The 127,020-nt window shown below is 36.1% G+C and overlaps 1 protein-coding gene across 3 annotated transcripts; it reads right to left on the minus strand.

The window, feature by feature from the left end:
• Positions 1–17,217: 17,217 nt before the first annotated feature.
• Positions 17,218–116,203, minus strand: CEP128 (centrosomal protein 128). 3 transcript variants are annotated; one of them, XM_030949092.1, is made up of 25 exons: positions 116,089–116,203; positions 114,914–114,953; positions 113,321–113,478; positions 111,873–111,959; positions 110,334–110,460; positions 109,282–109,403; positions 106,094–106,185; positions 105,329–105,401; positions 98,438–98,554; positions 91,394–91,480; positions 89,823–89,897; positions 88,479–88,611; positions 86,606–86,763; positions 81,630–81,980; positions 77,799–78,449; positions 73,942–74,106; positions 70,914–71,087; positions 69,639–69,698; positions 67,595–67,787; positions 44,502–44,551; positions 41,779–41,802; positions 30,426–30,503; positions 28,442–28,555; positions 24,683–24,788; positions 17,218–20,602 (listed from the first exon to the last, which is right to left on the minus strand). In XM_030949092.1, the coding sequence occupies exons 1-25, from the start codon at positions 116,173–116,175 to the stop codon at positions 20,496–20,498; spliced, it is 3,429 nt and encodes a 1,142-aa protein (XP_030804952.1). In that variant the 5' UTR covers positions 116,176–116,203; the 3' UTR covers positions 17,218–20,495. The 3 variants fall into 3 exon arrangements, with proteins under 3 accessions (XP_030804952.1, XP_030804951.1, XP_030804953.1); XM_030949091.1 differs by having other exon boundaries at positions 86,606–86,766; XM_030949093.1 differs by lacking the exon at positions 114,914–114,953 and having other exon boundaries at positions 86,606–86,766; positions 116,089–116,174.
• Positions 116,204–127,020: the final 10,817 nt, after the last annotated feature.

The following is a 127,020-nucleotide window of genomic DNA, read 5'->3' on the forward strand; positions in this document are numbered from 1 at the left end:
TGGCCCTCTAATTTGTTGAGGTCTCTCTGCAGAGCCTCCTTGCCTTCTAGGGAGTCAACAACTCCTCCCAGTTTTGTATCATCTACAAACTTGCTTAGCATCTCCTCCAGTTGTGCATCCAAGTCATTTATGAAGATATTGAAGAACACAGGGCCAAGGATGGAGCCCTGTGGGACCCCACTAGTGACCAGTCACCAGTCTGATTCCACGCCACTGTAACCCTTTGTGCTCAACCTGTGATCCAGCTGCTCACACATCATATGATATGTTTATCCAGCTATTTTCCTTCAGATAGTTTGCATGTACCTGTGGAGGTGAAAGTGATATTCAAGAAAACAGTAAATACTGCGAACTGCTTTAAAAAAAGTGCTCACAGAAAGCTGAAACTTCACAAAGTCACAAAGGCTGTCTGCATTAGCAAACAATACAAGTGAATCTGTAAATCAAAGCAGAGTGTTCTGAAGCCCCCACATCTCAGCTGTCTGCTTTTTATGAAATTTCATGTCAGACTTGGTTCATTTTGGTCACTTAAAATGAAAGTGGTCACAAATATGGTTTGAAGTTGTCTCAAAGCTCAGTTCCCGCTTCTGGCGTCTCTCAGAGGCTTCTTTGCGTTTGGCATGTGGAATGAAACTTCTAATTTAATTTCCATTGAATGGAGCCTTGTTCTTATGCACCAAAGCTGATAACTAATGTTTAACACATTTATTTTAATCTCTAGAAAACTATACTCGCCTTACTTTGAATAGTGGAGTTTTGATGTAAGTTGTGACCAGGTACAATTATCTTAAAAGAAATTATCAATGTCTACAGTTCAGTATCTAGACAAGCACCTGGAAAATACTAAGAGAACCATTTGCAATTCTGACAACACAAATAAAGAAGGGGTGGGCTAGTGGTGTTTGTTTTATTTGAAAGATTGGTGTAAATTAGTTGACTCTGCATTCAAGAAGTTTGTAAAATGTCTAAAACATCTTTCACTTTATAAACCCACAGAAAATTAAAGGAAGCAGTAATGCTAGCTAGCATCTTGTTAAATCCTCATCTCTGAGCTCTCATACTGTCTTTCATGCACTCCAAAGACTCTCTCTGAGTAGATATTTATCCTCCTTCATTCAGAGATGATAGTCCACTTTGAGATATATGAGGTAATTTAAAAATGAATACAGAAAAACTCAGAATGACACTTAACAGAAATAGCTCCACTTACACAGTCCCTGCAGCAAAAAAATTTGGAAGCAGCATGGGAAAGCCAATGTAATCATTGTGATATTTTAAATTATTCACAATATTGTGCAACACAAGCATGTTACACTATATTGGAAAATAAATGGTTTTTTAAAGCAGACAAAGGTGGATAAAAAGGTTTTATGCAATATCAAGATTACAACTGGAACTATCAGTTATCCCCTGGAACTATCAGTTATTCCCTGATTTTTTGTTTTTGAACCAACAGAAATTGTATTTCTTCTCACAGCCTTCTTTTTTTCTTTTTTCCTTTGGCCAGGATATGTGCCAATGGAAAGTCTGATCAGCGTTAAAAAACAAATAGTTTTGTGTGGCTGCTAGTGATATTCACTGGCCAATTTTTAAAAGAGGTTAGTGAAATTTTGGGACCCAAAAGGTAATCATTATTTTTTAAAAGTTCTAATTAAGATGTCAGACTGGGCAGTGGAATGTATTTAGAATCCCATGTAATTTGACTGTGTTGGCCTATTTAGATAAATTGCTTTGGAAAGACAAATAAACCAGCTACTTAAAATGTCCAAGAGGGTCGGGCTTCATTCCAGTGTTTCAAGCAATGACTGAAGCAACAGCCTTTTGTAACTATCAGTCAGCCCAACAACAGACATACAAGTGTCAAACTCTGATAGAAAGAATGATACAAGCATGTGGATCACCATCACTAATAGAATAAACAGTACGAAGTGTTATTTAACTGCAAATGTTCGGGTTTTTTTTTTTTGCCTTTGAACTGCAGACCTTTGGAGACCATATTAAAGGAAATGAACGCCCAAAGTTTGAAACATCTGAAGCTGAGACATCGTCCCACATAAACCCATGGGATTATTTGGGTTTGTTTAGTTCCGTTCACTAGATGTGTTAAATCTGTATGAAAAACCCAAGACTTAGAACATATTAATACTGTGCTATCAGTAACCCGAAACTCTAAAATCTATACTACTATCCTTGAAAACCAACATAGAGTCTGACTCAGTAATGTAGCCTTTTTATTAATGTGCACCACAAAGAACTTTACACACATTCTGTTGCCTTTTCCTTTCATCAGCAGGGAGAGGCAAGGGTAGAAAGGGTTGGAAAAGGGTTTTGTTTTCCAGAAGCAGTAGCTTTCTAGTTTCTTGTCCTTGCCTGCATCATTGCAGGGTAGGTTTAGGCATGGACAGCTTTCCCAGGAGGAGGCCAATGGACCTCTTGGTAGTTTATCCCAATGGCACACTTTTGGTGCTCTTGGAGCAGCTTTTCCTTTCTGGCTGCTGATTTTCATCTGCTGCACCTATGCAAAGGGCAGAATTTTTTTCCAATCTTCATGATCCTATGATTTAAATGCTTTTTAGTCTTTAGATTCACTTGTGTTTTCAGATTTTTGTGCTGTTGATCCCAACCCAGTTTCTCCTGCCCTTTGCATCTCATGTGACACAAGCACAGCTCAGTTTCAGGAGCTTACAAAGGAAACTGTGAAGTTGCCAGAACAGATGAAACAAAACGTCCTCTCTGAGCTGGGAGCACAGCAAACACTGTAGTGCTCTGTAGCACTTTGGCTTAGCAGCAGGGGTGTGCTGCCGCATCAGGCACCCTTCCTGTTCTCAGGCTGTACCAGGGTAGTGGGACACTCGATTACCGTCATGCCAAGCAGCCCCAAGGAGGACAGGAAAGGTATTTGCTCTTACTTGGGCAGACCTTGATCATTCCCTTGATTTTTTTGTTGGTTTGTTTGTAATTTTTTGCTGCTGCTGCTGTTAAGTGGGGAGAGAACATTTTCCTAGCTGGAAGGTGAACAAAAGAGAAGCATTTTTGCATGTCTTTGCAGCTGAAGTACCTGTTCCAACACTGCCTGGAAATTTTTTGGGGAGGGGTAATTTACACTCAATTTCTGTCCTCTCATTGGTATCTGAGTTTCCACAGCTTAATGAAACACTTATATTGAATTTTAACCTACTGTTCTTCTCTGCCTTTCTGCAAAGACAACAGGGAGAATAAGGCAATATTTACTGGAAAAAAAACAAAACAAACCTCAACAAGTTTCTGCAACCATTAATTTTATGCTGGAACCTGAAGTACTAAATCAACTCAACTTCCAATTCATTAATCAGGTTTAAAGCAATAGCAGCAGAGTGCTATGGCACAAACCTGAATAATCCCAAAGCCTTGGGGAATTGCAGTTCACATGACAGGCATGTATAGCAGCTCTGAGCCAGGACAGCAAGCAAATTATGTGAAATATTAGATGCAGAGTAGGCCCTGGCATGGCCTACTTCCCTGGCATGTTATTTTACATAATTAAAATTAAATTCTTCATATTTCTTTTCTTTCCTTAAATAGCAAAGAAGGTTGGGAGCAGTATCGATGTTTCCTGATGGCTGTAAACAATCACAGGGTCCTGCCTTTTGGAGAGTTTTTTTCCTTTCATAACTCATGCAGTGGCTTTCAAGGTCTTCCTGCGCTGATTTATTCCCTCAACTGATATCTAATTCTCCTCTGTGCTTGACATGGCTGTTACTCCCAATTGCTCACTTACACAAACTGAGCAAAGCAAAATCTACAGACACAATTCAAGGCTGCTGCCAGTTTCAAAAAATTCAGAACTGGAAAGTAGAATGATATCTTACATTTTGTGATGAAAAAAGTGCCACTGTGCTCTTTTTCTGTTTAGCCTACTAACAAAGACAACTTGTTAGATTATTTAATGTCATTTTTAGTGCAGATAAAGACCTTTACCCATAAATACCTAAATAGATTACTGTAGAGTTTTTCAGATAATGCAATTATCTGAAAGATAACTGGGGACCAGGACTCTTTCTGGTTTAGCCACAAGTTTGCAACTTTGGCCAAGACTCTTCATACCTGGAAATTAAAATGAAAATTCAAAGTAGATATAATTCCTTATCTACCATAAGAAACCAGAGGGAAGGTTTCATTACAGACTTAGCACATAGGAAGAAAAGGTACAGAATGACTATGAACAGTAAAACTATGAATAGTAAAAAAAATAATTTTGGAGAAGTACCAGCTCACTCATGACATTCACTGTGCAAGGGGCCATTATTCTTGAGCATAATACTAATTATTTTATTTACCAACCATCTCCATTGCATCCCCAGTGTTTGGCATGTAGCATTAACAATATAATAAATAATAATTAAAACTTCATCAAATGCACAATAGAGAAGGCAAGCAAACACTAAATAGAGTAATGGAGCATTGAAAAGGAGGCTTTTACATCTCATCCCCCATGTAGCTTCCAGCATCCGGCTGTGACATTGTTTCAGTACCGAAACAAATGGAACAACCCCTGTTGAGTCACCCACATCAGTCCCTCTGGCACCGTGGCAGACACCGCTGTCAGCGCCGACTTCACTGCAGAGCAGCCCCTCCCAGCCATAACCTCTCTGCTGCCTGTAGCACATGCATGGATAGAAGTAGGTCAAGACTCCAGTGGTCATAAGAATTGTTAAGGAAAACCCTCCTCTATTCCACAAAACAATGGACTTCCCCAGAACCATTAAGTTTGAAAAAACATGGATCCTTCCAGAAAACACTTCCAGATAGGCAGAGATGAGAACTGATTTAAGAGCCTGGCTGTGTGCAGCAGTGGCTGCTATTCTGCAGATTAAGTTTTGTGTGTGCTTGAAAAAAAAATTAGGTTTGCGTGCACTCTGTACTATCACACAAAGGGTAATTCCTTTCATGCATCTAACAGGGAAAAAGCTTCTTTCCTAGCTGCAGAAAAGCAGCAGCCTCCCCACAAATGCCTAACCAGAAAAACAGAACAAAATTGCAAGTTTCTGTTTAGGAGGTTTCTGAGATACAGTTTGCCAGAAGCTGGGAGAATAGTTTGAGGAGGCAGTGCCAGATACTTGCCTAAACTCTTGCCTACCAATTTATTCCTTACCCATGTTGGAGGCAGGACACTGAGCTAGATGGCCCTTTGCTACAGAACAATATGGAGCAACACACACTTGCTCCCAGCTTTGAAATTAGTAAATTAGCTCTGAAAAGCTGTGAATTAAAGTTTCTATCTTAAATCACAGTAAATATGATATTTACTGTCTAGGAGATGCAGAAACACGTTGTAACATGGTACATTCTGAGTAGAATTGGACAAGGTCAGGCTTGATGATCTTGGAGATCTTTTCCAACTTTAATAATTCTATGATTCTTAATGATCCTGTGTTAGAGCAGTCTGCTGAGATCCAACAAAAGATTACGTGGGCTTTGAATTTCAGGATAAAAAACCAATCCAATATGAAACTGTGAGATAAAAAGACACAGTTACAGTTATTAGTCTATACTTAATTAGTCTAGGCTATGTGAGGGAACAGGGAACATCGATTCTTTCCAATTTCATTCAGAAACTCCACTTTGAAGAAAGCAGTCTTGCTATGCCCCAGGTATCTTCTGTCCATCCATCCCCTTTGACCATCAAAATGAGCTAGTCTCATTTATTTTATTAGCCAGTCTTATCTGTTCAGAACAGCCTTGGTTTCTCAGAAAAAAAAAGGTGTTCTCTTGAAACTAGGTTGTGCCTAAGGGACATACCCTCCATCAAAGTTCACCAAATCTGTTTCACATGTTGTCTTCAAAATGCTGTAGAATAAAACCAGAAAACTCCAACCTCTGTTGAATAGGTAACAACTCCAACAGATCTTTCTTCCTTGTTAAAAAATTTCCCATCCAGATGGGATCCTTGCTGCTAAAGCACTTGCAACATACAAGGCAGCCACATCATAAACTGATGATGAAAGAAACAACTTAAGTCTCTGATTTTCCACATTATTTTGGAAGAGCACTTTTCATGATAAAAGAAGGGTCTTCAGAAGACATAATTCTGTTATTGCACTAAGAATTAGGCCACTTGAATCGGAAACTTGCAGGAGGCATAGTCAGAAAGCTAACCACATCCACACTGCATGATTATGTCACCAAATTCTGCTAAAGAATCTTACAGATGATAAAACTCATACAAGTTCTAAAAGTATCAGAACAAATTCATGGCAGCAAAAAGAAACCTCAAGGCTATCATTAACTAGGAGACTATCACCACAGGTTCAGGAATTCCATGAAACTAAAATTGTTACATGTTGGAAATATACCCTTAAAAACCCACATCATATATTATCAAAATTCTCAATACTTTCTTGATATCTGGAGACAATTCTAGATTAGATGAAATTTTGTTTGAAATGGTACCACTCTTCCTGGGTTTACACACCCCCCAAAAATATTGCCTTAATTTGCATTCAGGTACTTTTCCTTTTTAAGAGAGCATTTGCCTTTTAGGCAGTTTCCTCTGAGCTCCGTTCTTGCCAATAAAGTATGGGGAAAGTTGGCTAAATCAGGGGTGACTGCCAGCCAGAGACATCTGCAGCCATAGCCTCAAGATACTTCAACTCGGCAGTAATGGAATATGTGGAATGGCTGGAAATGAGCAAGAAAGGTTTCCTTCGTGTCTTAACTGAAAAGATCCCAAAGGAGATGGAAGATATCATCTGCCCTAGGAAGGACTAGGAAGAAGCTTCCTTACTGAACAATTATGCGCATGTTAAGTAAGGACGTGATATCAAGAAGAAGAAAAATCTCTAGCCAACTTGTGACTAATTAACAGCCTTCTGGTAGAAGACCAGAGTAGTTGCTTCCTCCAAAGACAGAGGCTGGAGTTAGAAACAGGAAGGAGAATTAGGGGACAAACTAGAATAGCTGCCAGGGAATGAACAGGAACAAAAAAATAAGTGGACAGGTGCATGTAAATAGTCCTGCTGAGCAGAAGGCTTCTATAATTGTGAGACAAATGTTAAAGGTTAAAAGACTTAAACAATTGGATGTTTGCAAAAGCAGCAGGTGCTTTGCTAAGGCCAGGTTTGCATGCCCCAACCAAATGGGAGGAGAGTTTTCACGTGTTGTGGCAAAACCTCAGATCTGCAAAGGAACAGCCCAGGAGCAGAGAGGGTGCACTCCCACCACCAGAGGATGATCATAACAAACCTTAATCTTTGTTTAGCAACAATCTGGGATTTGAGCCCAGTAAATGAAAAGGTAGATAAGCAGCAGATCCTCCGAGGTGGGAAAATGCTTTTTATCATGCCAATGTCCTCCCTCCCCATAGGGCTCAGGTGTAAAATTTCCCTCCCTTCACCTCCCAGGAGGCATTGGGACATCTACACAGAAGTCTGAAGGCATTCATCCCTTCTGATAAGGCACAACTGGCTCAACTATGCAGGTGTGAGAAAGAGACCTCATGTCTTAGAAGGGATCACCAACCACCAAAGACCTCTCAAGCGCCCCCAACTCATTTCTGGGACTTTCCACCAAAGAATTAAGCATGATCCATAGTGCTGCTAAGTACAGTGTAAAACAGTGTAAAACTCTCCCACCAAGGTGTTTCTAGGTGTGTCTACCTGAACCTGAATGTACTGAACTTTTGAACCCATTGAAGCTCTTGTTTTACAGGCTCCCCCCACTCCCAATGGGTCAAGACAGCAACCATCACTTCGACCTGTAGATATCTAAATTCCATCAACCAAGTATTGTTTGTGGACCCAGGGGTTCCTCTCACACTCTACTCTTGTCCTTTCTTTCTACTTTTCTCTTTTCCTTATGTGCTGTCTTTATACTTTTATATTTTTATAGCCCTATAGACAATACCCAAAATGGCTACATACCTCCTTTCCACTGAAACCAAATTGTCCCAAAATATATAGATACTGATATATGGATATAGATATATGCACATACTCACACTGGTTATGTGTTGTTTCATTTTAATGAAGCCCAGTGGATCTATTAAGGAAAACCTCAGTTACCCTGTCCGAGGGGTGGGTCCTAACAAATGTTTAAGCAAAACAGAGGAAGATTGAAAGTATCTGTAAAAAAAATTTTCTCCTGCTCACAAATGAGTCCTTTCTTTCAGGCTTGGTTTTAGATCAACAACATGATGGTTTTCTGAGATGCAGCCAATGATGCACAGTGCCTCCTAGATCCCCAGTAATTATAATTTCAATCACTGCTCAGGTATGGCTTTGTTATCTGTTCTCTCTTCTCTGCAATGTCCTATTTTCACCTAATGCTGAGTTCTTCCTGTCCAAGTGCCCCATCTCACATATTGAAAATTTTTCTGCCTAAGTACATTCAGTTACTCCTCGAGGAGAAGTCATCTTCCTGCCTTTTTTCAAAGGTTCCTGACCCCATCAGTCTCAAACAAATAAAGCAAATGTGACTCATTGCATGGGGATTACAAGACAAAAGGATTTGAGAAATGGAAGGTTGCATATGCCCTGAGGGTAAGATCAACAGAAGGGATGTCAAGAGAACAACTCTCAGGAACTCTGATAAAATTACTAAAAACCTGGCTAAAAAATACGAAAATATATTCTCCTAGCCTACATTATGCTAGCAAATTTTATTATTTTGGTGTATGTCTGTATCCACCTGTATTTGGTGCATGTCTTAAAAGTTGAGTTTATTCTATTTCTACCACAAACATAGTTTACCATAAACTAAGATAAATAACACTGTATTTCTACACGGGATATATGTGGGAGAATTTTTGGGACCATCTCTTAGTAAAGTCATAGTATAGTTTTTTCCAAGGGATGGTAAGGAAATCATAAGCTGCCCTCTATCACTGTTGTTGGTTGCAGGTCTGTGCTAGATTCAGTGTTAGATGTATCATTACCTGCTTGGAAGTTTTGTCACAAAATTGACTATTGAAAATTACTATATAAAATTGACAAAATTGACTGTGCTTGCACTTTGCTATACACAGACTGTTTCAAAATTCTCAGCTCCTGAGATAAAATCAAAATGGTAATTTTCAGCATTGTCGGTTGCTCTTATTCACCAGTTTTGGGGAATCTTTTGTAGACCCAATCTTGTTCTCTGGTTTAGTTCCTATCGGAATTTGAGTCACCAGAAGGTACACAGGGTCAGGCCAGGAAGAACCATCACTTGATAGTTCAGTGGGTTCCTGGCTTATAAAACAAGCATATCTTATGGTCCACACTAACTGAGGGCCAGCTGGGACTTTTATCCGAGGTCACAGCATTTTTCCGAGACTACAACTAAAACTCCTATTACACCAATTTGTCCACTCTTTTTATCAACCTACTTTCCTTACCCATTAAGAAGAGCTGTTTGAGCTGTAGTGGTATCCATTGCCAAGAGCACTAGAGATGTTGACTGACCTGTCCTCATAGGCATCCTGTCTCCTGTAGAACCATTGATGCTTTCAGCAGTAGTTTTCTTGCAGTTTTCCAGACAGTAGTAGGTTCTGCTTTTAAAATTCTGCTTAAGGATCACATTCGGAAGATATCCAAAAGGAAACCAGAATAAACTACTTGTTTTCACTTGTAAAGGAGCCTGTAGGGTATTTACATCACAAGAGCTCAATTGTCAGGGCCAAGGCAATGGTGGTAGAGCCTCTGGAATAGCAGATTTAAGGAGGCAAAAGTGTTGTGCAACAGCTGCTGGAAGAGAGAAATAATCATGTGTGAAAGAAACAACTCTGTTACCATCAGTGAAAACAATGGTCCAAAGAAAAGTAAGTTTGTCATAATAACATAATAACTGCAGATCAAAAAACAATGTTAAATACATGCAAAACCTCTTCATTTCAAAAGGCAAGGGAATATGTAACTGAGGAAAATTAAATTAGTAAAATAATTACAGGTTTTCAGTAAGTGATTGCTCAGTATATAAAGAAACTGTATTTTGGCCAGTCGTGAGAAACCAGAATAAGAAAACTTCATTATATGCAATTATGCAATACCTTTTGGTTTGGTTTTGTTTTACTTTGTATTTTAAAATACAAGGCTTTGTTTTCCATTAAATGCTCCCATAGAAATTTAGCTGTGTGGAACCTCCCAGCAACAATGATTTTTGTTTCATTACTGTCATGGCTCAATCTCTTTGCTTGTTTAACTGCATCCCATTTCACTGCCTCCAGGGGTGTCTCTTATTTAAGGTAATAAAGAACTTACCCTGGAATCCAGATAAAGCACACATGGATAGACCCCACTCTGTGGGTGGACATGGTTCCTATACTGCAAGCAACAAGCATCCAAGGCAGATGCCTGATTCTCCTTTTTACTAAATGGAGATTTAAATTATATAGTTAGAGCAGTTCACTGCAATTTGATCAAACCCTGACTGCTTACTTTGGGCTGAGATGAAGGATGCTACAGATTCCATTGACTACAAAGCAGGTTCAATTAGATGGAAGCATGTGTTCTGTCCACACTCAAGCTCAATCAGATACATCTTGTTTGTCAGAACCCAGGAAATTCCTCTGGCTGCTCCGGAGGACTCGAGCCCCTGCCCAGGAGGCTCAGAGACCTTGGCACAGAGCCCAAGACCCCATTGCCTTAGATTTAGCCCTTGGAAAAAGCAATTACCAACCTTTATATGAAGAATTAGAAGCCACAAAAGTTTAAGTATAACGATAGTGAATTTATCTTGGTGTGAAAAATAGATTTTTGGGGGTTTTTAGAATAGGGGTTCAGGGGGCAAGATGGAGGAACCTGGGTGTGTCCAGCCTTTCTCCTTCTTCTTGGCCTCCATCTTCTGCTGCGATTTTGGCACTTTTAGATTGGTTTAGAGTGGAAGCACACTGTCTAATATAGGTGATATGTATTGGAAAATAATTGTAAATATTGTACACGTAGTTTTTAGTATAAAAAGATAACACCACCCCGGGGCAGGCAGAATGCCTCTGACTGTCCTGCTGAGCAGACCTCGGCAGGTCAGGGGAAAGAATTTTACAGATAAGATAAAATAAACAACCTTGAGACCCAGAAATGAAGAGCTCTGACTCCTTCTTCAACCGGTGGGCTGGGAAAAGAGACTTTCTAACATATCTGGGGGTCACTCTGACCAGCTAGAGACCCTGAGACTTGTTCACACTCCCTAAGACACTATAGGCACAACAGCCTCTCCTAATTAAGGGCACCTCTGGAAACACTGTCAGTAATGGTCAATGTAAAGACCCACTCCTACTGTAACACCATAATACATTGCCAGATTTTTGGGTCCTTAATGGCATACAAATCTTTGACCTAAATAAGTATTTTGAATACAAACATTTGAAGAAAACTATTTATTCTCATAATGAAACTATCAGCTTAGTTTTTAAACAAATATTACAATAGGAGAAAGAAAACAAAATAAAAAAACCAATTGCTCCTAGAGACAAGAAGAAAACTGGGCAACGTAATTCCATATCACACATCTATATGTTACAAAACTAAAAAAGATCAATTACATAAAACAGGCCTTTACATAAGTTTGGCAATGTTAGGTAAATGAATACAGATGCTATGCATTGCTTGGAAAAATAATTTATTATGTTAGCTTACAAAAATGACAAGTTTTTATGCTATACTTTAAATTACAAGTACAGCTAGCAACTTTGATCCTGCAAAGGTACCAGCTATCTCCTGAGATGCATTGAAGACTTGCAACCCTGACTTCAGGAACTGCTTGGAGTAAGTCCCAAGTCAGCAAAAGTGCAATGTAGTTTGATATTTTTGTTACTGCCTCATTGGCTAACATTTTACAGTCTAATTGCAGAAAGTAGGTACAAATGTTGATGTTAAATTAACATATGAACTTTCCTAGCAGAGTCTTAACCAAACTTAAACATACCTGCAGTCTGTGCCAAACTTCCAGCTTGCAGCAACATAGGGCACAAAAGACAGCTTTCATATACTTCATACTGCAATCACTTGACAAGATCTCAGCACTTAGTACTTTGATTGGTACTTAGGCTTTATGCATGAGATTTCATTCTGGCTTCACATTGGTATAAATCAGGCACAGGCATTCTGAAGTCAGAGTAGCAACTCAACAATAAAATTGGTGTTCTGATGTGACATGAGTCATAGCTGGCATGTAACCAAGTATCTCAGATTTCACAGGTTGGCAAGGACTTGTGCATCAAACCAACATGGTAACAGTTCTTCCTTTTGTATTTCTACAATGCATTGTTCCTAAATCTGCATGAGGTGTTCTGAAAATCCAACCTGTAGACTTACGTTCATCCATGTAATTTTCAGGAAGTAATAGTCAAGCAGTAGTTTGGCTGAACTTATCTAAAGGGTCTTTTCCAACCTAAATGATTCTAAGATTCTAGATTTTTTTTTTAATTCATTACATACTTCTCAAGATAGTCAAGTTGAACTTTTTTCCTCCTTAAAGATGGCAGATAATGGAAAAAGTGGACTGCAAATACTTTGTGAAGCTATCTTGGAACTAAAATATCATAGGACAAAATAATCAAAACTTGTTTTATTTTGTGAGTCTTTTGTTAAGAAGGAATACCAACAGTACTGGAATTTAGATGTAAGATGTAATTAGCTTCTCCCCACATACATAAAAATCCCCATTTTGGGTACTCACTGAACTACTAGATCAATTGAAAAACTGATATGAAACAAAACATTTAGTCACCAGTGTGAAACACGATTGATACGTATTAACAGATGAACCATCTCTCCTTGGAGATGGCTTCATTACTTTGAAAATGCTGTAGTAGACCACACAGAAGTGGATCAAAGAGCTGCTTCAGAATTTTTCAAATTTCAAAAGCTTGGATTGATGTTATTCAGAAGTACTATGGTTTCCATGATATAACTTTGATTTAGTCTTGAAAACAATACAGGAACCTAAATGAACTCAAAATCTCATTTCTTAGATTCTGAAAAAAATAAAATATAAAAATGAGGTAGTGTCAAATTATTCCAAATGTTTTGGAGTTTGCTACCATATGATTTTTATAAGAACACGTATTTTTCGGCAGCATTTGTTGTTCATCAAACCAACACATATTGCAGACTTGCAGACCTTCAAAATGCAATGAAAAAATAGACAAAGAAAATATTTCTCTCCCCTTTGCTAAAACTCAGCAAAAATTGTAACTCCACTGATACTACAGACAAGGCCTCTGCTACCTTTACTGCAGTCAGGATTTCCAAGCATAAAAGGCAATCTTTCTTTTTGAGCAGAAAAATTTTACACCACATGAACATGTTTATATATGTCAATGTCTATAAGAAAGAGATATAATTATGTGGACAGGATATACCTGATGCCTACACAGCTATTAGAAGTCTGAACACACCTTTATGTTTCAGAAATCAAGTCTGAAGGAAATTACAATAGTTCTGGTTACTACATCAAGATGAACCTCAATGCGTACAAAGAACTGGACTCCTTGCTAAACACTCAAGGACTGTATCTCAAGAAATAATTCAATATTGAGGAATTTCATTCCACTATGCCTATTTCTGTCACGTTAACCAATGCAATAAGGTTTAGAAGTATTAAACAGACCTTTCTGACTTCATACCAGCACAGAAACATTTCATGTCCGTATTATTTGCTGAAATTCTGCAGATTCTTTGCTGTTACGTTATACTATACTGCATTGACAATAGTTGACTGGGAAATATGATGTAATATATTCAGTGTCACATATATGAATTGCCTGGGAAATCTTAGTTTTGGAATGTCCCAACCAAAATTCTAGTTCACAAGAATAATTTTGCTCTAGTTTTAGGACACTAGCCGGAAAAAAACACTGTATTTCATTCAAATGAAATGAAAACAAAAGATCTGCAGGAAAGTGACTCATGTATTAACTAACTTAATTAGGAGCGCTTGTAATGAAGTATCAGAATTAGATGGTTGAGTTTTTTAGCTAACCCCAAATAAACAGAAATTGGCAGCATGAGATGGCAAAACATGTTCCAGAAATCAAAACCAAATAACATATTTTCTTCTCATACGCCCCAAGGGAAAAAAAAAAAATAGAATATAGGCATTTGCTAATAAGCACATATACAAATGTCAGCCTTAAAAGTGATACACCTTTAAAACCTCAGGAATACACTGTTATTGTATTGACACCCTCACCTACAATTCAAGTATTTTTTTATTTGTTGCTTTCTTCTGGTAACGTAATACCACAGCAGAAATTTGAATATTTGAGCTATTTGTTAAAATACACTGCAAGAGCCAGTATTCCTTCTGTAGCACATCAGCTGCCTCAGCTGCCTGCTGGAATTATTTCAACTTTGCTACTCAGTGCACAGCACACGTAACACACTTACCCTAAGTATGGAACACAGTTAAGTCTAAATCAAAGCGAGCAAGTCTCACATGTTAAGAGATGATACAAAGTGGGTTGATGCCTGTTGATTAACATATTCAGGAGCTTCATTTTAGTCTGTCAGTCTACTGAAATATAAGCAATTACTTGCATTCTGGAAAAATTAAGTGTTTCTTGACATTGGTACTTCATTTTTTCATATTTGCAGAGATTTTCTGACTACCATATAAGAATAATTTGTCTCACTGTAAAAAACTTTTTAGATTAGTTTTTCGTTAATTTGTAGACCTCTAATTGATCAATGAACAACATTGATCATAATGGATTCACATTCCATGGCTAGCAAGCCTCCCTGCTGATGTAGCTCACACTAAACAAAGGTTTCTGCATCTTACAGCTCTATGACTGCACTGGAGACTGCTCCAGTGAAGACAAAACAAGTAACTCCAAGTTTCTGATGGACTTGTTGACATTCTGTTAGTCAAAATATGTAACAAAAGTTCTGCCAGCTCCATGATGTCTTCGTGGTTGCAGCTGTTCAAGTGAAATGGTGCTGTCAGTGCTGCACAAGGCAGTGAGAGCCTCAATAAAAATGGTGCATGCACTGAGCTCCCTACACCAAACAGCCACAGATGCAAACTGCTCTCTTGGTCACCAGCAAAACACAGCTCATCCTCATAGTTTTCCACATTAAATACAAAACTGTATCACTGGTGGTTTCTGTGAAGAGCTTCATGCCAGAAACATAAATTGGGCTGTTTCCCAGTTCCATGCTTGTTTAACAGTGTGAGTGACACAGAAATCCTTTTGATCGCATTTAGCAAATTTCAGTAGCACTTTTCAAAAATATTTTAGGAGCCAGCAACTGTTTATAAGGAAGATGATTTGATATTAACACATTGAAGAAATATACTTTTTAATATGAGTATTTTAGGTTCTAGACTAAGCACTTAGTCTAAATTTGTTGTAGTCTCTTTTTTTGCCTCAAATCAATAATATTTCAGGGTTACTGCGGCACAGTCTATCCTTTACCATTTCCTTCTACAAACTGATAGTAGAACCAATGCTGCCAATCAGAAAATCTAGATTAATGTAGTAAGAGATATTTACTTTGGCCTGTAGAATAATCTTTAAAATTAGACAGCATGTGACCTGATGTTAGTCCATTTACTATGTAGCTTTTATTTTAGTAAACAAATAAGAGTGTCAGAGTTCATATGAAAAGAGCTTATAAGAAACAACTGCCATTAACACTAGTGTAATTCCATGGGAACATAAACTACCAAAATTATTGATAGTGGGTAGGTGAAGAAATGATGGTGTGTCTTCTAACATACTAGTGCACTGTAGATGGCAGATGAGAAAAGCAGTCTAACAGCAAAACAACTCTGGTCTGAAGAGAGGTGAAAATGACAGACTACTCAAGAACAACCGTTGTACTTACTCACACAAAACATCTATCAAAGAGCCATGTCCCTAAAAACAGACAGCAAAATTATCCTAAAAGAGGTATCTCTATGGAGTTCGTGTTTTTAAATGTAATAATTTAACAAAAACATGTTAACAACTGTGTTCCAAAAACATTTAGTTCCAAGTAGCACCTGGTAGATTCCCAAATAAAAATATAGAAATTTAAAAATATCATCACTGCATATTCTCATACTACAGATTTTGTCATTATTAGGGGCAAAGAAAAAAAAATCTCACTATTTCTGCCAGAAAAATGACAGAAGTGCAACTTCAGCTTTAGAAACAGGAGAGCTATTGTTAGCACAAATGATAAAAGTTGGATATTGCTGGATTTTAAGCAGCTCAATGTCCTTCAGTTTTGCCGTCAACATTCCAGAAGCATTGCAGATTTTTGAATGACTTGGTTTGGATTCTCCTCGTTGTACTCTTGTACAGAGCATAAAAATATTGTTCAGATTTAAAATCTAATTTAGTCATTTACATAGAAACGCAAGTAAGTTCATATTCACAGCAACCCAGACATGCTTACAGTAAAGAGTTGAGTTGTGCTAGAGTAGAAAGTAGTTAACCATGAAAAAAAAAATTATCCAAGATGGAATTTGGTTTAGGGATCACTTTCATTCAGATGTAAATACTAGCTATAAGACAGTTTTTAAGCTAAGGCAACAAGAATAAGAGTGTTCTGAAATTTTAATTTAATTGCTTTCCATCCCTTCTACTTTTCCTCTACAACTGCTTCTAAATTCTACAATTACATCAAAATCACAGGACTTTGTATGATGTCCTCCTGCACATCCATTTTTGAGAAGGCTGTGTCATCAGCTATTGACCTGCAGATCACATTAACTGCAGTATCAATTACTTCTGTGGGGTGACAAGGGTTTAGACAGATAAATTTGTTACTAACACACTGCAGACACATGGATACTGTAAAATTCTACTGTAACAAGCAATGCCACAAAAATTTATGAAAAAGTTTTCCTGCATGTTATAGATATAAGAATACATCCAGGTTGCAGACTTCTCCTATTTAGTCATAACAATTATAATCAGTGTAACAAAAATACCTACTGATCTCCTTCCAGAGTAATACAAGCATTTTCATTCATGAAAAACCATTCAGTGCTACCCAGAGCAAAGACTATGCCTTGCAGGCCAGAGATGAACTGATATGCAGATTTCTTAACTCAGAAATGGATTTGAGAATTGTAGTTTCTTTGTTGTATGGGTTTTTCATGAATTTTCTTTATTTACTTTGCTGTAATAGTCAGTAAAAATGTGGCTGAGCTTTGAATATCCAAGGAGTACTTTCACCATCAGTGAAGACCAGTTTCCATCAAAAATTTGGAAGTAAATGTAAGAAATTGCTTTGTTTTGCACCGTAAAATTTTAATCTTTATTTTTACTTTGACATTTCTTCTTAGGATGACATAATTACACAATAAAAATAAATTATTTTGTCTGTTTAGTAAATATAGTCTCACAAGTAATTAAGTACTCTCAAGTCTGCTATAAAACATTAGGAACTGAAGGGCATAAAATTCATAGTTTATTCATGTGACAGCTATTTGATGCTAAAATTGAGGGCCAATACATTTTTGAAAGCACAGTACTGAAGCACTGTATTTCACTGCAGCATTAAAAAAAAAGAGTGCCTGATACTAGCTTATAAAATCTGTATGTACTTAGTACATACATAAAAAATTGCCTGATTTACCAAATGCTAAACAGAACAAAGATTTAAACCATCATTGTGTTTGTGTGCAATACCATATTTCTGATTATTGAAAACTATTGCTTTGGGTAAGAATTGCGTAATAGATCATTAAAGGGTTAAAGTATAAAAACATCTGGCTACCAGAAGGGACAGCAATTTTTAAGATGTGAAATATACAAATGGTTTTATTTAAAAATTTTCTGCTTTTCTACTTTAAAAACTGAAACTGTGCAGAAGAATATTATTTCAGACTAATATGGAAAAAATATTATTTCTTAAACCACAAAGGGACAGTTTCACATAATGTCATGAATGGAACTTTAGCCTTCAGTAAAGAGGAAATAAAATTCACTTTGTAATATGAACCTCTATCAAAGGTGGAAGGGAGACAAATATTACATGCTATCTAGACTGCCATGCCAAGAGGGTAAATTTAAGAAAAATTTTCCTGGCTTTGGAGTCCCTAAGTCTACTCAGTAAGAATTTTTGTGTGTGTGTGTGTGTGTGTGCGTGGTTTGACATCTCTTCTGTTCTTCCACCCCTTTGAGAAAATTTTATAAAGGGATATAAAACTGATGAAAACCCAGTCACATGGGCAAAGGCAAATATACTGAGCACTGAACATACTTCAAGTTTTAAAGGCAAAATTGTTCACCCAGTAGTAATTTCTGTCCTATGTAGTACAGAAGTCGATTCAATACTTGATGTAATAATGGGGGAAATCAGACTGCTTATCCTTAGTTTTCTAACAATATAAAGCAGTAGCGATCCTGTTTTAAGAACACATACTTCAGATTTCTAAGTTACAAGTCAGGAAAAAATGTATAAATACATAAAATGGTATGATTTTTACAAATTCCTTAGGAAAAAGAGCGGACATTATATTTCTGGTATTACTTCTCAGCTAAGACTCTCCAAGGCCCCTTTATTTACCTACTTTCATGTCACAAAAACATTTAAACTTTGGTAAAACAGTTGGGGTATACATTCATCCAACAGCAATCCACGCACCAGACCTCACTACCACATAAGGCGTTTTGAGAACATGATTTACTGCTTAATAATATATTTTAAAGTGACCTTTCTATGTTTTGGCCATAATTTGCAGGTACCATAAAGTCTGCAAGCTGCTAACATTTTGTTTTGCAATTTTTAAGTTTCAGCAGACCAAACCATTTAAAGTATTTTCAATGCCATATTTCCACCTCTGCTCTGATCTAATAAAAAAAATAAATTACAAATGTTGGATCCACTTAAAGTAAGTTTAGTTTATAGTAGCTGCGGCTTGAGCTACACACTGTTTCATGACATCCACACTCTTTGTAGAGAGCAGTTTATTTGTTGATTTTTTTTCTTGTTCCTGTCATGACCATTGAGATCAGAACAGATGGATATGCCTGTTTTGTTTTCTTGACCCTCTGAATGAGGAGATGTGCCAGAAGTTTGCAAAAAGCCAATGCCAGCACTACCATGCACAGCATAATACACAACAAACAAAAGGTAAAGAAAACTTTCAACCATGTCAGATTTTTTTTTTAGTCTTAAGCAATTTAAGTTCATGGAAAATGAACAGAGAATAAACTCAGTCTTTTTCTCATTTCTGTGTCTGATTTTGATGTTCTCACCATGTTGTGCTGTTTGAAACAGGATGAACACAAGGTGATTGTCAAGAAGTGCATGGTCCAGAGCACCCACTGGGACTACAGAACACTTCATCAGAGTATTGGAAAAAAAAAAAAACAAAAACAAAACCAAAACCAAAAACAGAAACAAACAAAAAAAAAAGAGTCCTCTTTTGAGATGGCACATCAAGGTCTGTGAATTATACCTGAGACACCTACAGTGCTCAAAAATAACAGTGTTTCAGAGAAGAAATAGGCTTCCTAAATATTACAGAAGTCTGCAAAATAAAATTGTTTGAATGGTGTTAATGTTGCTACAGTACCCTGGCAGCTTTGGCAAGTCTTTTAAGGCACACTAGCCATGATCCAGCCAGAAGTAGCTGAGAGGAAAATGAAACAAGAACCATCAGAAACACTTGCATTTCTTTAGACAGCAGAATTCTTAGACAGAAAATTCTTTGATTTGCTCTTTGAGACCACTGTTACGCAAAATTGTGTCCAATTTGTTTAGAATAGTGATATCAAACACAAATGAGCAGTATTCTATTTCCACAGTATTTTACAATCAATATAACACATCTTGTCTAATAGAGAACAAAACAGAATAAATAAATGAACATTAAACATTGCTTTTAAAATTTTCACAGCCACAAAGAAGTGCTGTTCAACACTCTTGATACAGATGGGTGAGATTCAGATTCTTTAAAGTGCCTAATTGAGGCCATCTAATAAAAGTGTTCTGGCCAAAAGAATAATTCTAGATAACTTATAATACATATATGCTGAACCCGAAACCAAGCTGTGAATTTTTAATTGCTTTGAGAAAATTTTGTTTTATCACTTCTTTCTTAAATGATTTTTTCAAACTGAGGAGCCTAAAATCACAAATGTGTCTGTACAACACTGCATAATTATTCTCTGTCATAGTAATAGGCAATTTCTGAATGTTTTTTTCATTATCATTAATGTTATTAAATATAATTAAAAAACAAGTGTCAGAACAATTCCTGTATAGGGGTAAATAAGCTCATAGCAAAGATTAATGTCACAGGTATTTCACTTCACAGTATTTCAGGAATACAATAAATATTGTCTAAGAGGACTGCAGAAACAAATACAAGAGCATAGCAAAATCTCAGAAAACCTTTGGTGTGCAAGTCACCTAAATTATCAAAAGAGTTCATTAGAATTAGTCTTGGTGCTCTTTCATTTGAGTGTTTGGCAACTGTTGAATCATTAAGGGTGCATCACTCCTACAGCAGATGGAATTACTACTGTTCAAAACAAAAAAAAAAGTGGAATGGAATTTACCACAGAGAAAACTGGTGTGGTTTCATAAAATATTCTACTGCTTTCCTCCTTCTGCTTGCAGCTTCTTTTCACTAACAGCAACATTAGTAGAATCTTCCTTGGTGCCACTTGTATCCAAAGGAACCATCCCCTTCGTAAGGGCTAGAAATAAGTCACACAAAAAAGGTGATTAAGCATCTTCAGAATCATACATTAAGTCAGACTCAATGATCTTAGAGGCCTTTTCAAACCTATGATACTTGGATTTGGTTGACTGGCCATTAGTTTTTATTTAAAACATGTATTTTATAATATGATATTATAACTTATTCAGCAAGTAATAAATATTCAATATTCATAACTGAGAAGATAATATTTTCTTTGTTTTCTAGAGAAATATATTTTAATACTCTATAATACAGGCACAGCCATGAGCTTTCTTATACACAAAAAATGTAGACTCTGTTTAAAAAAATTTGATTCTTACACTAAGAAATATTTTCCATTTATTTTTCCAGAATTTTTGTTTAAATAAGACAAACCTCTCAAAAACTTTGTGAAGGAATATCTTTACCAACAGAACGGACTTGAGTCACCAAGTGACACTGAACAGGTGCTCATACAATGTCATACTGTGTATATACCTTCACAGCAGGGTACACATATAGTGCTTATTTCTAAATATATTATACTGCATCAAAATCCAAACAATATGAATTGACAAAACATCTTATCATAAAATGCTGAAGAAAAAAAATCAAATATCCAAACATTTAGCAAAAGGCAGAAGGAAAGTGGTTAGCAGCTTATACAACATATCCTTCTTCTAATGGCCTTCTTTATAGCACAAGCATGGAAGAAAAGTTGTCCTACTTAATATCCAGAGTGCAATTTTTGACAATCCAGTAAAATTGTAGCAATATATAACCAAAAGTTATTTTACAAGGAGCAAGACTTCACAGTTTGGTTAGGAGGCGTGAGATGTTTTCACTTTCAGAAGAATGAAATCACTGTGTTTGGGACATTGGTATAACAGTGAGTTCTAAGTATTCAGCATAAAGTTTTCAGAATTGGTTCAAAGCTCTGCTGCTGTATGCTATGTCAGTGGTACCTCCTGTGGACAGTATTCAAAGTAAAGCAAAAAATCATAAAGCAAGTTCATTGCTTAACTAATTCAATTTGCGTTTTTCTAAGTCATGATGTCAAGTTTCCAGTCATTCCAAGTTCTTATGCTTAAGCAGCCCTAGGTTTTGTTCTAGAAGGGTGCCCACAGCATAGTGATGTTGCAATGTCTTTTTACTTGTAAGTACATTACATTATTTATAAATGCCAATAAAAATAGTCTTAAGAATTTATGAAAAAGTATAAATAGAGGGATAAATACAGGCACCAGCAATACAGTGCAAAAATTAATTGTTCTGACAATAAAGTCTACATTCAGGACAGCTTGGTTTTATTCAGCTGTGGTATCAGTCCTACTACATACCATGTTGACACAAGAGTGTTGTCCATCACAACTTATGAAGCCCTGCAATATAAATTCGCAGCAACAATAGAAAGCCTCTAAGACATATGGTTTCTGGGAAACCATCCAGGTTAAAACCTCGAAGTGATGAAATGTGCAAAGAGAAAGGCAGGACTCAATGCACAAAGTAAATGCAAAGCATGTGTAACTCAAGGGACTTTTGTACTCAAAATTTCAGGAAAATACAGTGGCCGTAAAAACAGTTTCTGAGGATTATTTTTTAGATAACAACTAGTAGTGACTGGCTGGACCAACCATTTTGGTCTGATAATAATATGGATTGCAAACCACATCTAGTGAATGTTTCCTTGAATAAATTATTTTCTCATTTCAACTTCTTAATTTCTAAGAAAACGGGTACAGAAATAAAAGCATGTTCCCTCAACATATTTTAAAATATGTTTATAATGGAAAAGCTGTTATAATTGCAGAAATTATACCAGAAACAAAACACAATGTTGATGTTAATTGCTTTCCTTTTAACTGCTTGCTGCATTGGCAAATTTTTGGTAAACATATATGTATATATATGGAAACAGATTGTTGTTCCCTTATTTATTTTCCCATACTATCTGTCCTTCTTTCGTCAACCAATTTTAAACTTAAATCCCACAATCTCCCTCACAAATAAGTTAAATTATAACAAATGAGTCTGCTCTCCTTCTGGGTGCTCTCCACAAGTCATAGGAAACCCACATTGGGAAGGAAGCTTCTAGCACTAGTTATTTAATCTATAGTCTGTAAGGCTTCATGAATTGAAGAGAGATGGAATGGGGAAATATAAATCACAAAGGCTTGCAAACAGCTCCAAAAGGCAAATGAAGGAAAAAATCTCCATCCTTCTGTTTCTGAAGAAGGAGACAATTAATCACAGAAAATAGATGATGACATGTATAGGAAGATTTATTAAAAGCTACAGTAGGTTTGGGAGCAAAGATGTCAAATTATACTTCACTGTCAAAGTCTCAAATGATAATTAATTAATATCATTACTGAATTTTAAAGTTCATTATGTTTTTGTGACTATCATGAGTGAAGTAGCTGACTTTTCATTTGCCACTCACTGAAAAATCTCCTTAATGCAAATACCGCAGCAGAATTTTCACTGTCCTCAAAAACTATACCAACAACTTCAAAATACACATCTGACTGGTGGAAATCAGTTTCAGATAAAGTGACAATCAGTCAAAAACCAAAGTCTGTGGAGTAATCCACATATTTCAGTGCCATAAGCACTACATAGTGAATTGAATCACCACTGTCCTTTGTTAATAATTTTTTTTTTATTTCCAGAAAATTTAGTACTTAGTGCTGGTAAAAAACAGTTGAATCAGAGAATAAATATGCACAACTGTTTCATCAGATTGGTATTCAGATCACATGGATCCTATTTCTCTTAAAACTCCCTAAAATTTATTTAAAAGATTTAAAGCAAGAAAGTCCTAGGTTGTTTAATTCAGGTTAAGCAGTATAAAGACATTGAAATAGTTTAGGAACACTTATGCTGTATTTTTAAAATTTCAGTAAATTTTTGCAGTGACCACTTTTGGAATTCTTGGGACTGGAAGGGACTGCTGGAGGCCATTTATCTGAACATTCTGTGAGGCATGGGTTACTTCTTTTCTATACCCAAAACAGGTTCAGTTGTACTTTGATTTGCAAGACTTTGACAGGGATGAGGTTTGGGACAACAGAAAAATCAACTCTGAGTCAAGGTAAAGTGTTCCTGCAGTACAGACGATACAGAGGTACTATCTCCTATGCCTTATTCAAACTACTGCTATTCAATATGCTCAGCAAAAAGATACTAACCCCAACCCATAGATTCTGAAAGGAAGAGAAGCCAATTACCTTTAACCTCATAAGATCAGCTCAAGACTTACTAGCGAGCAGTAATGTACCACAGCACTCATAGAAAGATGCAACGTTTCAAAGTGCAATGAAGCCTGAAATAGGCTTCAAGAGAATGCAACCTTCTAAATAGGTTTCCAGTACACAAACTGGCTATATTGAAAATAAATGGAAGATGATATCCTTCTGAAGAGAAGTATTTTGATATCCTTGTACTGATATGCTTAAAAATCCCCTTAAAACCTGGTTTTGAAGTTACTTTTGACACTCATGCAAAGGTGTGCCTACATACCCAATCAAGACCTAATACGCCCTATGTTTTATTGAACATTTCCCAGCTGAATCAGAGATCCCATGACTTCACATGAACACAAGCTGTATATGCACATGGGGGTAGAGAAAAAACAGTTAAAAACACTATTGAAGTAGCATTAGTGAATTCAACTTTCACTGAGAAAATGCTACACAAGCATGGGACTAACTGGCACACATGAAAGATCTTGGAAAGAATCCATGTTTGAGGACATCTCTGTGGCCCCTCAGAAGACTAGAGGGTCTACAGAGCTTACAGGGGTATGACTTGTTAAGCAGAGATTCAGAATTCAAGGGCAGCCCTTTTCTTTGCAATAGATAAACAAAATATATTTAATGTCCCAGCCAAAAAAACTCAAACAACTGTCAGTGGGATGTAATGAAGTACTTCCTCGGCAAAGACATCCATCCAGCATCTAAAACTAAAACACAGAAGGATACTTAAGATGGTTCCAGCACTTCTTTTTTGAAAAGCATCATCTCACTTATCCAGGAAAAAAATTTTTATAAGAAAAAAATGTGTTACCGGTTTTTTTCTGTGATGTAATACTTACAACCTGAACTTGAATGAGGTGAGCTGCACAAAAAGCTGTTTTGAGTTTGCCAACTAGAATGAGCAGCCACTTCTACATCAGAAATTTCAGCATCCATTTTCACATCCTATGGGAAACAAAAATAATTTTACCTGTTACTATCAAGCAGCTGCAAACTTTAACAAAAACTAGTAGCACACGTACAGGCACATGCTGTGATTTCACACACACTGGAGAAGACTGATTTGAATTCTCTGAATTCTCAATATTGCACTTGAGTTCAAATTAATTTGTTTACGAGTTTTATCCCCACTTCACCACTATAAAATGTCTGCAAAAAACTGCTTTGCCTTGAAAAAAGCACTGGCATCACCTCAAGTCTTTGCCACTACAGCATGTTGTAAAAATGCACTTTCCTATTCGCATCACATGCACAGCTCAGCACACACCATATCAGCAGGGCAGACACAGTGAATAATGACTTCCTCATCAATGAATGGTTCATACTAATTCCACAAGTAGTAATAAATATAAATCTATTTTCTGTGCCACTGAGGAAACTTAAAGTTTATAGATTTCTCATGTCAAAGGTGCTTTTGAATGTTTTTGTTAAACCATTACATAAAGTCTTAAGTACAATGTTACTATTTATGGCTAAATCCATACAGCATAGCTTGTTGGTGAGGAAAGTCATTTGGCCTATAAGCTAAAAAGAGAAGATAAATTTAAAAATGTCATTTAAACAAAAATCCCTGAAAAATCTCTATTAGCTCTGCAGCAAGTAGTCCCCAGTTACAATACAATCCAAAATAAGATTAAAAGCTTGGCTTGGTATCCAAATTACTCAGTTTCTTGAAATGAGAAGAAGTCATAATGAATAAATGCATCAATTCATAAAACAAACAATTTTACTGCTGAATTATTATCATAAAAAGCCTCAAGGAATTTTGTTAAAACATCTTGCAATTTATCATTTATGTTGATAGTTAATTTTATGTTGATACATAAGATTTGAAAACTAAACAAAAAAAACCCATTAATTTACAGATACAATAAGTTTTTGTTCCATCACTGAAGAAGGATTTACTCCTGTTAAGACTAATGAGAATTATACATATTAATCCCCTTATGTGCTGATGAGAGACTTAATACCTAAAGTGTTTATAGCACAATAACAATTTTTAAAGAATAAAAACCATTTTTGTCTTTCCATTCTGCTTCCAGAAATGCTTTAAAAGAAGAGTTTTTAAACAAGAAAGGTGCTTCTACCAGTACCTGCAATACAAAATGGCTTTCTTTTTACAGAAATATTAATGTATAGAATGTGCCTTTTGTCATGAGCTTCATGGACAATTACATCTCTTGTGTTTGAGTAGATGGTCAATCATCTGTGGCAGGGAAACTCTCCTAAAATATTTATATCTCTACATGAAAATATTTATCTCTAGTTTTCCTCTGGCTTTCTGCTTTGGTTTTGCTTCTGTTGCTATTTTCTTTTAATATGTTACATTTATGAAGTTTTCCCCCAATTTCATCTTTATCTACTATTATTTGGCCCTTTCTTAGTTGAAAAATCAAGATTGTTGTACCTGATGGCATCCTCCCAGCCTATGGCCTACTTTTGTTACTGGAAATCTTCCATTTTAAAACATATCAATAGAAATTATAATTTTTCTGGGTGTCTAAGCAACAGGTATTTTAAAGCCATCTGACAAGACTACAGAAGAGTAGGAAGATTGAATGGGGAGACAAAAGAAATCATAAGAAAGAAAAAGACCTGCTTTTAGAGGAACATTCAACTTCGGTTTAATTTTTCCTCCTTAAAATTAAAAGGCTGGGACACAAGATTTGATAATGCCTGTCTGAGATAAATGTTGTCAAGCAAGCTGAAACAAGAGTAATATAAGAAAGGCTAGAAAGAAAAACATAACCGAGGAAAAAGATTAATTTCAGAAGTAATTCCATCTAAAATGATCAATGTAAAAATTTTATAAGAAACATGGATTTTCCCCTCACCTATCAAATATCTGTCTACTTTTATAGCAGGGGCAGTATGTATTAAGCGTGAACCAAAAATATCAGAAAGAATCAACTTTGGTGTCCTCAAACCTACACTCTTCCAGCAATCAATTTTAGAGACTCCCAACTGAAAAACAGTAAAATAAATAAATAAATAAATAAATAAATAAATAAATAAATAAATAAATAAATAAATAAATAAATAAAAGGCATTTGAGTTAGTTTCAAAGGAGGGTAAGAAAGGCAAGCATTAAAAAGGTTTTTTTTTAGTCTAAGCTAGCCTGATCACTGAAATCAGATTAGCACCCGTCTGTTACTTGGTTTTGAACATTCTGTTCTATTTGCAGCAGCCGTGACAGCAAGGAGTACTGTATGTCATGCAAAAATCCAATTAGGCCTGACTAAATGGAAACCATTAAATGCTCTCAGTTGTCTAAAGAAAGAGAATTGTTTTGGAATCAGCTTTGTACTGGATTCTGATTATTGAGTTCAAATCACACAAGCTCAGTAAGTTCAGTCAGCTTAGTGCAATGTTATGTTCTACCGTCAGCTGATTGCATTCCACTTAGCTTTTCAATGTTTTCCAAATTTCAGTAGCTACTGATTTAGAAATGCTTGTGTGGAGGGAAAAGAAATTCAAGATACTGAAGATTATCACCAGCAACATACTGATTGTGCCTGTTTCCTCCTTTCAATTCCTTCTTACAGAAGAGCAAGATAGCTTTTTCAAGTAACTTAGTACCTTCTCACAACAGCAACTTATTAAGCTAAAACATTCTGTATTTATTTTACCTTTTCCACTTTTTAAAAGACATGCTGTAAGTATGTCCTCATTTTACAGAAGGAAGACGGTTACATATAAGTTGGGGAAGAAAAACATCTTTTTATCTTTTTCGTAGAATGTGTGATCCTCAAGTTGAGCTCAATTGCTTAGAGACACAGGTTTGATGCATTGCCAAAGAAACTGATTTGATTGAGACATGTAGCAGAAATACTAGTATGATTCTTCAGGTCTGATCACTTATTTCAAACACTTGCATAAGAAATCATAGTTCTGCTGAAGAAAGCTGCTATTACAATGACAGTGATATGACAATGAACAAGCTAGTAAGGGAAACAAAGCATGTTAATAATTGGAAAGTTGAACTCATTTCAGGCAAAGTTTCTATAGAAGAGCACTGGATTTGTATTGTAGGGAGTTAGTTATTCATGCTTAGCACTGATGTAAGTCCAGTGAGTGACCTTTAGCAAATCACTTCCCTTCTGTTTGCCTGGATTTCATTTACGTATGAAAGAGACATCACACAGAATTGTTTCCAATAAATGCATATATCAACTACTGAAGAATTACTACATGTAATTTATAAATTAGTCAACCTTTTTATAGGGGAAACAGGTTTCTATCTATATCTTTTACTTGAAAGGACGAGAGAAAATTGAACAATTAAAAATTGCTGTAGACAGCAATTTGACAAAGCAGGTAAACACTTCAGAGTATTAAGACACAGTAAGATACCTTTTTGTGAAAGCTGAAAGATTTTTTGGAAAGTATCCATGGCATGGGTACAATGAAAGCAACCTTTAATTCATCAAATTTCATGCCATGCCAATATACCTGCCATGCCATCAGACATGGCAGCTGTATGAAACAGAAACATTCATGCATGATTTCAGTCTGTGTTTGTACTAGGAGTTAATAAGGTAAGGTTATGTTGCTGATTGAAAGTAATTGGGACACAGAAGTGGAGTACACGCACATACTTTGACTTGCCCAACTCTTTGCTTTGAATCTTCCAGCTGCCGCTGCAAAGAAGTCACGATGTCTTTATACCTCATATACCTCTCCTCAATCATCTCCCTTCGGCAATGGGACTCCTAGAAATGCATTTAAAGATTTAGATGATTTCATAACGTAAAAAGTAGCTAGAAATTCTGACTATTGTAAACACAGATATCATCAAGGATTTTCACCACAGCAAGAACGAATTAAGAACTAACTTTCAGAGGCTGAACTGCAGGCACCATACAAAAGCATAATGCTCTGTACAGAAAAATAATGTTAAAATACATGCAGATCAAAATGAAAATGGCCTTATCTTTAATTGTTGAATGATTTTTTGTAATACTTTCTAAACTTCAGCAATATCATACCTTCTAAGAAAAATTCTGTAATGGTGGAAAATTAAGTTCAACACTACGGAAACAAGCACTTGAAGAAAAAGCAGTTCTAAGGATATGGACAAAACAGTATTTTCAACAAGAAAACATAATACTTCTCACTGAACTAGCTAATGATTCACTTGAATTAACAAACCTCCTAGACAAGCCAGGAGGTTTATCAAAACTTACTTCCTCTTGCCTTCTCCCTTCCTATAAAAACATTGAAGGAATGACTTGCTAGATATTGTACAAAAAAATCCAATATGTTATTTGCAAATAGAAACAGTAATGAAGCTCCAAACTGACATCCTTCTCAAAGCTAAGGCATAAAGCTTAGCCCTCTTGAATAATAAATTATCTCTTAAACAAAATACTGTGTTGATAGGGGCTCATCTTCAGAAAACCATATTTAAAAAATTAAGCATGATGGAGAAGGACAAAGCCCGACTGAAACCAAAGATTTTGCATTCCAATCTCTCAAATATTGGCTAAGTTATAACTACAGCAATCAGAGAATTACAGTGTAATTTCATAGCAGTGTTAAGTGAGAGAAGGCAAGTGTGAAAGAGACTGCAGATGCCTGCTGAGAACAAAATTTTTCTTTTAGTAGAAACAGAAGGTAAACATAAACCTCTGTCAGAGCAAAAAAAGCTCTTCCGGGGATACGTGGAATGTGAAATTAAAACTATACATCTCAACAATATTGCTCATAAAAAAACCCAAACATTTTAACTAGAACTTATATTACCAAATCTGTTGATGATGACAGCAATAAAATGGCGTAGAATTATTATCTGATGACATCGTGCAGGAACACAAAATAAATAATGCTCCAAACAAGTATGTTTTGAAATGCTTATGACAACCAAGATTAAGGAATTTTACATATCAAATAAAATGCGAATCAATATGTATTTGTTGATCTGTGATTTAATACTGATTTAAAATTTATATTGTGCAAGGAAGCTACAAATTCTTTTCTATTAAACCACCTATTTCATAAATGGAAAGTAACTATGGTACGGGGGTTTACCCACTTAGCCACTGAAAATCTAATCTGAGCCTTATCACTCTTGACAGTATGTCACCACTACTGTCAATATGCCCTACTGTGTCCAAATACATCTTGATTGGATAGTGGTGCCGCAAAAATAAGTAACAAGTATTGTCATTATGTCAAAACAAAAAAAAAGTGATAAAGTGATAAAGATCATCTATTTTCACTCATTAAGTTAAATACTGAAACAACTGGCATAATTAATTTAATTATAAAATTTTCATTTTTTAACATGTAATATCACAATTTACCACTCCATAAAAACAGTAATTAACACATGACCTGTTATGTCCAGTTATCAATGTTTGCCTACATTATGGAGCAGTATTAATAATTAGAACTAAATTTATAACTTCAAAAACATCCCTATAAACATGAAAATAAATTTCAGTATGTTTCTGTCTATATAATACATACATATGCAACTGTAAATATCTCATTAAACAACTGATCTGTACATTCATAGAGATTATTAATTAACCAAAATATTTTAGAAGTACTGAGAGAGTCAAATGCAATCTTTCTTACCCCAGTATCTCTGCACTCTTCTAACAGGCTCAGTTTCTCAGGTACAGACTCCAGGTGGTTTAAAGCCACTCGGGTACTCTAAAGAACAGAACACAAGTTAAAACATTAAAAACAAAAGCATCCTCTCAGCCATCTCACATATTACAAACCCTAGTCTTATCAGCATACTAGTTCAAGCTTCCTCAGTTAGGGTGTTGACTTGCCCTAAAGCTCAATCACAAGCGGCTGTGTGACTCACTGAAGCAGTCATGCCAGAGGCTCCAGCCAGCCAGCCAGACCAGCTGGTGGGAGATGGAGCTCTCCAAGTCAGAGGCTGCCACGCGTGCCTGGTGCCTCTTCATGAGGCTGGGGCTCACCATTCTTTTGCAGAAGGTGAGCTGGGCTTGAGGAGCTGGTCACCAGCTAGAGGAGGAAGTGAACAGGCTCCATAGTGTTTGAGCAAGCAAGCAAAAGAGAGACTGATTATTTTCAGAGTCTCACAGTCTCAAGACTCTCAGGAGTCATGAACCTCCACTATAGTTGAGAAGCAGCTGGACTCAGAACCCTGCAGGGTAATTAGTCAAAGGACTGTTAGCCAAGGGTCTGTTAAAAGGTGAAGGCTGGAAGCAGGTCACAGCATGTACTAGGAGGAAGGTTCCTCCACCTTCTCAGAATTTGACTGGCAGGACTGGCACCCTCTACAATACACGTGAGGCTCTGGAACCAGAAGGCTAGACTACTGATGAGGTGGGTGGAGGTCCTTCTGGGATAGTGTGGCCTCCTAAAACACCACCTATACTCTGCACCAAGACCTCTGTTAACAGGAAAATGAAGGGTAGCTGTAATAGGAAACAGCCTTCTAAAGTAAATGGAGGGCCTCTTTATGCAGACTGGAGCCAGATCACAGGGAAGTCTGCTGTCTCCAGGGACTAGAATAAGAGACATTACTAACATGTAGAAGAACACAAGAGTCACTGTACAGCTTGTCACTGTAGGGAGAAAATTCATGGGGCCAAAGGTCTACTGGAGTTGAAGCTGGCCAGAAATGTGGAGGACGATAAAAAGGGTTTTTAAAAATATATTCATGGCTATAGGCAGTGCAAGAAAACCCTCATCCCTTTACAGGATGAGGATGGTCAAACAAGGAGAGAGAGGCAATGGCATTTAATGCATTCTTTGCCTCTGCCTTCTAAGAGAGGATGACTGACCAAGGGGATCACACTGCCCTGAGCAGAAGGATCATGACTGTGAGATGATCAACTCCCAGTCGACCCTGAACTTGTGTGAGATTTGCTGCTTCGGTTGCATCCCTACAAGTCTATGGGGCATGAAGGCATTCATTCAAGATTTCTTAAAGAGCCAGTTGATGTCATCACAAAACCTCTCTTGATGTTTTTTGAGTGGTCTTGGGAATCCAGAGCGGTTCCAGATTACCAGAAGCCGGAGAACCCTGTCACAATTTTAAAGAAGGGCAAGAAAGAGGACCCCAGGAATTACAGGACTGTCAGTTTCACTTTAGTGCCTGGTAAAGTTATGGAAAAGATTATGCTAGGAGGTATTGAAAAACACCTGAAAGACAACATCATCATTGCTCATAGCTGTCTTCATGACAGGAAAGTCCTCTTATTATCAAACCTGATTTCCTTTTATGACCCCTTTGAGTCCTGTGTGCAGTTTTGGTTACCACACACACATATGGTATGTACTACTGAAAAATTAGGCATACCATATTAGGCATATGGTATGTACTACTGAATTACCACTCTAGGAAGAGTTAGGGTTGGCCTCAACAGTAAGATTTTACATTCACACCCACCACACAAAAATGCAGTCTATTGCAAACTGCAAAGAACTGAAGAAAAGAAATATAATGGTTTTGGTTTTGTGCGCAGATGAAGTTGGTTGATCACGCATGAAGAACAGTCATGTCCCACAGGTCAGATGCCTCTGCAGCTTCTCAAAGGCTGCCCTTCTATTATTTGCCAAAGAGCAAGTAAAACCAGAACTGTCTGTACTTTCTGAACAACAGTTAGTATTTCCTCCATAATTCTCAAAATCACACTTCTTTGGATAAGGTTCTGCTAGTCTGGTATTCAATCTACCAGTAATGGGCTTCATTAATCATATTACTGCCTTGGTACTTTAAAGCAAAATCTTGAAACAAATAAAATCCATCAATCCTGAAATCAAATATTATGTTGTAAGGCCTGTGCAAACCAAGTTAACTTGCTCTTAACCAGAAAAGCTCTGTTACTAGTTCTGGAAAATCTCAGTCTGACCACCATGAAAAACATTCCATTTAGATCTCAGAGACTAAAAGTTTCAGTCACAACAGGAGAAGAAAACTCAATGGGAGCTTCTCTGCAAAAGTGGAATCAACTTTAAAAAGATGAAGACTAGGAGTGAGGAGCGCAGAATCAGTAATGAACAAGGTAACCTAAATGGAGACACACCATCTGTTTAAAAGCAGTGATGTCTGCTTCACTGTTAGTTCCGGACATTCTGGTTTTAAGGTTTTAACAAATATTCATTACAAACAAAGGTCAAATTTTATAAACAATGGGATTCATTTGCAGCTAACTTGGACTGAACTTGTAGTCAATATTCAGTAACAATTAACTAAATTAGATAGAGGATATGAGACTCGTTCTTCTGTTTCTGCAATTACATGTATGCAGAGATATGTATATAGGTATCTACCTATTTACCTACCTTATTTTAATACAGATGACCTCTGATCTGTTCTCATAAAAAGAGAACTCGGGCCCTAGGTGTAAGCCTATGCCTTAAGCCATTCATTTTTCAATTCCTTCTCTAATTTCAATGCCAAGACCTCATGTCAACCCTGTCTGTAAATGAACTTAAGGAAGATGTTAATCATCTGTTCTTCCAAATTGTCTCCTAAATATATCCCCTCTATTTCATGCACTTTTTGTAATGGAAAAAAAAATTAGCTGTTTCTCTGCTAAACCTTATTAGTTATGTTATTAAACATAATCCTGAAAGCAGAAGACCAGCCTTTGGGTTAGATGCATATTCAGTCTTTGGCTTTTTGGTTTTGTTGAGAATCATGTGCATAAGAATGGTACAGGCTACTTGGATTTCTGAAAGGTGTTTCAGACTCCTAAAGTTTAAATCTAACTTCACATTCAAAATGATGGGCTCTAAGGTAACCACTGCTGCTCAGGAAGCAGATCATGGGGTAATGATGCATATTACCAAGAATCTGCTAATGCAGTGCTCAGTATCAATCAGAAAACCAAAATCAACACTCAATATAATCAGGAAAGGATAAAAAAAGCCAGAAAACATAACTGTCCCAGATCATTAATCCAATTGCATCTTGACTGCTGAGTGCAGATGTGGATTTTTATTTCAAAAGGGAAAAAGGGAAAGGTCAGAGGAGTTGAACAAGAATTTTCAAAGCCATGGCGTGCTGTTTCCAAGTGAGAAATTATAAACACAATACTCTAAAGAATAGGACTCTTCAGCCAGTAAGAGAGGTGCCTGAGAAGACTAATTACCACTTTGTGTAAAATCAGAAGTCACATAAAGATAGAAAATTTTATATGGCTTTAAGCAGAAAACTGGGCAAGTTCATGAATGAGGAAGACCATAGAATGGTTCAAAATTCACAGAAACTACATTAAGTCTGGAAGCCTTCGAACTTTGAACAGCTGGAATCAGAATGAATGAATGAGAAACAAAATACATGTCAGTCCTGCTCATACAGTCTTCCCTGAGCATTTTGCTTGGGCCATTGTGGCAATGTCAATAGCTGGGCTAGATTGACCTTTGGTCTTGACCAGAATGGTTCTTTTCATATCGCAAAATTCTCACAGTCTTCTGAGTAGTCTTGAGGGACTTGAATAGGAAAACTCACACACTAACATTTTCAGGGACAGAAATGTGTGTCTTTTCCATAAAACAAGTGAAAAGAATGGTAGTGATGTGGAAGAAAAACAGAAAAAAAGCAACTTTTGTTGTTAGGGGAGGTTCAGTAAGGAAGGTGGCAACAAAGAAATACACAGAAATACACAAGAAATTGAAGAATGTGAGGGAAAGATGATGAAAGAGCTTTTAGCTGGTCCATAGAAGTGGTCTGGTAATTAATGAAAATCACAGCAACCTCCTCAAGATGGTTCAAATGCCATACTTGTATCATTAATGACTACACTCTATTCTATTAAAAAGACAGATTTAGCCACACAGATAAAACATGGAAAAGGATATTAGAAACACCTGATATAGAGGCCAATTAAGTACTGTTAAATTTTTTCCCAGAAATCAGAGAGCTGTATGCCATAATGCATAAAAATAATCCTAAAGACAGCAATCACATCTGTCTACTTCTGTATAACAAGCCACAGCAGGTACTGACCCAGTGCACTGATGGTACTGATAAGAGGAAAAAACACCCATGGTACTGTCTGAGGCAGTATTAATGGCACTTTACTTAACAGCAGTACTCTTCAATAGACTGAGTGCAACTAATCTTTCTGTTTTTAAAATAAAGATTATTTACTTTTAAAAGGGGCATTCTATTTTTCACAGAAAATGACAAAACAAATTACTTATTTTCCATTACTTCATACAAACACTTTGATGTTTTAACTGCATGTGAACAGTTAATCCTCCTATACTGATGTGTTCTTGGTAATAGCTTCACACTGTCTCAAGGGACAGATCTAAATCAAAATCAGACACATTTTATTTTTAGTCTCAAAGCTGCAATGCTAAATGCAAATAAATCAAAACAGGTTTGTATATAATACTCCTGAGGTTTGCCTTTATAGTCAATATATTGAAAACACAAACATAAACCAGAAACCAAACTTCATTGACTTTCAAGTACAGTGCTCCATTCTTTTCTGAGGTAGGTAAAAACAAATGGCTATCTGTATTGCACAGATATTTTTCTTAATAAGAGTTGATTTAAGTACCAGTTAGCTAATCCCCAAAGAATAACCATAAAAAGATTAAATGCAACGTCATTTTAACTGGCTGCAATGCATGTCAGTAGGCAGCTACAATTCAAACGAAAAATACAGTGTTAGAGGTGACCTAAAATGACTTATTTTTAAATTACCTTAGTGTATTGAATGCCTAAATAGCAAGAACAGGATGCACACAGCATGTTTAAAAGTATCCTTTGCTTTTCCTGTTAAGATCTGTAAAACTATGCACTATCAGCTTCAATCTCTAGCTCCCCACTGATAAATCAAACACTTTTCTTTTAAGCAGGTGGTTCTGCTTGAGAGGCCTGAGGTGCTCTGCTGACTTTTATACACCAGGCAAACTCTACAACAGCTGGGACATTCTGTGAACAGTACATCATATGTAGAGAGGGAACGTTCTGAGAAAACAGAAAAATGTATTTGATATCTTTATATTCCACATATATCATGACTCCAATTATACCACTGTTTTGATGATTTCAGCATATCAAGAAGTCAAATTACCTATACAAAGGAAGGCAACACATGCAACTTTATCAAATTACAATTTCAATGCTCAATTGGTGCTTTTTTTTTCTGTATTACATTGTTTCATGAGAGTTTTAACAAGTAAGATTTTTTAAAGCAATAACTACACTAATGGAAAACAAATGACCTTTGCTAACAATGCATTGCCAATGTCAAACTACTTGAACATTCAATTTAGATTCCAGATGTTTTTGAATGGAGTGGTCCACATTTTAATTAAAGGAACTTCATGAATGCTTCCTTTCCTGTTTGCAATGACATGGACTGTCTTTTCTCTCATTCATAAGCACATGACATCCCTGTGCTAACTAGAGGAATGTTTACATGGGAAAAATCTTAGGAAACTATTTTATGAATTTGCAGTTGTTTGATGCATACTAGCAGCTGGAAACATGGAGGAAACCGTTGTCTTTTGGCAAGCTAGCTTTCTGTGAATCATCAGTCAGTGTTCCAAGTACTCTGGGGGTCCATAGGAGTAGTTTTTGAGAATCCATTCTTTAGTGTTTACTAAGATTTTGATCAGAGACATCCAGATATAATTCCTAGGAACTAAAAGCAATATTACACAAGAAGTAGAGCGTGTAAAGTAATGCCATGTTAGTGGGAACACATTCTCAGAAGGTGTAAAGACTTCCTTATTGCTCATCATTAACAATATGAAGCACTGCAGACTAAAAATCTTTACATGTAATTTATGTTAAAGTTTTGTATGCTAACAGTATTTCTTCAAGCCTTCCAGAAAGCATTGCAAAAATTCAATTAACACAGCCTTCATGGGAAAGAAGAAATATCATTCAGTTTTCCAGGTGAGAAAAATTAAAGTAGAAAGAGAAGTGATTTAAACAAGGATTCACAGCAAATCAGTGTCAGAGTAGGAAAAGAATTAGGAGTTTTCCTTATGGATTTCCCTATTTTAATAAAAAGCTTCACAATAGTGAAAGAAAAAGAAACCTGTGGTGGCATCAATAGGTGTAATTGATGCCTGTGCTCCTATGGTTATACCTAGATCAAATAGGAAGTATTTAAATCTAAAATGAAGGACCTAGCAGCACTTTAGAAACATCTAGTCAATAGTCTGCTGTCAAACAAAATTTAACTTATTTTGTGATATACAAACCAAACCAAGGAAAATAAAGCACAAATCTATGTCTTATCCAGTTACATTCTGTGGAAGAACTCAGATACATATTCCACAGATGAAAGGCCAACATAATTCATATAAGAAGCAGCTGAGAGAGCTGGGTTGTTTATCATGGAGAAAAGGAGACTCGGGTGATGTTACCCCTCTTTACAACTGACTGAGAGGAGGCTGTAGCCAGGTCGGGGTTGGTTTCTTTCCCCAGGCAAATGACAGGACAAGAAATGGTCTCAAACTGTTTAAGTTGGACATTAGGAAGAATTTCTTCACTGAAAGGGCATTAGAATAGGCTGCCCAGGGAGGGGGTGGAGGCTGATCCCTGGAAGTGTTCAAGAAACAACTGGACATGGCACTTGGTGGTATAGTTTAGTTGACAAGGTGGTGTTCAGTCAAAGATTGGACATGAGGGTTTTGGAGGTTTTTCCAACCTCAGTGATTCTCTGATTTCTCATGAGCATCCTGTGGAAGGAACTCATAGGATCTCTCTTTAAAATTACACTTATATGCATATACCCACTACGTTAAAAAAAAATTGAGAATGCTGTATACTACTACTCATAGTTCAACTGAAATAAATAATTAAATAATTTTAGATAACTTAAATCTTTTGCAATAAGCATTTTTCCAGAGATTTTTCTTTCTCTAAGTAAAAACCTAAGGATTTTGGGGTTTTAGACTTTGGCAAAAATGTTCAATATTTGCAACATGTGGAACACATTTTCCTAATTTTGAAAGGAACATAGATAGAGCATGTAGGGGTTTCACGAGGAGCATTGCCAGCAAGTCAAGTGAGGTGATCCCTCTCCTCTAGTCAGCCAACATCCGGAGTGCTGGGTCCAGTTCAGGGTTCTTCTGTACAAAGGACACACAAGAGCCAGTCCAGCAAAGGACAACAAATTTTTAAGGGACTGGAGCATCTCTCCTGTGAGGAAAAGTTGAGAAAGCTGGGATTGTTTAGTGTGGAGAAAAAAAGGCTCTGGGAGGTCTCATCAATGTGCACATGGATCTGAAGGAAAGATGTAAAGAAGAGGGAGTCAGGCTCTTTTCAGTGCTACCCGGTGACAAGCAATGGGCACAAACAAACACAGGAGGTTCCATCTGAACACAGGAAATGCTTTTCACTCTGAGGGCTAGAAAACTATAGGTGATTGCATTAGAAAAAACCTGAAAGAACAAGTGAAACACCACATAGTAGGGGGCAGAGGATGGAAGAGTAGCTGGGTATTAAACAAGAGCAATAAATATGTGGGGTGAGAAGATAACATCAAGGAAGAAGGGAAGAGAAAGCTGAGCATTAGGAGGAAAGGAACAGTGGGCTGCCAGCCCACAGGACACAGAAGTCACTTGGTGGTAATGAGCAGAGGAAAGGCTCTGGGAAGCCCAGCAAAGGGAAGTGACACACTGGCTCCCTGATGAAAGGAAAGGAAAGGGCGAGGCAGGTAGGACAGAGGATCTCAAACTGCTCCTGGTCATTTTTTTAAGATCAAAGAATGGCTGTGTTCTGGGAGGACCAGAAAGCCTTTGATGTAACGGTAGTTTTGGCAAGACACTACAGAATCAAAGAAGAAAAGAAAGTATTAACCCTTCCATTCAGTATTTCCTCAACATTCATACAACCAAAGTATGAAAATCATTAAATAATCTCAAGAGCTAACAGCAAGACTTACTTATTGATGGAAGGCACACACAGAGAGACAGAAAGGAAGAACAAGCACATAAAAATGGATGGTGTCAGGCAGTCACATAATCTCTCTACAAAACGCATTTGGTATTGTTATCCTTCCAATTCTTCTTTTAAATTGGATGATAAACCATAAAACTGATGCAAATTTGAGCCTGCATCAGGAGAACAATCTAATAGCTTTTATATTGCTGAGTGGATGCAGACAGAAATTTGTTTTACTGGTATTCAAAACCTTACTTTCTTGAACATAAAAATGCATTACAACAAAATGCATAAATGTCCATACTGAACCAAAAATTCATAATAAAATATCAATTTTGCTGAATACTTACAGCATTACCGACATTAACCTAGATTTATGGACATTGTAATAAAAAGCTGAATTTTGTCCAAAAAGTCTGATCCAAGTATTCTTAGAAAAGTGGTAACCTCACTCTGGGTTCTCTACTGAAAGCAACAAATTGTTTTATTACCAAAGGATATAGAATGCATATGTTCACTGGAATTACTTCAGGATGTGGTTGATTTCAAATTAAATTTTGCAGTCTTCTATGTCAGACTAGTACTAGTAGGGCAGAGAAACATGACTTGCAGCTTATGCAAACAAAGAACAGTATACTTTATAGAAACCCACTAAAATCCCAAGCATAGCACAGCAGCAGTGTGCACCTACAAAACGCATCCTGACATCTTTATGAGAAATAAATACGCTTTCCACTGTAGCCTCATCTGAGAATACAATGCAGACTTTTTTCCCCAAAAAATCATATACTTTTCTCTATAAATAGAGCCAAATTTTGTATGTAACAACTAAATTATACTCAAGAATAAAATAACTCATTTAATTGAAAGATTAATCATATTCATTCTCTCAAAATGTCAGACTAAATAATTGATTACTAAAGTAATTAGGATATTACTTGTTAATAGCTATTAAATAACTAAATTCACTTTAATTAACAGCATTAAACCAAATAAAAAAGCCAAACAAAACACAATCTCTAGATACTCAAAATCTCAGTTTTGCCTATGTCTGTTACTTCTCTGGCACTTCTCAAGAGCTGAAGGATTATTTCAGAAAACATCTAGGTTCTTCAGCTCCTTTTATATCCACTAGTGAGTCTGTCTAACAAACCTTGTTCTTCTTTACCTTCCAGCTTCTGCTCCTGACCTGCACAACTTGCTGGAGCAAGAAGTGGTGTACCTATCGAATCATACAGCAACATTGATCTGATTGCAAAAAAGAACCAAAATATCCAAAAGCTTCTTCTAAATGGGTACTATTTGTTCTCAGGGTCCTTAAGGGAGTGATCAGATCATGTGTAGTATCTTGAAGGAGATTCATAATAACAGCACTTTGCTCTGGAAACAGGAGCTGGCTACGGAAATAGAAGACCCAAGAAACTGCCAGGTACCATAGACAGGAGATGGAGCTTCCAGCTCAAAGAGATTGCTGAGAGGAGAAGGAGCTGACAGGGCTCCTTGTTTGCTGCAACTCACAAAACCACTGAGTTAGATTAAGCTATGCCTGGAAGGTTAATTCATCCAGAGCTCTGAATGGAATCTGAAAGGTTCATGTTACATTTCTTTCCCAACATTTTCTTTATTATCTAAGCTGGCAAGTTCATCTCATGGACACTACAACAATTCTACTGGCAAGTGCAGGAGCTGGAAGTGAGCTGATTGCAGAGAAAGGGAGAACAGTGGGATAGTATGATAAATAGGTCATCCTTTTCTTCTATCTGAACAATAATTTACAAATCTTCCTTTCTAAAGTCAGAGCCACTGGAAGTATAAAAAAGGAAAAAAGTTCCAGAAAAAATAGAAAGAAAAATTTGTCACAAAATAGACAGAATTTACTTGACATTGGGGTACTTGCAAGCAACTGTCCTCTGCCTGTGTCAAAATAGCTCTGGGAGCAGAAAGGACAAGGAATTTGCAGGCAGTTTAATGCATGGTTTGTGAAAAATGGATGTCAGTGGATACAAGCCTGGCTGGTTGTCATGTAAGCAAACCATGAATAAGGGAAGGTCCTGAACAGAATTAATGTCCTGTCAACACCTGACACAGCACCATGTGAAGTGCCAGGACGCTGAACATCAGTACTAGCTTCCTGCTTCCACAAGGCAGGTGTTGCAGCACAGCACTCTAATTTCCAAAGGGCCTTTCATGACTGAATGAAAGATGTTTTTAACAGATTGAATACATTTAAAATACATTTTTGAAATCACAAACTGTTTTCAGAGATGCAGAGACTATCAGAAAGAATAAAGTAATAATTTGGACAAATAAATTTTAGAAGTTTATACTTGCAGCATTGATATTGTCTCAGTAGTGGTTTCTTCAGATGAAATTTTCTGGATTTCTCATGAAAAGGAACTGTGGGCCCGATAAATATGATTTGTGATATTTTATTGGACATTCCTACACGAAGGGAAAGAAGAATGGTTCCAAATTCATAGGGCAAGCTGAAACTCATTCCAGCTATTCCACCTGACAGACTTACCACCTTGGGACATCTGGAAAATCCATTCACAGCATGTACAAGCATAAGGTTTTGTTCTTCCAGCTTTATGTCACATTAAATTATATTAATTAGTGGTTAAAATTACATTCCTTTACTCTTTTAGTTGCAGTGTGGATATGGGCAGATGAACTGATTCTGTCCTGCACCTCCCTGACCAAACAAGTAAGCATACAGAGTAGTCACTGAAATAATTAGATCTATCACATGGACCTCAAACCTAGAAGTGTTAGAAAAATAACATCTTTTGTATGGATAAAATCTACAACATTTCTCTTCCCGGGGATGGGATGAGGACTGAACTGTATAGAAAAATGACAATACTGAAATACACTGTATTTCATATAATGAGTACAAAAATACTGTAGTAAAAATCTACACAGAGAGTTGCAGTGCAATCTTCTCTTAAAAGCAGAATGACAGTTAAAAATCCAGAACTGCAACCTTTTAAAAAGTATATATATAAATAATATTTTCATAATTTAGACAAATTATCAGCAATGTAATTGGGATTGGTTTGGAAATTAATTTAAGAAACTTACCATTTCTAAGGCCATAATACGTTCCTAAAAACAAAATACAAGATCCCATTAGAAAGCCAAGAATATAAATGCAGTGTAAGTCAAAGAATGATGAATAGGATTAATTTTGAGGTTTTCGTGGTCTCATACATACAGTTTTTTGTAAACAACTCACTGAGTAGGAACTGTTGTACTTCACTGGATGTCTTTATCATACTATCCCACTTAGAAAATTGCCCCAAGAACTTGAAACCATCCAGAAACAAGGTGAGAAAGGATTTTACAATAATTACTCCACAATAGATTTTTTCAATTAGTGCATTAGGTTTTCAATATTGCTGGTTTTACTCTTACATACCCCAAAAAAATTATTTCTTTTTTTTATCATCTCTGACTGTAAACCTAGCATGATTTGGAATTCATATCATCTTAGCATCAGGCTTAGTTTTCTTTTACGCATTTCCTTAGAAAACTAAAAAGTAAATTCTATATCATTATTCTTTCATCCAAAAATAGCTCTGAATAATGTTTTATTAATAACAGGATGACATTAGTCAAACAAATAAAACAAATTTGTGTCAGTTTTAATCCAGCACAAAATACAGAGAACCCAGAATTAACTAATTTACTGTATATTAACTAATTTACTGTATATATTTCAACATACTTTTCCCTTTGTGTAGTATTTTTAAGAAAAATATGAAGTTAGTAAAATCAAGATAGTACTACATCCTAACTAAGTATCGTATTTTAAGTTATTTGACAAAACATATATTCCAGTGTTTAGGTGAGTCCACATTTAGAGTATGTGACCATTAAGACATTACAGGAACTCTTACCTTACTCAAATATTACTCAGTTTTTTCTTAGGCAAGGTAGTCTATCACCTGCTAAAGTCTTTATTCTTCCTTAGAAGTAGGTCTGAGATACAGATTATTTCCATGCATCAGAACAAACTTATGACAAAAAGTATTATATTGAAAACTCAGAAATTTTTATTCTGAGATGTTTGTTCCTCCACAAAATTGCAGTGGCAAACACTCACATTTATTTAAAGATTCTGCAGTGAAGTACATACTCATTACCATGAAAAAGATGGTATTTACAGAGCTCATAAACTTCTGGTGATAATGAACATCAATTCAAATAATTTTTTTTCATTTAAAGAGGACTACTTTGAAAAAAAGGTCTTAGCGTGAGGATGTTTCCAATGATAGAATAAAGAGTGTTTTCAAAATGACTCATGCATTAAATAAAGTGCATGATATAGTTGCCAAATTCTAAAAGTATAATAAACTCTTACAGTCTCAGCAGATAATTTTCTGGACCAGCATCTAATGTATTAGGAAATTTACCACGGATAATTTATACACCACTTGACTGTGAAAGCATGGATATTTGAAGGAGAAAAAACTGCTATCAAGCATTTGAATATGAAAGAACAGCAGCCAGAGCACTACAATTCACACATTTACACAGAACTGCCAGCTAGGGAAAGCAATAAAGCAATTTAATCAGGAACATGACAGGCAGGCAGGCACATAGAGCCATGCAAGACACTACTATGATGCAACTTCCTGCAGTCTAAAATTACTCCTCATTCAATCAGAAGTAATATCATTAGAACAATTTGTCAACCATGAAACTTCACATGAAAGCAGATGCAGAATTGCTTCACATGAAAGGAGATCTTTTTACATTGATGTAATTAGATATGCACCTGTGTAAACTGCTTACGCAGACAAGCTCTCAGCCTTGTTGAACTTGAGCTGCCAGAGAGCCAGGCCAAGATTTTTGTTAGAACAGGAAACAGCTGGATTGGTGTGTTGTGCAACTTTTGGGTCTTGCAACTTGTCTCTTCTTAGTGGATCAAACTCTGTGTACACTAACTTCTTTGATACCTCTAGCCCTCAAAATACCTTCTATTTGTTATATGAGAAGAGAAGGCTTATCTTCAAACAAAATCCTATGGTCAAAACATAATGTCAATTTCCTTATGAGCCTTATCTTCATCAATTCCCTCACAAATGTCCTGCTTTCAATACACTTACAGAATGCTGACTCATTGATACTCTTCATATTGCATGTAAACTTTTTTTATGTTCATATTGGGTATTGTTTGTAGCAATTTGTTGTTAAAAACTACTTTTTTTTCTTTCTGTATTTTGAAGAATACACACATTATCCTCCCTCATAGCCTCCTGAGCCTCACAATTCAGACATTCCAGCTGTTTTTGCTTTCTTAGTCATTTTAAATTGAACCGAGTATGTTTTCTTTGACTGCAATGCTTAAATACTTTTCCAAAGCTGAGCTTAGGGTAAAACTGAGTTTTTAAGCACGAATTTAAAGTGCTTAGCACAAACAACTTTACTGCTAGATGACATACAATAAGGATTGATAATATTGTATCAGGTCCTAGCAAATACTGACTGGTCTATTCTTCCTCAGAAAGGCGACTATGAACATTTAGTGCTTCAGAGGCTTTAAATACTTACTTGGAATATTTTACTTTCAGTTTTATTCAGTTTTACAAAAGAAAGTAACACAGCCCAGAGAATTTAACCCAACCAATGAAAAAACTCAGCAGTGAGTATTACTAGCTATTGGGTCTTTGTCTGCATATATTTCCAAATCTGAATTTAAGCTATAAGGCAGTTCAGAAAATCATAATGCTGTAATACAATACGGCAGTTTAAAGAAATTTAACAAAAAATGTAGGTAGTTAATTGAGCAGAAAATATACCTGGAGAGCTCCCATTTCTTCTTCTCTTCTATGCGTCTTCTCTAGTAGCTCTGCGAAATGAAAAATGGAACTTGTAAATTCAAATTCCTGTCTCGCGGCCTGATAGAAAAAGTATTGTGTAAAACAGTCATTGAGTTTTTTATTTTACAGATTTCACAACACCCCTTTTCAGCTGATCAAATAATAGATTAAAAGTGGCAGTGATATGATTGTTTCCAAGCATGGGTTGTTGAGGTGACTAAAAAACAGCCTTAAGAACACAGTCTGACTGGGGGGAAAAGAGCTTTAAGATTTACAGATAAACTTTTCTATCCTGAAATAAATCTTCTGGTGCATTTTTAGAATTGAATAAAAAAATCAAAGAGATTCTGCCTAAAAATTAACTAAAACTGACTGTCAAAGCAATGGAATTGTATATGAAAAGTTACTATAGAATGTTGTAGACTATTTTTGACTCACAATAATTACCTCCTCTCACTAAAATGGAAAAAATTTGCTAAGGAAAATAATTCACTGTGACAAAATATTAGAAAAGTTTCTTACAGTCTTTACAAGATAAAATCCTAATATCTTGTATCATCATGTGTGACAATTATAGACATTGGCACATATATGCACATACATACTATTTCAGATTAGAAATTAATTTTTTTAAATTCTGTGGCTTATGTCATGAGTTGCTTTTCCCTTTTACTTCATTCACATAGTTTTATGATTAAAATCATGTTTTTGATAAATTGTAACATATATAGAATTCTGGGACCTCGAAGTTATAACCTCATAAAGAGCAGGAAAAACAAAAAAACATGCTGCAGGCTTATGGCTATTTCAGCTATCAGAAGTTCACTCATGAGTTTTTCATGAGAAGAGCACTGCTTTATCTAAACCAGAAACTGACTTTAAACTCAGATATGCTCCAGTTTGCTAGCAATTAGAAGAGTTACGAGATTATGAAACTGCCTTGACAACGTTAGAGGACTGAATTCTGACTGTCAAATTCCTCAGCATCCTAGTACAGAACAGCTAACTGAAAGTACCTATGTTTGCCTCCATAAGAAATAAACTTTATTGATACTTACATTGTTCATAAAGATAAGCTTCAATGATTTACAACAGCAACTACAGAAAATATTCTGATATTAATTTTTCCTTTGTATCTCTGATCTTTTCTTCTTGTCTTGTTATGAAACCTTCCTGTGAGCACCCCAACCCTGTTTTTTCATAGCTTATTATTAATTTCTGATTGCATGTGGATTGAGACTGATTTCCAAGCACCAGTCCTTTAAGAGATGTAGATACTATGTAAAAATTTTACTTAATTCTTTCACAAGCTGAGAGATCGACTTGCTATTATTTCTTCTTAACTTCTATGCCACTTTTTTCAAATCCTTTGTTAAAATTAGTAAAATTACCATTTCTTCACTTTGTTTTGGTGCATCTATGTTTTTCTGGATTTTTCTTTGGTATGCTTTTTCAGTCCAGTGATCCAACTGCCACATAAATTACTGTAGCCAAATGCACTGCCATCAACATTAGTACAAAAATTTGGGTTGAAAAGTAGCTGCACTGTATGTTTACTTTGGGTATATTCCAGTATTATATGTAAGTTGATAAAGATTTGTATTGTAATACAAGCTTTTAAAAAAATTAGGAGCAAGGAATAAGTTATGAGAAAAGGGTGGGAAATGGAAAATTCATTCCCATGTCCCATATGACCAAAAACCCTTAATTATTACTACTTGACTTTGCTTTATTTTCATTCTAATGTAGTAATTAAGATTCTACTGTATAGACACAGCAGATTAGTAGATTCACTTAGATTGTTCTAAGTGAAAAGGTTGCTATTACAAGGTTCCTTTCAAACATCTTCTAGAAATTTAAAATAAGTTGAACTGATTTCTGCCAACAGTCTCTAGATATGAAAGCTCTGCATCTCAAATTAGGGTTATCTAGAATCCATTTACTTTATCCTACCCCTGCCTAAATCAGTTGTCCTGCAGGATGCTTCACAAAACTCTGTCCCTGGAAGGGCAGGCAGGTGTTCAAGTGTGTTAACTGACAAAATATACACCTGTACAGAGTCATCCTTTATGAAGATATATTTAAAAATCAAGTTCTGCATTTCAACTGATGATTCCATTTAGTATTCCATGTAAAATAATGACATGTTTTCTCCAAAGCTGAAGTAAAAAAAAACCAAACCATTTATATTAAACAGCTATACAAAAAGTCATATATAGCACATTATATCATTCCTCTGGACACCATTTACCATGACAGAATAACTTTGCTTACTTGATCTGAAAAGCTATGTTGATTTATTTTATCATTTGTACAATACTTCCCATATTTAAGTTCTCGTGCAAACTTAAATATATGTTTTATGCTTTATGCTATGTGTCAGAAAATAATGTCGCAATAAAGTTCAGACAGAGAATGCATTGTGTCTGCAAAAGAGCAAAGATGGTCACTGGCCCTAGTGGAAGCTCCTTTCACCCATCCTATGAACAGCCTCTGAGTTTTTCCAATTCAAATTCTGTTTGTAAAAGAAGTTGCAGAGTGGCATGGGTTGCTACAACAATCCTGCCACCATCTTCTTTCAAGGCCTAATGTAACCATAGGGTACTTGGGGATTTTTCAAAGCAATACATCATTATTCTCATGGGGCACAGAACACATCAATTTATAAATTTACTAGAAGAAATAGCATTATTGAAAAAAGCACCTTTAGGCATTGATGGCTCTTCTCAAAAGATGAATAATACATGGGAAAAGACAACAAGAGAAATGAGATGTAGAAACAAAGATATTCATCAGTATATTCCCTTTTTATTTCTAGCTAAATATGAATCTTGCAATCCAATAAGGAACTATAAGCTAAAACTATTAAAAAATCAGATATATTTTAGATATTTAAAGCCACAGAAAATCAGCAACAAGCTCAGGACATTGTCTGTAAAATTAGGGATCATGCTTTTCTGCAGCCATACAAAAACAATTTATTTACAGCGCCCAAATTCCAAATTTATCTCATTGAGCTATGCATCAGTATACACCAAGTGTCCTTGAAGTTGCACTACATTGAATTAGATGTCACTAATCAAACTTACAGGAAAAATATAGGTTATGATTTAAAACACTCTGTCAGAATTATTATCTCGCAGTTTTCCTGACACTGAACCACCACAGTATGTTTCAAAACACTGCAAATACTAAGCTGGAGATAAAGACTATATATTCCATCATACCACACTGACAAGTGAGGAAAAAAGGGTTATTTGAAAGGATTTTTCACACACAAATCCCCCAGTTGTAATTTTTATTGCTGGTGAAAAGTATCAGAAAATAGATTTAGGAGCAGATATTTATTGATTTAAATGAGTAAAATGCAACAGTACTACCTTATTTATCCTAGCTGATACATTAATACTCCAATAACTAACTAGAATGTTAAAACTCTTTTATGAACTAAAATGTTCAACTCCTTTATCTTTGTGCTGAGTGTAACAAAGGTGGGAAACAAGACACTGACCTTATAATAACTGGAGCATCCATTTTTTGATTTCAAACACTGCATGACCCCCCATTTTAGAAACTGAAGATAATGACAGACAACATTCCTCTACACATTCTCAGAGAAGATTGACATGCCAGAGAAAAACCTACAAATTGCACCAAAACCACAACTTTACGTTTATCTTCTTCTAGCCAAGGAGAATGCACAAATACAGATGCACACACAGAGTCAATTCTTATAGCCATAGATATCTACTCATATGTAGCAATTAATACTCATACAGTGAGAAATCCTAAAATGTGATTCAGTGATGTGATGAGTAATGCGTGTTCACACAACAGTTCAGTTTTGAATTCATAGGTAATATGTTGTAAAGATATCTAAAGATATCTATCCTAGATATCTTCAGGCTACTGGCAGGTCTGACTGAATACTCTCACCGCTCCCTAGCAGTCACAGATCACACAGGAAAATAAAGAACAACTCACATAATACAAAAAATACAGCTATTATGTGGCACTAAAGCAAGAAATCCAGGTTATTACCAGAAAAGAATGGCAGTTTGGAAAAAATTGCCAGGGGTTTCAGTTAGATATTAGTAAAACTATTTTGGATTTCCCAAAGTTTGTAACCCTAAACATTAAGGTTTTAAGTTATATAAGTGGATATGAAACTCTTGAGAAGTCACTTATTAGACACCCTGATCATATTACCTTTAAATTTGCTTTGATCAAAAATTGTAAGGCTTTTTTATGTCAACTATTTCACATCATTCTCACTTAAAATACACATCGTACAGCTTTCACTCATCGTTTGGATATGCTTCCCACAAAACTGCTGAACAGATACTGCAGCATTCCTGTAGATGCACAAGGCAGCCAAGCAGGTTTCCATCAAGTATGAAGGAGTTTTCAAGCAGCTGAATATATAAGTTTCTCTCAGCTGGAAATTACTTATCTTGCTCACATCTACACAGCCAAGTTTAATCACATACCACTTACAAGTTTTTCCCTTCACACAATCAATCTGACATGAAGGCCCTATTTTGGGGGTGAATCAAGATATTTCTAGCTGAACCAGTGTTCAGCTAGAACCAAAGTGTTTCACTATATATATATATATATATATACATATATATATATATATATATATATATATATATATACATTCATGGCCAGTAGAGGCAGAACAACTGCAGTTTTGCCCTGTACCTGTGTTAGGTTGTGATGAATGGCTCCACAGTACTGTGACAACTGTCACAATCCAGAAACACTCAGTTCTAAAGGATGTTTCAATGAGGCTCAAGCTTCCTAATCTCAGGCCCAACACCACAAATCAACCTGGCACTAAAGCAACTGAGATGTAAAATAGCACTGGCACCTGCTTCACACTATTGTAATTTTAACAGTACTTGCCACACATGCAAGCCATGAAAGGAATTTCTACATAACCATACTATTATCATCTTGAAAGAGTTTTAGAGAAATAGGTATCTCTTAGAACATTAATTTTTGCTAGTGTGGAACAAGGTCCATACATTATTTGTATTTCAGAATATGTTTATGTAATCCCAGGCAAAATTTTAAAAAAGAAAGAAAGAAAAAGTCTCAAGTGATTTTGAATACTGTTTAGAGCTTTCCTAGTTTATTACCAAACTGTTATATTAATACTGAGCACATTCTACTGTCTTTAAAGATTTTAGTTCAGTTCCCACCACTGCAAGCAATGTAATACTCATGATCACCAAGACCAAAACAGCTGTTTATCTGTATCTAAATCAAAAGTTTTCTCATCTATGTTGAAAAAGAGCTCCAGACTTAAAATAATACCATTTTTAAAAAGGAAGTCCCTTTTGAAATATTCTTTGCCTTTTCAGCTCCTAGCAATTTATTAGCTACTGTAGATGGTAGCAAGTTACATAGTCAAGATTTCAAAATAATATACTTTACAGAAAACTTGAAACTTTTTCTTAATTAATTCATTCCTTTGATAACTTTTAGGTATACACTTGTATTTTTACTGTGTAAATCCACATCAAATTCTTCAACCTACCGTGATGCATTGGCTTACCCTACCCCTAATCATAACAGAAGAAGAAATAGAAGAAAGGTGTCAGAAGTTAAAAGAGAAGGAAACAATTCACTGCTCAGATTCCCTAAGAGATTTACCACTATACAAAGAAACAGAACCGTTTTCTTTCTACTCCCTGAGGCTTAGGCCTGATATTTTGTAGCAAAACTTTTAAACATTTGCATCTGCAGTCTAGCCTTGTCTATATTTCTCTATTTGCACTGAAGCTAATTACTATTGGGGAAAAATAAAAGAAAAAATGATAGTTTATAGAAGGCAAATGTAATCATTTAGGAGCTGTGTGAGACAACAGAGAAGTGTGATTTAATATTCTCAGAGAATTTCTATTCAAGTTATACTCATGACTTTCAGAAGACTTCTAGGAATGAATGATACATTACTGGGTTATTTCCCTTTCACTTTGATTGGTATTTGATGTAGATCATTCACTTATGAGTAACTCCCACACTTCATTTGCAAAACCTTTTCCAACTTTTTACTTGTCCCAAGAACCAGTCCAAAATTCTCCTCATCAGTTTTATAACCTGTCATTACCTGAACTACTCCAGTGTCTGCCCTACAGTGAATTCACAAGTTCAAGACTGGATACATATATATATACATTCAAATACACAGCTTAAGTACACAAGATACTTGGCCGAGTTGCTGCTGCAACCTCTTCTACAGTCCAAACATGATTGCATTGGAATAGTTTGTCTGAATATGAGATTAAATATATTAAAAAAACTAAACTATAAGGTTACCAATCAAAAAATTATAGGTCCCAATGTGCTGCTTTTTAAGAGGCCTTTATCAAAAGAATGAGAAGGTTTTTTTTTCCCAAAACTTACATGACATCTTTTAGTTCTATTCCTGGCTCCCCTCTATTCCTGGGAAATTTTCTGTGCTTCATTTGAACATGGCTAAAGAAAATATTTCTCTATCTTCTGACGTGAACCTTAAACAAAGTACACTGAAATCCACACAAAATATTCCTATGAACTTTCTTATGAATACAAAAGGTGACGACAACCAAAAACTTCACTATGTCACCAACTGCGTACGGTATGAGCTGGGAGAGAGAGCATGGCTATTATATTTGTTTAGGACCATATTGATTCCCAATTGAAATTACTGTAGGAGGAGTATGGTTGAAATTGAAATTACTGTAGGAGGGAAGGTTGTGAATATAGATGCAGTTAGCACATCTTGAAGCACAGCTATAAGCATTCTGTTGTTTTGTTTTGAATGACATTTATGTACCAGCAGACATGCTGTAGAGGATTCCAAAAGCTCCTGAGGGACCTTGGGGCTTCTAGTTAAAAACAAAAAAATCACTAAAGAACAACTTCCCAAAACAGGCATCCCTTCCTAGATGCTTTATCAAGTTCCAGTAAGTTTCACTAGGAAACAGTTAGTGACACAGACAAATAAGAAGGCTAACCTTGAAGTGAAAAAATAAAAATGTCTCGTTATGGTTCAAAGACAATTTCATTATGAAAATGTAATCAAGGCAAGTCTTCTAGCTCTGTGGGGCTGAACCTACAAAGATATGTATACTTATTTATCATCAAGTTGTATACTTATATGTATTTATTGTCCATAAATAAATATACATATAGTAGGGCATCATGCTCACGAATTTTTTACCAATGGGTCATGCAATCAACAAAGTTTGGAGACTAGTACTCAGCATTTAGGACCTCTGAACAATCTCACTGCTGAAGTAAGCAGACTATGGCTGGCAGCTAGCATTCAGGATTTCATTTTTTTCAATAAAGGCATTTAGTTTTTATAAAGCTGAAATGTCTTCTAGCCTCTTACTCCAAAATTCTTTCTCCTTATTACATCAAGCAGCATACATCATAATACACAGAATTGAGAGGAAAAAAAAAGTAAAGTTCAAGTAAGAACAAGGTCAATTGAGAAGGGTGTCTATGGGAAGAGAAACTCTGGTAAGAATGAGGAAAAGAAGAAGGGACTAGAACCATTTACAGTAAAGGGACAGAATGTGTGGCTTATTATTCAAATAGAGGCTCTCCTATGAGCAGAAGATCATATCCAGCATATCTGGATATGTAGCTTTTGAGCCATGAATGACTGGCATAGACTAATCTTGAAGTGCCAAACACATCTTTGTACGTAGAAGAGGAACAGTCTGTATGTTAATACAAATCCCTACAAAGATTTTTTTATCTAGAATTATGAGTGTCATCTCCAAACAGCTGCCACTATGAAAAATTAAGAGGTGGTAACCCAGGTACTGCTCGTTCTCTGAAGTAGTGTCCAAATAAGCAAGCTGAATCACAGACAGAATAGAATCAAGGGTCTCTTCTAGAATCTAGAGAGATGTTACGTCAGAATTAACACAGCCGGGATAGCAATAAAGGTATTAACTCACAGTGAGTCACAACTGCAGAGCTATAGAAAACCATCTGTTTGCATTATTTGCTCAACTGTTCTCTACAGAGATGTAAAAGCATATACAAAGCTTATAAAGTCAGACCACTGGAATTTCAGTTTTAGGCAGACTCATTAATCAATCAACTTGTCTCAGTCTTAAGCAGCCACTTTTCATTGCCAGGAATACTAAATCTTCTATATCAGTGTCCTTGCACTATGGATCTTTAACCTGCTTCACTGCTGCAGGATGCCACCACCATAGCTTTTCTCATTGAAGCCTTTACTAAGCCATGATTCTACTGACAGAAAAAAACCACTGCAGGCTCGAATTTTCTTTATGCCTCTATTTAACAATTTCTTTAAAAACTCATTTAAATACACATATTTCACACTAAATTAATAATTTAGACAGAACAACTTTCTTGTCTGAAAATAAGAATGATACAACCAAAAAAAACACCCAAACATGAACAAAACCATGGAAAATTGATCCAGTAAAGCAAAAAGTTTATCTGAATGGCATGGCTTCTGCCATGAAAATTAAAATGAGATGCACCAAATACCAAAAATGCAGTTGACAATTTTTTTCCTATTATGTTTAATTAATGGCTTGAATAGCTGGTTTGGAAATGGCTTAGGAGTTTCAGGATGTTGACATTTTCGGATTACAAATTATCTAGTTATAAAAACTATATCCACAACTCTGCAACCTTCTACCAGAAAGTGTTGGTTGAATCTATGTTCAAATTAACGATTTAAACTATATTAAAACAACCCTAATAATTGCAAATTACCCTCCTCTTGTAACATCCTTTGTGTCAACATTATGGTTTTTTTCCATTTAACATGGTTAAGGATAGGAAAAAAATAAGAGTATAGCAGGAAAAGCCAGCATTGTTACTGCCTATGCCCTCCTCGTACACGAGCTAAGGAGCACTGTCTGTAACTGCACTTTAAACACAAAATCCAAACCTCAAACGGTAACAATGGCGAAATCCCTCCAGTTATTACAGATTCTGGATTATGCCTTTTATTTGCAGGCAAAAAGAGCAAAATTTTTTTAACTGCAAAACAAACTTTACTCATGGCACAATTTTTAGTACCATTAAAGGCAGTAATAAAATATTAATTTAATTTCAGTAACCAAGACAGTATTTTCAAATTTCATCTTGCTTATTATCAAAGACACATACGCCAGAGAGAATTTGTTAACACATATACACATGGTATTTGAACAGTTAAACACTAGATTTGGAGTATGCTGCCATGCTTTTTTTTTTTGGCTACTATTTACTGAAACACCTATCGTAAAACTCAAGTGCTTCTTTCAGACTATCATTAGGGTGGCATGAATTAACTACAATAACAGAAGTCTCTTTTCAGTTATAACTATACAGAATTTCTTATGAGGAAAAAAAAATTTAAAACCCTAAAAATAAATAAAATTGAGGAAATAATTGAGATTTACTGCATTTAGAAATTATTCTCAAACAAAACACAAATAGTGACATTCTGAATTTCTGCCACTAAGCATTGTGTGACAATTTTAATGTTTCCAAGGCCTTAAACGTCAATTACTTGATTATACTTCTAGCTGAAACCATTAACAAATATATAGGTATTGATTACTCATGCAACAGTAACATAGCCAACCAGTGCTGGAATTCAGGCAATAATGTTCCTACTAGAAATAAATCTTGAGAACAGACTTTAAAAAAAATCTAACATACAATGGTTGTGAATAAATACTTCAGATTTTACTTCATAAATTTGGCTGAGAGGCCATCAATTTTCAACCTTAACAATCTAATAGCACATTTATACTACAATGGAATTCTTTACTAATAGCTTCAAATAAGCTAGTTTGGGTACTAATGGCTATGTAATCATTCCTTCTTCATGTTCCACAGAAACCAGTCCAACCCAGCTGACAGGGTGCTAGCACCAAGTGCTCCAGTTCTGCCAGATGTGCTCAGATCACATCCTAGATGGCATTTGCAGCTGCATTTGCCAAAATGCAGGGAGGTCTCTTTGCTCCCTGCCTCTGGTTGTGCATTGCTCTTGCTTACTTTGTCCTGCTTTGCAAAATGACAAACCTGAACCTCCATAAGGTCTTAGTTCATTACAAGAAGAACAGCATACTTGCAAAAACCAGACAGTCCTACGTGGCTAATATTGAGTAATACATGATTATAGAGGGGTCCAAGAGGAGGAGACGTGGAACAAGGGATGGAGAAACATCACTGACAGGAGTGAGAGAAACAGAAATAAGAATTCTGCCTTTTTCTGCAGTGATATTAAATGTCTCCATGAATGGAAAACTGCAGTTTGATCCACTAACTCGTGATTACCTTGGATTTGTGTGTGAGAGCTATCATCACACCTGTCTGTAGTACAGATCTATGCAAGGAAACTGATAATGGCCTTTTCTCCCATAGTTTTGATTAGAAAACCTATTAAATAACCTGGAAAGAAAAAAAAATCAGCATTATATAAAATAAAAAATAGTAAGAAATGTCTGAAAGCAAGGTCCTCATAATAGTTGACACTTTAAACAGAAAATGCAGTTGAATACTTCTATCACTGCATATAATACATAATTCTTATAATTCTCTCCTGAATGGAGAAACATTTCCTTTCTGATAATGAATAAAAGTTTCCAGGAGTACACAGAAAGAAATTGAAACGTAATTTGTTTTCATTTACCAACTGCAAGCTAGAAAGATAATTTGTCATTTCTTGTTTTAGAAAATTATGTTGATATGTTTATGGGCATGGTAGCTATATAAAGATCATGGTATGGCATATGTAAATGACAAACAGGAAATTGAATGCCACTTGCTCCAGTGAGCTCTCTCTTAATATCCTAGGATTTTCTTGTTTTGACGTTTATCATCCCAACCATATTTATGCGTATCAGCAAATTTCCTTTTGGCTACATCTGAAAGACAGCTGCAGATCTTAATGAAAATACACACAGAACTGATCTTGGACCTATCAGCTAAGGAATGGTCAATGATTAAGGGTATCCAGGTTTTTGAAGCAGCTAGTGCAGCTCATTTGAATTGAAGTAACTGGGCCATCCAAAGGAGGCCAACAGCTACAAGACAGAAAGCATTTCTAGCCAAGGTCACCTGTTGCTTGAGATGAGTAATTCTCCCAAAGCCTAGAAGTGCATTTCTTAATTGAGCTGTTTGAAGATCAGAACTAAACAATCCATGTTCACAGCATAGGAGAACAGATAATATGAGAAGCTCAAGAGATACTGATCCGGAAATTAAGTTTCCCTACCAATCTCAGGAAAAAAGTGAACTTTTAAGCAGCTTGGATGTTTTGTCAGAAGAGTAAAGCATACAAAAAGCACACATCCATGGGATTCACTCCTTGATAAATGCTGTAAGAAAGCTTTTAATTCTACTAGATGGCCCTATGTATCACTAGGACCCAAACAGCTTCTGAGAAAACACTTACTTCAACCAAACAAACATACATGCACAGACATCAGTATGTCTTATTGACACCCAACAAAATGCAACTAGAAATTATATAAGTGTCTATTACACATACTACATAGGAAGATGCAATAAACTGAGCTGGCAATTATGAAGAAAGCCATAATAGTAACGTTTACTTGTCATTTTTTCAGCTGCAGTTAGACTTTAAGTTTATTCCTTGATGGGACAAGCCTGTTTTTCTACTGTCCCATGGTAACTGATGATATACAACTGAGACTTACCAGCTCAGCTGGCAAACATTTTAAGTTTCAGTGAACGGCACATTTTGCTTAACATCTAAAAAACTATTTTGAAAATTACACTACCTAAATGCACTAACTTACTATTCCTTCTATATAGTCAATTGCAAAAACCTACAGTACAACAAGTCCAGTAAATTTTTTCAAGAAGTTTTTATACATAGATTTGAGGAAGACATCTCTCCTATATTCCAAAAGAGAAGAGAATTTTAAACGGAAAATTACATATATTATATTATAAACAAAGAGCAACATCAGAGCTTTTTTCTTTTCTTTCTCTTGTGCAGTGGAGTATGTGTAATTTTCAACTGACACTTGACTTTCTATTTCTGATCAACAGAATTTCTGGATACTGATCACAAAAACCCCAAATTTACACTGCTGTTTTAACTGATTTAAAAGGTAAGAAGGCAATTATCTCCCAATGGAGATTACATGGAGAAATGTATATTAAGTATGAGCAGTATAATAAATGTACTAGAAAAAATCTATTTGTTATAAAAACACACTGCAAATCTTATTACAAGGTTGAAAAGAGCTGCAAATAAATTATGCTTTTTATAGAATTGCTTATCCCATTCTCCCGACACTACATAATTTTGACAGATATATTCAAATAGTAATCAAAGAAATGGCAAAATTACTGTCAAAATTCCACAAAAATACCATTGTAAATGGGAGAACACGCTGAGTATTCTATGTACCTAATCCTTTACCTATTTACATTATAGTTGCACATCTGTTTAATCTCAGCAATGCAGATGCAAGGAACAAACGGAATTTTGCTAAAGTATTAAAGTATTTGGTATGTTTTTATACAATGCCTCTTGCAGCACACATTATAAGTTACGTTGGTAAACAGAAATTTGCTGGGGCATCATCTCCTAGGTTAGGCATGGGAGGTACCAAGCTAAGAGTAAATGTGCTTCTCTGGAAATGCCCCTCATGTATAGCTGCTAAGAGACATAGGTTATAATGTGCATTGATCTGCTCATGCCTCCTGAGAACAGAGAAAACAACAAAAAACTACTCTCTTAATATACAACCAATGTTGAAAATTCATACTGTTTATGCATGGCTTTTATACCCTCTAGCCATCTTTTCAGATGGCTAAATTTCTCTTCCCTTGTGTCTTTATATTACATATAACAAAATATAATTACAAAAATTAAAGCTCCTGAGACCAAAAGTAAAGATTTAAGCCTCAGCTCTAAAATATATTTTGTACTGTGAAAATATGGTTCTAAACTTTCTTCAGAAAACAAGAAAATAACCAAAATGAAAATCTAAGTCTGCTTTTCAGAAACTTTTTTCTACCTCTTACCCAGAAGTTTGTATGCTTTTCTGTGGCTTCTCTAATTTTACCCCTTTTTCTAATATAATTTTCCTTTACTGCAACAACATTTGCTGCCAGAATATTTTTTTGAAAACACCTTTTAATTGACACAAGGATTGTATCTTTTTTCTGTATGACAACCTACTGTTTTAATAATGACAATAAAATACAAATCATAGACAACTTTCAGTGTCGAAGTAATATTTAAAATTAATCATGCTAGGTTTCTCTACTCTGTCAAGCTTTCTGACAGCATCTTTTCCAGACCTACACTTTACACAGTATAACATCGCAGTGCAACACACAACTGTGCTTCTCCTCTACACACTTGATCATCCAAGTTCATTTGTCCCAAAGCACTAGCATGATCAGCAGCAGATATTTTCCCATTTAATAAAAACTTGGTTTACTGTAAATGTGCGTCCTTCTGCTGCCTTGATGTGTATTTTATACACCAGCAAATCAGTTTACTTGAGCCGAAATACACTAGTATTACAACTTCTTCTGGAATAAACTCTTTCTTTTGGATCTCATTTGCTCTGCTAAGGCAGTGCAAACAAAGTCTATAGAGCAATTTAAAATAAGGCAGTGCAAACAAATCTTCAGAGCAAATGAATAAAACAATCATCTCTTACAGGACACAGATTAAAAACACTGCTCAGGAAAAAGAATAAAGTCAGATAATCTTCTTGGAACCAGAGTACACACGCAACTTGCACACTATACTTCAGGGCACAAATCAGATGAGAACACTACATATGCAACAAATTTTAAGGTACAAGACACCTGATACCACTTTTTCTTGACCTGGTGTTATAAAAGATTATTCAGATTGGGGATTCAGATGGAGAAAGAAACTATCCAGCTTCTGATGACCACACACATTTACAGGACTTATACAGCTCTGTAAAAATGCCCTGACTACAGTTGATCCCAGCGACACTATGAGTACTGACATTTCCTCCTAACTGAATGCAGTGTGGTTCCTGGATCAGTCCAATATTGTTACACTACTACTCAAGTAAGTTAGATTATTACAAGTTATTGAATCATCATCAACAAAATTCCCAATGAACAAAAAGAAATTAATTATGAAAACCTTATGAGTAGCAACAAATAGAATGCTCAAGTTCAATCACACTATATTTGTACATTACCACTTCAGGAAATATGAAACGCTAATTTTATGAACTAAAAGCATTTTACATTGCCATTCTTATAGTAAGAGCAGATTAACGAATGAAAAATGCATAATCATGCTGCTGAATGGTCCACATAATCATACCATTGATTCCCAATTACAGTAAGAATGGAAATTTTCATAATTTAGTAGTTGTAACACTGCCTTTATGGTAAATAATTCTTTGGAAATCAAAATTCTTTCCAGATAACATTACAGCAAGACTACAAAATACTTACATTAATCAAGTTATTTTAGACGTCACACACTGAAGTGTTTTAAGATCAGATCAATATAGGAGTTGCAGTGTACTGTAAAAACCTTAGATTTTAAAATATAATCAATCCTGAAACAGCCAAAAAAGAAATCTTAGAAAGCTTTCAGTTTTTATTCCCCTCATCATGCAATTTTCCCACAATATCGGAAGCCAGCCTGAAGATTTTATACTAGATACATATTGTATATAACATACATATATCGGAAAGGACAGAGTATTTTTGTATTTTCAAATTTGAGATGTTTCTGCAACAAGCTAGAAATATTTCAACCTTAAAGTTCAGATCTTATCCTACTGTTGCTTATTTTCTCTGTTTCACTGTAATACATGAATAGTCCATGGTACAAACTCATTAAACCAGTCTGTGTAGATAAGTCTCCTTGACCAAGGATGAAGTATTAATATTTCTCCAGCTTTTAAGAGAATAAGCATGCATATAGTAGAATATCCACATTCCACTCTTATGTAAGAAGCCACTTTAATAAAACATAGCCCAACACACTTATAATCCCTTTAATACACTTGAGAAACATCAGCTCAACATTCCCAACAGCTTGGAGAGGAAAGTCCCTTCTTCCTCAAACATGAGGATGACATGAAGCTATGCAAAACAAATTCACTCCCAAGTTCCATGACTCATGGCTCATGTCTTGACAGAAGCAAGGCATCTGAAAAACTAAGTTCTCTGCCAATTTAAATATGCTTCTGCTAAAAAATAAGCTGGTTTGTAATAGGCATTAAAAACTTAATAGGGTAAACTGTGGATTGCCAAACAGCTATAAGGTCATTGCATTACATTCAATAGCATCCTAACTTAATTCTGCCCTTTGAGCTCTTCCTTAATAAAAATGTGCTCCATGGATTTTAAGCACATTGAGTCAGAACAAAATCATTTCACTAGGATTTTTTCATTTTATAGTGTGTCTTGCAAGAAACGGTATACTGTCTGATCATTTGATTTTGCAAGTAGAAGCAGTTTCCCATACAGACAACATTCAAGCCTTATTTTCAGAAAATGCTGCTCCTAGAACTTCAATCCAATCAAGAAAGTAATGTTCTACAGCCAAGGCATCAAATATAATAAAAATCAGGAAGACAAAGTTTTTGACCTGGCAGCTGAAGTACATACAATATTGATGCAGTATGTACATATGCATGAAGCACATACATATATATTTCAATGAATCTGTTTTCTTGGGTTTGCACATTGTTTCTTTTTTTAGCAGTAGGCACCTCAATTCACCAGGTATATGAAAACAAAACAAAAAACAAAAAAACAAACAAAAAAAAAACCCCCCAAAAAATCCACAACAAAATCATAAGTGTTAGAATTATGAAAGTAAGGTGATGAACTTTACATTTAAATGTTTTCCACTAAACACAGATTTACATACTGGTAATATATAATGTTGCACAAAGGTACTCCTCAAATACTCAAAAATAAGTACTGCAATATGAACATGTGTATTTTAAAAAATAATTTTCAGAGTAGAAAGGTGGTGTAGAAATAAGAAATCCAGCTGAGGAATAGGAGACCAAGCTTTACCCTCAGTTCTCTTTTTTTTTTGTACATAACCACGAGCAAGCACATTTTCTCTGACTCAGATACTGTACCTGTTTAAGCAAACAAATAAAACTTTACAGCAACAATATTTACTAACAGTGCTTAATGACCTGCAACTCAAGTCCTTTAAAATAGGCAGAAGTATCCAAATCATGCCCTTGACTATGTTATGGCTTTATCCTAGAGACCTAATAGATGCAGACAAGAAAAATACTGTAAGACTCTCTGTCCACTCTAAAGAAGACTCAGATATATGTGCCCAGTATTATGTGTCTGTAGTTTTTAAAAAACTACATAGAGGAACCTGTTATTTAGTAAAAACAATCAGTAGCTAATTGTTCTAATCACTCATACTGTATGAACTGTATAGTTAATTTGCTTGTCTTGCTTGGCTCTAAAACATTTTTAAAGATTTTCCCCTTTAACTACAAAATATGTAAAGCATTTAAAAGTATCAATCATGTTCCAATTTTCTTAAAAAAAAACAAGAAGAAAAAAAAAGATGTTAGATATAGACAGTTATTACCTTGAACACACTGATCAGAGTAAATATTCAACCTAGCAATTTGTCATATTTAACCCACTAGAAAGAAAAAAATGGGCAAACAGAATAAATATCACTTATTTAATTTAGTTTTTATATAGAAAAATCCAAAACCAGCTAGACTTCCTTTTCTTTTCAAGAATTCACTTTAAATGTATATTCTATAATTACAATTATTTTGTTGTATACAGTCAACATTAAGAATTGGTTTTACTGATGACCAATTCTTCTCAAAGTGAGGAATTTTATGGTACTGACAAAAAATTTCTTTGTCAAAGTGAGGAAATTTTTAGTACTGACTTAGCACTTAAACTTCAGTTTTCCAAATATACCACATCATTAGGACTCGCTTTAGGAAAAAAAGGATCTTAGATACGTTAGCTGAAAGGATATACAAGCTCTTAACATAGCAATGAACTACACTGAAAATCATACTCTGTTACAGCCTGAAAAATTCTAGGCAAAACCATTACAACAAGCACTAATTTTGAAAGACATTGCATCTATGACATAGCAAGATGCAAGATTTTGAATACTTCTTTAATTTCAAAAACTTTACTATACTAAATCATAGATAGCATTTTTTTTCATTTCTGTTCAAATTTCAAACATGATTCATTTGTATTTTAGAATAACATAGCTTTGACCAAGGGAATAGGCACAACAGGAGAGGAACATAGAGCCCTTGGTTCAGTTTTATTTCCTATAAGACAGCATATTATTTAAATAAACTGACATCTTCTCAGATATTGATGAGTTTCTTCAGGATGTCATTGTTACCTAAAGAAGAATAAATGACAGGTAGCATGCTTCTGTTACATACTTCTCAGAAAAATATTGAATTCAAGACAAGTGTGGAAGTGCCTGTGTTGCTTGGGGTAGGGTTTTTTTGGTTGGGTTTTTAGAATTTAATAGCTGTAAAATGGTGATATCAATTTGGTACAGAAACATAGTACATAACCTGAAAGCATCACAGCACCTTTCATATTAATTCAAGGAGTCCTGATAAAGTTGTACAGCTGATTACAAGATTCCTTTATTACACAGTGTTAAATCGGTATTAAGCTGCAATTGTGCTTATAAAGAGTCCAATGCCATCATTTCAACAGCTGTAAAAAAAAAACCAAAAAAACCACTAGTTCATAGAACACCAGCTATTTTAGCTTGGTTTAAAGAAAAAAGTCATAATTCACAAAAGAAAGAAAAAATGAAATAATATATTTTAATTATTTAATATACACTGAATCCCCATCCCCCAGTTACTTTTGTTAATTTTGGTTTAGTTTCTGGTATGTGCAGGCAAACCAAGAAATAAATCTAATAAATATAGTCTCTTACTGTTAATGAGCAGCACAAACTCACTAACTTAAAGGACTCATCATGCTTTCCACACCAAAAAACTATACATAAGTTTCAGATAATCATCTAAAGTATGTGATTCAGAAAGAAAAAAGAAATCAAAGGAAGTCTTAAAAACATCTTAGCTACAGTTTGATCCCATCTCTTACCTTCTCTTTTTTACAATGGCAGCCATATTTTTATGAGAGCATAAAAAGATAATGTCAAATGAAAATGGTTCCAGAAAACAAATAAATAATGACAGCAATGCATGTCCAGTTAGATATTTCCAGTTTTCTGATTAAAAAGATTCCACAGGGCAGGATTTCTAAATAATTTGGGTTTATTTCCATTCTTCTAAGACTCTGAACGCAGGTTCATTTTGGCAAAGTTTAAAAATAACTTAGAAGTCCTCCCTCCTCCTTCCCCCATCACATTAAAAAAACCAAGCATTATTTAAAGGGCAAGAACACTATTAAGAAGAAATAAATTATTTCAATAGTAATGATTTTCAACTTTATGCATTTTGAAGCTCACTATGAAAACCAAGTACTATGAAAAGTTTCTCTGAAATCCTTCAGATTCCTTCCTGTATGCTTAAAAGAGTGTTCTCTCTAGTTGATGCTCCCATCCACTGTTCAATAAAAGATGACCTGAAAATACCTTGTGATGTTTCTTGTTGCCACAGAAAGGACTCTTGTTCATATAAGGGCAATATCATGCAATATATGAGAAAAAGAAATTTAATAAAAAAGAAAGAATCAAAGCTGAAAGGGCAGATTCAGGCTTAAAGTTATCTTCAAAACAGCATATGTACTTTACTATTTAATGAACATAACAGGTCATAATAGAAAGATTTTACACTGTTTTGATTTTCACAGGTTTCCAATCTCATCCTGTTCCTCAGTTTAATAGCAGAGATTGCTCAGTGTCAGTATATTTACATTGAATGTACTATACTGTTTCTTATTTTAAATTTTTACTCCTTCTGCTTTAGTGTTCCTGACTCAAACAAAAATTGGACTTCCTGACTTTAAACAGAATAAATAGAAATATAATTTGAAAGATTAGGTTTTGTCAAAGCAAGGTTTTACCTACATTTTCAATCTACTTTAATATACCAGGCTCTTTTGAGTTTACATTATCCACAGCAGTTGAATAACAGATAATCCTGACTGAACATAACAGAAAAAAAAGAAATTAAAATAAACCGATGTCTTGCTTCAGGAATCACTTCCCAAAATCTTTGTAAATTCTACTTGTTTAAAGTGAAGAAACTAAAGGTAACTGTATGATTCATAGAGCTGACACAACCACTAAAACCAGCTAAAATGTCTTTCAAAATTGGATTTTTGTATCCTCAAATATAAGACAACGCACAATGATAAATGTATGAGTGATAAACTTAATACATTAAGAAAAACACCACACATTTGCCCAGAATGGTTTTGTAGCTGTGACAAAGGCATTGAATATTAGTCTATCACAGCTCAGGACTACAGCTGCTACCTTCCTAAGCTTTACTTAGCAGTATAAATGTATATATGTTATGTTATACCTATAAAAGAGATTCTAAATATCCAATAATTCAAATGTGATTGTAGAGCATTATTTCAGTAGATATTGAGAAGTGATACAGAATATGTCCTGCATCACCTGGGATTGGTGTAAAACAGTTTTTGCAGAATATTTTGAGATAAATTAAATCAGTCGTGTAAATGCAAGCAATGCATCTCTTCTTACATCACTACAGCCATACTAACATTGTTTCATTAAAAAAGGAACAGATATGGTCTTCCCAAATATGTCCGGTTTTATTTTGCTAAACATTTATTTGTTGACTGTCCGTGTCTTCTCTGAAGTAGCAGTATATTATCCTGAAACAAAAGAACTGTGCAGACTTCACGTCCGCCACTATACAACATATTATGTCTAGCTATATACATGTCAATATATTCCAAGATTTTCTTGGAAAGGCAATTAAAGTATATCTGAGTTTATAAAACTATTGGGTCCACCCAGGATCAAATACAGACTTTCACTGATTTGAATGATGAGCTTTTCAGACTACACCGTCTGGTTATATCATATAGAGATGCAATAAATGAAAGAAATTTGTGCCAGGTCTTGGGTAAAACTGCTGACAATGGCATTAAAAAATAATAAAAATAAAATTCTTTTTACCTAAACTAATTTTTAAAGCGTTCTTAAGAACACCATGGCATGCTCAGTGATTCCAGAAAGCAAATTAAATTCTTAGTTAAGAAACTGGAACTTATGCACTTTATTTCCTCAGACCTTCGTCTATTTTCTTAACATATTGAATACCTAGTGCAATACATTTGATTCTAAGACCAAAATCACTCCAAGATGAAACACAGAATCCAAGTTGTTACTGAAATATCCCATTGTGTAGCATGCTAGCTAAGATAAATACATTGTTAAGTAGTGAACTGCATCCAAAGTACCAATCTTCAAACCTGAAATCAGAAGTCACATCCTCTTCAGCTCTTCAGTATTTATAAATATTGCTAGACTTCTGAAATTCTAAACTCTCCATCATGGTACTCTTATCAAGAATAGAAGACAAATGTAGCTGATCTTGAAGCATCACCAGATAACTATGAAACTTCTGCTACTCTGCAAGCAATCCTGAAACTCTGTGCTTCACAACTGTATTTTGCTTCATTCATATTCTCTCATGGATGATTCTCTCCATTAGCTTATTTGTATTTGTCAGGATTATAACACATGGACAGCCAGTTTCTACCACGACAGGTACCACTGTGATAATGATAACACTTCTACAGAGATTTGTAAGGAGGTTTTAAAAGCCTACAATATTCCAGGTATTTACAAATGCCTTGGTGAAAGGAAAAGACAAAAAAATACATAGTTAAATGTTTTAGTAAATCTATTTAAGCTAATAAAACTTCCTTAAACATGTTCATCAACAAAGCAATTTAAATATTTATGACAGCTACTTTTGATATGTCCACCATAAATCTCTCTTTTTATTCGTTCTCCCCAAAAAAACTCCATGAATAAATTACATCAGATCCACAGAAAGGAAATTTAAAAAATCAATTTCTTGAGAACACACTTTCTCTGTCTCATTTTCATAAGTTTTGATTTATATGAACTTAAACTAATGGACTATTTTCAGACTATATCAGGTACTCAGACAAGCGGTTTGTGTCAGTGGGAACAGTCAACCATATCCATGGATATTCATGGTTATTCACAGAATCTGATAAAATGCTCCATCTAAAATCTGCATCATTGCAACAGAAAATATTTTCATCTATTTGATCAAATTTGACTGAATATCTATTTTATTTAGCAATACCTTAAAGGATACTTTGGTGTTTAAAAAAAAAAGTGAAAGGCTTTTTTAATCAATTAAATACATTCTGCCTTCATTTGCTTTATTCCTGTACCTGGGATTTGCCTTTTCATTACTAAGGCATCCAATAATTTCATTACTGGGTGCCTTAGTATTGTGTAAATACTTCCATTTTTAATGCTTAAGTAAGAAAAGCCAACCAGTGTTCTGTATCCTTAATTTAAATTTTTTATCATTTTGATGGATTGCTTTCTCCTTTTGGCTTAACACCTTTTTTATGCTTTTAGCTGCGTTTTCTTTTTTTCTCTCTGGGAAAATAGCTTTTCCAATTCCCATGTTCAAGTCACTTATCCATTAAGATATTTACATGTTTACATTCTTGTATTACTTGCTTCATAATCAAGGCTGGGCTTTTCATTCAGTGTGTAAGAGTATTTGTTCAAGATAAAAAAGTCAGATTCTGTTTTGCACCCTTTTTTTAATAAAAACCCCTTTTAAACATTTAAATGTATCCCTTGGTAAATGATAGTACTCAAAACGCAGATTAAGAGATATGCATTCTATTATTTCTCTATCTTCTACAACTTCTAAAAAATAACTGATTATTGGCATAAGGAAGATCATAATTTTCAAATTAAAAAGAAAAATCTAAACTGACATGACTGTAAAACAAACCAATTGAACTCACGTGGAGATTATAAATCCATTGTTCTTGCATACACTGTCACATGCAGTCATGACATGTACATGTCAAAAAAGATAAAAATAAAATTTAAAAAAACACAAGTGATGTACAGTATCACTGCTCACCACCAAGCAATGTCCAGCCCCTTCACCAGCTGTGACTGGCTCGTCCCAGACAACTCTCCTGTGTTTGTACACTGGGAATAATATTCTAATACATGGAATATACCTTTGCCAGTTCCCCTGGCCTGCCCATGTTCCCTTGCAGCTATTTGTGCACCACCTCACTATTTGAGCATGGAAAACTGAAAACTGCTTGACTTAGATTGTAACAACTAAATCATCAGTGTGTTTTCAACATTACTATCCATATTAAATACAGAATACAGCATGTTTCAGCTACTAGGAAGAGAATTAACTTTGTTCTTGCCAAAACCAAGCAGTTTTGTTTTTTGTTGCAATTCACATTTTCAACAAGTCAACTGCTAGAAGCTGTAACTACACTTACTAGAGGTTTACACTTATCTGAACCTGCATCAATCAGCACAAAGTGACAATGAACAAAATAATCAAAGAGAATACTTATTCTGCCCAGTTCTATAAGTATGGAGTCCTGAATAAAGGCCAAAACAAGATTTCTGAAGAAAATCTCGAAGGTGACACCTTTCTTCCAAAACTGAGGGAACAGAATACAATGAAAGATCATACCATGTCACAGTGAGCTATGCAATAGCAGTCTAACTCAGACTGCCTCAGCCTCTTGTATAATCCCTTTTTGCCCAGGTCGTGCAATGTTTCAGATGTCACAGCTGGGAAATAATTTCTCTATCCACAGTGCATGATGTAAACTCGTGTGTTACTCAGTCACTGTATTGGTTTGAAACATAGCTGATTGCATTTGCCTTTTTTGTAAGCAAGGGAAAACAAAAAACCACAAACAAAACATTATTCTTGGTTAGCACTAGCCCATTGCAGTTTGAAATAATTAGTTGATAAAATGACTGTGCCATGGAAATTATAATTAATAGAATATTAAATTCTTTATCCCTTTTATTAACAAAAAAGGAATCCATAACATACCTCTTTTTTCTCTGTGAACTTCTTCCAAAAGTTTTTCTTGGTTTTTAATCTGTTTAAAGAGAGACTGATGCTCAGTCTCCTTTATCTGTGTAAAGTGCTTGAGCTGTTCTCGGCTCTGCAGCAAGGAGCATCGCAGCTTTTTTTCCTTACTTTCTCTTTCCTTTACCTCCTCACACAGCCACTGAAGCTTAGTCTACATTTAAAACAAAAGGTACAATAAAAAGTAAAAAATTCTAATAAAAATAAGAGGACATAAATGTTCACTGACCAAATTATCTTTGGAGTCACAGATTACTCATTTGTAGCTATCTGAACAATAATAACAGAGGGCATTCAGATATATCAAGAGAACATACGTTGATTTTCAAGAGACCCAAAAGACATATTTTGGTTGATAATTATATGTGAAAAGTGATTTTATTTTATATTATTTTATTTCTTTTAAATCAGAAGCATGAATTTGCTAGGGTAGATATGGAAATTCACATTGAATTAGTGCACACATAGATACCCAAGAGATAGGCCTTCCTTTCAGAGCACCTTTTTCTCTCATTTTAATGTTGGCAGAATTTAAAAATATTTCCCCTTTCTAAAAAAGTGACATCAATCCATTCTAGTCAGCAAAAGTCAATATTTAAGGTTCACTCAGAGGAGAAAAAGATCTCATTGATAAGGTTGTGATCAATTTAGTAAATCTAGAAGTGATGAAATGGAATACAATATGGAAACTTTCACACAGTCTATTGAAAAGCAAAAGAAAATAAAAGTGGCACTTTAAGCAGTCATTCATTCTAAACTTCCCTCTAGCAGCTAAACAAACTTAGGTTTGCAAAGCGTTAATAGGTGGTCTTTGAAAGTTCTTTTTAATAATATGTCAGTGTCACTTTTTCAAATGAAGAAAACACTTCCTCCAGAACATTTCTCCTTTAATTCCAATCTTATTTCTGTTATTTATAGTGGAAGTCTTTCTTGCTCTACAAGTCTTACACAGACCACATGCCATGAATAACCTTCTCTTACATGCAAACATTTTCAATTTTTTTTCCTTATGTCAATTCTCCTGTGGCTTTGACTTTTCTATATGAACCAAAACCATCAGTTGTCTTCCACAGTTTGTGATCTATTTTATTCATGAGAAATTTCCTTCTTTTAAAAGATATTGGGTAAGAAATGTGCTGTGTGTGTGAGCTAACGGAGCTGGAGGAAAGCTGCAAAATGAAAGGCAAGACTTATGAGTTACAGTCATCACCCTGAAGATGTTCTCAAGCATGTGTGCCCCCATATTATAGGATTTGAAAGCTTCAATGGGGAAAGAAAAATCGTTCATTTTCCAAGAATCCAATCTAATATATTTTAGACTGAACAAATACCAGCCTTATTTAAAATCATTCTAGCCTTGTGATAACGCTGTTAAAGAAACTTAACCTCCTGAATACATTCTCATGCTTTACTGAAAAAATTTTAACCAGATCTAAAGGCTATCACTGCTCTTACTTCAATGCCTTTTTTTTGTGAAAACAACATTGCTATTTATTTTGCTATAGAGATGACTATTTCTTCTTGATAGAAACATTTGGAAAATTATTCTATCCATTGAAATAACAGTCTGGAAATATCAGAATAATTGCCAAAGGAATGCTTTTGTATTTTTCCTTTTACCCTTGAAGTGCCATTTTAAATGGACTTTCAACTAAATCAGATCCATCCATTCACAGACTCACCCACTCACTCAGCTGTAATATAGGGTTAGGACTGAAAAGGCTGAAAAGGACCTCAAGGATCATCTATTTCCAGCTTTTGTATTTTTCCTTTTACCCTTGAAGTGCCATTTTAAATGGACTTTCAACTAAATCAGATCCATCCATTCACAGACTCACCCACTCACTCAGCTGTAATATAGGGTTAGGACTGAAAAGGCTGAAAAGGACCTCAAGGATCATCTATTTCCAGCCCACTGATATGTGTAGGGACACCTCCCACTTACACCATAAAATATGCTGAATATTAGCTTACTCAGTAAAATTTCAGGAGGTTTGACTATTACCTTTGTTTCTGCTAACCAGCGATGAGGATCGTGCAGTACTGTTGGTGTAAGGGATATTGCCTATGAAAAAGCAGGTGAAAAAGAAACAGACATAAAATGGGAATTAGGCATAGAAGGAAGAAAGTCTTTTCTGCTTACTGGAAATTCACCAAAGAAATACATTTCTTATCAAGGAAGATTAAGCCCAGTACTTGACTTCTCTCAATACAAATATTTATCCATCAAATTCCTCCTCCTTACCCAAGTTGTAGCAGCAACTTCTTAAAGTAAAGGGTGAAACTTTTCAGAAACCCTAGCAATACCTGAAGTACTGGGCAGAGGAACAATATTAAAAAGGAAGATGCTTACCTTTAAAAAAGGAAAAAATTCAAACCAGGACCACAAAACTAACTTTTTTTTCACATTAACTGTCTAGTCGAAAACTTGCACTCAGAACTGGTTTAAGTTGGCCAGTGATAAAAAACCAGCGCGACAAAAAAAAAGATGTAATCTGAACATACTCTGGGTTGTAGCTAAGGCCAAAAAGCCACTAGGTCAAGCACTTGTAAGTGTGGCGACAAGCTGAGTCAGACAGTCTGTTCTCTTTATTCTCAGAAATGTACAATGCTGATTTAAGAGGATCAGTCACGTAGAATCATATGGAGGGAGCAAGAGTGGTTCCTGTACCAGGGGAGCAAATGAGAATGCTCAGAAGAAAAGCTGCAGGGAGACAGGGGTTGCAGGAGAAGTAGCAAAATAGCAAAGAAAAAGTTCCAGCAAGCTACCAATTTCCTGAAAGTTTGAGTCTGAGTTTTCTGGATACAAGGACCTGCTCCTTAAAAGAGGAGGGTATAAACTCTTTCCATTTTCAGTATTCAGTTCTCTACATAAAAAAAAAAAGCATACAAGTGATTTTTTAACAAAAAATTTCTTTCATTTTCTCTCAGTTTGAAAAGCATTTTAGGTCCTTCTTAAGGATTTCCCAATTCTAGGAACATGGCCTAAGAAAACCCACCTCAAAATTTTGGCTAATAAAAGGTCCTTTCACAGAAAAAAAGGAGAACTATTTCTCAAAAAAAGGAAAAAAAATAACAAAGCAGTACCAACTAATGCATGGACAGTCCTTCATAGTATCCCACTCTAATACATAGCAATGTCTCTCTGTACCAGCTAAATACCCATAATTCTGTTAGAGTGATTATCTATGCAACAGTGAAAACAACGCATACAAGTTCCACTACAAATTTTCATCAAGAAAAGAACAAAACCTGTAGCACACTTAAAACTTAGAATTACTTTGAATTTCTCCATGGAGTCCCGAGAAAAGATTTCACAAGCAGCATCAATTTCACTTCCTATTATGGAGAGAATGGACTGCTGTTCCATTTCTAATTGATGTAGCTGATCTTTAAACTGCAGTCTGGCCTCACTCATCTTTCTCAAATGATCTTCATTGCTGATCTGTTTTTCCTGGAGTGAAAAAGGAAAAACAAAACAAAGCTAAGTAATTGCATTAATAATATATGTCATCAGCCATGTATCATTCAATCTCATAATCAAACCATACTCAGTCATGCTAAGTTCAACTCCTTGCCATGGAAAAATAATACCTTCTAGTAGCACTTGTAAGTTCCTCCCTTGGTTCTCCTCATTATCCTGTAAATCAGTCATGAAGAAACTGCTACCGAATCCAAACTCAACAATCATGAAGCCTATTTTCAAAGTCAAAAATAGATGTTCTAATACAAATCTCCTCATGAGCAGAAAAAGAGCCCAGACTAAATACTCCCATTATTATCTTTTGCCCTGAATCTCTTGTAGGCATGTAATCTCTATCATCAGAAAAGAGATCCCAGAAGGAAAATTTTATTGGCAGTCAGTGTGCCCTCCAAGGCAAACTACTCAAAGAATATCTCATAGGAGAGTGAGTGGCACTGAGGAAAGTATTTTATGTTATCAGCTAATGTCAGAAAGTTGATTAAATATGTTACGTGTTTCTAAAATTCAGGTTATCTTCTTTTATATCCATGATAGAGCCACCATAAAACCAAACAAAACTGCTGCTAGATTACACAAAATATTGAATTGTGCATTATAAATAATACAGAAAAGCCTATCCTGTGAGAATAAGTGAAATTGAAACACACCTGTCTGCTGCTGAGATGAGGAGGATGTAATGCAGCAAAGGACAAACACTTTAACTGTGAGTTGCACCAAGAATGGTGAGAACAGCAAGGATTTAAAAAATTTATTAATTGTGGACCTCCACGACGACAAGGTACAACTGTTTGAAGTCTATTTGTTAGAAATCTTCATACACTGCTCTTATGAGACACCAATGCAGAGTTAGGTAATGTCTAACACCCAAGTTCCATGAATGGGATATATATGGAATCACAGAATCATTTATGTTGGAAAAGAACTCGATTATCATAGAGTCCAAGTAAAAACCCCATACTGCCAAGTCCACCACTAAACCATATCCCTGAACACCACATGCACCTGTCTTTTGAACACCTCCAGGGGTGGTGATTCAACCACTTCCCTAAGCAGCCTGCTCCAATGCCTGAATACATCTTTCCTAATATCCAATCTAAATCCCCCCTGACACAGCTTAAGGCTATTTTCTCTTGCTCTATCACTTGCTAATTGGGAGACAAGACCAACATCCACCTTGCCATCTCCTTTCAGGAGGTTGTATAGATATATATGTATAGGTGTTTATTTTTACTAGCAAAACAGGTGTTTTTAATATAGGTGGCCTACAAATGTGAGACACCAATACTTGATAAGCAGTCTGATTTTTTTCACTTAACTAATACAAAAATACTTCGGACAGTAGTTATTCAAACTGAAGAAGTCATAAGATTTTTTTTAAGATCGACAGATTCCAGTATTTCTGTACTATAAAGATGGGAGTTGAAATAATAGTTTTGACCTAGACTAGTATTCTGAAAGCAATAAAATTGCACTGTATATATTTACAGTATCTGTATTCTGTTACCCCACTATTCACTAAATGCATTCCAACACATGTCAAAGTTCATCCCCAAAGATCATGACTAAAACAGAACACCTAACTTTATTTTTTTATTTATCTGCTTGATTTTCTGAATGTGCCAACATTCGTTATCATTCTATATCCAGAGCTTACAGGAGAAAAAAAGTCACTAATGACTCAGAAGTGCACAGAAGGATAAGGAAAGAAACCAACTATTATGCTCTGCTCCTTCACCTTTCCTTAAAAAAAATCTAAGCTAGCTATAATACCTACGCCCCTTTGAATTAGTATTTGCATTAAGAACAGAATGTTAAAAGTATAAAAATAATGGAAAAGAAATAAAATACTCTGTAACACAATAAGCTTCTGCTGTGTTGCCACAATTGTATGCTAGCATGAGAATTCTCAAGAGGTAATATTATTTCTCCCATCCTAACATCCCTTTTGACAATCCACACAACCAAAATAGCAACTATTGTCTTAAGTTAACCATTAATGCAAGCTAATAGAAGTTTCCATCTGCCTTTACCTTCAAAAGCTGAGACCACAGGATTGCATGCTTAAAACCTTCTCTGATCTTTTTCAATTTAGAGATAAAAGATAATTTTGATTCAAAAAGAGTGTCTTCCCAATATGAAGTAAGGTTGGAGCTAATATACAACAGACTACAGAAGCCCATGTACCTTCCTATAAACACATTTTCTTAATGATAGATATTATACAACTAAAATGCCAACATAGAAAAAACACATTTTTGAATTTTCATTTTAAGTACTTTTTATTAGTCTGACAAGTTGAGCTTTTAAACCACTTCCTGATAGTTTAGCAAGCTAAAGAAATGCCAGATTTAACGTTTTTCTAGCTCTATACTATAAAAGAAAATCCCCAAAACCCAAAAATCTTCCACCTCAACATTACTTAGAATTTCTTTTACTATGCTTACATTGCATATCTACTTCAAATTATTTCTAAATTATTCACAGCTCCACTGCACCTTGAAGAAAAATATGAAGAAAACTAGCAGTAGCTGATTAAACATTTGTTGGTTACCTACATTAGACAGCAGACAAGTAAGAGGATTTACATTTCTAGTCCTAAATAATATTAGCAAATGTTTGGAGGGATATCATTCATAATCCGGCCAAAGCATTTTTGTCTTCTTTCATTCATAAAGAAACCATGTACTATGTTACAACTGGGTGTATTCTTTAATACATACAGGCTGGGGTTTTCTAGGATTACCATCTATTTCTATAATCCATCATTTACTTTAGGTATTTATCAGCAGAGAAACAAATCATGGTTAAAATCAGTTAATTTTACCTTTTTCTCCAGTTCTTGTTTTACAAACTCACATTTCCGTTTTAGTTTTATATTTTCTTCCTCATTTTGGGTTAATTCTTCTGTCAATTTATCACACTCAACTTTTATTTTTTCCAGTTGTCGACACTGAGCCTTGACTATGTTTTTCTCTTCTAAAAGTTCCATCTGATGATAAAGGGAAAAAAGATGACAAAGTTACTGTACAGGTTATTTTTAAAACACACCCAAACTCTAAAGTTTGATATTAATGGAACACTATTGCCAAATGATAAATGTAAAAAATTAGGTTCTACTAAGTGCAACTACTTATCTGAACATGGAAAACATGCATCACAAAGTTGCAGAACCATACAGTGTTTTAAAAGCAGAAAATAGTAGTCTCAGGTTCTTCATTTCAGCTCTGCTACACTCATCAGCTTACATCATCCTGAGAAGCCTAGTATTTATGCAGATTTTCCATTACTAAAATAATTTGGAATCAGAAAGTCTAAAACTCATTTAGTTTCAGGAACCAATGCTAAATTTATATCTGCAAGGAAACAACAGCAAAGATTTAGTATTTTTAAGTTCTAGATTTGTGTGGATTTAGTGCTATTACTTTGTACGATTAATGCTACTCATGTAAGGATCTAGAAAGCCCCAAAATTATGAGTAAATAAAGTATGTTTGTTTGCAGTGAAAAAAATAATTGACTGAAAATGAGAGATTTGAGAAATGCTCTACAATATCTAGAAAATTTTTAAAAATACGACAAAGAAGCAAATTAATGCACACATTCCTCAAAACCAATTTCAGATTAGATGATGTGAGGGATGCAGTTAAACAAAAAATAAACTTGGAAAGCAAATTTCTTTCTGAGGAAAAGCAAAAATTCTATTTCCCAATTACACTATAAATACAACTTCTATGAGGAAGAAGGGTAAGGTGAGAAGTTTTATGAATTAATTTAGACACTAGATCTAGACACTAATTTAGACACTAAACGGATTACAAAAACTCTTCCAAAGGACAATTTGAGAAAGAACTTTGGCATTCACAGTCTACAAAGACTTAAGACCACAAAGACAAGCCTGCAGTGCCCAAAACATTTTCTGTGAATATGCTTATAAAAAATCAACTTCTCAGTTCCTACTAAAGGTAATTGCATTATAACATCTATGCAGATGGAGACATTCCAAGAAAAAAATCCTTCACCTATATTACCCTTGAGACACAGAAGAGAAAGTCAATACTTACTAATTTCCAGTATGACAAGGTAGATATGACTATAATTTAATTGATCTTTATTGAACCCAATTTCAACATTTAATACTCTTCAAGAAAAATGGAATGGCACAATTGGAAAATGTATAGAAAACTATTTTAAAAGAAATATACACATATACACAATTTAATATGTATAGATACATATCTCTAAGTTTAGATTAAAGATTAATACTTCAAATACTTCCATACTGTCAGGCAGCAGGAAATTTTGAATGTCATCATTCTAACAAGCATGTTTTTAAAGCAAATGAGGGTATGTATTAAAATTAGGTGACAGATCCAGAGTTTCTGAGCACAAAGCCAAATGGGGATCACTAAGTAAACCACTTGAATTCCTATGCCTAGTGTATCAATCGTTTTAAACACTAAATAAGACATCATAGAGGCATTGGTTGGGAATTATTTAGGATGTTCTAATAGAAGCCAAATTAAAAGTTTAAGCATCAGAACTTCAGTAATGAAACAGTAAGACCCTTCTTAACACTGGTATCTCAAAAAACTCTATGTTCTTCTCCAGTTCTCTTGCATCATACAATATTTTTATGGTACCTTCCCTACTACCCCAAAAAATCCTTAACTACTTAATTATTTTTCAATCCAGTGCTGCACTACAGAAAACAAGGCAAAAGTGGGGCAGAAAATACCATACAGAGTAGGCAAGAGAGGAAAGAACAACTAAGATCAAAAGTCACTTCTTTTTACAATCTGTGCAGAAGTTAATTCTCTAAACACAGGACTCTCTACCCTTGATTTCCTGGAAGTAACTCATAAATGCATCCTCTTTAAGTTGAAGGCTTTGGATTCTACAAATATATTAAATTTCCCTTCACTCCTCAAGTCTGTCTCAACCAACCTTTATTTTTAAAGCTTTAACTATCTTTGGACAGGATATGAACATCCCTTTCCAAAAACAGTTACAAAGGTTGGATGCAGCTGAGGCATAAATAAGGTCAACTATTACTGTAACAGTAAAAGACAACTGGTTGCTAGATAAAAAATCTTAGCAGCTTGAAAAAAAATATAATAGGTTTAAAAAAACCCAACTTTTTCTGTTGGATTTCCCCAAACACTGCTCTAAGAACAAAATACTTAAAAAAAAAAGGGGGGGGAAAAAAGATAAAATATATGTTAAGTTTACCTTACTTTAGAAGAAAAGTATGTCCATAAAATTGAAATCCAAATGCAATGTAATGATGAGTTCAGACAAAAAGTAACCAAATCACCTGCAGGATGACATGTTCTCATCAGATCTTCCTAGAGACACATGTGATTTTCTATTTTTTTTCACTTATAGTCTCTTAATTAAGAGAATATTGTGCAATATCATTTTGTATACTTCTAAAAAAGTTGCCTACCCTAATATCTTAGAAAATTCATCTCCCTCAAACCTTCTGCTCTTAAAAAATATATTTAGGATTTATGATTCTGGGGAAGTCATGGAACTATAAATGAAATATGCAAGTGAATTTTTTTAATACTCTGTTTAGGTTCAACAATCAGTAAAAATAAAAAGGTCCTAACTGTAGGATTTGCTGTTTCATAGAAAAACACAGTCACAATCAACTTATTTTTTCTTATTTGCATCCAGAATACACTTTCCTTCTTCCCACTTGATATCAAATGTAAAATCTTAATTTCAATGTCATTGCCAAAGAAAAAACCACTTTTGGACAGACCACTTAAATAATGACATACACACTAAAAATTAGGTCTACAATGTTAAGCACTGCTGTCAAAATGTTTGATTTTAATGATCCTTCTACTAACAACCACCTAGGGGGTTTTTTATTGCTTTCTTCACTTAAAGGTTTCCATGCTACCAATTGCTTAAGAATTATTATCAAGTCATGAATGACACATTACATAACTAAACACTAGTCCCAACACAGATCCCTGAGGGACACCACTCATCACTGCTGTACATCAGGACTCTATCTGGACTCTGAGCCACTGACCACAACCCTCTGAATGTGACCATTCAGCCAATTTATTATCTATCTAATAGTCCACCCACCAAATCCATCTCTCTCCAGTTTGGAGAGAAGGATGTTGTGGGGCACTGTGTCAAACACTTTACAGAAGGCCAGACAAGTGACAACTGTAGCCCTTCCCTTGTCCCCTGATGTAGTCACTCCATCAGAGAAGGCCACTGAGTTGGTCAGACAGGACTTGCCCTTGGTGAAGCTGTGTTGCCTCAAATCACCTCCCTGTCCTCCATGTGGTTTTAGTGTAGCTTCTAAAAGGTTTTGTTCCATGATTTTCCCAGGTAAGACTGTATGGTACAATGCTTCCCCTTTCCAGACACTTGGGACTTCACCTGCCTGCCATATTAAAACATTACAGCATCGTAAATTTCCTTTTATTTTAATCATATCTATTTTACTATTTTTGAACTAAAATTTTGACCTAAAACTGGTACTGTAACACTTTTACCCTGAACTTTAAACTTTTACAATGGCTTGCAATAACATGCGTGTTAAGTGCTTTAAAGCCCATGCTTTATTACCTTCATCATTCAGTGGCAGGGGCTGTGTGTGGGGTGTGTGGGAGGAGGGGGAAAGTCTGACAGTGGAATTCTTCACAATAAGTACCTTTAGCATTTTAATCTGAGCCTCTCCATCATCTTTTTCTTGTTTAAGGAGTTTCATGAGCTCTTGAACATTTTGTTCATGTTTGACTTTCACATTTTGTAACTCTGATCTAAGATCTGCCAACTCCTGTTGGTGAATTTCTCTTTCCATCTTCAGCTGCCTGTTAGCTGAAATCATCTCTTCATGACTAGATTCCTGCTGTTTCTGGAGGTCTGAGAGGCTCTTAAGTAATTCCTTTTTGGCTTTCTCCTCTTCTGCAATTCTGTTTGTTAGTTCCACACGTACAGCGCTTAAATGTTTTACATCTGCTTGCATTTCTAGGAGTCGTTCTTGGTCTTTTTTATGAAACAAGTTAATAGTTGCAAGTTCTGTCTTCAAGTGCCCCTTCTCAGCTTGCATTTGGTTTTGTAGAAAGACTTGCCTTTTCAACTCATTCTCCAATTTTTTTACAGTACTTTGAACTTCTTTGATCTCTTCTTTAAGAGCTACATGGCGTGACTCCATTTCATTCAGTTTTACCTCTTTACAGTGGAGGAGTTCTTCCTGCTGGGCTCTCTTTGTAAGCACATCATTCAGCTCTTTCCGCAGGTTTTCTATTTGATTTATAGCTGAGAGAAGCTGACTTTTGAGATCATCTTTTTCTTTAAGGGCCTAGGAAAGAAAAAAAAATCCATTCTGATCTGAAGTAATTAAAGACAATTGTTGGAAGGATGTCCTTAGACATCAGGAATGTCTATGGAACAATTAACATATGTCTGTGAAAATATAAAATTTTTGCTTGCTACAAACTCAGTTCAAATGTACTCAGTGTTTATTTAAATTTACACACTTTAGATCATGTGCAATCTCAAACTTGGACTTGTCCTTAAATTATATAGCCTTCTAAATAAGGATAGTTCTGATTAATTCTCTACTTCTCACACTCACTCTTTGCAGACTGAGAAGTGTTTCTTTATTGGCTCCTCCAGAAATCAAGATGGAGAATAATGAGGTAATAGGGTAATGCAGCAGCATACAGGGATGACTACTGGAAATATACAGTATACCTACGGTCCATTCCCTATACTGACTTATTTTGTTTATTTTCTAAAAATATTACATAGAAAGTATACCAGCTTTAAGTTATTTTTGAAATTATGCCCAGTAGATGAATTAGTAGCAGTTAAAAGCTTGGTTCACTTATGCATCAAAGCCAAGAAATAACGACATCATCTCCCAAATAGAAATCAATCAAATGCAACAAAATAATAAAAAATTCATGTGTTTTCCTAGGATCTTCAGGGCTTGGATGTTTTTTCCAACATTGATATATTTAATGTTAAAATTAGCAGAGAATCACAGAATGCATAAGCTTGAAAGGACTGCAAGGGGTCATCTCGTCCAACCTCCCTGCTCAAGCAGAATTATCCTAGAACACAGACACAGGATGGCATCCAGATGGTTCTTGAATATCTTCAGTGAGGGAGACTATGCAACCCATTTGGGCAATCTGCTGCAATATATCAGATTCTTTAAACTGACTTAATAAATTTTATCCTAAATTTTACTGAGCATTTTCATCAATTCCACAAGCAACACACATTTCTTATGGATATAGCAAAATAACTTGAAACAAGGCAATTAGAGTTAAAAGTGTGTGGCTAAAAATAAAACAATTTGCAATTATATCAAGAATAAGCAACACAAAGCAAAATACAAATGTAATAAATTGAGGACACAGACTGATGACCATCATGGATTTTTCCAGAAAAAAAACCTACCAGACAAAAAGACACTCCTAAACCTATCTTGTAATTCTACTGGAAGAATTTGGCTTAAAAAACTCAAAGCACCACCAAAATCCAAACAAAAACAAAACTCCAGTAAAATTTCAAACTACAACCTATAAGTTACTTGCTTTGAGTATGTTTTCTACATTACATACTTTAAAGAACATATGTTTCAAAAGATGTCAGAAACTCCACTGTCAAACAATATTAAAGACAACCACATGGGCAAAACTTCAACCAAATTATCCCAGTAACTCCAAAAGAATGAAACCTAAACAATCTTTCTATAGCACATCCGCTGTCTGCCAATATTTCAAAAATCTCAAAATTGCAAGCTATGATTGTAACCCAATTTTGAAAATTTTCCATCAACCCTTTGAAGTCTTCTAACAGAAATCAAAGAAAACAAACTGCCATTTCTTCCTTTATTGTTTTTACAGATTTTTGTCTCAGATGTTGTCTGCATTTCAAAGCTAGTTAAATTATGTTCATCTAGTTACCTCAAGTTTATACTAAATGCTGCATCTAGACTGATTATATCCCTATAAGTAACTGTTTCCAACTTTATATTGAGAACATGAAACATCATTTGTACTTTTTTCTCCTTCACAATGACACACCGTTCATTTGATCTTCTATATCTTAAAGAAACTTTCTTCACCAAACAATTACCTCAAACCTGTTGGCAGGATGGTCACGACTTTAAAAGAACAAATACTGACAGCATTTCTTAAATGGAGCTTAAGCCAAAGTTTAACCGCTGCATTTAGCATGTGAATATACTTGCCACATAAAAAGAGGTAAAATCCATATTAAGTAATCTTACATAACAAAGAAAATTTCAACATGGAAAGTGTTATCAACTGCCTCTACAAAGACCAGCCTATGTGTTTACAAGAACAGCGATTCCAGAACCTTTTTGGGAACTACTGCTTCTTAGTCACAATTTGTCTCTACTTTTTGCTTCTTATTTGTCCATTTGATAGACACCCATGATTTTTAAATAATTCAGGTTTTCTTCCTCTCCATACAACCTCTGTGTTCTTAGGCAAGAGTGACCAACTTCTTAAATGTCTGAAAATCTTACTTTCCCAGACAAGCGCTAGGTCTAACAAATACAAGATTACTATAGAATGAACTGCTGGAACATGGAAAGAGGAAATACTAATAAAAAGTAAGGGATATGATAGGCAATAGGAGAGAAATAGCAACACCAGGAATCAAAGTTTAGATTTGCTAGAGTTTATTAATTTCAACTCAGTAATAGCCCAATTGTGACTTGTCCTGTGCTTTCACCATGCTTGTATTCATGTACCAATCTCAGAACAGATCGTTGGATCAGATAAAACACAGGATTAATAGACTTCCCATATTGCATCCCATTTAGCCCTTGAAAACCTCAATCTTTGAGCAAAACAAAATAGAGGATGGAGCCATCTCAAGCCCATCACATTCAGTAACTTAAACTGGATGTATGCCATCAGAAAATATGTGAAAAGAGAGTATAGCACAGTAAAACAAAAGCCATACAATATGATAGACTGCACTAGCAGAGCCTGTAACTTAAGACAAAAGCTCACAGCATAGAGTTAAGCACTATATCAGCCACTATAGAAACAGCAACTTTTGACCCAGCCACTGGAAAATAGACCCACAAACTCATTGCCAACAGAATGGTGGTTTCTACCATTATTCTGATAGAGGATGATAAACATTAGCATTGATGTGAGTGCTTGTATTTAAAATTGTGTCAGCAACTGAACAAATAATTCTTCTAAGTCAAAAACAAAAAAAAACTATGTTTTTTCCTGAGAAACTCTAGAGAAGGAAAAAGAGAGGAATAAGTGGTCTGCCATACTGAACAAAGACAAACGAAAAAGCTAGAAATGTTACACAATGAATTTTCAAATTGATTTTTTAAAGAAAAAGTTCTGAAAATTATACAGAAGAGGTCTAGAACTTAAAGCAGAAAGTAGTTTAAGTCACAGTTCACAAATAAATTCCTTCTCTTCATTTTTAAAACAAAGGGAAAAGGTACCAAAAAAAAATAAACAAATCTTACCTGACTATTCTTGTCCATCAGTTCACTGATAGTTTGATTTTGCTTTTCTACCTCACGATCCAGTTTCTTACACTTCAATTTCCATTGGCGGATGGTTTCCTGGGCTCTCACCTTCAAATCTTCTCTTTTTTTCTCAATCTCCAGCCTGAGTGCCTCTGAGTGCTTGAATTCACTGAGATATCGTTCTGCTTCCTTGGTACTCTCTTCAACCTGTTGAGCTAACTCAGCAGACTGGAGTTCAGTTTGTCTACGTCCACTCTCACAAGCCTTGTAGCAGTTCTGTATCTCCTTTAGCTGGTCCAGCATTTTTTCCTGCTGCTTCTCCCTGTTTTCCAGGTCAGATGTTAACACCTGAAATCATCATAGCAAAATACAAACATTCTCTAAAGATATGCAGTACCAAACTTTATCAAATAACATACAGCAACATTAAATCACATTTTTATTAAATATGAAGAGCATAAAAGATCTTCTTGACTATCAAGGAACGTCCTGTTAGCCCAAAGAATCTTTCCCTCTGCAATGGTAAAGAATTCCAACACAGGACAGAATACATACTACCCAATTCTTTCTGCATTTGTTCCTCTTCTAGTTGTTCTTGTTATTTTTCTGTATTGTAAGTTTGAGATCAATCATTGGCTATATATTACACACTACACAAATAAGAAATAAACCAAATAGTAAGATATAAGGAGATTAATGTAAACAGATGAGAGGAAAAGAAGAACTGGAAAGGACAAAACAGCAGTCACCACAACAATTGGAATTTATAGTTTATGAGCTAGTTGTTACCCAGTTTTATGCTGGTTGCCTTTATGAAAACAATGTGCTAAATAAAGGTATATTTAATAACACTGAATACAAAGAGAATACAGCAGCTTCATAAATGCTTCTAGAACAAAGTGCAAAGATGTTTGAAAATGCAAGAGGCATATATAAGCCTTTGAAAAATTAAATAAATTGAAAACACACATTTTAAAATTAAAGATTCTGTATTTCTCAAATCATATTTCTCTGAACAGTCTCATAAGAAACTCAGGAATAATAGTGTACATACACATTCTGGAAGAACATGCTCAGAAATCAATTTTTGAAGGTACACTAGCAAAATTGTATTTTACTGAGATCATGACGCAGAAATTCACATTAGTATTCTGCATTTTGGGTCTATTTAGACTGCTTTCATACCATTCAGCCTTTTCATTAATGAAAGATAAATTTGATAGACCTGATCTATAGCCAGTTAAACATATTATCAAGCCTCAGGGGATTGAAAGACTTTTAAGAGGATTAGATTTCAGAATGACTGAAAAAAACCACCGGATGTAGCCTGAAATAAACAGACTGCAATTCAGAATGGACAAGGGAAAATTATTTTATCTATGAAAGAATTGGCAACTTTACAGATGGATACAGAATGACAATTTAGACAAAGATACTTCCACAAGGCTGGGGGAAGGAGGGAGACGGGTTTATTGGTAAGGACTCTCTCCTTGTCAGTTTGTTAGTTTGTGGGTTTTTTCCTCTGTCCAAACCAGGCCAACATCTTCTGGGAGGCAGTAAATCATACCAATCTCTTTGAGATAGCATTTGCTGTACTAAAAAGATAACCAAAACAAGCTCGTAAGCTACAACTAGCAAAATTTAAATCAAAACAAGCTTATTTTCCAATGAAAACAGATTACAATACTTCTTTAACAACAAAGATTTAAATTGCATATAGCAGAAGTTAAAAATAGCCTCATAAAATATAATCAGATATTACATTTACTGTTCCACAGATTTTCTAAAATAGGTCATCATTTTTTCAGTCATATGATTACAAATGCTATTATCACTTCCTATTTCATATCTTTCTGGAGACACCATAGAGGATGTCAGACTAACCTGATGTAGGACTTGATGATGCACCATTAAAAAAAGTTATTTATATATAATTTCCCCAGAGTACACGCTTCATTAACAAAACTACTGCTCCCACAAACTTTTTAATGAAATATGAGTCTAATCTCAAACACATAAAATAACGTTCAATTAACTGTAAACATTCCTCTTATCATGTAGAAGTAAATCAACCTCCAATTTATTGATTTACAGGATAATAAAAAAGAGGAACATTAGATATTTACCTTGATGCAACTAATTGATCAACACAAACTATTTGCATGAGGGGGAAAACTGGATTTTGACATGGATGTACCAATATAAACTGACTTTTAATGTTTTATTTTTACACTATGTGTAAATAAGATAAACCTCAGCAGAGAGTTTCCACTTTGCTTGAAAGAGTTAAGCCAGCACAGACCCAACAGTTGAAATCAGGTAGAAAACAGCATCATAGCAAGTCAATATTTCATGAAGCCAACTCTGTAAAGCAAGAGGATGGAGAAAGTATCTCCACACTCTGTTTCTGCATCAAAACAGGAGTCCCAAATGGACTGATCTGTACTTTTGAATTCTAGTTATGTATGATAAATGTGTATCTATGTGTTAACATGGGTGCAGTTGCCAAAATTCTTTCTGATCCATAAGGGCTTGTGCTACTGGCATTTAATTGGCTAATAACTTCATTTGTAGAAGAAAAAGTAAAAGTAAATTTTAGAGAGAATATGAATCAATACTTATAAAACTGATAGATTTATATTACTGAAGAATTCTAACATTAATTAAACATATCAATAATTTTCCCTCAGAAAAACTGAAATATTTTAACAAACTGACTGCTGTACTGGACAATACTATAAAAATACTAACACCAAATCCAAATTAAGAGTAATTAGTAAATCAAACAAGTTTCCAGGCTAAAAGAGCCTAAAAACCTCTAAAGAGTCTAAAAACACTTACAGAGAAAGTAGGGTATTGCATCTTTGTAATTTGTGCACTTTGATTATTTCTGAGTCATAATAGTTAAATCTTAATAGTTAGCACCAAAAGCCCTGTATCTAATTGGCTTCAGGCAGAAAAATGTATTTAAGATGATTGTAAACATTTGGAAGATATCACAACCACTCCCTTACGTAAACTAGAGTAGCTGAAATATATATTAAATTTAAAATCTAATTGAACTAAGATTGAACTCACTTCTAAACATGAGCTTAAGAATATGTTTTAACCTTTTTCATCCTGTCCATTTTACATCACACTGTGATTTTATGGCAACTGTAGGAGGCTAAATGTACAACACACACAACTCAAATTGTTGCAAACAATGATATTTTAATAAATCAAAAGAAATTTCTAATATCACATGTACATCAGAGGCAAGTTATATTCTCCCCACTAAACAAAGATAAATCACACCCAAGTCAAACATGACTGGTCACTTCCAACTGGGAATCAGACTATCTGATAGGAGCAGCTGTCAGAACAGGCTTGACAAAATGCTTTGTTAGTACACAAGTTTAGAAATTCACATCCTTGCATTCCTTGATGTCTCACTAAAAGAAAAACACACTAGCTATTTTCCTGTTACTGCCCCTGTAGGAGAACAGGCAGTGGGAAGCAGATAAGAAGTACAAAGTATTTTCTGTTGAGAAAATGAGGGAAGTCAAAGATTTCTAACTCAGAGAAATGACAATGACCCCAGCTGAGCACTATTGCATGAGTGTTTTCAGGGCAGGAAATTTGTATTATAAGATCATTCTGACCCTTAAGAAAGCATGTTCTACCAGCAGAAGTTTAAAATAATTTGGTTTATGTGGGTTCTTACCCCATTAATTTCTGTCACCAAAATGATTCATTTCTCAGGCACAACAAAACCAAAACCCAGAATGTTTTCAGTTAGTCATGGGTTTTATTGACCAGCTAGAATACAAATGCTGATGGACACCAGGAAATGAGTTCTGCTCCTCTTACCCTCTACAGAAACACTTTAGGTCTTTTTAAACCTACTCAATGACCGAATTTCATAAAGCATGTAGGAACTTATTTTGAGAAGGCCATTTTTTCCAAATGTAATTTGATGTATTAGTTTGATTTAAATCAGCAGAAAAGCTGACAAGGTAAAGGAGCAAGAGAAGTAGACTGAAAAGTATAGTCCTGTAAATCTATGAAGACAAAAAAATAAAATCCTACATTTGAATTTCCAAAGTGATGCAATATAATTTCATAGATAAGTACCTTCATTAGGAAAATACATACAAAATCCCTTACTTACAGAATGCCAAAATACAAGCTGAACAAAAAGTGAAGTCCTTGACTACTGAAATAATACACATGGTTTTGCAAACAAACTCTTTTCTCCTGACAGCCACAGAAGACAGAAGAATATTGCCACTGTTCAGGCATTCTACTACAAATGACAAATCTAGGCAAGAGCAAGAAACACAGAAATTTCCCATCTTAAATAAGAAGGCTACTGCCTACTTAGACCTCATTTTATGGTCAAAGTCTTCTAACTAAAATTCCAGGACAAAAGGCTGCTCTTATCCCTCTCATAAAAAATCACATTAAACATTATGATACGCTTACCATAAAGAAGACTACTAATACTTATGATTATATTACTATATTGCATTTAATTACTAAAAAAAGGGAAACTGTGAACTACTTTTGTTACTCTACTACACTCTCTCAGAGAACAAGGCATTTCAATTTTTAAAGTTGAACTTCAGTTCTGAGGAATGATGGAATGGGGAATAAGAAAGTAAGTACTACCTTATAAAAGTAGTTCGAAAAACCATTATTAACAGTAAGTGCTGATAAAATCATATCAACTTTTCTTTGCACATGGGAAAGAGAAGTAATCCAAACCATGGAATCATGGGCAATAGCAAGTACCTTTTTAGTATTACATGGGAGAGAAAAAAGCTGGCAAACTCAAATCACTTTTCAAAGTTCTTTACACAATGAGCATAACAGTTACTCTTAGTTTTAAAGGTTAATCCCTAATCTGATACATCACCTAATGTTAAACACATAAGAAATAATTTAAAAACAAAAATGCCTCCAACCAAAAAGCAGCAAACCCAACTTACCTGTATGTGCATAACAAGCTGTGCTTTCTCCTTGTCCTTACACTCTATACATCTCTTCAGTTCTTCTACCTCTGACATTACAGCATTATGACTCAGCTTTGCTTTAAGTTCCAAAATATGTTTCTCTAGATCTTGCTTCTCTCTCTCATATCTTTCAGCTACTGTAAAACAGCAAGAACAGAGCAACACATTCAGTAGAAATACCAACTTGTGGTAAATTAATTTTATCTCAGTTAATTTTTGGCAATTTGTTTCTCCATTTGAGACTATTCTACAACTACTGATTTTCACCAAAATATCTGTGAAAAACTGTATACCTGTATAATAAGCTAATAACATTTTAATAACAATAAAACAGTACTTTACCATCGTTTTATAGGGGTTTCCACTCTTCCCCCTGCACACAGCTGCTCCCCTCAAATAAAAAGCCAACCGAAACAACAAAAGCCGCAGCAAAACTGAATAAAATAAAATAGGATGGAAGAAACAATGGGGAAGTTCTGGTGTAAATGAAATTTGGCCATCACTTTCAAGGCCAAGGTTTTATCTCACCAGAGTAGTACCCCCAATTTGAAAGTCACATTATCTGTGAATTTTATGTCTGAATCCTGAAACTACAACCAAAGATTTTGATAGGAGTAAGCTATAAATTCTCTCAAACAGAAATTCAAAGGTCTTAAGTCATAAATAACAACTGGAGGCAAAAGGAAAAAAATCTCTACTTGTCTTCTTCCCATATATCTTTGATGGAACAGGAATAACACAGCAAGGTGAAACACAACAGCAAAAATTATACAAATGTATGCATGTATTTGAACAGTTACAGCACATTATAATTTTCCTCATATTTTTACAACTGTTTTGATTTATAAGATCAATAGGAAAGTTAAAATACACTTGTATTAATATGAAAGGCATATTGTTCCAAATAAACTAACTTTTAAGCAGATACATTAATATGATTGGAGAAAAAACTATTGAAATTATTATTTTGCATTACACTTCTGAAGCTAAGCCCATTTCCAGTGCTCTCTATGAGGTTTGTAAAACATGGAGTCAGAGTCTTCTTCTAAAAACCAAGATAATTCAGAAGCTGAAGTACAAAAATAAGAAAATATGTCATCAGCCAAACCAATTAAATAGTCCAATAAGACACTGGACTCTAGAATAGAGTCACTATTTCTCTATTACCTTGAGTAATACATTGCTATGCTAATAAGGAGAAAGATAAACACTTTCTCTAATACCTAAGTAATTATGTTTGAAAAGTTTAAATACAGATAGATAACTAGCAATTAAGTGAAGACCTTGCTAAAGTGGTAATTTAATATCCAATTATATCTTGAAATTGTTTAAAGTATTTGTCTTCTAAATAAAACTATTCCAACTCTAAAACAGTGCAAACAGAAGCGCTGACTGCATCATACAGAAAAATTTTCTAAACCACTTAGGAACACGTAGCTTAAAAATTCTACCAGAAAGTCATCAGCCTTATTAACTACCTAATCAATGACTCTTGTTATCATTTTCAAGATGGCAGAATTCAAACTGCAAATGGACTGAAATGCCAGTTTCTATTTTTTTTATTACTTAAAAATAATACATGTTTTTCCTCTGTAAAAACACTATTCAGTTTGCTGAAATTGTCTCATGGGTTTTAACCATGCAAATCAAAATATTTTATCATAAATTAATTGTCATTGCTATTTGTCTGTTAATATTCAGGTGCCAATACGTATTAACTTAAATCTGAGGAATTAATTGGCTGGTTTTGTCAAAACAATAGAAGAATTAGACTGCAACTCTAAGATAAAACTAATATCCATGCCCACTAACTAGCTTGCAGGTCTCCAGTGCAAAATATTAGCTGTACCTGCTCTAATTCTCCTGTCATCATCTTGTGCATCCTGATAGCTCTGGCGATGCATAGCAGCATAAGAGATTTGATGTTGCAATTCTACACGGTCTTCTTCTGCTCTCAAAAGCTGAGAACGAAGATCCTCAACCTAAAATATATGCACAAGCATCAAATGTTTAATGAAAAACAGAACAAAAAACAAAAATAGCATACTTCTATTAAATGCTAAAAAAATATTACACACAAAAATATTTATAAATACATCTTGAGAGTACTGCAGATGGTAAACAAAAAGACAAACTGCTTCCTAATTACAGGCCACAAATTGATTATTCAAAATTAAAGGAAATGTTTTAATTTATGTTGACCACAGATGAGCATTAATTTCTCTAAACCAAACAAAACGCTACCATATTATATGTTGCAATTGTCTTTTTTCATAGCTAGGGAAAATGTCTATCCAAATTTAATAAACAGTATGTTTTATGTAAATAGTGGTCCTTAAAAATACCATGTATTTATTCATAAGAAACACAGGGGTCTTCGCATTTTTCCTTTCTATCATATATAGTATAGCACAAAGATGACAACATGTAGGAAAACAGAGAAAATCCAACATGATGAAGTTGAATTGAAGAAAAATACCTCTTATTCATATTACTTTATATGCCATTCACAATGATTTAAATTCAAAACAGTAATATAGCTAACTCAAAACTAGTATTCTGCTAGATACACAAGACAAGCAACTAATGCTAAAAGATGAGAATGCCAATTGCCCCCTCCCTAGTTATTTCAAGTCTTTTTATCCAGCCCCTCTAAAGGAAAGATGTTTAGGAGAAAGGACTTTTTTCTGAAGTTATAATCCAAATTCCTACAAATTTTAAGTTTAATCATACATGCATCTATATTGTTTAAAGCGCACTTTAGATACTTTTTCAGGTAATTATTTACTTTTATTGCATGTTACAATGTACCAAATACCTCTAGGTCATTGATTTATCTGATTTCACCAATTATAGCACATGCTTTGCAGAACAATGATTACTAATATAGGAGTAGTTCTAAAGCATATTATGAAAGGAAATTTCACATAAGGTGTTTATGTACTGAAAACATACCATTACTATCACTACTACAATTAATACATATGAACATATACACATAAAAGTTTGGAAAGCAGAAAAATATAATGAGCTCAGTCCACATATTATACACACTTAAACCTGTCTTCCTATACCTCATGCCTTCCTTCATAAAACAATTTTATCAGAGTATGAGATAAGAATATTAAACAAAAAGACTCAGACACAACCTATTATGAAAACCTTAGGATTTTTACCACACTAAAGCAGTTACCTGATGCAAAAGAGCTTCTCTACTGCCTTCAGATTCACTCAACTTTTTCCGGGACTGCTCCAATTCCTGCTCAAGCTTGCATTTCAGAGGATGATGAAAAAAGAAATGCAATGTAGGCATGATAATATAAAAGTGTATTTTAACATTTAATTTTGACACAAATTCATCCATATAAGCATCTATCTAAAATGTGGTATAATATACACAGTATTTTTATTTGTCCAAAATTTTAAGCAAACCTTCATTTGTACTAAATCCCTGCAATATTTATTTAAATTTAAATTACATAAAGGGAATTTTACTTACAGTCTGTAATTTTTCCATAAATATATAAATTTATTCATAAAGATATAAAATAATTCATATCACCCAAAACAAAAAAATCACAAAAGTAAATTTTTACTGGGTTTAAGTTAAAAAAATGGAAGATAAGTTTTAACAAAGTTTCAAAAACATTGTCCCAGGATTTGAAACATATTTTCAAACTCAAAATTAATAATGACTTAATATTTTAAGTCACCTTTGGTAAACAGTTTATTCCTAGAAGTGTTAAAGATGACACACATTGGTAGAACTGTAATAGGTAAAATCTATGGGGTTTCTGTGTTGTGCAAGATGCTGTATTTGAATTATTCTGGAAACAAGATGACTAAAAAATTGAAGCGCCCTAAATTTAATAAAACTGAAAGTTTTCCTAAAAACATAATATTCAAAATATGTAATCAGAAATAGTCATCAAACTGATGACCACGAAAAAAAAAAGAAACGAAAGCAAAAGCTTCAAAATATTTTTTGACTTCTTCCATAAATAGTTCAAAGATCCACTTGGAAATAAATAGAGGTTTTGACAGCAGAAATTGTTATTGTTGAGATAGCAATCTCAAGGAGGATGTTGAAAGCCTGGCAAATGGGCAAAGTAAACAGGACCAACATTAAGGGAATGAAGAGAACAACATAACATAAAACACTACATAAAACACTACACTACATAAAGGCTTAGCATAAAGGGGTATACCTTTGAAAGATGCTAAACTTGATGCAAGTGGAAAAAATACCTAGGAAAGCATAATACAGCCTTAGCATCCTGCTAGAATAGAAATACAAGAAATTTTGTTTTCTATGAAAAGAAAGAGTGAAATATGGCAACAGTTCAGTGAGAGTAATTAATAATAACTATGGTGCAAAATAACCAGCAGGAGCTAGTTGCAGGGATGAAGAAAAGCTGCTTTGAGCTGCTGCAAATAAGAAACAGCAGACTACATACAAATTCAGAGACAAAGTAGAGAAAGAAATAAAGGATTATGCCCAAGTTATAAATCTGTCTGCCTGGCAGGATGGAAGAGTCATTAGAAGAAACATACTATAACTGAAGAGCTTTGAAGCAGAGACACAAGCTGAACATAGCTATATTCACAGTGCCTCTGATGCAGGAAAAAATCCCACACCTTGAATTCTTAAAGAGTAAAGAAAGTTCTGTTCTGCTGATTTCTCAGAAAAAGGAAGCATATACTGTAACAGATGACACTATACACTCATTTAAAACCAAACAAAAAGGAAAAATTAAGTCTTACCTGGTGCTTTTCACTTTCATATTTCACAAGTTTGTTTCTCATGAGTTCTTCTGTTTCATCTGATTTAACATCTTGCTTCCTTAAAACCTTTAGAGAAGAAAAATATATTGCAAACATCATCACAAAATTTACAGAAGCCATCATTCCAAGGTTGTTAAAATAAAGAATTTTAAAAATTTAAAAAAAAAATTTAAATAAAAAAAATTTAACATTTTAAAAAATAAAGAATATAAGAAAGAAGATCTAGACAAATGCTTTCTGTCTGCATCTAATACTTCCATGTAAAGCCAATGTATATTGTTATGAAAAGATAAATATAAGTTCATGCATACATAAACACACCCATGCAGAGAACAGGGACAAACACAAAGTCGAAAGCAGCACTAACATCCTTCCGATGTATAGAGGTCCAGACTCTCAAGTCGACCCCAAACACCTTTAGACTAAGGTCTAAAAGGCTCAAGAGATCCCCTACAGACTAGCTGTGCACATATCAGAGAAAAAGAATATATTCTCTAATATAAAGTGTGTTATGAAATTCAATGCACTGTAGTCAAGAAAACACTACCAGAAGGTTGTGTGAGAAATCAAAAGCAAAAAAAGGAAAAGGTTATTTTTTTCCTGAATCTGGACAGGTGCTTAAAGTCATAGAACTACATAGAACTACTGAATCAACTGGAACTTGATCAATAATTACCAACATTGATGTGCCCTTTCTTGACACCAATAAAAAAAATAAAACAATTCCATGGGGACTTTCCCATTCCCTCTTAGACTGAGGTATCTAAAATCACATTGGGTCATTTTAAATATCACTTAGAAACATCAGCTGAAAGAGATCAGTAGCCACATACTGATAATTTGCCATGAATTTCTGTAACTGCTTATAAATCACAGCTTTTATCTGCGCAACATGACCAAGCATGTTTCACACTAGTCATAAATCAATTAATTAGGTACCTGAGCACAAATCTTTTACTTTCATCCCACATCTTGAAGCATAAGTACATCTATTCCTTTCATAATTACTTGCTAAAACAACAACAGAACAACAACAAAAATGCATAGCCTTTCCAGAAAGAAATTTCTTTTTCCCAGTCTGTCATTCCCAAGCAGCATTTTCATTTTACATTTATAGGAAAATCTCTTCCTATCTTCCTTGAAATCTGTCCCTATAAATTGTGCCATTTCATTCAGTTTTGAACATTTTCTCTTCACTGTACACTGAAGAGCAATTTCAGTGTATGAAAACAGAATACAAGATATTAATCAACTTCATTGAAGCCAGGCATTCAGCTTTAGAAGTTTTGGCTTTAAAAGCAGCTTTCTGGAGAAAATAAATGGATTTATATACTTACCTTCCTCTTACAACCTCACCTCAGAAAACCTAAGGGTTTCAGTAGACTTTGGATTACTCTTCTGCCTGAACAGCTTACATTAAAATCTGAGACCATGGAAGACATTAATCATAACTATGCCACTGAAAATATTATGCCACATAAAGAGTTATACTTTTAGTCATACTGATCCCTAATCAGATAACAGAAGACTGTAACACATTTAAGGTACTTTCCTGAGTATTCAGTAGAGATTTAAATCTATCATTCCAGTCCACTATAAAACTCAATCCTGCACACATTTTACTCAAAAAGGCTCCTAAGAGAAGTCCCAAAAAGCAACGTGAACAAAAGTCTAAGATCATTTCTTCAGCTAATGCTGTTTTGCATTACCCAAGTTCGTTGGGTTTTTGTTTTGGTTCGTGTTTTTTCCTTTGTTTATTTTTAATGACCAAAAGTATCGGTTCAGAACAGCCTACTTGGAATATATGGTGTCTATTAACTGCAATCAACCACCAGTTTTACTAGCAAAATTAGAAGCTTTGCTATACACAGTCAAATTTAGGCCAACTTGATTTTTGGCACTAAATTAATAATTAACATAGTACCAAACGCACGCGTGATCATGTACAAATTTGGCCAGAGAGGTCAGAATCATAAAGAAAACACTACAGCTGCGCTGGATTCAGGAATACTAGTAAAATTTTCAAAGATGATTCCTGCTAAAAGCAAAAAATATCTCTGCATCAGTAGCACATCCTAATTCCCAGAAGGAACCATGGAAATAAATACGCCATTTCAACTTCACTGACTGATATTCAGGCTATTAAATAGGAATCATTTCAAACAGAAATGCATCCTTTACTATAACTGATACTATAAATATAACCTTCCATTTTATTTTCTGCATATTGTAAAAATAGCCCATAGCCATTTCATTTTAAGGAAAATAACAGCTCATATATAGAGAGAGATATAGATAGATACCCCAGAGTTAAAATACTGCAAAAAAAGAAGTAATGTTACAGTAAATGAAACATACTACATGTGCACTGCTTGGACTGTGAAACATGCATTGTACCAGTAGGTGCCAGGTAAGCAGTTAATCAAACTGTCATGAGGCAATGGAAACATCTGGTCATGCACACCCAGACAAATGTCAGCTGTTACTGACAATTCAGAAATTGTACAGGTAAAAGTTAATTCTGTGTTTTGTCTCCTTTCTGTACTCTTTTTTAAATAATTCTCTCCTGTTGTTTTGGGCCACCCTCATTTTTTCTCCACTAAAGATCACTATATAGGCTTTCTCTTGGGAGGGGTAAAAGAAAAAACCAAACTACACATGTAAAGATACAACTGATTCTTTGATTTCATTTGCTGTCCCCAAAGAAGGAGTTGAGGAAGTCAAATGTCAAAAATGGGAACTAGGAAAAGGATGCTAAGGACAGCAGTTCAAGCACACACTCCTCCCTGATGGCTCACAAACAGCAGGCAGACACTGCCCAGCGAAGCTGAAACACCAAGGAATGGGAACAGGCCTACAGTCAGCAGGATCCTCCTACCAAGATCCTCCTCTGAAAGCATTCGTGTCCAGGTTGGTCTGGAAGAGACTGATGAGGTTGATGAGGCCTTGGAGGAGGCAGGTATATTGGAGGCCACAAGGAGACAGAGAACTTCCATGTACAGAGGTCTTCACAGCATGGCTTTGGGAAGGACCACCTACAAGTTCCACTGCCTGCTAGGTGGTCGGGCTATATGAACTTCTGATTTGACCAAGGAGGGCAATTCTTATAGGTCTTTATAAAGAGCTCACTAGCATAAGACAGCATTAGAATACAAATGTAACTGGTATACCCCCAGTGAGCATACCTCTTCCATATACACAGAATATATATTGAACCCCAAAACTTCAAAATCATAACTTACTGCTTCATAGATTATTTTTTCTTATACATGAGGAAAACTATGGGGATGATTGTGAAACAACTCAAGTTCTCAATCTTTTCAACATCAAGAGTAAATCGTAACTTCTACAGCAACTTAAGCCCACTAACTTTTCTTAGGGTTTGGGTTTTGGTCTCAGTTTGGTTTTGCTGTATTGTTTTTTTCTTTTTAAATAAAACCAGACTTTTTGAAAGCTGTGTACAGACCACAAACTGAAACTTGCTCTTTCAAAGTGAGACTGATCAGTGAGTGTTTCATACCATCACAAACATACAAGCAGAACTGCCGCAAGCTATAATTTAAAGCAAGGCAAAAATGTACCACATCCTAATCTGAATGAAAATACTTTCCCTAACTTGCTACATTAGTGATTAGCATGACTCCAAGTATGCTACCTAAACATACCAGCCAGGCAGTTAAAAAGAGACTACCTAGCTATTTCAGTGACAGATATGTATGAGACTTGCTCATGTTCCAAGCAAGAGTCAGATTCAAACTACAATCAAAACAGAAACCATTGGCCACAGGTGGCATAGCACAGAGCCAAAGAGCAAGTATCAACAATGCACTAAAATATCCAGGTGGCTCAGAGCACAGATCAAATTTATGTTTATCTAAAGATCAGTGATAAAGATATGCAAAAAACAATGTTCAAATAAGACATCAGTTTACCCCACTCTCTGTCCACCAGCTTCTTGCAGTTCACAGTATTTGTAGTGGGAGGCAAACAGTGTCTGAGTGTACAGTTGCACTAGGAGAAAGTCAAAAAATGCTTTCTGGCCTACCCAAGTTGCTAGCTTAAGACATAACTGCAGTCATTGCCTTATCACAGTCAGTGGATTCAAAAGGTTCTACAATGATGATTCTGTTTACCTAAAGCATGCCAAGCATGAACACATGGACACATTTCACCAAAGCCCAAGAAGCCAAGCAGAGAATTTTGTAAAACCATCCAGGACACTCAATGCACAAAAAAGAATGTAAAGAAAACGTTTTTAAGAATGATATTTGATCTTTTTTTTAGAAAATAGATGTAAAAATGCAAACAAAAGTAAGATGTTATGATGTCTTTATATTAAAAAAAAAAGAAGCACTGAAGAATCTCAATATGGCTTTCATTTACACAACAAATGCAGTTCTGACAGCAATTCAGGTATACAGGTCAATATCCCTGGCAAGAAAAGAATATCTGTTCTTCTTTCTAATCAGAAAAATGTTTCTACCAGGAATATAGAAAAAATTAAGATATATGATTTGCATGAATTTGTTTGCTAATTGCTATTTTCTAATTTGCAGTAATTGCTGATTAAATGTACCAATACACACTAAGGTAAAAGAGACATCAAATGTGCAGAAAATAGGTTTGCTACAACTGCACACAGCACAGACAGGTTAAAGATTCAAAACAAAAATACAAATTTAAAACTTAAAGATAAAACATTTTATACATCAAGCTTTCTTAATGGCCAGTATACATGTAGATATCTTCCTGGTTCATAATCAGTCTATGATTATAGTAATATGTAATACTACAATGCAAATAAGAAGTTTGTACATTATACAAAAAACTGAGAGAAAAGACAGACAAAGGCCAAAAAGACAGAGAAAGGCCAAAATAAATGTATCATGTTGCGTTAGATCCTGCAAATATATAATTTAATAATTGCAATTTAGGAAAGCGATTCTCTTAAGACGGTAAAACACTGACAAGTAGTGGTCAGTTACAGGCACTGCACTTCACTGAAAAAAATAGCATTTACTCCTCACAAATGTCACACAATGTCTTAATTAGAGCAACTACTGATCACATGCAAAAGTAAAATTTTATTTCATTTGAAATCTGTAACAGGCAAACTAATGAAAAAATTATATCATTCAACAGCCACAAATGCTTTAAGTAGTACTTCTCTGTAAATCATTCAGGCCATATTAATGACAGGATTTCAAAACTCAGTCCAAACACTATGCTCCTTTCCAGTTATGTTACTTGGGAAGCATCTTGGAGAAATTAATGTAAACAGAAGTAGACTTCAATAGAACATTATGTCTGTGCAATGATTACTGCAAGACTGAGGCCACTGTCAGAGTTCAGAGTCCATCTAACTCACAATTCGAATTACAAAGGATGAGAAACAGAGTAACAAAATAACAAGCTCAAAATTATAGAGAAACATGTTTCATCCAAATAACAATTGTAGCAAAATATTTATTTACTTTATTCTCACTAGGCTATGCAAAAGTACACAAAGCAGTTCAAGCACATTTTTTCCAAAATACAGCAACTTAAACTGTATTTTAAAAAGAGGCTCCTCAGGAAAAATAACTTACAAAAGTGAAGTAGAATTTACAGAAGAAACTAATAAACCATCTTAATTCACAGCTGGACATCTTAGGGGAATAGAAGGTCCAGGATGTACTTAGTATTTCTTTTTGCATGAAATTCAAACGATGAGCTACCAAGAATAAAAGGCACCCAGCCTGGAGGCTCATGATCACACAGACTATGATCATTCATATGATCTATGGAAGATCATATGAAAATTCTTTGAACTACATTTGAACCCATTCACTTGAGTTCAAGTTTTCTTTCTAAGGAAACTATGGCAGTGTCAATGTATCCTTAGAGAATATAAGACATCATCCCTTTAAAAGGATAAAATAAGAATGTTCCATTCTGCAGATAACACTATCCAATCACACCAATGCCTTAAGCATCCCTTCCCCAACCTGAAGACACACTGAAGAATCTAGAAGTGGACATAGGCATATTAAAGAGCAATGAAAACTGAAATTCAGTACTCTAGTTCTTTTCACCCAGTAGGGCATGAACTGGCAAGAAAATGAAACAATAAGTCTTTCTGAAATACTGGCAGAAGGATTCCAAGCCTTATGATAAATGTTACTTTTTATCTATATTTTTAAAAAAAGCATATCATCCTCTAAAATATGACAGTCATGAACAGTCTCTAGCTTTACATGAAATGCGTAGCATCATGAACAAGGTTCCTCAGTATCACTGCCCAGTATCAAGCCTTCCAAAAAGCTATGTTGCAAACACTAAGAGTGAAAACCAAGGAATTGCATATCTCTTCTCAATTATAGTATCCTATTGCACAGATAGAGATAACATTGCAAATCTTAAGTGGAGTGAAATAAAAAGTCGCACTATGTTAAGATACAGATTTTCCAAACAGAAGTAAAATCAAAAAGAAGTAAGTATTTTTCATATGTTTTCTAAAACAAGAAAGAAAAAAGCTAATAGCTGTCTCAAATTTTAACTTATATTCCAAACATTTCTATTTGTCTCTAAATAGCATTTTTTATTTCCTCAGGTATTGTTGAATAAAACTGAAAGCAGTGAAAAGTTGTCTGGCCACTACAGTGTTTTAGATTGCCTATTGAACTAAATTAAAGTGTTCATTTGCATGAGCAAGCAAAGTTTACCTTTTAGAAAATAAAACCTTTTAACTGAAAAAACCCAGCTAATGACTTGCTTTTGTTTGCTTAGGTTTTCAGGAAGGGCATGGGGGTAGGTGGTTAGAAGATTTGTGGTAGTTACCAAAAAGGTCTAAATATTGTCAAGACAATTTAATGAAGGACAGAGACTGTTCTTGGTATTATCTGATCAAAACAATGTGGGCTGGACTGAGTTAAAACATGTGCCCAGGATATGAGCACTTCTGCCAATTTGACAGGTACAGGTTTAAAAATGCAACACATTCCTAACTAAATCCTAAATATGAGGGAAGCTTTCGTTTCTTACCTCCTGTAATTGAAGAGACACATGGCCCAGCTGGTCCTGGCGCCTTTCTACGAGCTGTCTTTCAGCACGCATTTCTTCTTCTATCTCCTGAAGTCTCCTCTCTACTCGTTCTGATACCTTCAAAAGGAAAAAACTCATGCTGTAGAAAATTAGTGTGCTTTTAATATTTGTGAAAATATCAGTGGCAAAAATGTAAGCAGATTATGGGGCAAAGTGAAAAGAGAACATAATTTGTATTTTATTAAAGGAGATTTAGAATGGTAGAGAAAATAACTAGTTATAGCAGTCAGTACTCCAGAAGTACTCAGGCAGGGAACCAAACTGCTATCTTGCTGGCTATTCTCTGCTATGTGTATGCATATTTTTCTCTGCAGTGGTGGCTCTACTCAAGGGTTAAATATCTCATTATCAAGGTTAGAGCAGCCTAATGTGAAGCTGCAATACCAAAGTCTTAGCTTCTCTGTCACAAGCCTGATTAACCTCTGGAAGGACGGACAGAGGTTTCAGTTTTTCTGCAAAACAGACCAATGTTTGCTTCTTTCATGATCCAAAATCTGTGAGTAAAAAGTAGTAAACAAGAACTAAATACATGAAAATGAGTGTAAAAACACAAAATCACTTTATGCTTTTTTCCCAGTATTTTGTGAATCCATGTAGAAACTAATACAAACAACAACAGGTGTTTATTAAAGCAACTTGGATTATGAACATAAAAACTCAATCAGACTAGAATACCTAGTGAATTGCAGAAGTGAATTACTCCACTTTTGCAATTCAAGCTGCTAGCAGACAGCACCCTCTTGAGGCAGCAAATTAAATTTGTTTTGTTAAAGATTAGTAAGAAAAACATTTATGTATCATTTCCTCCCTACCTTAAAACTGATTATGTTGAAACACTAGAAAGCAATATATCCATTACCAAATTATAATTAGATAGAAAGAGAAACAAATAAAAAGAGAAAAAATAAAACACCATTCAACTATTAGCTTTTGATGTATGTGGACATGAAAAGTTCTCATCTTTCTCTGTTAAGCACACTTCTACTAGCACTCAGCATATGCATGCATAGAAAATTTTGCCACAAGCAAGTCAACTTATGTAATAACAGAAACACAAACAAGGCTACACTTATGATCTGGGCTTCACAAGGCTTAATGAACAAAACACTTTCTTTACAACAGAATACATCTCTCAGAAAACACTTCTTTGTGCAGCCAGATGAACAGTCAGCTTACAGTCTAGAATATTGTATTTTTTTTTCCTAAAACCATCAGGAGATGCCTGGTACTGCATCAAACCACACATTTTCATGAAGCTATGAAACCTCTGCAGCCATAATCCAGAAAAATTACTTACTAAAACCTAATGTATAAAAAAAAACAAAGACCACATCACGATGTTTGCTTTGACAAGTACCGCTTAGCATTACTTCTCAGAATTCATAAAATACTCCACCTAACAGAAAGAATGATACTATGTAGTAGGAACAGAAAATAACAGTCATTAAACTTGTTACAGTTCTGCTGAAACCAAGATAATAAGCTGTCATCTTTTTCCCCATACATATCTCATGCACCGTTTTCAATGAAGTACTTTCTTAATAGCTTTAATGCTATTAAGCACTGATTTAGTGCAATAATTATAGTGCACTATTAAGAAAGAAAACATACAATTTTGACTTGACAGAAGATTCAAAAGTACCACTACCCCCGAAGATGACATTCCAAAGGAGAGTTCAATAACTTCTTCACTGTCATGGGTCTAGCATTCACAGCAGATAACATGACACAAGGCAGCACTAGACAGGCTTTAGATTCCTGCAAAGTTCAGATTTCATTACAAATTATCACTAACTCAGAACAAGTAAAAAAGTTTTTATGTTCATTTATGAGGTGATTTGCCTTGCCTCTGACTTCCTTCAGCTCACTCCACGATACAATTGTTGTATTATTTCCAACAAGGTACTACAAAAGATGGATTATATATCACAATATTTGTCATGGAAATTTCAGCTACAGACATAATCCTCTTTAAGTAAAAAAAAATTTTAAAAAATTTAAATCCCACAACCAACACAAACCACCAAACATTTTGACGCTACTTATAACTCCCATTTTGTTTCCCATACTTTGTACATTGGTGTGGTATTGGTAACACCTTTGCACTTCAGCAAGGCTTTAATTTCCCACAAGAATTATGTTCCCTGTTTTTGTAGCCTCTCTGACTTTCCTAAGATTGTCACAGAGCCTGTGGCATACAACAGTAGGGATTAAAAAAAATTAGAAACAGTTAATTCATTAAGTAGTACATGCAGAGTAAACTTAAAAACATACTTGTCTTCCTTTGTCCCAAATGACCCTGACTCAGAACAACACTTCTACCATGAAAGTATGCATCTTGACCACTGAATGTTATCAAAAATCTTAGTGCAGACAAGTGCTTCACCAAAGGACAGTACAAAGATTATAGAGGCTCTACACAATGACATGAAATACTAGCATTAAATTACTGCATTCAGAACATACTAGAATGTGATTTCAAGCATGCATTTTTAGCAATAGACTATCTGAATAATAATGATGACACAAGAGCTGTGTCTCCACATACAGCTTTCAGGTAGCTTAGCAGCAAAATCTATGAAAGCAGCTTATCAAAAAGTTCCTCCCCTCCCCCACAATTAAACACAAAGAACAGAATGTCCTTTGTAAAACTAGGGTGACATTTAAGTCATGCAGCTAAATATAATCTCATGGAAGATGCTGGATGCTTACTGTACAAAAAGCACCATCCTACTTATTGAATTTCTGACCTGTTTTTCAGCTTTCCACTGTTATTTCTAGTGCAAAAGTCCTGCTAATAGAAATCTATTTCAACAGATTTTTGCTGCTGTTCTTACTATGACCCATTTTATCAATACATACTTGAAACAGGAGTATTAAAATCAAAAACAAGCAAACTTTTTTCAGAGATATAACCTTAAATATTGTTAAACTTGTCCCTCACGGCAAATGATAATATGTGTTCCTTTTACAAGTCATCAGTGCAGCACCAAAATTCCTTATTCCAGATCTTCTGAGGGACAGTTCATTATCTGACAATAATCCTGGCTCTCTGAGGTATAACCACAGTAACTCCATGCAAGACCCATTTCACTTGACATTGTTGTCTTCTTCCAGAGACAGTCTACCATCATTTTATAACAGCACCATCTCAATCAAGCATCTACTTAATTTTAACTAAACTGTGCTCTGATGAAGTTGCTTTTTATGTATAAAGATCAGCATCTTGTGCTATTTGAGACGTGCATCTATCCAAGCAATTGCAACAAAATACCCAAGAGGGCTATCTTATATAACCATAAAGTAAGTAAATATTCTTTCAATTGCTTATAGGCCTGTCTAGCAAACATCCAAACCCTTTTCAAGAACAAAGGAATCTCACAAAATGTCTAGCTAAGAAAGCGATTCGGATATAGTGAGTTGCAGAACCAGAAAGGCTTTTTAGCAAAAGTGCACATAACTTCTCAGGTACAAGGCCATGAAGAGTGCTTCACTTGAAACAGGCTTCCAACTATGCCTGAGTCACCACCTTCAATGTCATCTGTTTTTTATATTGGCATGGAAAAGCTCTCTTTACAGGTAAAATATTGTGCTTTGATTGTGATGTGTGAATCCTAAAGTACTCAAATGCAGCATCAAAAAGGCTCTAAGAATCATAAACCCTTATAAAAATAAATCCTGAACTTGTGACTCAGAAGAACGGCAGTGACTTAGACCTTTTATCATCACACATCTACATACAGGCAATTTTCAAACAGCCCCAAATATACCAAACTGTTAGAATTTATATATATGTCTCTAAAAAATAAAAGACTTAAGGACACTGAACCGAAAAGAATGTTTCTACCATGAGCTCATCCTGTGAAATTATCAAGATTTCAAGTTAACAATTTACTGCCAAGAATCATACAGCAGAATATAAATATGGCAATGCTTGAGGTGATAAGCACTCCCAAGCCTAAAGGCACTAAGGACAAAAGTTCCCAAACAACTTTGCACAAGGAGAAGTTTTGAGAAAAAAGGTATTTTGTCTTACCCAACTCACTTTCAACAATGACAATCAATTCTGAATTAAGCAATCTCATTAGAAAAATTCCTAAATGCATACACATACTAAAGGATGTCAAATACCTACAATAACAGACCCTAGTTTCTACATGCACTCTAACCTCACGCATGCTTTGCTATGCATACCATGAGAGCTATTTTTATTTTTAATATCCATACCAAATTCCTCTTTTTTGCATTTACCTCATCTCACTGATTCTGCCAGCCTCATCAGGTAATAGGAGATCAGTAGGCTTTGAACAAGGGCAAGGGATCCACACCTAGGATTGGAGAGCCCTGGTAAAGCAGCAGTGCACAATGTTGCTACGACTAAGCTTTTTAAGTCATGGGGAATTGGCTGGACATGATAGTGCATTAAGTCAGAATTTTTTGGCCCGAAAAGTAACACTCTGAAAAGCCTCTGAAGAAACTGAACAACCTCCCAAGTTAAAATTAGGGATGAAAAATTAGATTTAAAACCCAAACAAATAAACATCCTACAACAACAAACAAAAAAACCCAAGACAAAACACATCAACCAAAACACATATACACAAAATAACCAAAAAACCCCAAGAAATCAGATCACCAAAAAAGCAGCAGCTCCTCACATAATATATAATCTGTTTTGAGAACCCCTTGCTATAAGACAAGATCACAAAGATATGCAAGTTATAACGAAGACTGGACAAGTTTCAAAAAAGAAATCCACAGAGGGATTACTTCTCAGTACAGAAAGCAGACAGATCACTTCCAGGCCAAGAAGCTCCTAACTCACAGGTGATTAGACTTCTATTGTACAAAATTATCATTAGATGACTGTCTTATATTGTACAGTAAACCTCCACTTTTTGGGCATTCATCATACATGGCTAGATCCTTCCTAATGGCCTGTTTCTTCTGCAAACTGAACCCCAGCTATTCTTCTATCTTTTTGAAGTCTTTGAATTAGTGGCCTTTTTTATTTTTCCCCTTTTTCTTTTTTCCCCTCTCCTCTTTCCAGTCTTCTTTCCATCTGGCTTTATGATGTTCTTCATAAAGTCAGTAATCATCAATGAGCAGAATATTCCAGGTGAATTTTTACTAGTCCTACACATAAAAATCATCCCACTGCAGCTTACTGCAGCATTTTGTCTTCACTAAAAGAATATCAGTAAATATTTCAGTTTTCATAGATTTATTGCATTATAATGTTCCCTCACAACTAAGAGACTTACTCTTCTGATATTGCCCTTACCATTTACCTTCTACAGAAGACTTCCTTGTTATACCTGACCTCTCCCATTTTTCACTTCTCTCAGGTCAAAAGCTGTAACCTTCAATTTCATATCTTGAAACCCTACTTGCTGTATTGCACTGAGTAGTGTAGGAGGTCAAAGAGCTAGTTATTTCTTTCATTAATGAAGAGACAGTGGATGCCTCCATTCCAGAGGACTGAGGAATGTTTGTTTCTCTCATGCAATGGCACTGAACAGTTGTAATGTAGCCAGCTGTAGCAGCTATTTTCTTGAGAACCACCTTGGTTAAAACTGAGTTCACTAATTTCCTGGTACATGAAAGAAAAAAAGTAAGTATACTGAGAAGTCTGCTACAAGAAAAACACAGCATTTTCCTAGTATCAAGAATTCTTTATCAAAAAACTTACTTTATCCTACCAGGCTACTAGGAGAAATCAAAATTAACATTTTAACAAAGACAATCCCATCATATTTTTCTACAAAGGCTGTCAAGGCAAGTCTTCTTTCCCTGATGGACCCTATCATATCAAGAACATAACTGGTACAGATAAGTGCCTCTTGAATCAATCTCCAATTTAATCTAGAAACACAAATTTACACAAGGATATTTATTAAGTCTGCTGGTACCAACAAGTGGTCCATACCAATGATATTGTTATCAGTGACAAACACATCACTACAGCCCTTGACAGACCATTTAGTACCAATTCATGCAATTTTAGAGCAAGACAAATCACATACAGGAAAATTTGCATGTATAACACCTGCTCTGAAAAGTCAGCTTTGCTACTAGTATCACAGTAAATGCTTACATAAAGCATACACTCAAGTCTTATGTGTCAAGAGCTACCTACAGGATTCTCACCTAGTAATTATTGGGGTGATTCTCAACTTCTCTTGTTCCTACAGCAATATGCTGTTTGACTTCAATCTCAATAGAAGGTCTCTCTATCTCTCTCACATTTAAGTAACATAGAGTGCATTCAGTCTGGTTCCAGCAGATACAAGAGGCAGAAAAGACTGTCATGGCTGTCCTGCCTTCTTTCCTACGTGCTGTCATGAAGCCTTTAGAGAAGAGTACAGCCCAAAGAGACTTCTTCCATTTTGCTACACAGATGATAAGAATTGAAAAGAACAGGGAGGGAGGGATGGAGGAAGAAGAAACAATAGTATTTATCATTATAACGCGGGAAAGCTTGTATCTTTCCAAAGGTACCTTCAACAATTATAAGCATTCAAACCAATGTTCAAAGTTAATAAGCACCTTTCTCCAAGGCTGTGAATTTTGAAACATAAGAATTCACAATACACACACCTGTAAAATACTTGTACTTAAAACAAGCACCTGAAATATAAAACTTGCCTTGCTGATTTCATCATTGAAGGGTAACATTTCAACAACCCATAGCAGCCCAAATAAGATCATGTTCAGATATATATATCTCAGTATGTCATACCAATTACCAACAGATACATTAAACTAGAAGCCCATATCTTGTTTAGAATACCAGATTTAAATAATCCTTTTCATGTTAGTCACACTCACCGTTTCTTGTCTTTGGGACTCAGTGAGCTTTTCAGACAATTCTTCTAGAGTCTTTCTTAATTCAGCATCAGTCCTTTGCAGAAAAATAAAAGTAAGACAATATTCTACAGTGCAGAAGCTAAGTAGTACCCATGATAATTTTAAGCAGCAACAGCTGCCCCAAAAATTTTTTGCTACCTCAATTTGTTCTACAGCCTATTCATAATAATTTATAGCATAACGAGAAACAGGCCTCAAGTGGAAAATTCATGATAAAAAGCATTCCCGTTTCTCAAGTGAAGAAACAGAGCATTTAAGTATCAGCCAGGTATCAGGTCAACAAGAAAAAAATTATGAACACATCTACACCGTCCTTTTCTCCTAGGAATTAACAGTCTAACTCCTGTTATTGCTATTGAACAAAGCAGCACATGTTGAGAAAGTATATACATTATGGCCTGCAAGAGAGCTTGCACTGAAGGGACTCAGTAACAAGAACAAACTAGGAGCAAAGCTATAATAAAAGAAATTCCCTAGACCTTGTCATTTTGTGCATATATTTGAAAAATCTGAGGAAAGCCCCATATATTATACAAATTGGAATCGGTAGGTGTTATCAACATTTATAAATACCGCAGAAGATGACATAACACAAACAATTAATAATCCTGCTTTCATCTACATTTTGCACAATCACTCATTCTCCCCAAAATTATTTTCTGAAATAAAATAGTTTAAGAATTTTTTCCACACTGTTCTCCACACAGAGTTACATTCTGTTTGTACCGATTTCTTCTTGAAAGCTCGCGACTGATGTCATCTCCCAGGCGAACTTGTTCACTGCTGAGATCCCGAAGAGACTGGTGGAAAGAATGCAGCTGTAAATGAAAGTACACAAATTATGCTAAGGCTTAGGAACCCTTTTTTCTGTGATATTCCAAAAATACATATCTACGCATTACACACTTCTTAAAATAAAGCAGATAAAAATAACCTAAAAAAAATAAAACTCCATGAACTGTAGTTGAGCCTGGATGACTGCATGAGGCTTATGCACTTCTATTTCAATTCACCCTTCACAATATTTGCTCATTGTAGTTTAACTTTAACTACTTTATTTGCTAAACCAAGTTTCCTAAATATGGCTTTTTTCTGTGGTTCCAAGCTTAGACACTATACCACCTCTTTAACTTAATGCAAAGCAAATTGAAATATCTGAACAAGTAATGCTCAGGAGAGACATATTTCATGTTAATAGATACTAGTATTGGTAAAACAAAGTTCTGCCCACCTACATATGCTACTATAAATAGATTACATAGGAATTTTAAATGAAACAAGCTGAGCGGTACAATGTATTCAGGAACTACCAAGAATAGGTATTTTACCTTGCCCAAGACTTTACATTCAGACCTTGGGAAAAAAAAAAAAACCCAAAAAAAAAAAAAAAAAAAAAAAAAAAAAAAAAACCACACATCTACTTTCTGAAAAGTACTTTTTGAAAAAGGAGTTTTTTCTGAAAAACCTCCCATTTTCCCCATTCAGCAGGCTCCTAATTTATCATCAAAGTTTTAGGGAGCAAATAAAAAAAAGAACAGGTCATTCATTCTTCATGGAACAGAAAGTGACAGTTAATCCATCCTAATGCAACCTATTGCTGTCAACAATTCCATGGCCAGGATTATCTTTATGAAAACCCTAATTTATAATATTCCTTTATTCTGTGTCCTAGATTTAAACCTGGATCTTCCACAATCAAGCTAACTGCCCTCAACATTCAGACACAGGCACTACTACCTCTCCTGTGTGATTAACCAGAAATTCCCACCTGAGAGACTTTGAAATAACATGTTGTATTTTCAAAATGTATGTGTTAAGTAAGACAGGGACTTAAGTCTGTTAAAAGACCATTTGGCTAAAAAATTACTTCAGCCAGAAAAATCCAGAATGGGAATAAAGAGACTGTGGTTGCAGAAAAAAGAAAAACCCACAACTTTACTTAAGTAGTACAGCTTTATCTCTGGTGTAATTTCTACCTATAATCATGATCAATAGCTACTTCTAGTTCACCATTCCTCAAAGCACTATACTCTTCTTACAAAATAGTTAATTAAAAGAAAAAGGCCACATTCATCCTCTGAAAAGCAAGAATAAGGAATAAACCAGCAGTTATCATCAAAACCAGAAACAAAAAATGCTATTTGCCTACATAGTTACTTAATATGAAGAACTCTGTACACATTGCAGGAACTCCCTTGAATAAAATTTCCAAGATATTTATAGAATATCTAGAAAGAATCTAAAATAGTCCTAAGGATTTTGGATGGTTGGGAGGAAAGATTTCCATATAATATTATTTCCTTCCAAGGATTATTTTCTACACTTACTTTGGGAGAGGAAGGAATGGGGGGAGAACTAGATTGAAAGGACAATGAAACAGGGTTAAATAAAAGTCTAGAATTTCTATTGTTTCCCAAAAAGTCAACTGAGAAAACTTGTTGTAGTTAAGTTTAAAATTATATGGAAGCTGAGACTGATTTAATAAAGTCAATATGAATACCGTATAATCAGCTTCTTTAGTATTAGTCTACACAGATTCACTCAAGCAAGTCTAGCCACCCTGTCTGAAGAAAGCAAAAACAGGTAGTGAAATCTCCTCTCTACCTGTAGGATAATAGAAATACTATAATCTTATTCATTAAGGTAATTAATTTATTCTTTCTGAAGTCTGCAAGCAGATACAGGTTAAGGGATATGAAAATTACCTGTGGCACACACATCTTCTCCTCCCATCATCTCCCTGAAATATAGGCTCAATTATCCCACTCACAGGTCAGACCAAGAACTAAGATGAAGAACTACCTGGTTCAAAATCAAGTCGAGCTACACTGAACTAAAAGCAAAAGCACTAAGACCCTACACCATTAACTAAACCAGAATAATTCCCTTCACAGCCTTACTGAACTTCAGCACAAAGGCGAAGGGTTAATTGGCTGGAAGGGACCTCTGGAGGTCATCCCATCCAAGCCCCCTGCTGTGGATACTGACAACCTGGTCAGAGAGAGAAAACCAGATAAACAATCCCAAGAATTGTTCTGGGGAGTTTTGAGAAGACTGAGACAAAGAATTAAAACAATCCTGCAGCTGGTGTTTTGAACAGTTGTTTTCCCATAAGATGTTTACCAAAGGGTGTCTCCTTAATTAGCCAATCATGTGAGGTGTGTTGATTAAAGGACCAGTCAGGTCCACCTGTGTCTGAACAGGGTCTAAAAAGGAATGGGTTCCTAATAAAATTATTATTAGCTTCCTGAAGAGATCTGCAGCGTGTCAGTCATCCATTCCTGACTCAATGGTGACACCCTGCCAAGAGAGCATCACCTAGAAAAGGTGACACAGGAACTTGTCCATGTGGGCTCTGAATGTGTCCAGACCGGGAGACTCCATGATCTCCCTGGGCAGCCTGTGGCAGTGCTCTGCCATACTCACTGTAAAACTCTTCCTCACACTGAGGTGGAATTCTTCTGTTTCAGTTTATGGCCATTGCTCCCTGTCCTGTGACTGGGCATCGCTGAACACTCTGGCACCATCCTTAATATCTCTAACGCATGTTAGAGATATTAATACGCATTACTGAGATCCCCTCTCAGTCCTCTCCAGACTAAACAGGCTATTCAGAGATTATTTTTCTTTGTCATTAGACAGCCTAAAAAGTAGGGAGATTATTTTCATATTTTACTTTTGATATCACTACCATCTGCATCTTTTTCTCTATAATGATTTGCATGAAACTTCATGACAGATACAAGAGGTGATTGCCGAATGAAAAAAGCAGGTAACACTGAAAGCACAAATCTCTGAAACATTCTTAGCTGCATCTTCAGAATCACCTCATTTAACATAAAAGCAAAGAGTCTTCGAGACTCTTGGACTCCCAAAGAGCAAGCACACTGCCTGCTCCCATGAGTGCTCTGTACCTGCTCCACATTGCCTGCCTCACTGACAAACCGAACACTTGCAGATCGAGACCTTCGGTGTTTATTGCCCTGTGGGTCTCCGTAATCCCTGAGAGGAGAAGTGGGCAGGAAGTGGTGGTTGCCTGCAGGAGATATGATACAAAAAAAAAAAAAGCAGGAAAACAAAATTTTGTATGGGAAAATTTTTCATTTTGCTTCAAAAAAAATGCTTATTTCTTCTTGACAACATCCTTCTAGGTCACATTACAGACAAAACAACTACTGAATTACATATCATGCATATGACTTTCAGCTCTTCCCAGGATTCTTCTTCACTTTAAACATGTCTTACCCATGACATACAAGTACTCCAGAAAGAGGAATTGTTTCTCCAACGAGTAGTTTTTCCCCAAATTTTATTTGCCCAACCAACCACTTTTTCCTCCACATGAATCTATCAGAGCTTCAAACTATTATATTTCACAGCTTTTGCATAGGAATGAAATTTTTAGAGCTTTCTACTAAAATACATGAAATATTATCTCTCAAAGGAATACTCCTCTCAAACATACCTTTTCCGAAAACATAAATGAATTTTGTGAGATATACAAGGAAAAAAACCCTACTCTTTTGTGTGTCATAAATAATTTGTTTTTTTCTTTTCCACTGTTTCCAAACATCCATAATCTCATGCATTTAAAATTTAAATTCCCTTTTTGCTTGAAGCAGGCTTCAGAAGCTGCAATATCTTTTGGATTTAGCTTTAACTTGTGCGTACCTACAACTCATGCAGCGGAAAATTAATTTCCTCAGCTAAAAGAATTAACATTTCATTTACATCTCCTGGGATATCAGCAGAAAATACTAACAGCAACACAAGGCTGGAAAAATTTACCACATAAACAACTTCATAACTTAATGCAGGTCTCCCAAATTTCTAAACTCAGTTTCTTTTAAGTCATCAATGATGACTTTCCATAAGACTATCTCTACACATTTTTCTTCATTTCCTTTTTGCATAACACAGCCGTATGACATAATTCAAGCATACTCAAGCCCTTCAAGTATTTTACCTGATGTTCCTTCTCCATCCAGGTCACTGGGATATAAGCTTGAGAGAGATGCACTTCTCATTCCAGAGTTTCGTGTTAGTCGCTGGCTCCTCAATTGACCTATAGATTGCTCCAGTGTTTCTTTTAACTGTAGAAAAATTATAATTTCTTGAAATATGAACACAGATTTGTTTTTTTAAAAGCATGGAAAATATTATTTATTTAAAAGTCATTAAGAGTATAAAAGCTATTTTAAGCCAAGTACAGCTATGAATGAATAACAGTTTTTCTTCAATATTTCATATATCAGATTCCTGTAATTATAGCAAAACATGCTTCCAACATTGGCAGCTTCAAATATCAAGTTTCTGAAAACAGTGGTGCACCACATGGTGCACCACCATGAAAACTCAAAAAGTTTATCTCCTACAATCAAAATTAAGACCTATTTGCCAGCAGTGCTCATTAACAGTTCTGCAAAATTCAGAAAATAACTTCCAAGAAATTATTTTTTACTGGAATTCTTCCACCAGCCCTACCTGGAATCAATTTTACATGGCTATCAAATTTCCCTAAGCAGCTTTATAGAAACTCCTATTTTTAGAAGTTTACTTCCAGGAAAAGGAAGCTATTCCCAATTTAAGAGTACAGAACTAGCTATATTCCAAAATTAGTTCTTCATTTTTCAAATTTACATCTCGTTTTTTTACAATTGCATTTGTTAACTTTGGTTCTTAGCCACTTGCCTTGTTATACCTTTATTTGACAATCCACAAAACATCAGTTTTTAAAGGTTCTCCTTCTTCTAAGAGAAGCTTGTAAACAATGGTTAAATTAATGCTTTACTCCTGCAGAATTATATGGTGTTGGATCTCTTTCTCTGAAGAAAACAAGCTTTCTTTTCTACACATTTGTTTCTTCACTCTCTCTACCTTCACATGTAGAATATTCTACACTTCATATGTATCAGTTTTAAGGCAGCACCTGCTGCAGCTTGTTTGTAACTGAATTGTAAACCTCTCTTGCCTTAGCAGCACTAATTTGTCTTGTTTTCTCTAAGACACCTGTTTTCAAGTTTGTAGAAGTTTGAGGTTGGAGTTCCTAAAATGAGAATTTTAGAATTTTCATCCTTTCTGCAATTTAGAGCAAGCTGGTCAACAGATCCAGAAACTGTTGTAGAATGACAGGAAAAAAAGCTACACCATTATGATCACAATCTCATTCCCTGCTGTAATCAGCTTTTATCTTACCACTTCTTCCTACAAAAGAAACATGTTCCCTAATACTCTATTTCAGCTACACATCTTGTACTTTGCATAATACCATAACATAATCTCCTGGGTGCTTATAAACCAGAGAAATAATGAGCCTACAAAACCTGTCAGTTTCATTACACAACATATCACTACATTATGATTTAGTTTGCTCAAATAAATATTAAAAGTTTCTGTTTACAGCTACTTAATTCCTTATATTCTTTCCAATAATACCAAGTTTTCAGCTATGAATTCTACTAACAGAAAAGACCAAAAAAGTTAAGATAAACTGAAAGTTGCTCACAGTTGTTATTGCTTTGGTCTGTTCCTTGTTGTATTCTCTGTATTGTCCTAGCAAATGGTCAACGTGTCTTAGATTTCTGTTGGTATCCTTAAATAAAAAAAGTTTAGAAAAAAGGTCAAAACAGAAACTTCCTCTAATCAAACATTACTGTTGTCTTTATTCTTATTGATTACTAAGATTAAATTGAAAACACAAATGCTTTCTAAAGAGTCTAAGCATTCAAAATCCTATTCAAATAACCAGAATCTGAAGGGATACAGCATGGCTAAAGGGAGGAGAATGAAGAAGAGAAAAAAAAAACCCTACTAAATTCTATAATTTCAGTACAACAGTAAGGCCTCAGCATCAAATAAAAAGTTTTTTCAAGTTTCAGCCATTCTGTAGAAAGATCTTTTTAATCCAACAAGTTTAACATTACCTGCTTGTAGAACAGAATAGTTATCTGAGAAATAACAAGGTTTTGAAGGTGAACACACTAGGTAAGGTCACTACATGAGTACTTTCTGACCAGATAAACACCTGGATCAGATGGAAGATCTGCTGAAAAGCAGTCCACAAAAAGCAATTAGCTTAAACTCAGAATTTCAATCAGCTAGAAAGAGGTTTGACAGAATCAGAATACCAAAGAATCCCTTTTAAAAAGTAGTCAGACTGTATTCTTATTATTATATTTTTTCTGGATTGATGTTCATTTTTCCAGATAAGAAGTTTGGAATTTTAAATTTACCATTCTATATTGATTTTTTTCTCTTCTCGTATATTAAAAGGAAAAAAAAATATTGCTAGCCAAACAATAAGTAATAAAACATACACCCACCCACTCTAGGTATTCAGAACTGTCAACTAGAGAAGAATGGGAATAAATTGTCCAGCACTAATGGTGTCAGGATAGCTAAATGTCTCCTCCCATTTGCAAAACAGATATTCCCTCTGCACACTCCACTTTTTCTTGCCCTCTTACAAGTTTAGAAATAATGCTTCTCACAGTGCTTTTTCACATCTATAAAATATTTGAAATGTAAGCTGTCTCCTGAAGTAATTGACACTTACATATCTATGAGAAATTTGGAAATTTTACACAGTCCAAAGACAACCAAGACAAGTCTGAAACTTTCTGCTAGAAAATTTCATGCCTTTTGTGAGAATCTAAGAAAGCTGATTTGCCCTTACTCAGTTTGCTAACTTTATAAATAGTATTCCCCAACACATCATTGTTTCTAACAACATTATATTACTGTCTGAAACAGCAGCTGTATAAAAGTGCAACAAGCCACACACTTTCAGCTCAAAAGCAGTATGAATTATTTCCCAAACCATCTTTGGTTTGCACAGAAAGCAATGTTTCCCATCTGTACAGTACACTCCATGACTTTAGAAATGAAAGTTTGACCCCATGTTACAGAAATGCAGGCACTATAAATACTTTAAAGCTGTATTTTGTAAACAACCTGCAAAGTGCTTGCTAAAGTATGGATCTTCTCTGTAACTTCTTCAGCACCATAGTTCTGAGCTCTGCCGTGGGATGCTCTCAAAGGCCGCCTTCCAACCCGACCCGTAAATAAGTTGTCTGAATCACTGGATGAATCTGCCATCAGTGTCTTGAAGCCTAGGCAGGAAGACCAGAAAAAGTAATGTGTGTTAATTCCTGTCTGTAACTGAACTGTCTTGCACAATATTCCCAAAGCAACTTCATAAACTTAGATTACATTTGCCTTGCTGGTTTGGATCAGCAGGATGTACTTTTGAAGCAGATCTTCCAACTGCTCCTCAGTTATTACCTTTGTTCACACTATGAAGCAGGGTCAAGATGCAGAAGGCAGAGGAGCAAATTAAATCAAAATATGCAATCTCACTGCTTCCAAACGTTCAGTACCCATGATCAAATCACAGCCCAAAGCTAATTCTTCTCCTCAAACACAGAATGATAAAACATCAATGTTTTATCAATCTTCCCAGTCTGCAGCACCACTCTCCTTTACCTCACACTACTCACTAAGCTGTCTTCAGAATGGGGATTGCTGAATCTCAAGGACAGCAAGATAGAGGGAAAATAGGTCAACAATCATCAGATGGGTGAAATTATTAAAAACTACAGACAGCTGTGCCTAGTATAGTAAAATCACATAGTAACTGATTAAAATAACAACCTTCAAAAGGTAGGTTACATCAAAATTGTTTCTTAAGCTACTACACACTGCAACAGTTTGCCTTAAGGTCATGGAATGACTTGGTGAAAGACGAAATAGACCGGCAAACTCTTGAACCCCTGTAGTCAACAAAAAAAAGTCACAGTAAAGATGACATTATTCTAGCCATGAGAGTTGAAATTTACAAAAGAAACCATGAGTGGATTCCAAACTTGTATTATATTTTATATGGAGGCAACTTGATGTTTTTCCAAGTCTTTATATTTAATTTTCAAAAGGTTGCACATTTGTGTCCCCCAGACATGGATAAAAACCTTTCAAACATGAAAGAACAGCAAATCAACGTGCTCAGTCTGTGCTCAAGTACATCAGTATTCCTTCTTTTTCTGAACTGGTGAATTTACCTCATCTTACCTCTTCTTACCTCACCTCACTAAAGCACATTTTTACCAACAGGACCAGAATTCATTACTCCAGTGCCTCACTCTAGTCAGCTGCAATGAAGGCTTAATGAGACTGAACAAGAATGAACACTAAACACTGGGAAATAGAAATTATGAAATATTTTCAAAGACAAAGAAAAATAAATAAAACACTTGTATAAATAATAACATGGAATAATATTGGCTTTACTATAATTTGGTAAAAAAAAATCAACAAAACCCAATAAAGAAGTAGACCCAACCATAAAAGGCCCTACTACTGAAAAGACTGGAGGAAAAAAAGGGAAATAAAGATTTACAGCAGGAAAAATTAATGGGTTTATTATCAGCTGTCCAAAAATGGGGTCATTAAGATACATACTAGCCAGAGCACAGAAGAAAGGTCAGTAATCAAGGTAAAAATAAAAGAAAGCACAGGATAAGGAGGACATTTTGTCTGAAGAAAACTTACTATTTATGGTTAAGCATTCCTCTTTGTTCTCATGAGCAACCTAAAAGGAACCACAAGTGCTTTAAGGGTGAAGAAGTTGTTTCACATAAGGCAATACCCTCATTTTTAAAGGAACTGCACAAGTTTCACTTTAGATTAAAAAAAATCACACAGAAGTAGAAATTTGTAGAAATGTTCCATATGCACATCTGCCTATCAATCGAAACAAACAAAAAAAAAGCTAATCACTTTTTCCAAAAAGCTACACTAATTTCAGTACATATGACCTACTGGACAGTAAGAATCATTTGGCTCTTACTGGTTTTTAGTTCTACCCAAGCAGATCATAACCTTTGCTGAACTGATGAAAAGCATCAATACTCAGTATTTTCCTTTCCTGTAGGAAGCAGAGCTTCACTGAGGACGTTTTAAGAAATCTGCCAGGTAAGAAGTAGAGCTGACAATCTACACGTCAAGCTCTTCAGCTCAAGTAAACAAAAGATAAAGTCAGTGTATTCAACCTGATTATTCCTCAAGTGTTCTATTTGTTCAGCTCCACACAGACTAATCTATCACTAGGTAACTTAGTGTTAAAGGAATTGTTGAAGCCTTATAGCTAAGACTGAGTACAACAAAAAAAAATTATAATCATTTCAGAAAGGAACAACATGAGATCTGAAAGGCCCGTTCCTTCAGTGTTTGTATTTCAGTCTGGAAAAAGACAGGAAGGTGATCCCATACGGTGATATTTCACCATCGTGCCTTCAGGGATCAGTACCCCATTTTATTATCAATTTGTCACACCGTGGTCCCAGCACTCTTCGGCAGCATAACACAGAAAACGGTTCCTTCGCACTGTTCATAAGCAAGCAATGCCCTCGGGGAATCCTCCTCCTGCCGGGCACGCAGGGAACTTCACTAACACCCGACTCCAACTCCGAGAGTCTCCTGGTTCTTTAGCCCAGACAGGAGCCCAGAAGAGCGCCGGGCACGCCGCCGGCCGGGCCTCCGGAGCGCCCCGAGGCACCCCGCGCCTCCCGCCGCTGCTCCCGCCCGCCCGCCCGCGGCGCTCCACGCCGGACAGCCGACTCCCGCACACCGCCCTGGCCACGGCCCCTCCCGCACCCCCAGCCCGCACCGCACAACGCCCCGAGGCGAGGGCCGCCCCGTCCCCGAGCACCTTCCACCCGCCTCACCTCGCCGCTATGGCAACTTGAACTAGCCGCCCTGCCGCCAGCCGCCGGGGCCGCGGTCCGGGCGCCGGGCCCCCCGCAGCGCTCCATGGGACACCGAGTCCACAAGCCGCGAGCCCGCCATGGAAAACGCAGAGTGTGGGACTTCAATTCCCGAGAGGCTTTGCGGCGGCAGCGCAGCGAGGGCCGGACAGGTCCCGCCTTGCTGGGAGGCCGCTGGGCCTGCGGAGAGCGCTGGTGGGAGGTTCCGCAAGTGACCTGGTGTTTATGAACGTTGTATTGTGAAACGCTGAGTTTTTACAAAATACACATTGGCGTTTACAAACGTGTCAGCTAAATGACTGCGAAGAGCAGAAACAAAAGTTGTTGCACTGGTAAAGTGGGCGAGTCTGTTCCGCTCCCGAGCAGACGGCTGATAGGCTGCGTGGGGAAAGGCATCGAGCTACCGAGAGCAGCTGTTTCTTACAAGGAGGCATCTCCCTTCCTGGTTGTTGGCTTCTTCCTGTTTCCTTAAGCCACGCATTTCCCTGCTCCCAAATGTTGTATCCATTACCCTTGTGTGCAGTAAAAACGACCAGGTATTACACCCCGCTGCTCTGACTGGCCTTGAAGAGACAAAAGGGATAAAGAGTGTTGTGACCGATTACAGGGAATGTCTCCTGGGCCTCTGAAACTTGGGCAGAGCTTGCAATAGGCCGACAGTAACTGGAATGTTTGATCACCTATAGGTGAGCACTCCAGCCAAAGGTAAATGCACTGCCCTGGTGGTCCATTTGGCCCAGCACGCTGTGTTCATCAGTGACAGCAGGATATTGAGAGAGAGCACATGAACCTGGCTATGTACTATGGTCTAACCCTCTGTAGTTTCTTCTGGCATCTACATTTGTCACGTCAGAACTCATTTGTAAGAAGCCTGTTTCCTTTGGTGTCCTTTGGTGTCCATTTACAGGCCTGTAGACCCTCAGTTTGTATAATCCTGTGTGCCTTCCCAACCTCCTAGCAATGATTTCTGGAAGCTTACTTCTGAGTGTGTAAAAAGTGCTTTATTACTACTCTATGGTTTTGCATAATTTAAGGGCCTTTGCTGAAGACTGTCCTAAAGGCAGATTGAAAATCTAAATAAACTGTATCTAGAATTCTGTTGACAGCTTCAGAAGATTGTCAGAACATATAAGGAACATCTGTCCTTCAAAAAAGCTGTTCTGATTCTTCCTTCAAAGAGCATGCATGCATTAATTTTATTCTTCCTAGTAGTTTATACTGATGTACCCGCTACAGTTGTCAGAGTCATATTTTTGGAATCGTCTTTTTGAAGCTAAACAGTATTGTGATTTTGTTTGTTTGTTTACTTTTGTCATAAGGATGTTAAATATGTGCATAAGATTGCTACAATACATCTTCAGTTTGGAATGAGGATGATGAGAAATTATTTAACTGTGCAAAACAAACCACTACACTAGACATAATTATAAAGAAGTTGTTTAACTTTATAAGAAAAGAACCCTTTTATTTTATTAGATGAATTTGAAAACATATATCCCAGCATTCTTTTATCTGAAGTGCTGTGTTAGACAGTAACATGACAGTGCTTGCATTTAGAGAGGCCAGCATGGTCTTTCTACTTTGGGTTAGTGCTGCTTGATTAATGCTGTTGTGCCCCTTGACTAATACAAATATATAATATCAATACAGATCTTGGCTAAAACCTTTAAAAAAAAAAAAGAAAGATTATTCTGAGCCATTACATTACTGCATATATATAAATAAATGTGTATTAAGTCTGAGGACACATACCTTAAGGGTAGAAAATCCAGAAGGACTATAACTTTTTCTTTAAGCTTAAATTCAATTTTTTAAATTTTTGTATTTGTCACCAATGATACCTTTTCATGCTATACTACTTGTCCTCCTTGACAAGTCATTATTCACGTAGCTTTCAGGAAATTGTTTCACTATTTCTTTCACAAGGCTATCAAAAAAAAGGAAAAAGACAACACAAAATAAATAACTGTCCTACAGATTCATCTTTCATGGCACTCAGAAAATGAGTTCTTTTATGAACAGCTATCATAAATGCATAAAAGAGGAGAAGCACCATGTGGTAGATGAATTGTCACCTAAGTCAGTGAGCTTGAAAGGCATTTTTTATTTATGCTGGTTGTAATAAACAGTCAAACTCTTCTCTTAAACATGCTGCTCTCCTTATTAAAGGAAGTATGTGCCATGACCCAAGTCAAAGAAAAGTGCAAGATCTGTCTGAAGTCTGAATTATGAGGGCAAATTCATTTTTGCTAGAGGTTATTTCTAAGCCTGGATGCCCATGCAAGAGAGGCAGACAGAGCAGAATGAAGTCAAAGATGGCTAGAAAGCTGACTTTAGATGAAGAGGCAGGGAATGTAAGCCTGAGGGGAAAAAATATACAAAGAGAGACATAAGTTCATAAGTCCATATGCATCCATGGCTGCTGAGGTAACTACTGACATGATAAGGGACACCAAGATAATTAATTTCTCCATTGAGGAAAAGCTGAGAAAGCTGGGCTGTCTAGCCTGGAGAAGAGAAGGCTTGGAGGGTCTCCTCATTGTGTGTAAATACTTGAAGGGAGAGTGTCCAGTGATGGGGCAAGAGGCAATGGGCACAAACGGAACAGGACTTTCTGTCATCATCAGGAAACTCTTTTCAGTTTTGAGGGTGACCAAACACTGGCACAGGGTGCATGAAGAAGCTGTGGATCTGCATCCTTGGAATAATCAAAAGCTGTCTGAACACAGTTCTGGGCAACCAGCTCTGGGTGACCCTGCTTGATCAGGGGCTTGGGCAGATGGCTTCCAGGGTCCCTTCCTATCTCAATGATTCTGTGACTCAGTGATTCAATAACTCTTTCTGTAGACAAATATACTGCCTGAAAACAGCTCTCATCATTCTTACCTAAACTAATTGCTTAAGGCCAAGAGATAGTTTCATCTTGCTCTTCTCTCTGAGCACTCTTAGAATTGACAGCCTCAGGCTTTATAAGGCTTTACACAGCAGTACCTCCTCTTTATCCTGCAGCCTACTGGGTATTTCAATTTTCACAGTTTTTCATGGATTTTTCTTACAGTAAGGAAAAGCACAAGAGTTCCTCAATATCCCGTAACCATAAAACTCCAAAACTACCTTGAAATAGAAAACAATTTTTTTATACTAACATGAATCTTCAAGAACCTGGAATAAAATTATTTCATATAGCTGTTCAAACACTTGATAAATGATGCTGTGTCAAAGCAGTGCGTCTAATGTATTTTTTTCTAAGAGGCCAGAAATTATTTGCAATACTGAGATAGAAACAGGTAGGAATCGGCATATCTTCCAAGCATCTAGTATGGCAAAACACGTGGACTAGTCAGAAAAAAAACCCCACCAAGTCTTTTAATCTACTCTTTACTGATTTTTTTCCCAGTTTAAACATTTCCTCATGCAGATGTTCCTAGATGTGGCTGTTGATACCTGGTGATCCATGTGGAACACTAATTAGACCTAATTGCTTCTTTGTTAGAACCTGTTGTGGTTTATCTGATTTGTGTATAAACCATATAAGCAGTGAAAGGATAAGTGAGAAACCACATCAGATCTGGCAGAGATAATAATGTTATTTTTTTTCAGAAAGCACCACAAAAATTATGGAATTTGGAGCCTTTCAGTGCTTGAGATGATATGTACTAAAAAAGAAACTGTGGCTGTCACTAGAGGGAGTGCCTGTTATAGTGGAAAAGATGCCTGCCAAGCCTTGCTGTGTTTAAATTAATAGGAACATGCAGGGGTCTCTGAAAAAGAGCCAGGAAAAAAATCTGCAATATACGGTGATTTAAAAGTGACTTTCTTTCCTATATGTTTATTTTAATCAGAGCACAAGACATTCTAATTGATAAAAATTACTTAATTTCCCTAGCCTCGGGGCATACAGGATTTTGCATGTCTGTTCTTAGGATTATATTTATAATTGTGGATGTACACTTGTTGATGATACTTTTAATACATTAACTGGTTTTAGTATATAAAAGAGAAACATTTATTAATATTCTACAGGATTGAAAAGTTACCAGTCACTCTAAACTGCTAGATGCCATCATTTTTCAAAACTGATGTGATCAAAACTATTGGTTATTGTTCTTTTTACAGCTTAAAACAGTTGCAGTCTTATCTAAGCTAAAGCAACTGTTTTCTATCATTCCTTCAGTATAGGTCATGTTTCTAAACCTACTGTATTCCTTACTATCCTGTCAATAATCCTGTTTGTCTACTTCTTGATGATAAAGTATTCCAGACAATGCTATAAATGCAAAATGAAATTGAATAATTGCAACATATTTCCATATTTGTGCCATGCAGGGTGTGTCTTATTGCATGTAGCTACCTGTATTTTTCTATTTAGAATTTACATTCTGATCTAGAGTTCAGAGGCCTCCCTAGCCTGGGGTTATCTGTAGACTTACAAATATTTTCCTAGTTCCCCCATCACTGGGCCTGTTCTTGGAAAAGTTGAACAGAAGGACTGGGAACTGACTAGAAGAAGACTAGAAGAAGCCAGAGCACGGCAATACAAGGCTAGCAGCTCCCTCAGGGCAGGCACCAGGAGCCCCAGAGGATCCTCTTCGAGCAGCAGAGAGGGCCTGGCAGCCCGTTCCATTCCATTCCACCAGCTCTGCGAGGGGCTGGTGGCTTTTGGGGCAGCTACAACCCCAGGTACTGTCATCTCCTTGGGGAATTGGGACAGGCTAAGGCTGGGCCAGGATGGCAGCCTGGGTGTCAGGGCTGGCACAGTGGGGCCCATGAACAGGCAGCCCCTGTTTGTGTGTGGTGGTGCTGGGGCAGGACTGATGGCCCTGGAGGCTGACACAGTCCTGGGTTTTGTGCAGGCTGGAGGAAGGGCCCGGTGGAGACCAGACAGGGGCAGTCAGGTCCATCAGTGCTCTCAGCTCTGACAGGCTGCTCTAGGAGGGGACTGCAGGCTGTGAGCCAGGCATGGCCACAGCACAGAGAGTGGCCTTGCCAACAGGACACAGTCCTGCAGCATCTCAGCAGGGCTGGGTTGGTGGTACTGACAGTCACAGCAAGGCAGGGAATGAAAATAGATCCAGTGTCCATATATGAGGAGCAAGAGACACCTGGAGGCAAGACTACAATGTAGGTCCAAGGTCTGCCAAGGAGACAGGACTGGAGAGAAGACAATGTTACCACATAGGTCTCCAGTAAATGCAGGAAAATCAGTCAGCAAGACGGGGCTGTGGGAATAAGGCTGGGAATGAGTTCAGTGTTTGAATAGCTCAGGCCTGAGCTGACCCAGAGCCCCGGAGCTCTCAGAGAGGGTGCATGGTGCTGGAATGGTTAGGTTGGCCAGGCCAGAGCCCTGACAGAGGGAAACAACTGAACAGTGATTGCAAACTTGTAACCAGAAAATTCGTCAAACATACTAGAAACTACAATGCAAACATCATTTTACTTAGAACGTAACTTTTCTGAGTGAAGCCAATGCCCACAGAAATACCATGTGGTTAGCAACAGTCAATTTTCTCCCCAAACTCTGTTGATGTTCCTGGCTCAGAATGTGCGAGCCAAATCTTGAAGCAGAGAAGGAGACGCATCCAGACCTGGAGCTCTTCCCAGGTTGAAGGTGCGTGTTCTGTCCTGTTTCCTTCAAAGCTATCAGGCCTTCAATGACAGGAGTCCCTTCCTTCTCTCATTTATGGTTCAAGCCCAGAAATCACGTATTAAGCAGTTCTTATTTATTTTAGAGTCTATTCTGAACATCTTTGTGTCAGTTTTGCCATTTTTTTATATGAAATCTTTTATCATTTCCATTTTCGATCCCTTAGAAATAGCTGGGAAGATACTTTTCCTTCCATTAACACTTTCTGAACTATCACCACTGCCACAGAGCTGTTGGCATGCCAAATCTTCTGATGCCAGTATTTATGTGCATGCTCCTTTTCCCTAATAAATGGAAGTATTCCAAAATACTTTGCTCTTGGTGAAAGAGCAATGAAGCAAATTACCCTTCCTCTCGTTTAGGAATCTGAAACACAATTATGATGGAGTAGCTAATGCAGGTTACCCTATTAGTAATGGTAAGTACACCAGACCAGTGAGTATTTGGTTTATGATAGGCTACTGAAATGACTCCAATCTTGGGACTACTTATCTTCGCACCAATAAATCTGTTTTTCCTTTGCTTTGTCCATACACAGTGAAATATAAAAAGTAACTCTGAAGTTGGAATAAAAGAGGGAGAGAGGCAGGCTGCCAGAGAGTACACACAAGATACTGCAACAAATCACTCCAGCAGTACTGTAATTAGAGATGGGATACACATCTCTGGTCTTTTCTGGCAAACTAGGTCATATTATGAGAAGTAAGAACTCTGTTGTGCTCAGAGTCATACTAGGTCATCAAAATTGGTTGTGAGAAAACAGAGATTAAGCTGGAAGATATTTGAAGCTGACAAGCTGCCTCTGGACAGTGCCAGGCAATATTGTTTGCTGGATGAAACAAATATAACTGGTACCCACTGCACCTGGAAATCAGGTGTAGAATAGGCTCATGACACCACTGCCATTTCTCTCAGGCGTTGGATCCCTTGCTCTATGGTCTTCCATTGTGTTTGTTGCATATAAAGATCATCTGCACACAGGTATCTTTGTGCAACACTTTCCAAGACCCGTGCCCAGAGGCTGTGTGGATTAGCCCCCCTCATCATTCCTTGGTCGATGACAGGATCATGTGACAGGGATCCCAAGTGGCTCGCTTCAGTGCCGTCTAGAATTGTGGCCTCACCTGCAGCATCCCAGAGACGGACTAACCAACTAATTATGGATTCATCAGGTCGTCGGGTGTAATCCTTCCGTAGGCCATGAAGGTTCTTCAGGGAAAAGGACTCAGTATTTGCATCTGATCTTGCACCTGCTCCTTTGACTCCTGATTTTATGTCAGGAGGCATTGAGGTTCCTTCTTCTGCATCATCATCATCATCCACTGGTCGATTAGTCTTGTCTGTGCATTTCCTACTTCTAGTACTGGTAGCAACAGCCATTGGTTTGGCTGCTGGTTTAGGCTCACTGTCTGGTTTGGCTGCTGGCTTCGAGCCTGGGGTGTTGGCTGCAGCCTGAGTGACCGGGATAGCTGATTTATCTCCCTGCCCCTCTGCCTCTGTCTGCTGCCCTACAGTATCTAACAGAGTGCGATAAGCATAGGCCAGGGCCCAGCTCACTGCAATGATCTTTCTCTCCTTAGGGTCATCCTGGTACTTCTCTTTCAGATATTTCCCCACCTCAGCTGGGTTCTGAATTTGTTCATGGGGAAAATCCCAGACTATAGGGTCAGAGAATTCCTTCAGGATTTGGCCCATATCCTCCCATTTCCCACACCACTTAGGATTTTCCACGCCTGAGTCTACTCCTGAGTCAGAGGTCTCATCAGCCCGTCTAGAAATCTCAGCCCTCATTCTAGAGAAGCAGCAGACTGTATAGAGGAAGGTTACCAGATTGAATACCAGAAAGATGGTTTCTTTAACATTCAGGGGAAACTGAACATTCTTCAATAGTGATGCAACAGATTCAGAGGAGAAGAAGGAAAGCAAAGGCTGAAAAGCCTTATCCCTTCCTCTAACAAACTGGATGCATAACCATAGCCACGAACCATTCATACCTGGAGCAGACCCCAGCATGTTTGTAAACTTCTTACAAATCATGGCCACCAAGCCCAGCAGAATAGCTATTCTGGTCACTGCCCCTCTGATATAAAAACTACGTATTAGGGACAATACTAGAGCTATTTCTGGATAAGAAAATGAACCTAGGGACCACAGAGGTATTAAGATCTCAAAAAACCCTAGGGACCAGAAATGCATGCAAGCCTTCACCCCAATAGACATTATGAATTCAAAAAGCATGCCTATTAACTGCTTTATATGAACACAGAGTAATGGCAACCAAAATGCACTCAAAACAGGGTTTTTTCACTCTCTCTCGAGCCCCATGCATTGGGCACCAAAATTTTGTCCTGGATTAGGGCAAATTTGGTAGAGAATCTCCATTGGGGGGGGGAGGGCCCTCCATTAAGCAAACCCACACGGGCCCTCCCCCCAACAGGTTTGGGAAGAATTTCTCAGAGAGAAGTAAAGAACCTGTTTATTTAACAGGCACAGCACCCCCAGCACACAGAATGAACAATACCAGATGACACCACTCTGAAAAAGATGACAAATTCAGAAAGTCTCTCTTGGGGGTGGTCGCTCTGTTATCAGTCCCTCTGACGCTGGGGTAGCTGCTGCAGGCCTCAAGGTGCAAACTCTCAGTGTTGCCAGGTCCCAGTCTGGAGCAGGTTCAAGTTCTTTCCAGAAAGGAAAGGAGAAACAGTCCAGGAAGAATTTTGGACTGTTTAGCTAAACTAGCTAATGAGCGGAAGCAAGAGCAAGCAGAAGCGAAGCAGAAGCAAGAGCGAGAGACAGCAAAGCAAGAAAGCAAAAGCAAAAAAACCAAAAGCAGCACTCCCGTCAGGTGTCCTACTGCAGATGGATTCTCAGACAGCCCAGGCAAGGTGTTCAATTGCTGGATGCCCTCTGTCACTACAGCTGCTATCCCAAATGCCCACCGGAGTCCTTTTGGGTCTTTGAAATACCCACTTCGAAGGTAGTCTGTGCCCAAAATACATGGGGCCTCTGGGCCAGTCACGATAGGATGTTTCTTCCACTCATTCCTAGTCAGGCTCACATCAGCTTCCACCAAAGTGAAATCCTGGGATCCCCCTGTCACACCAGCAATAGAAACAGACTCTGTCCCCACATGTCTCGAAGGAATTAATGTACATTGCGCACCAGTATCAACCAAAGCTTTGTACTCTTGTGGTTCTGATGTGCCAGGCCAATGACTCCACACACCCAAGAAAACACGATTTTCCCTAGCCTCTACCTGGCTAGAGGCAGGGCCCCTCTAAGCCTGGTTATCCTTCTTTCCCTGGGCATATGTCTTGGATGTTCCTTCAAGGGGATTGGACATGTCATCATCATCTTCATACCTGGCAGTTCGGCTATGGGCAACTGGAGCTGCTTTCCTTTTGGTGGAACTCCCTCTCTCAGCCCTGTATTCCTTCAATTCACGCACACGTCTTGCCAGAACAGCAGTAGGTTGTCCATCCCACCTCCTCATGTTTTCTCCACACTCACGCAGGTAGAACCACAACTCGGCTCGTGGAGTGTACCTTCTCTCGCCATCTGGGAAACGTCTGCCTTGGATACCAGAACCTCTGATCTGTACTGCTGAGATTTGGAGAAGGTCTTCTTTAATCTCCTCTCTGAGCTTCTTGTGGTTCTCCTCTATCTTGTCCTCTAATTTCTGCAGACGTGTTTCTACCACTGTGATTCTGGCATGTGTTGGGCCATGCACAGCGTCTGCATATGCTCGGAGCTTCCTTGCCATATCCAGCACAGTCTCATCCCTCTCATCCCTCTTCGTTATGGCTAAAGCAGAAGCGTATTCATGTGGCCCAAGTCGCACAAGTTTTTGCCACATCACAGACGTGCATGGTACCAAGTCTGGGTTCCTAGTTGTTACGTCATCTAAGATAATCTGAGAAGCTAAGAGAGGGGTCCAAAAGACAACAGAAATTCCTTTGATGATACATTTGTTTTGCTGGATGGTTTTGTATGCTTTGCTGTCAGCCTGTGCCAACAAAAATATTTCTTTGCCAAAGCCAAAAGATGCAGAGAGTTTAATTTCTCATTTTTAATAAGGTGTACAGTGTCCCTGGGACAAGTTGTTACTTTGGCATTAAGAAGAAGGAAACCAGAGGAGAATGTAGGCAGGTATAGATAGCACTGCATGATTTTTGTAACATGTAACACATTAGGTGAAATTTAAGTGGCTGATTATTCCCATTGGGTAGAGGATCCAAGGCAAACCCAAATCCACTAAACTTTTATGTTTGTTTGATCTCTGATATATCTACATTTAATTTTTAAAAATTATGGTCATGGGAACCACAACAGCTTGAGAAGAAAAAAGAAGGCAAGTCCCACAGATCCTGGCAAAAGCCTCCCTATAGTACAGTTGGACTCTGAGTTGGTGTTTCAGATCTGGGAAAGATCAGCAGGATTGATTGGAGCACACAGTACAGAACCCTGAGCTAGCCCCACTATCCCATTCTGGTGATTTGCCCTCAGAGATCAATAAGATCTCAAATTATTATGAAATAATACAATTGTGTCCCACAACTGATATCATTGGTGGATGAGAATTTTTATCTCATCTGTGGTTCCAAAACCAGGAAGACAGGCTATGCCTCATGAATGCCAGGCAATATTACCCTGAGTGTTGGACAAGTGTAGGTTTTGCAGATTGTAGCAACTGTAGTAATGTTGTATTTGCTGACTCTCAGCTATGCCAAACAGTATATGGTGTGTTTAGTTTCCACAGAGGACAAGCTCTTGGCTATACATTTAGTGCATGTCTAACTTGCGGTCACTGAATATTTGCTTGTTGCAAAGTCTGCTTTAACTTCACCACTTTTACAGGTGAGTTAGTATGGCTCTTACTCAGCCCCCTTCCTCCTGTTCCTTTTTGCGAAGATGCCAGGAGGAATGGTCAGGGTCCGACATTTCGCCGCTGCCTTTGAAAGCGGCTCGGCGGGCCGGTCCCGCTGCCGGCGCGCTCTCGCCCCGGCCGGGCAGAGCCGGGCTGGGCTGGGTAGGGCAGCGCCCGCTGGCCCCGCGCGGTGCCGGCCGCCCGCGGCAGGCGGCCCCGGAGCCCCAAGGCTGCGGAGGGAGCGCGGGCAGCGGCGGGGTCGGGGGAGCGGCGCGGCGGTGAGAGCCAGGCTGAGCCGGGGAGCGGGCGGGGAGCGGGCGGTGAGAGCCGGGGAGCGGGCGCTGGGAGCCGGGGAGCGGGCGGTGAGAGCAGGGGAACGGAC

The sequence above is a fragment of the Camarhynchus parvulus genome, chromosome 5, assembly GCF_901933205.1.
Source record: "Camarhynchus parvulus chromosome 5, STF_HiC, whole genome shotgun sequence".
Lineage (NCBI taxonomy): Eukaryota > Metazoa > Chordata > Aves > Passeriformes > Thraupidae > Camarhynchus > Camarhynchus parvulus.

Excerpts from the sequence above, each read along its gene's own strand:
- CEP128 (XM_030949091.1), bottom strand. The coding sequence starts at position 116,175 with ATGGAGCGCTGCGGGGGGCCCGGCGCCCGGACCGCGGCCCCGGCGGCT. Across the intron at positions 114,954-116,088 it reads CAAGTTGCCATAGCGGCGAG|GTTGCTCATGAGAACAAAGA; the intron begins GTGAGGCGGGTG and ends GGTTCCTTTTAG. Across the intron at positions 110,461-111,872 it reads AGACCAAAGCAATAACAACT|TTAAAAGAAACACTGGAGCA; the intron begins GTGAGCAACTTT and ends ATTTTTCTACAG.